The sequence below is a fragment of the Phodopus roborovskii genome, unplaced genomic scaffold (genome assembly GCF_943737965.1).
Source record: "Phodopus roborovskii unplaced genomic scaffold, PHOROB, whole genome shotgun sequence".
NCBI lineage: Eukaryota > Metazoa > Chordata > Mammalia > Rodentia > Cricetidae > Phodopus > Phodopus roborovskii.
This window is the reverse complement of record NW_026126409.1, coordinates 18,227,266-18,346,672: the sequence shown is the minus strand read 5'-3', so window position 1 is coordinate 18,346,672 and position 119,407 is coordinate 18,227,266. Positions and strand designations below refer to the sequence as shown.

General features: G+C 41.6%; 3 protein-coding genes and 1 pseudogene across 3 annotated transcripts; 2 read left to right on the top strand and 2 right to left on the bottom strand.

The window, feature by feature from the left end:
• The first annotated feature begins 21,477 nt into the window (after nt 1-21,477).
• Nucleotides 21,478-24,846, top strand: LOC127220250 (uncharacterized; annotated as a pseudogene).
• A 6,537-nt stretch (nt 24,847-31,383) lies between these two features.
• Mrps31 (mitochondrial ribosomal protein S31) lies at nt 31,384-48,743 on the bottom strand. Its single transcript, XM_051182099.1, has 7 exons — nt 48,436-48,743; nt 46,021-46,308; nt 41,886-42,044; nt 40,289-40,426; nt 36,771-36,844; nt 32,920-33,063; nt 31,384-31,651 (listed from the first exon to the last, which is right to left on the bottom strand). The coding sequence occupies exons 1-7, from the start codon at nt 48,558-48,560 to the stop codon at nt 31,422-31,424; spliced, it is 1,158 nt and encodes a 385-aa protein (XP_051038056.1). The 5' UTR covers nt 48,561-48,743; the 3' UTR covers nt 31,384-31,421.
• Nucleotides 48,744-62,363: 13,620 nt separating this feature from the next.
• Nucleotides 62,364-82,676, top strand: Slc25a15 (solute carrier family 25 member 15). Its single transcript, XM_051182103.1, has 7 exons — nt 62,364-62,444; nt 64,806-64,920; nt 68,899-69,157; nt 74,898-75,035; nt 77,321-77,490; nt 79,064-79,222; nt 80,405-82,676. The coding sequence occupies exons 2-7, from the start codon at nt 64,866-64,868 to the stop codon at nt 80,527-80,529; spliced, it is 906 nt and encodes a 301-aa protein (XP_051038060.1). The 5' UTR covers nt 62,364-62,444; nt 64,806-64,865; the 3' UTR covers nt 80,530-82,676.
• Nucleotides 82,677-84,761: 2,085 nt separating this feature from the next.
• LOC127220244 (phosphatidylinositol 3,4,5-trisphosphate 3-phosphatase TPTE2) lies at nt 84,762-119,207 on the bottom strand. Its single transcript, XM_051181973.1, has 20 exons — nt 119,176-119,207; nt 118,603-118,656; nt 116,378-116,431; nt 115,063-115,128; nt 113,473-113,523; nt 112,160-112,321; nt 110,629-110,748; nt 108,561-108,660; nt 108,391-108,454; nt 107,622-107,686; nt 105,641-105,701; nt 104,771-104,852; nt 104,567-104,655; nt 101,658-101,719; nt 99,664-99,744; nt 96,278-96,383; nt 92,680-92,771; nt 88,953-89,045; nt 86,303-86,373; nt 84,762-85,041 (listed from the first exon to the last, which is right to left on the bottom strand). Exons 1-20 carry the CDS (start codon nt 119,205-119,207, stop codon nt 84,921-84,923), a joined length of 1,626 nt encoding a protein of 541 aa, XP_051037930.1. The 3' UTR covers nt 84,762-84,920.
• Between the last annotated feature and the right edge of the window lie 200 nt (nt 119,208-119,407).

Below are 119,407 nucleotides of genomic sequence, written 5' to 3'. Positions count from 1 at the left end.
GCTCAGTCCCCAGGACCCCAGTGGCACTCCATTATCTATGACTCCAATTCCAGGGGATCCAACACTGTCTCTGGATTCCACAGGCACCAGGCACACATGTGGTGCACAGACATTCATGCAGGCAAAACACTCATGCATGTAATAAATAAAAAAAAATCTGAAAAAAAAAGAGAAAAGCCTGTTGGTCTAGACACTATTTTGGCTAAATGGGCCTTCTGTGGAAGGAGACCATGGTTCCGTAGGTGAAGATACAGAATGACAAGGGCAAAATTATGAATAACTTAAAATTTTCTTTTAACATATGCTTTTAAAATAAAAATTTAGGGGAATTTTTATCACAAACATGCACAATATTTTTCACAAGTATGCACACATATAATCAGAAAACAGACTTTAAACTCACAATACTATAAATTACATTCATACTCCCACATTCTGGAAAATAAAATTCTCAGAAATAATGCCTCGTACAATATGGTTAGTTATTACTAAAGATGATTTTTTTGAAATTTAAAGATTAGATTCAAGTAGTACATTTTAAATGGCAGAATTGTTTGATTAAAAATGTCAGTTGAGTCAACTGTAAATTCTGTTTAGCCTTGCCTATTGAATCAGTCCTGGAGTTTTATGTAAATGGCTTTCAAAATTGTTAATTTGAGAAGTGTCGAATGTTTTAAGATTAATAGCAGACAGCTTACTTCTAAAACTTGATTTATAGTGTTTTTAAATTTGAAGTGTGTAGTAAAGAGTGAACATTAGCAAAAGGGATCATAAAGACTCGTACATTTTCAGGACAAACTTCAACTGCTAAAAAGTTGTTTGTTGACTTGCTTAGTCATCTGCCCCCAAGGATTCATGAAACACCCTTAGTTGTAGAAGTTTGTGTTTAAGATGATAGATAGATAGATAGATAGATAGATAGATAGATAGATAGATAGATAAAATGGTTTAGGGTAAGCCAGTTAGGCTTCCCTTCCTTTGTTCTCTAAGGATGGAAACCAAGATTTAACATATTTTCCATGATTTTCTTCAACTCCAGTCCAAGTCATCCTAAGTACCTGAGATTATGTGACACAATTCCAGGAGAGACACAAACAAATGTCTACTCATCCTAGATAGGGAACCAATGACAGACCAAATTAAGGATACCAAAGTCCAACATGGTGGATCTATTAGTTTTAGTGGGGACACTAGAGGAATCTGGGTGAGGGGTTACATAAAGGAGCAAAAATGACCCCAAGACAGCTATATCACCAAATGCACCAGCATGGGTGACAGTCGGCAAGAGCTGGGGACATTGAGCACACTGCAGGCAGTTCTGCAGGTTCCGGGAAGCCCAGCAGTCTGAGCCTCTCCCAGACAGCTCATCTGGTCTCTGCTCCTTCAGGCCATCTCAGTTTCTCTCAGCATGTCCCCCAAAGCTCGTGCGTGCTTGGTGCTTACTTTTCTGGTGTTGTAAAGAGACACCATGTGATGTGAAAGAAGAGGGGAAAGGCTAGGCATGGAAAAGTTTAAATGTGGGTGGGGCAGAGGGACAGGTGTGACAGATAGCGTTACTGTTGCTGTGATGAAACACCATGATCAAAAGTAACTTGGAGAAGAAAGGGTTTATTTTGCTTATACTTCCTTTCATACCATAGATTATCATCAAAGGAAGTCAGGGCAGGAATTCAAGCAGGGCAGGGACCTGGAGGCAGGAGCTGATAGATACAGAGGCCATGGAGGGTGCTGCTTACTGGCTTGCTCCCCATGGCTTGCTCAGCCTGCTTTCTGATAAAACCCAGGACTACCAGCCCAAAGGTGACCTGGATCACAATGAACTGGGCCCTCTCCCATCAGTCACTAAAAAATGTCCTACAGCCCCACCTTATGGAGGCATTTCCTCAATGGAGGTTCCTTCCTCTCAGGTGACTCTAACTAGTGTCAATTCGACAATAAAAACTAGCTGACACAATGGGTGAAAGGTGGGGCCTGGGAAAAGGATTAAATGAACCTAAGGATGCGTGCAAACAAAATATTGAAATGTACTATTTTATACTATATAATATATAATAAACAGGGTTTGAACAGAATTATCCTGCATGGTTGGACAATGCTTCTCCTGGAAGCCAAAGAGTTCTAAGTAATCCCATATTCCCCTATGAATTGTTGACCAAGGAGAGCACAGAGGCTCCCAAATTCCAGCTGTTGTCATTGTACTTGGTTTCCCACTAGAACTGGATGATAAAACTCTACATTTTGGACCCTGACATAGAAAACAAGATGTAACTGTGCTGGCGGCTACCTTCTTGCTTGCTAATGATGCCAGACGTTGTGATCTATGTAGGAGCTGGAGGAGAAAAGCCGGGCACAGTGAAGCCACTGGTACAATGGTGGCACAAGAATTTGGGGGGATAATCATTGTTTTCCGATTACATTTGAGAACTGGCACACAGAAAAGAAAGCCTGCCTAGTCCTGTGAACTTGGTCAAAGGCCTACAGCAAAGGCTGTGAAGGGCCCTAGGCGGGAACCCTGCTGTTGATGTTTGTTTAAACAGACATGTAGTCCAGCCACCTTCTAAATATTTATGCTTTTACCATAGCCCGTGCTGCTCTTAGCTTTGGTTACGGAAGCCTCTTTTCATGTCGGGCAATAACTAGTACACAGATTCACACCTGGTCCACGTGTGGAGAACATGTGACTGCTGCCACCAAGGTCCAGGGAACATTTTGGAAGAGGCAGTGGAAAGATTATGTCAGAGGCTGTGGAGGGTGCTATGAAATGATGATTCCTGGATATGTCATTGCTGTTGCATCCCTGAACACACAGCGGCTATAGCTACTTACAAGAATAATGGGTGCACATGCATGCACACACACGCACACATGTGTACACACAGAAGACAAGAATGCAGGAGGGAGAGCAGCTGTGAAAAAGGAAGAGTTCAGCAGGAAACGGGAAGACAGAAGGCAATAAAGAGCAACTGTAAAATAAACAAATATGAAATTATGTTTAAAAGTTTTAGAAAAAGAAATTCTCAGAGAGCATTCATAGCTTCTGAGTCTATGTGTATACACCCACAATGAGAAATAAGAATTTGCTTTCATCTTTATTTTACAGATGAAAGAACAAAAATACAATATAGTTGTGGTGGTGAATCATGTTTGAAATTTCTGTGTTCTTGCCTAGACCTTTCTCCATACTTACTGTGGTGAACATACGGCTATGAATCGTGTAATTTCATGCCCTCAAACTTCTCACAGGATTTGACTTTGTTATTAGAAATTGTGGAGGGTTTTATGGTGGACTCATGTTTCCAGAGAACCGCAACCCTGACCTTTGAGATGATATTAGCTGACAGATCCAGACACAAGCAAGAGACACAATACAAATGTAGGACGTGAGGCCTCATTCTATTGCGAAGAATTTCCTTCATTCGCAGGAAAAAAAAAACAAAACCAAAGACCAGACAGACAACATATCTCCTTTGTTGTTATACTCTACCTCTCACCAGTCAGCAGTAGCCGAGCCTGAGGCTGTACCTTGCCTGACCCACATGAGGGCATTTTTCAGCTTCTGGTTCCACTCCAGCCATGTACTTTAATTTCTCATTGCTAAGAGTAGATTAACACAAAGCATGGGAGAGGTACAAAAATTATTATACATAAAAGATTTTAAGATGAGAGTATTCAAGAAAAGGTCTCAGGAAATGCTAATCATCCAAGCTATCATTTTTCCCCAGGGGACAAGGATTTGATTTCAGGGATAAACAACTCAGTAGCTGAAAGATGGGATTATAGTCAAAAGGTCAAAAATATTGGAAGATTTGAAAAGAATCCATAAGAGACGTGAGAGCATGCCATTGTCTCCGTCCAACTGAAAGGGCCAAGTTCATGGGAAAGCCAAGTGAAAAAGTCAAATCATGTTTTATGTGAAACATAGACGTAGTAGGTACTCATCAGAGGAAATTACACACCAAGAGGGTAAGTTCAAAGAAAACCTTGTTACTCCCACTACAAATGCACAGAACTGCAAATATATGCCAATGCTAACTGTCTTTTGGTTTTCAATAGGCAGTCAACAGCTTCTGCAAGCTATAATCTAGTTCTTAAGGGCCTACACTTACAATTACACTGTGGATGAGGCCATCTGACCACTAACTGTAGAAATTGTGTAATGTTTTCCACAAATGTTAGGTTCACAGTTCATTAAAAAGACCGTGAGTTCTGTGCCAGGCATCCCTTCCTGTGCTGCTGCCCCAGTGTTAGCTATCTGAACTCACCCCATGGCCTCCTGTGAACACCATCTGATTTTGCATCCCACTTATCTGCCACCTGTGCACTTTTCCTAGTTGGGTCACTATCCTGGATCTGTTCTCCCCACCTCACAAACATTTTGGGGAGCCCACTGGTATTCCTGGCAGCATCTTGGGTTCAACAGCCCTCAGTTCTGTTTGCTGTCTTACTCAAGGAGCATTGGCTACCTGCAGGTAGCTCTCCCCGGCGTTCTCATGAATATTTCTTGGCACATTCCTTTCTTCATCCTCCCTATGGACAGTTCTTTACACCCTCATGGTGCTCATTATCCCAGTTCTCTTTGCCCGGAGCTTGTTCAGTGCAAATCCATCCATCAGCAGTTCCTCTTTGCCCACAGGAATAAAGTCAAGCTCTTTGGGGCAGCAGTGAAGGTCTTTGAGTCATGATTCTCCATCTTCTTGACTTAACTCTTCTATTCTACCGTGGCAGGTGGGTTGTTAGGGTGGAACCTTGTCACATCGTCTGAACTCTTAGTTCCACATAACCAATATACCCTCCTGTGGGTGCCCATAAAGATGGCTGCACTCGATCTTGGCACAAGGACAGAGAGTCCAAAACTGTCCTCTTCAAGTCATAAGACCTAATGGTCAAAGGTGTGGCTGCAGTAGGATATTTGGCTGTCTTAGTCTAAATAACAACAGATCTGATTCTGAGGTGTGGCTACTCCTGACCTCAAGGCTAGGGAACAAGAAGTTGGAGCTAAGGCGTGGTTACTGAACCCTTAGATTAAGTCAGGAAGAAAATTCTGTTTGTTCCGTATACATGATACTGCATTCCCTCCTGACTTTTATTCTTTCTCTCTGTCTTTTATTTCTCATCTATAGCTAGCCTTTCCCTCATCCACACTCCCCACACAGGTATAGACCTGGGGCGGCTTGGCTGGTTCCTAGTGCAGCCCCACAAACACCGCTCCCAACACCCTGCTCCGGCCTCACTTCCTAACTTGTTTGACTAGCTGCTAAACTAACCCTCAGTGGCTCAGTGTAGGTAGGCATATTTTCTAGAAGGGTCTCTCACCTTCCCTTACTGGGTTAGGTGCATCCCCTCTCCACAGCCTTTGCATCGTAGTGTGCTCTATGGCTACATATTCATCCTTGTGTTGGTGAACAGAAGCTGCCAGAAGGAAGCCGCACCTTCTACTGAACATTCTGCAATGTTGACTGACAGATTAGAGTTCCATTGACATGTGGACTGTTGCAAATCCAGAGACAAAATTTCCTGGGGCAACATTATCCCTTTTAATGATTATGTATTGCCCTCATCTGTGCCTGCCTTAACATCTTTGTGACCATTAACTAAATCCTTTGGAATATTCAGAGAACAAGTTTCCAACTGGCCAAAGAGGTAAGGGTGTCGGCAGATCGCCTCTGAGGCCTAAAGCAGAGGTTTCCTGATTTTTCTTTAACCTGACTACATGTTTTCACCAGTGTAGTGGAAAAGTGTCTTGATTCATGACTTTCTTTGTTCAACTCCTATAAAAATGTGTCTCCTTTTTGAGACAGAGGACATGAGCAGCACTCCATGCCAAGTGGGACAGGAGGAACATCATCAAACAGGGCAGAACAGCCCCACATCCTGGAGTTTCCAATGACCAGCAGTTTCCACTCAATGCCTGCAGATCACAGCAAACTGAATCTGAGTTTCCCTTAACCCCTGCAGTACTGAGGATGGAACACAAGGTCTCCTGTGAATAGGGAAGGTCTCTGGTGCTGCACTACGCCCTCAGTCCCTTTTATTATTTTATATTACTTTTAAAATTTGAGACAGGTCTCACTAAATTGCTCAGGGTGGCTTTTCCGCTGCAAACAAAGCATACCTTAAACCTGTAATCCTCCTGCTGCCCAGCCTCTCAAGTAGCTGGGATTACAGGCCTGTGCTATGAGAGTCAACATGTTTCCTTGTTCAAATTTCCCTCTTATTGTTTGAGAATTCCATACATACATACATATAACAAAATATGGTCAGATGCATCTCTTTCTTCCTCTTGAACTCCCCTACCCCGTGTACCCCACAACACTTCTGCCTCCTACCTTCCCATCTTCTTTTTATTAACTCACTAAGTACAATTGGGCTGTCTCCAAGAGAAGACATGTAGAGCCATCCACTGGAGCATAGGAAATGGACCAGTGGCCACACCTTTAAAAAAAAAAGAACATTTCTCCAGAAGCTACCAATTGACAATAATGTCTCAATCAGTATCAAAGCCTGGAGATCATTTAACGTGTTTATGCAGGAATTTAGGCTGGCTTGATTTTGTGTAGGTCTTGTACAGATAACATAACTTCTGTGAATTCATGAGTACAATAACCATATCATATTCAGAAGAAAACATTTCACAATGCTCCTCCCCATCCTCCAACTGTTACTTTATTACTATTATTATTATTTATTATTATTATTATTATATGTGAGTGTTTGCCTACACACATGTATGTGTGTGGATGCATGGTGTATATGGGTCAGAAGAGAACGTTGGCTCCCCTGGAACTGCTGGAGTTACAGTTGCTAGTGAACCAAACCCAGACCCTCTGTAAGAACAGCAAGTGCTGTTAAGTACTGAGCTGTCTCTCCAGCCCCTTGCTCCTACAGGTTTTCAATTTCTTCTTCTAAAGTTTCCTGAGCTCTGTTATGGGTGGCGTGGGATAAACTGTGTGACTCTGTGCTGACTGCAGTCCCCTTAAAAAAGAACTGTCACTAACCCACATTGAGGGTAAGGCGATTTGAAATTATGACCATTCACCAGATTCTTAAATAGTGCTGGAAGGGGCTAAGAAGGCTGTTGGTGGGGAAAGACACCAGTAATTCTACCCAGCACTAGTCCCTGCACACTACAGTGCTGATCTCTCAGGCAAGATGTGGCCATGGGCACAATACTCGCAGAGCTGTTAAAGGTAGGTAACTAACTCCCTTCTAACCAGGTCTGAGGCCTACCCCACAGGAAGGAATTTCATTCCTGGCACTGTAACTCCCATTGAAAGCCAAGAATTTCTTTTTTAAAAGTTGCTTATAGAGAAGATTTTAGAGGTCACCCACACACTTAATCTACTTAGACAGTGTTCCCCTTAACTGTTCAAAATAATTTTGATACATCCTTAGGATTTCCCTGTAGGGGCTGGAGAGATGACTTAGCAGTTGAGAGCATTCCCAAAGGATATAAGTTCAGTTCTCAGCACCTACACTAGGCAGCTCATAACCATGTATCACTACAGCTCCAGGGGATCTAATGCCATGATCTAGCCTCTATACAACACACACACACACACACACACACACACACACACACACACACACACGTTAATACTTTTAAAAAACAAATAAGCACTTGAATGTTTATGTTATAATTGGTATTAAGATCAAGGATAAGAAAAGGAAAGAGAAAAATGAGACAAATTAATTTTACAATAAGATTTTATAAACAGAAATATAACCAAAGGTCTTGTCCAGAATTCATACAGAGAGACAAAGAGGTGCAAAATATGGAAAAGAAAACAGATGCAATAAAGGATAAAATAAAATACAAAGTACAGGGAATGAGAAGAAAAGATAATTATCAAATATTCAGTGGTGTGAATTTTTCAGGAGTTAATAAAAGATACAAATTACCAGACCTACAAATTACATGAACCCCAATCTAAGTAACCTGAAATGCAAAAATGAACTACACGTCATGTTGTTCTGATTTTTGTTGTTGTTGCTTAACATGAAAAGTAGAGGATTCTGTACAGCATTGTGTATTTAAGCATTTAAGCAAGCCTATCTGGATTTACTGATGTTTTTCTTTATGTAGAAATAAAGAATGGGTTCTCTGGAGGTTGGATGAGGACTGATAGAGGAAAACTGTTGAGGAGTTAATAGAAGGGAGAGAGGGATGACTCATGAGAATGTCTCTTGCATGGGATTCAAGCAAAATCCAAACAGAGAAAAAACAAAAAGGGTAATAGAATCAAAGATACCTACTCTTCGAGCTGACAGAATGAGGCAGGGAACAGGAGGGGGATTATTCCAGAACTATAATTTACTAAAGAAGTGTTCTGGGATTCCAGTGGTGTTGAAATCAGTTACAGCCTGGTAGCAAGTTCGTGGGAAAGAGACAGAGGGAAAATTAACTTACACTTGATATGAAGCACATACTCTGTGGTATTCATAAGACTAAATTATATGCAAGTGGGGACATTTCAAAGAACTTCCTTTTCTCCCCTAATGAATATGTACTGTTAGATAAATAACTGTTCTCTTTGTTTTTAGTAAATAATCAACAACTTCTGATACCTATAATCAAGTGTTTAGCTGTCTATACTTGTGATTTAAGTTGAGGGTAGATAAACATTACCACAATCCCTAGGAATTGCCTAATATTTTCCTTCAAAACTTAGTTTCTTGTTTTCAGTATAATACAGGTTCCAAGACATATCATGGGAGAGCCATGGGCCAGGAGAAAGCCTCAGTATTAGGGAGAGCCCTGCTCATGTGAACCAGTAAGAATGCCAGCTAAGGGCCAAAAGTCACAGCTGACTGGGAAGGCACATGGGTGGTGATGGGAATCAAGGTAGGTCTAGCGGTATGTCTTGGCTTTGCTGTCACCCCACCTGTTAGAACTCAGGATGCTGATGAACAGACATCAGCTGTGAAGTGCTACATCCCCAACCTCCCAAGGGTCACCTGGTGGAGTCCTAATGCAAACGCGAACCCTGCAGTTGGAAGAAGGAGCCATTCATCAGGGTGGGAAGTGTGCAGCCTCCTATGGATTTTCTTCCTTCCCTGTTTAGCCCATTTTGACACTTCTCAGGACATTCTCGTGAAAACAGTGAGAATACAGTGAGGTAAACACTCCAGTTACACAATGAGATGAGGACGGTGGTTGCAAGAGTCCTTTTAGAAAAGAAATGAAATACAACCATACACCCACTCTTCAAAGCATCCCAGAGGTCAGTGGGTCAAGTTCAGTTCTTCTCATTTAAACAAAAGGGGACTACAGAAATGAAGGCAGGGCCAGGGGTCAGAAGCAAAGCAAAGGTCAGCTTCTAAGAGTCACATATCTGCATCTTACGAAGGGACTTGAAGGCTTGTCTCCCCCTAAGCCTCGAAATTATAAGAATGTTAATGAACAGGCATGATTTAACAAAGATTTGAAGGTAAGAATCTATGAATTACTTCAGTCACACTTCGATTAGCTGGTATCCACAAGTGACTAGCCAATACAAGAAGCAATTAGGAATGGACATCCCATGCCCATGTCTCAACCAGTTTAATTAAAGTCTACCAGCTGGGAGTTTTTTAAAACCCAATTCCAATCCTTTTTTTTTCATATTTCTGGAAGTGCTAAGTAGTCCTGAAAATTTCATATGTTCTGATGAATCAAGAATGTTTGACATTTCAGTATTGTCAGTATCGTCCCAAACGGTTCTAATCATAAAAGTCCATACTTGCCACCCAAGGTCTTACCCCAAGGAGACTATGCAATGTCTTAACCATCAGCTTGAAAAGATAGAGTACAAAGATGAGATATGGGGAGAAAAGAGACCACAGAATTTTTCTCTAACAGTTGGCTCTGCCTACACACTTCTCTTTACCCACAGACACTTTTGGCCTTTGGCCCCATTGCTCTAGAGGTGGGGTATGCAGTGAAGATGTGCATGGTGAAATAAACCATTCACATCATGGCTGGGAAGCAAGAGACCATGGTCTCACCATCTGCTCTGAGGTTTACATTCCCATTGACCTAACAACACCTCCCTATAGCAGATTACAAGACTAGCTAAGAGCTAGCAAGTTCCTGAAGATCTATAGAAGAAGACTATGAAAATGCCAACTTTCCATTCATGCCTGATTTAAAAGGGGAAAGGAAGAGTCCAAATTTTGACAGCCTATGACATCTACTTACAATAATACATCTCTTCTAAGCCCATTTGAAATTCCCCCACCATCAGAGTTAGTTAATGAATACAAGAAGAGTCCAAGATAGTAGATATTTGGAGAAATCATTAAGGATAAACTTGAGACCTGGTAGGTAAACCATGTGTCACAATCCAGCCTAGTGAGTATACCCTCTCATCCATAAGCCTTCTACATTCACCCCGATTCTGCAATGAAGCTGAGTCACACACCTAGTAGTGATCAGGCCCTGTCTGAGAAGCCCAACCCATGATTAGCTAATTATTTCTTTAAAAGGGAGAAAAACATTAAAAATAAAACCCCAGCGAATTTTCTGTATAAATTAAGTTGTGTAATTGGCATTGGGAGCTACAGAAACTGTCAGGTAGGGATGGGTTGTACTCAGCTATATACCTATTAGTAGGTTGACAGCAAAAACCACACGGAATTAAGAGGAAGGTGTCAACAGGTCTTCCTAATACACTGGGAAATCTTCATGAAAACATTGCATCAGGAAAGGTATTTCTAAGAATGCATCTCTCTCTAAGCCAGTGGTTCTCAACCAATGGGTTGCAACCCCTCTGGGAGTAGAATGACCCTTTCACAGGGGTCCCCTAAGACCATCAGAAAACACAAATACTTACACTATGATTCATAATAGTAGCAAAATTACAGTTCTGAAGTAGCAACAAAGTAATTTCATGGTTGGGGTGCACCACAACATGAGGAACTAGATTAAAGGGTCAAAGCATTAGGGAGGTCGAGAACCACTGCTCTAAGCTAATTCCCATGGGTAGGAACCAATTTGATAAGTAAGACATCATATATTTGACTACAGCAAAATTCTATCCAGAAGTAACTTTGCTAACATCCATCTAATATATTAGGATCCTAGAATGTGAAACTATCCAAGTTTTCCAGGTGAATCCTGAGAAATTGATTACCCTGAACGTTCTGTTTCACACACACACACACACACCAAACACCAAACTCTTCAGTAATTGCATTAGTTGTGTTATCGAGGGGAAGAGAACAGACAGAATGAATATATATGAAAAGGAGGACTATTAGATTTGCTTACATAGTAGAGTCTGGGTAGTCCAACAGCAGATATCTTCACAGAGGCCAAAAGCTCAGGAGCTGTTCAATCCACAAGGCTGGGTCCAATCTAGCACTGAAGCTTTGGAGGATTCCCAGAAAACCACTGGCATTTAATCCATATTGTAACCTTGCTAAAGCTAAGTTCTGAACAGGGAATGACTGTAGCAGCATCAGTGGCAGCAACAGAATAGATGAACTTATCAGCAAAAATGAAAGCAAGTAGGAAAAAACAAACAACAGGAAGTTTTTTCTTTCTTCTTATAACTCCAGAAGGTACCACATGTTTATGGTATGCCTTTCTACTTCCAGTGACCTGATCAATTGTGTCCTGTAGTTTTCCTTTAGTGGATTCCTCATTCAGTCAAGCACACAACTAAGATTGTCGTCATAGGTCTACGCTGTGTCATTTTGACACCCACTCACATCTTCTTAACCCACATTCAATGCAAATGAGTTATATTCTTCCCAGAACAGTAGCAAAGTCTTTTGAGGCATGTCCCATAATTCAGCCTTTGAACTCACTTGTTGACTTTTAATTTCTATCATTATTTTTAGTAGTATCTTATTGTTGCTCCAGCTAATTCATTTAATGACCTTTATTTGTGGAATCTTGTTTAAATGTGTAACTCTCCCAAAAGATCACTCTAAGTTAGAAGTTCTCAACTCTGGGAATTATGGACAGCCTAGTAGTTTAACTTTAACCTTAAACCCACAAGGAACAGTCAACCATGATATTTTCATAACATTTCCCCCATTGCATCTAGAACCACAGCCAGTGTAAGTAAATTTTCTTTCTTTTTAAAGATTTATTTTTATGTGCATTGGTGTTTTGCCTGCATAAATGTCTGTGTGAAGGTGCCAGGTCTCCTGGAACTGGAGTTACAGATAATTGTGAGCTGCCATGTGGGTGTTGGGAATTGAACCCAGGTCTTCTGGAAGAACAGCCAGTGCTCTCAACTGCTGGAGAGCAGTGCTCTCCAGCCACAGCTAGCAAATTTTCTTGTTTTAGATATTCTGGTGTAAAGTCTTTCCTGTCCATATTTACAGAGGTCTCATTTCCAATTTTAAAACTGTTTGTACCCTAGGCCTTCTGTTCACCTCATGAGGCCTCCATGATAGAGTGTTCTGGGAAACTGATGAGCTAAACTCTACTATGGTTGTTGGAGCAGGCTGCCAGAGCCTGCATACTGCTACAATTGCATGGCTATTCTTATAGTTTTTACTCTTGAGAATTTTCCATTTCCCCAAAATATAATTCCATAGTCAGAAGAAAAGGCTTGAAGACCTATCATGTCCAGTGTTTCCATGCACTGTTGCACTGGGATGTCTACAGCAGTAGAAAAGTTACTGATACAAGCACTCACTAGGACGAGATGGCGCACTGAGCTCATTTCTTGGCACAGGGTAAGTATCCAAGGTAAGAGAAATGTCACAGGTTCTGGATCACTTGACCTAGCTCTCTCATTCCTCCCTTCTAATTAATTTGTTGCCAGAATCTCAGGAAGCAGAGCTCCTGTGGTCCTGTTTGAAGCTTTCTCTTGCCATCTACTAGTTAAGTGACCTCACAGTGGGTCAGAAAAAAACAACACATGGCTTGGCTTGACACATGTTGGTTTGTAGTTCACCCCTGCAAGTTGGCTGCCGGGCCAAAGAAGCCATCATCACCACAGTACCAAAACCACACTGGCTGTTCATGTTCCCTGATCCCACATGACATCTCCACAGACTCCCTACTGAACAAATCTAAGAAGCTGGGACAGATAGACAAGGGGAATTGTCTTGAAGAAAACCTTGGTTTGGCCATAGCAAATTTCTTAGTCTCCTCATGCCTCACTTTCTTTATCTACAAAATGTAAATAATGCCTTTGAAGGCTATTGTTAGGGTTAGCAACACAGAGGGTTAATAATGCATTTGTCAGGGTCCTGGTAGGAAACTGATGATACTCTGAGAATTTATGACCTTAGGAAAAAGTAATACATGCTTTCAATGTCCCCCAGCAGTTTAGTGTGTTGTCTTTTCATTTTCATTTAGTTTCAGGAAATTTTTTATATTTTCTTGATTTCTTCTTTGGCCCATTCATCATTCAGGAATGAGTTTTTGTATTTACTAGAGATTTTTCTGCCTTTTTTTAAGTTTTATTTCTCTGTGGTCAGATAGTATATACAGAATAATTTCAATCTTTTAGAATTTGAAAAATTCATTTTGTGTTTCAGGATGTGGTCTATTTGGAAGAGCACCCGCATGCTGCTGAGTAGGATGTGTGCTGCTTGGTGTTTGGATAAAATGTTCTGGAGATATCTGCTAAGTCCGTTTGATGTATAATGTCAATTAATTCTGATGTTTCTGTTTATTTTTTGTGCAGCTGACCTGTCTATTGGAGAAAGTGGGGTATTGAAATCACCTAGTATTTAACGGACTGATGTAATCTATGACTCTAAATCTATGCCTATCCAATAGTACAATTTCAAATGGAATTGGGTGCACCAGAGTGGGGTATATGCGTTTATGCTAGTAGTGTCTTCTTGGTTAACTGTTCCTTTGGTGAGATCAGAATGATCAGAATGATCATCAGTTTTAGTTTGAAGTCTATTTTTCCAGATATTAGGATGGCAAAGCCTGCTTCCTAATGGTCCTATTTAACTGCTCTTGCATTTGTCCATCATGTTACTCCCTTTAAAGCAGTGCCGAGGTATGGGCAGGACACTTCCGCCACCACCCAACTCCATATTCAGACTTCCCAGGTCCTCCCTCCTCCAGGTATAGCCCTTCACCACCCACACTTATTTTCTATAACCTACCACACCTAGCCTGGGTGACATAGCCAGTGCTCCAGCTCAGTGTGGTCACCTGTGATTTGCAGCATCTGACTTCTAGGCTTCCTTCCTCCTGAGCTCTGGCCTAGTCCCAGCTCCCCCTTTTGCTCAGGAGCCATCATCCATGCTTCTACCAGGACCTGCCCTAACTGTATCCACTCACAGGACCCTTCTCTCTGCCTCCATCACCCAGACTTCCCACATCTTCCTCCAGGTCTAGCCTCCTCATCCATAGCTTGTCTGAAACCTACCAGGTTTAGCTTGGGTCCCACAACCTGGTCTGGCCTCCTGTGCCTTCACTGTAGAGGAGATCTAGGCTTGAGAAAGTACCCCCACTCTTCCAAGCCATATCCAACATTTCCTCTCAGACCTATCTACCCCACACTCCCACTGTGGAGCAGGATGCACATCTTATATTATAGCTTAGTCCCCTCCGTCCACCTGACTTCATTCCACTCAGGCCTTTTCCAGCCTCTAGGTCCTACTCACGCCCACATCTGCCCTCCAAACTAACGCTACATCTATACCAAATCAGCCAACAAAGGAAGTTGACGTGCCCAGAATTCATTGACAGAACACCAACAATATGAAAGATCAAGCCAGTGTCTTTTCTCTAAAACCTACCAGTCCTGGAGTCATGCTTGCCTGTGAGAATTACCAGGATGAGCTCGGGGACACAGAGGCTAAAAGAAAAATAAAAAAACCTCCACAAAGACTTCTAAGAGCTTAAAGAAGACACAAACGGCTCAATGAAATCATGTATGTATGTGTGTATCCACTGTGAAGATACACAAGGGTCTCTTTTCCCACTTTCTATATGCCAGCACCCAAATTTTAACGATGCACTATCTATCTCATTTTGTACTCAACAAACTGCTAAGCTTGGTTTATTGTCACTTGTAATTATTTTCTGCAGCATTGTCAAGTGTCTGGCTTAATAAGAGTAGATGCTATTGATTCGGGAACTCCCTGTACCTCCTCTCCAGTACCAGTAATGATGCTCACTGGGTTACTTTCTCCTTCCTCCCTCCCTCCCGCCTTCCATTTTTCCTGCATTATTTTCTCTCCTTTCAATGATTTTTTTCAATCCTCATTTCTGCTGCTGAACAGCAGAAATTTGACCAGGTAGTCAAGTTTCCAACACCCAACATCCATGGATTAATTGCTATTACAAAATTATAGGATGTCAGAGCTGAAGCAACTGTGCTTAACCCCACTCATTAAGATAAAGAAACCAAGCCCAGAAAGGGATTTGTGCAGAAAGAGGCAATCCTAAGACTCTTGTCTTCTCGGTGCTTGGCTGAGACTTCCCTGTCCTCATTGGTCATGAGGTGACCTTTCCAAGCTCTGTTGTTTTCCCATGTGCTCTAGTTATCTGACAACGTATTCAAGTTGTGGCATGCTTCAGTATCTCTTTTCCTGGGACTCCCACAGAGGAATGATTGACAGGACTGGTCTTGAAGATGTGAAGCTCAGGGCTCACGCAAACTGCTGCCCTCCTAAAGCTGTCTATGGCATGAAAATCTCACAAACTAATCATCCAGCTTATGTAGAATCTTCCAGAAGTCAGCTGGTAGCAACTTTCCATTGTTAACCAGTCTTTAGGCTTGAAGTTCTTTTCCTACTACTTAATATCTCCATCAAAGATAAAGATGAACTAGAATATTTCAGGGCTTGGAAGGTCAATAATTCTTAAAGTGTTGTTTGGAGCATGATTAAACATGATCAGAATACTTGCAGAACATGGTTTGACGTAAATGATACGTGTTTGGACTGAATCATCCTTAGCTTGCACGCAGCCCTCAGTGACACTCATTGGAAATTACTCATAGAGCTGTGGTTTACAGAGTATCCTAGGTCTGAACACTCCTTTCAGGAGCCTCCTCTCTTCCCCAGGTGAGGAGACTGGAGTCACCACTTGTTAAGTGCTTGCTATGCTCCTTACATCGATGACGTCATAGAATTTAATCCTGTCAATTACCCCATGGTAGTACCCTAATTTTAAACAATGAAAAAGAGGGCAGGGGAGATGGCTCAGTGGTTAAGAACACTAGCTGGCCTTCCAGAGGTCCTGACTTCAATTCCCAGCAGCCACATAATGGCTCGCAACCATCTGTAATGAGATCTAGTGCCCTCTTGTGGCCTGCAGAGGTACATGCAAACAAAACACTGAGTGAAAAAAAACTTAAGCATAAAAAAAAACACACCCACTTATCCTGAATGGTGATACCTAGAAGGAAAGCCAGGCTTTGAACCCATCACTGTCTGGCTCCCAAAGCTGATCTTTTCTAATTTCGCTTCCCTCCCTCCTTCCTCTCTCTTCCCTTCCTTTCTCCCTCTTTCTCTTTGAGAAGCCAGATAACTTTTTCATCTAAAATGATTTGCAATGATACCCACACTGCAAGTCCGGAGTTGTTTTGTTTTATTCTTAATAACTAAAAACTGGAAATATTCCAAATGTCAATCAGCTAGTGAATAAATAATTGTAGTATATCCATACAATGGAATACAACACCACAATAGGAAGCAGTGAGAAAGGAAAGTACATGCAGATAATTGATGAATCTTAAAATAATTATGCTATTTAAATACTTGAGAGGCAATACAATATGAACTTCATAGATCCACTTACATGAAAATCAAGAAAAGAAAACACCAATTTTTGGTGACAAACAGCAGTTTGAGCAGTGTACACCTGAGCAAAAGTGTGCATTATAATATCCCTGAGAGAATGTTTTGCTGGCAATGAAAATATTCTGTGTGTGGACTGTGGTGGTGAAATGAGGCAATTCCAAATAAAAGAAAAGAGACTAATTCTTGATGTCATTTACTCAAGTGAGCCTGACTTATTCTGAAGAGTTCTGATCTAAACCTCTAATTCCAGTACTCAGGAGGCAGAGACAGGTGGATCTCTGTGAGTTTGAGGCCAGCCTGGTCTACGGAGCAAGTGCCAGAACAGGCTCCAAAGGTACACAGAGTTCTGATCTAATATTGCTGCCTTGAGGACCAGTATCTAGCAGCTCAAGGATTGAAGGAGATTCATGGAGTCAGTGGACTAATCAATAACTTTACTTTTCTATCTGAGGAAATAAAAATTCTCTGGGGCTGGCAAAAAAAAAAAAAAAAAACAGGCAACACACACACACACACACACACACACACACTTGGGCCTTTCTATCATTTTTTTCTCCGTCTTTTGTCTTTATTTTTCCTTTACATATCCCAACAAAATCTTTCGGGCAGTATAAAAATTACAACGTGGTTACATTCTATTTTTTAAGTGAATGATTATAATGAATCATTATATTAATATATATATTATATATAATATAAAAAGCATGTCTCCCATTTCCCTTACATAATTGAACATCCCATGTACTACAGATGAAAAACAAATTATTCCAAGAACCCACATACATTCATATCCATGCAACTTGTTACAGATTACCAGAGCATAAGCAAGCATTGTATTTTTCTCAGCTACTTCTTTGGCTGTTAGGCTGCCCTTTGTGGTTACAAAGAAAGGGTCAATCACTTTTTACTTATCTCAGAAGGTAACCTTATAAGGAATCTTAAAAGAATCACAAACCTAAACTTCTATATATGAAAACAGTCATCTCTACTTTAAATGCCCAATTGTCAACAGTTTTTTTTTTTTTTTTTTTAAATCAGGAAGCTGAGGGCAGAAATAGGTACAAGGAATACATCATCATGTTTGATTACCAGCCGCCCATCCTAACAAGAAAAGCACATCAACTAGTAAGAACCAGGCTGCCTTGTTCCTGTTCTTTGACCTTAGTGAGTCCTTCACTCAGATATGTGTCTTTCTAAACTTTAGTTTGTTTCCTTGGGTTTTTCACCTCGAGGCCATTAACAAAAACATCTTAATCTAACCTTAAGTCACATTTAAGCTTTGTTTTAGCTACAGTGCACATGGAAACCCATGGACACATCTCTCAGCATTAAAAGTAAGAACTTGAGTTAATTTAGCTTCTGGAACTCAATTGTTTTTCTTAATCATTAACCTCAAGAGAAACTAGCTGTGTGACATTGTCTTGTTCTTATTTTCTATCCTCTGCAGCCCCTGCTTTATCAGGGGTGGAGGCAACTCCATATCTTACTTTTGCCTATCATAATACTTTATTATGTTTATTAAAGATCCTCAATTATCAAAATCCTATTTAAATGAAAACTATTATTGTATAAAAATCATTACTTCAGTTAAACAGTGCAGCTAAGGAGGAGGAAATCCCCTTCATGTTAACCCACAGGTTAAAAATGCCTAGCAGAAGTAACTTTATAATTGGATAGATGATCATTTGTTTTATTATGTAATCGATGAAATAGTGATGTGTATTAATGTTAGTTCAACCATTATTTATACTGTCTGGGAATGTGTGGGAGAAATAGTTTGTCAGTGTTCACCAGCTTATAAAAATTTAGTGCAAGAGCTTCAACATCTAAATAAAGAATGAAATGTGTTTGTCACTAGAAAAAAAATGCCTAGCAGAACAGGATATTTCCATGAGATAATCACACTACATTAAAGGCAGCAGGAGTCTCCCCATGTCCATTCACAATGTGCCAGATAAGAGAGAAAAACAGCAGCAAACGCGTAAAGGCACAGCAGTAGCAAGAGACGCTCTGGGGCTGAAGCCCTCTGGGCCCTGCCTAGCAGAGATCCACCCATCAATGCCTTGATTCCTGGTGGGCTGATCTCCCAAAGTCAATTGCCACCTGCTGTTCCTCTGACCCTGGCACTGGCAACCTGTCTCTTTAAAAAGGCCACCATCTGTATTTGTTGAAGAACACAGCAAATATAGCACTGAAAAGGAATGAGGAACTTTTGTCTTAATCTTTTCCTGGCATCTCAGGAGGAAGGAAATAGTTTTTCTGGTCTTATGGGCTTGGAACAACACAGGAAGTCATAGTCAGACATTATTGATCCAGGCTCACGTGTTGCTTTCAACATTTGTGTGTGTGTCCACATCTTACACACACACACACATTCATTTTTCTGATTTAGGGGTTATGAAGGATAAATAAAGAACTTGGTAAAACCAGAAGATTTAGTCAGCTCAGCTTGTAGGAGTTAATTACATTGGGAGTCCAAAGTGTAGTAAGATTACATTGTTTTTCTTAAAGGTCAGTTAATTTTAAGTAGACTGTATGTATATATGAACAATGTCAAACCACATGTTAACTTGGTTCCAGACTGGATCAATGTTTAATTTGTGAAAGCAAGCTTCAAATAGCATTTCTCAGAAAATCATTTCCAAAGTGATGGATACATTTGTCACAACCCACTGAATTACAATTTTTCAATTTTTATTTTTAAAATTAAAATATAATCACATTGCCTTTTTCCTTTTCTCCTTCTGACCCTCTCCATGTTTCTCTCCAACTTACTCCCTCTCAAATTCATGACCTCCTTTTCTCTGTTACTGTTACTTATATAAATTTGCATGTTTGTGTGCACACACATATACACACATACATTCATACTCACAAACACACTCTCACCTTCATATACATACATACATACATACTTCATGGGGTCCATTTAGTGTTGCTTGTATGTATATGATTTCAGGGATGACCACTAGGTATTTGGATAGTCAATTAGGGGATCATCCACAGAGGATTACATGGAAACTTAATTCTCCTAATCTCCACCCTCCTCAGCTGCCGTAGTTCTTTGTGTAGAGCTGAGGCCACCTGAGAGCCACCCCTTCCACATAAGCATGTTTATTGGTGTTGTCCTTGTTCAGGTCTAACTAGGCAGCTATGCGGTTAGAGTATGGTGAGCATAGCTCCTCTGTTATTTCTAAGACACACAGTCTCACAGCATATTTCCTCATCCACTGGTTCTTACAATCTTCCCATAGTCTCCAGTGTTCATGAGCCTCAGGTGCAGGAGTTGTTTTAAATTTATCCATTGGGACCCAGTACCCCACAATCAGTTGTACTCTGCATTTTGGCCAGTTGTGGTTTTCTGTAATGGTCTCTGTTGCAAAGGAACAATTTTTGGTGGATGAGAACTACAGTTATCTGTAGGCCCAAGGATAAGTATTTAAAGTGGAGTTAGGAATTATGTGGCTTTAGTAAAGCAATAGTAGTAGTCTCTCTAAAACTCATGACCTCATGAGCCCTGGGTAGTTGACAAGTTTCCAGTACCAGGCATGATTTCTCGCCTGTTGATTGGGCCTTAAGTCCAATCAGAGAATAGATGGTTACCAAACAAGATGTGAGTGTCACTATTTGACCCTTAGGCATATCTTTTTGTCCTGGTCATTTCCTAGATCTATCAGAGTTTGGTGTATATATACAGGTTCAACATACATACCCTAGAAGTCTCATAGGTAGGTTCATGTGGGACAATCACATACATGTATTTCTGAGTTTTATAATGGATGTGTATGTGTAGATTCACACACATGTATTTCCTATCTCTGTCATAGATAGGTGTATATGAGCAGGCTCACACACTCTTCTATATCCTAACTCTGTAATAAGTAGGTGTTTAATTCTTAGCTCTGCCATAGGTAGATCTGTATGTGAATGTTCTCATGTGTATTTCCTGGCTTGTTAATAGGGAGGAGTTTTCTAAGAACTTTCCTCCAAGTTTGAGAGATTGAAACATTCCATCTTACAGGGGACACTTCAGATAGTAAATAAACAAGCTTCAGGAAGTTCCTGAAACTGACCAGGTTCACCAGGTCCCTCCCTCCCAAGAAGAAACAATAAAGTCTTCTGAGAATCACTTTCAGAATCGCCAGCTAGCAAACAAGAAGAAATGAGCCAAGTTGCCTGGAAGAGATGCAGACTCACTGAGCTGCCTGGAAGGACACTCTCCAACCTGTCTGCAGGCGGTACAGGGTGCTCCAGGTTCCCAGCTTTGGTAAGATGTCACCCATACTGGGCTGGGCTTTAGCAATGTACATGTCTCTGAGTCATTTATACTCCTGTAATTTCCCCTCACCCATATTCCTGTAAATAACCTCAATAAAACTCTTAAGTTCACCAAATTGGAATTTGATGCACTTTGGTCTATTGTAGGCTCCCAAACTTGGGTGAGCAGAGTTGGAGTTTGTTCGAGTAGCTTACAGGCTGTGAGCCACATAGTCCAACAATGCTACTCTAATAAGTTCCAACTCTGGGTGTGCTGGAACACTAAGAGTCATGCAAGGGTATGTGCTATGTAAATGTATGTACTGGTGCTGTATGTTGTCCTACTGGGGCACAGCAGAAGTGAGAACAGGCACGCCCACGCCATCACACGGCAGATGTGTGAACAGGCATACTGAAGCGGCTGAATGGCTGTGCTTGGTTCATGGCAGGTGTGCGCACAGGTATGTTCATGCTGCCTTGAGATAACCCTGGAATATGGTGAACATGAAAGCAGATGTACTAGACCACCAATTGGTGGCACTGGGACACAGCTGGAGTACAAACAGGTGAGGCCCATACTGTCACTCAGTGGCACTAGGTATGGGAGAGCTTGGGACACCACATGGTGGCTGTGGGACACAGCAGATTTGTGAACTGGTGTGGCCAGGCCACCATGTACATTGCTCAGACATAAAAAGCATGCAAACAGGCATGCTCCAGCTGCCATGTGGTGGTGCTGGGACTAGGCAAGTGTGCGAACAGGTGTGCCTAGGCCAGGAGGTGGTGGCACTGTAACATGGCAGGCATGCCAGCAACTGAGAACAGATGTTACCAGGCAAATAAAGCAAAAAGGCATGCCTAGGCTGATGTTGGTGTTGAGACAGGCTCGCAGCAAACAAGTAATACTGCGCCACCTTGTGGTAAATCTGGGAATGGCAGGCATGTAAAGGGGACAAAGCCTGCCCTGGGACATGATAGGTAAGCAAAAAGAAGTTTCTAGGCTGCCATTTTGGAGCCTAAAAAGGAGCGCGCACTAACAGGTATGTCCAGGCCTCCAGGTAGCAATGCTGTTATTTGCACATGTGCCATGCCCCAGCACTATTACCTCATAAGCCATGTGGCGGTGTAGAAATGGCTTGTTTTCCTGGTGGTCCAGGTTCACCTCTTCACACATGAGCCCTGGCCCAGTGTGCACTAGCCTATCCACATGTCAGCTGTGTCCCAGTGAAAGACCCCCACTATGCATATTACCTGCTTGAGCTGCTCTTGCCGGGGTCAAGTTATGGGAAAGTACAAGGAGGAACCAGATGTTCTCATCTGACGCAAACCATAGGAGATATGTGTGGTCTACAGCTTGAGCCAAAACAAGGTCAGCAGAATGATATCTGGGAACAGAAGGTCCTGGAAGCATTCTATCAAAACCACCAGAATGCTGAGATAGTCATAACTGAATTCCTTGTGCCCAACCCGAATAAACAACTCTGTCCTTGGTTGACCACAATCGCCTTATTTGAATGGACCAATGAAATCACTGTAACCATGCATCTGCTTCTGTAAGCCCGCTTTTTGCTGCCCAAACCCTATATAACCCCCTGAAATTCTAGCCTGCGAGCGCTCAGTGTCCCAAAACACTGAAGCGTCCACAGGTACCTGTGTGAGCAATAAATAGCCTCTTGTGCTTGCATGCAGTGGTGGTCTCTGTCTCGTCTCTCGGAGCAGGGGGTCCTCTAGGATGACCCAAGATCATCGGGGTCTTTCATTTGGAGGTTCCACCGAGATTTGAAGACCCCTCTCCAGAGACTGACAGTGCCCACCGGGAGGTAAGCTGGCCAGCACTTAATTTCTGTTCTTTGTTGTCCTGTACATCTTACTTGTTGCACGGCGATTGATAGTTGGCTATTTAGCCGTTCTGTGTCAGTAGGTGGCTTGAGAAGGAGCTGACAGGCTCGGACTCCTCCCCTGCCACCCTGGGAGATGTCCTGGGGATGTGGGGGGCCCGATTTTTCAGGGCCCACAATGAGTCTGGGGGATTCGTTGTTCTGTTGGAGGCCGGGGAAGCCGAAATATCCACGCCTCCTTCTGAGTATTTACTTTCGGTTTTACGCCAAAAGCGTGCTGCATGTCTGAGTGCCAGCTGTCTGTTTGTTCTGTCAGTCTTGTCTATCTGTTTGCTTCTTTCTTTTGAAAAAGACATGGGACAATCAGTAACTACCCCTTTGAGTCTGACCCTAGATCACTGGAACGAAGTCCAGGGCCGAGTGCACAACCAGTCAGTCGACATGAAGAAAAAGAGACGGCAAACCCTGTTGCTTCCGAATGGCCGACATTTAATGTTGGGTGGCCCTGGATGGGACCTTTGACCTTTGTATTATCTTGCAGGTGAAGGAACAAGTCTTCGACACCGGACCCCACGCAGACATCCTGACCAGGTGGCCTATATCATCATTTGGGAAGATTTGGCCTCTTACCCACCCCCTTGGGTGTCTCCCTTTGTTACCCCCAAGTCCCCTTCTAAATCTCTCCCCAAGACCCAGGCGGCCCCACCTTCACAGGGGCCCACTGCTCCCCCTTTGCCTTCTCCTGTACCACTCATTCCCCCCCAGGCACCTGCCAAATCTCAATTCTATCCTGTCCTCAAGAAAGAGGGAACCCTTCGCCCCAAACCTGTTCTTCCTTCTGATGATTCTGTTCTTATAAATTTGCTCTCAGAAGACCCCCCCCCCCACCATATCAGTCCCCTCCCCAGGGCGCTGAAGATGGCGGTGACGACCGGCCAAGGGGTCCGAACATACCAGATAGTACCACTCCTGCCCTGGACGACAGACAAGAAGAGACTGCCGCGGACTCCCTGGTAGCTGGCAGACTCCGTGGTTGAAGGGAACCAGCCACAGAAGGATCCTCCCGAGCCTTTCCCCTGCGCCAGGCTGCCGGACTAGGAGGCCAGTTTCAATACTGGCCTTTCTCCGTGTCCGACCTTTATAATTGGAAATCTAGCAACCCCTCCTTCTCCAAAGACCCTGTAGCTCTCTCTAACCTAATTGAATCCATCCTAATAACCCATCAACCCACTTGGGATGATTGCCAACAGCTTTTGCAGGTCCTCCTCACCTTGGAAGAAAAACAACACGTCTTCCTGGAAGCCCGGAAAAATGTCTTGAGGGATGATGGAAGGCCCACTCAGTTGCCTAATGAAATTGTGGAAGCTTTTCCCCTAAATCGTCCCAATTGGGACTTTAACACCGCCGCAGGTAGGGGACACCTACGTCTTTATTGCCTGTTACTCATAGCGGGCCTCCGTGGCGCAGGTCGCCGACCCACAAATTTGGCTCAGGTAAGACAGATAACCCAGGGACTAGAGGAAACTCCGACTACATTTTTGGAGAGGCTTAAAGGAAGCCTACCGTATGTATACACCCTTTGATCCTGATAGTAACAAACAAAGGGCAATTTTTCCATGGCCTTCATATGTCAGTCTGCTCCGGATATCAGGACCAAACTGCAGAGGCTAGATAATTTACAAGATTATAGCCTGCAGGATCTCTTAAAGGAGGCAAAAAAGATCTTTAATAAGAGAGAAACACCTAAAAAAAAGAAGAAAGACTTAAAAAGTTGCAGGAAAAAAGAGAGGATAAGCTTAAAAGAAAAGAGGAAAAAGAGAGAGAACGGGATCAAAGAAATCGAAGGGAATTAAGTAAATGTCTGGCCACTGTAGTACAGAATAGTTCTAGTGCAGGGAATAAAGAAAGAAAGGGAGACATTAGGAGACCCTGGGTAAATCGAGACCAATGCGCCTACTGTAAAGAAAAAGGGCATTGGGTCAAAGATTGCCCTAAGAGACCCAGGAATCAGAGGGACAGAGACAGCCCTCGGAAATCAGCCTAACTCCTTGCCCTAGAAGAGAACTCGGGCCATCAGGGCCAGGAGGCCCCCACCCCCCCCAGCCCAGGCTAATGTTAAGAGTTAGGGGTAACCAGTCACATTCTTGGTGAACACTGGAGCCCAACATTCAGTCCTTAAACATTCAGTTCTTACCAATACCAATGGACCACTAAGCACCAAGACCGCCTGGGTACAAGGGGCCACTGGAGGGAAGCAATACCGATGGACTACAGAAAGGAAAGTCCACCTTGCTTCATGTAAAGTCTCACATTCCTTTTTTACATGTACCAGACTGCCCATATCCATTACTGGGCCGTGACAAAATTAAAATTTGCTGACAAAATTAAAAGCTCAAATTCATGTTGAGGAAACAGGGGCTAAAGTTTCGGGCCCGCAAGGGGCACCGCTTCAAATATTGACTCTACAATTGGATGATGAATATAGGCTTTTTGAGCAATCCCCCCAGGCCACAAGAAGGGATGGACTGGTGGTTGACAGTTTCCCTTGGCCTGGGCCAAAATGGAAGGCATGGGTCTGGCTACCCAACAGCTGCCCCTAGTAATACCCTTAAAAGCCATGGTGGCCCCCGTCTCCATTAAACAATATCCTATGTCCAATGAAGCATACCAGGGGATAAGACCCCATATCAAGAGACTATTGGAGCAAGGGATCCTGATCCCTTGCCGCTTCCCATGGAATACTCCCCTCTTGCCTGTGAAGAAACCAGGAACAGGGGGATTACAGACCAGTCCAAGATCTCAAAGAGGTTAACAAACAAGTGGAAGATATCCACCCCATGGTGCCAAATCCCTATAATTTGCTAAGCACACTGCCGCCCACTCATCTATGGTATACTGTCTTGGACTTGAAAGATGCCTTTTTCTGTTTGAAACTGAGCCCTCAGAGTCAACCCCTGTTAGTCTTTGAATGGAAGGACCCTGATCTGGACATTTCGGGACAACTGACCTGGACGCGCCTACCCCAGGGATTCAAGAACAGCCCTACCCTTTTTGATGAGGCCCTTCACCAGGATTTGGCAGATTTTCGAACCCGGCACGGCATCCATCCCTGATAATGCTGCAATATGTGGATGACATCCTCCTTGCAGCCACCACCCAGCAGGACTGTAAAGCAGGTTACCGGGGCCCTATTGCAGAAACTAGGGGACCTAGGCTACAGGGCCTCTGCTAAGAAGGCCCAAATATGCAAGAAGGAAGTTACTTATCTAGGATACAAGTTAATGGATGGACAAAGGTGGTTAACCCCTGCCCGCAAAGAGACCATATCCCGCATCCCTGTTCCCAGAAACCAACGCCAGTTGAGGGAATTTTTGGGGACTGTGGGGTTTTGCAGGCTCTGGATTTGCAGAAATGGCGGCCCCTCTCTATCCATTAACCAAACAAGATATTCCCTTTGAATGGGCTGGGGAACAGCAGCAGGCCTTTGATGCTATCAAACGAGCCCTGCTGTCCTCACCAGCTCTAGGGATATCACCAAGCCATTTGAACTTTTTGTTGATGAAAAGCAGGGCTTCACCAAAGGAATCCTTACCCAAAAATTAGGGCCTTGGAGGCGGCCCATTGCATATTTATCCAAGAAACTAGATCCAGTAGCATCAGGATGGCCCCCTTGCCTACGGATGGTAGCGGCTATTGCGATCCTCATCAAGGATGCTACTAAATTAACTCTGGGACAGCCCTTGACCATATTGGCGCCACATGCCATTGAATCTCTCATCCGTCAGCCACCAGACCGATGGCTATCCAACGCCCGCCTAACCCATTACCAGTCCCTGCTCTTGGACGAGAACAGAATTCAGTTCGGGCCAACCATGGCCCTGATCCCAGCCACTCTGTTGCCGCTGCCAGAGGGACCCACATCCCATGACTGTCAGCAGATCCTTGCAGAAGTGAATGGAACCCAGCCTGATCTAACTATCAGCCCTTAAAAGATGCGGACTTCACCTGGTATATGGATGGTAGTAGCTACTTGCAGAATGGGGAAAGACGGGCAGGAGCAGCAGTGACGGATGCCACCCGAGTCATATGGGCTTCCGCGCTTCCTGGAGGTACCTTGCCCAGCGAGCTGAACTTATTGCTCTGACTCAAGCCCTGCAACTGGCAGCAGGTAAGAAGCTTAATGTTTATACCGATAGCCGACATGCATTTGCCACTGCCCACATTCATGGAGAAATCTATCGGAGGAGGGGCCTCCTGACATCGGAAGGAAAAGAAACTAAAAACAAAACTGAAATTCTGGCCCTATTAAAGGCATTATTTCTCCCCAAGAAACTAAGTATCATGTACTGCCCTGGGCACCAAAAAGGGGATAGCCCAGAGGCAAAAGGAAACTGCCTGGCCAATGAAACGGCCAGACACGCGGCCCTGGGCCCCCAGCTGTTAACTGTGTCATCTAAAAAGAAAATGACCCAGGCTCCCGATTGGGACTACGAAGAAGCAGATTTGAACATTGTTCAAAAATTGGGAGCAGACTATGATCCCAACCAACAGCGTTGGATATACCAGGGAAAAATTGTAATGCTTATAAGATTGGCCAAGCTTTTGATAGATCAGCTCCATAAGCTGACCCATTTGAGTGCTAAGAAAATGAAAACTTTGTTAAAAAAGACAAGAGACTGACACCTATCTGCCCAATTGTAATGCCCTCTTGGAACAGCTGCAAGGCCTGTGCCTAGGTCAATCCTGGAAAACCCAAACTGGACCCTGGAACCAGGCTCCGCAGTCATAGGCCCGGTATCCACTGGGAAATAGAGTTTACCGAAATAAAACCTGGAATGTATGGTTACAAATATCTATTAGTCTTTATAGATACCTTTTCAGGATGGGTGGAAGCTTTCCCCACCAAACACGAGACTGCAAAAATGGTCACCAAGAAACTCCTGGAAGAAATCTTCCCTAGACATGGGATGCCACAGGTATTGGGATCAGATAATGGAATTAATTGTGCTTACGACCCCAGAGTTCAGGACAGGTAGAAAGAATGAACAGAATGATTAAGGAGGCTTTATCCAAATTAACGCTTGAAACTGGCTCTAAAGACTGGGTACAACTCCTGCCTATGACTCTATATCGAGCCAGGAATACACCAGCCCCCATGGCCTAACACCTTTTGAAATTTTATATGGTAGCCCACCACCAGCTGTACCATTCTTTAATGCCGATATTTCTGATTTTGCAAATACTCCCTCCATGCAGGCACATCTCCGGGCCTTACAGATAGTTCAACAAGAGGTCTGGAAGCCTCTGGCAGCTGCCTACCGAGAGGAGAGAGAGGCACCCCCCCCAACCTCATTCCTTCCAGATTGGTGACTCTCATCTCCCCAGGAGGAGTGAAAACAACAGCCTGGTTCAGCTAATCCATCCTTCTGTTTTGCCATCTCTAGAATAAATCTCTAGTAGTTTGACAGAATAAAGGACTAGGAGCTTGACAGATCTGACTGGCAGGCAGACCAATAGAGAAGGAAGACGCCAAACTCCCAGCTTTTCCCTCTCCCTCCTGACCTGGGACTCCTCCATCAGCCCCCTCCCTTTCTGGATGGCCAGTCCAAACCGCTCAGACATGGTCAAGGCTGGTTCTGACATGTTTACCCAAGGCTATGGGTGTAGATTAAACTGATGGAGGAGCCATGGGAATGAAAGGGAGCAGAGGCCGGCCTCTCCAGAAGCAGAAGTGTTCCGGAAGTGCATCAGTGTCTCCAAAGAAGTGGAGACTGCACACATGTGGCACGGGGTGGGGGGTTGGGGTGCCATAGGGCAGGAAAGGTAACTTTAGAGTTGGAAGATGCCACCTTCAGGTCAGTCACCCTGCAGTCTTAAGGTGGTGGGTACACCAGCCCGTCGAGATGGCCATCACCTTATCAAAAAAGCTCCCGGCACCTTGGCAGCCCACAGGTGTTATCTATTGAGCCAATTTTCTTGACTAGAGTTTCTCAGCTCACCTGAGACTTAGAACACTAACCCTTTACTCCAAACCCTGAGGACAGATTAAAAAAAAAAAAAAAAAAAAGAAGGGGTGATGTATCCTCTCCTTGGTGAGGGACTATGGGGCTAGACTCTGTCACCAGGATCTAAGGGTTTACTTCATGGAGGAGAGTTTGAACTTGTCTGCACTGTGTTCTCCAGCATGAGCTCTTGGAGAAGCTTTGTGAGAGCAACTAATGAGGCAGGGGCTGAGAAAAATCTCAAACAGATGAGACCACAGATTGGGAACCCATCTGGGGACCTAGCTAGGACACTCATTGTCCTAATGTGAACCTACTGATGGCAATAATTCGATCCAGGAAGAACTTCTTGGTAAAACATTTAAAAGACAAAGTAAGTTGGGCTTGGTGGCACACACCTTTAATTCCAGCACTGCCCAGGGAGGCAGAGGCAGGCAGAACTCTGTGAGTTCAAGCCCAGGCTGATATACAAAGTGAGTTCCAGGACAGCCAAGGCTACACAGAGAAATTGTGTTTTGAAAACAAAACAAAACCGGGGCTGCAGAAATGGGTCAGTGGTTGGGAGTGCTGGCTGCTCTTCCAGAGTTGCTGTTCCTCCTGGTCCTGCAGCTGTTTAGTCCCAAATAAACACACAGATTATTAACTGTTTGGCTGATGGCTCAGGCTTCTTATTGGCTAGTTCTCTCTTAATTATCAATCCATTTCTATTAATCTATGTATTTCCACATGGTCTTGGCTTACCAGAGAATGCTCAGAGTCCTCTCTTCCTGGTAGCTAGCTACATGTGTCCCTGCAGCTCCTCTCTGTATTCCTCTTCCCAGCATTCTCCTAGTCTGGCAGCCCAGCCTGTACTGGCCAATCAGCATTCACTCACCAACCAATAAGAGAAACATGCATTCACACCATACAGAAGGCCCTCCCCCTATCACCAGAGGACCAGGGTTCAAGTCCCAGGCCCCACAAGGCAGTCAAAGCTGTCTATAACTCCTGTTCCAGGGGGTCTGACACCCTGTACCACACAGATACACATGCATGCAAAACACCAATATATATAGAATACAAATAAAAATTATTAAAAAAAGAAAAGTACTCCCTCCCCCCCAAAAAAACAGAAAACCTAAGGTAAAAAAATGAAGAAGGTAAGAAAGATCAGGGGGAGAAGCCAAAGAGGGTGGGAGCCAGAAGCCCACCAAAAGCAAAGCTTATCACTGAATTATTTGTCTTTGACCTGTATCTTGAGCCATATTGAATTTGCTAGTGCAGAAGCAGCATTGTTCCAGGAGGAGGACACAAATCCCATCTGTGGACAATAATTTTATGTCAACTTGACACAATCTACAGTCATCTGAGAGAAAGGAACCTCAATGAAGAAAATGCCTCAGTAAAACAGGGCTCTACACAAGCCTGCAGGATATTTCCTTAATCAGTGACTCATGAAGGAGGGCCCAGGCCATGGTGAGTGGTGCCACACCTGGACTTGTGGTCCTCGGTTCTATAACAGGCTGAGCAAGCCATGGAGAGCAAGCCACTTTCCACGACCTCTGGGGTCCTGCCCTGTTTGAGTTCCTGTCCCAACTTTCTTCAGTGATAAGCAGTGATGTGGAAGTATGAACCAAATAACCCTTTCCTGCCCTTGCTTTAGCCATGTTTCATCACAGCAGTAGAAACCCTAAGACATGTTGGTGTCAGGATAGTGGGGTATTGCTGTGACAGACCTGGCCATGTTGTTTTTTTTTTTTTTTTTTTTTTTTTTTGGGGGGGGGGAGGGAAGGAGAGGGAGGAGGTGGGGAGAGAGACCTGAAGGTGGGAAACATGTTGGGAGGGTCTAGAAGCACTGTGAGAAGGGGTAGATACGATCAAGACACATTGTATTTTTGTACAAAACTGTCAAATAATCAATTAAAAATCTCAGTTAAAAAGAAGAAGCAGGGCTTGGTTGGCGGGCCCTGGGCAGGGACTGTGCCCTCAGGAGGCACCATGGGGCTCCACTTACAGCCTGCTTTGCAGTGTGGCCCATCTTCCTGACAATGCACTTTTGCATTTGTAATGAAGCCTTCCCCAAGTCTGTACTGTGCTGTATTAAAAACTTTTTTCTTTGTAACATTAGCTCGAGTCGGATACTTTGTTATGGTAAAAGTGGACTAAGGACACAGGATTTTGATATCACGGCTAACAATCATAAATCTCAAAGAAGCAGAGTCATCTGATGGAAACCTATGGAGACTGTTAGTGATACATCACTAACGCTCAGCTCAGATATCCTTTTGTAACTCGAAGGTTCTTTCTACACAGACATATATTTCAGGTTAAAAGTAATTTCACAGCTGGGCGCTGGTATTAAACACCTTTAATCCCAGTGCTCAGGAGGCAGGGGCACGCAGATCTCTGTGAGTTCAAGGCTAGCCTGGTCTACAGAGTAGGTTTCAGGATAGCCAGGGCTGTTATGGAGAAACCCTGCCTCAAAAAACCAAAACAAACCAAAAAAGTAATTTCACATCTATATTAGTCAAATCGGATACAATAATAAACACAGGATTAATTTAATAAAATTTTTATTTAGCTATAATATACATCTTCAACAGCTTAAATGAAAATTTTTTTCATGATGTTAAGTGAACTCTACTTTATTTTCTTTGAGAATATCCCTTTTTTCATTAAAATAATTTCTAAACCACTCTATATGCTCGACTTTCTGCTTAACACTCAGATATGGGTTTTTTGAAAGGCCACTGGTCACCAGCTCCATGAAGAGGCGAATTGGTCCTTTCTTGGGGAAGCCCTCCAGGTACTTATCCAAAAATATATGGTCATGGAATTCTGAATCATCGTCATCAAAACCTGAGAAATAAAAAAGCAACATAACTGTGAATGTAAAGCCGAGCTCATAAAATTAACATTAGTGATGTATCAGCATAGTTAGAAGCATAAATTGTGAAGTTAGACCTAGTTTGACCACCAATTTAACAAATTGACTGTGAGCATCAGTTTCTCAAAACACAGAATGAGAAAAAGAAAGAACATCCTCCTAGGGTTGTTGTAGAGACTAAACAGAAGCAGTACCTGAGACACAGTGACTCTTCACCTAATGAAGAAGCAACTGTTACTCACAAATATTGTTAACATCTCACAAGCATGTTACATATATATAAAATGTTAATGTACATATTGTGTAAGTATTTAAAAGTAAAGTAAGATAGAATCATAAAAAAGATGTTCAAGTAGCCTAAAAGAAGAAAACACAAATGATAAATACAAAAACGAAAATATTCCAACAATTCAAAACTTTGTTTGGTCTTTCAGCTGGCTCTCACCTAACCCAGCCTGGTCTGGACACTCTGCTTCCATATCCCAAATGCCAGAGCACATCTGAGCATCCCCACACCTGGCTCCACAATTACTTTCAATGTAAATGACCCAAACACACCTCGACCATATGTTGGTATTGTGGACATAAAACTACCATCTGGGACTGGGGAGATGGCTTGCCGCCCAAGTCTCATGACTTGAGTTGATCCTCAGAACCCATGTAAGAAAGCCAGATGCAACAGGGCAAACCTCTGTGCTCCCAGTGTAGCCCCTACTGGAATGGGAGGCAAGACAGAATTGCTGGAATCCTCTGGGTCAGCTGGCAGGACACACAGCAGTAAGCAAGACAGAACCTGTCTCAAAACATGGTGAAAGGTGAAGACTGCCATCCAAATTGTCTTCAAACTTGTGTGACTCATACAGCCAAGGATAACCTTGAACTTCTGATCCACCTATCTCCACCTCCAAAATGAAAGGCTAAACCTGTGTGCTATGGAGTCCTGGGGATGTAACCCAGGATTTCATGTGAACTAGGCAAACGCTCCACTGACTGAACCACCTCCATGGTTCCCATGATATATTGATATATAATTTTACTCCTCTAGTTTTATTATCAAATATCTAGAATTGAATTAAATTCCAACCACCTTTAAAACAACAATTTAAAATAAGATGGACAGGTTTCTTCCCAGACACCAGTGTTCTGAGATCCACATACACACCTAACTACAAACTAAAATGGAACCCTGCAGAGCAACCCCTGGTTGATAATTGTCAGGAGATTCGGAAGTAACACCCACCTGCTTCGTTGTTAACTGGGAACTCCCATAGCTTCCCCTCTTTTGTCCACTGGATCATCTCCTCAAATCCATTCCCCAAAGGCTGTTCATTTACTGTGGCTAGCTGCTTAGCAAATTCTATCTCCCAGAGAGAAGGGGGTGCTTCTATGTGATAAAAAGAAAAAGTGTTTAAGTATATGAAAATATAAACACCGATTATTATTGTTGTATTTTTTTATTCTTCTCTTATATATTCCCTATCCCTCCTCTTCCCCGGTCTCTCCTCCCCCACATCCCCTCTCCCCCAGACCCAACCCCCATTCCATCTCCCCTCAGAAAAGGGCAGGCCTCCCAGGGATTTCAATCAAACCCTAAGAGTCCAGACAGCTTAGTGGATTAAGGCACTGGTCACCAAGCCTGCCTACCCTAGTGTGATTCCCACCCACCTACATGGCAAATAAACTCTTGAAAGCCGTCCCCTGCCTGACCTCCACACTCAAACCCATGTTCACACATACAAATACAAACACAAAATGAATAAAAATGCAATGAAAATTAATTAAGATGTTATTATCAATTCTATATTACACATATTTTCAGACCTTGGTATTCAGAATTAGTTTATAATAAAAGGCTACCAGGAGTTAATATTGTAATAAAAATGAAAAATACATGGTATAAGGATAAGAATGGCAGCTTTTACTCACACCATGCTAGGTTATTACTGCCACCTCTACTAGGAAAAAAGTTTACATTTTAAGAATGGTTTTGCGAATTTGATGTTTTGGCTTTGATTTGTTTAATTTTTTGAGCCGTCTCTCTGTGTAGAACTCAGGTCTTCCTGCCTTAGCCGCCTCCAAGAATTACTGGTATGCCAGGCTGAATGTACATAATACACATGATTTTCACTTTCAAAGTCCCAGTCTGTCAAAATTAGTCACTAGTGATGACAATGGTGGCATACAGCGTGACCCTAGCACTTCAGCGCCTGAGACAGGAGAGTCAGGAGTCTAAGATCATCCTCAGCTACAAAGACAGAGGTTCCCAGGTCTCTGCAAACACCAGGCCAGCAGTGTCATCAGAGAGAGGCACAGGAAGGTGCTTCACAACTCAGTAGCTGGTGTTGGTTCACAGAGTCTGACCTCAAGGAGTTTATTTCAGGCACAGCACTATTTGGGAGAAAAAGTTTCCAAATGATAATTAACTCAATCCTGTACTCACAATAAAGCGTAAGACATGATTACATTGAAATACTTTGTAAAGTTCATGTAAAGATAATTCTACAGATTGACTACATGTGACATCTTCCATAAAGACAGATTCTACAGACTGACAGAGAAAAACAAGCTCATGATAGGGTCTGGGGAAGGATCTGGTGTGTGCTCTCACCACGAAAGTGGGGGCTATAACCGCCTCTGCTCCCAGCCTTCTCTGCAGCAAAGAGGTTACACATCCTCTGTGAGCAGAAGGACCTGTGCCTCCTACAGAGTTCAAGGTCATTTTTGACTACCTAGAATCTGACCTACAGGACAGCCTGTCAAGAAAAAAAAAAAAAAAAAAAACCAAACTAATGAATGCTGAGCATTCAGCCTGTGAAAGATGTTTTAAAACACGTTTATTTAATCTCCACAATCAGCCATGAGTAAGGTAATACATGGCAGCTGTGTACCACCATCTTCCATGCTTTAACTCATTTACTTTTGAAAAATCATCTTTCAAGAATGAGTCACACTCTCACCAGCCATTGCCAATGGTAATATAAATGTTATAGGCACTTTGGCAAAGCAATTTGAGTAAATTAAAATTTTAAACCAAGACTATCCTCTACCAAGAACTCTCCAGCTACCTATCCCACATGGTGTGAAGACACAGGCAGGGTAACTGCCCAGTACCCCTTCACTGAATCACCCAAAGCCCCCTGGTTATGTGTTAGGAACTGCCACCACCTCCTGGCCTCTCCATCCTTTGGAACTGTGCTGTTTGCTGGAGACTACCACTTCTTCCTGCCTCACCAACCCTCTGGGTCCTACTACATCCCAGAATGGTTCCACCTCAGTCAAGGTTTCTGTTGCCACGATAAAACACCATGACCAAAGCAACTTGGGGAGAAAAGGATTTATCCCATTTTACAGATTATAATCTAACATGCAGGGAAGTCAGAGCAGGAACTCAGGCAGGGACTGATGGAAGAACACTGCCTACGGCTTGCTCCTGATGGCTTGCTCAGTTTACCTTGTTTCACATTCTAGGACCACCTGTCCAGGAGTGGCGCAGTGGGCTGGGCCCTCCCACATCAATCATTAAACAATAAGTCCCACAGCTTACTCAGGTCAACCTGGTAGGGACATTTTCTCAACTGACATCCCCTCTTTGCAAATTACTCTAGATTGTTGTCAAGCTGACAAAAACAACAGACAAACAAACAAAAACTAACCAGGATAGGTCCCCACAACAGGAACCCTCTAGAGACCAGGTAGGCTACCCATGTTCAGCTCCCCTACATTCTGATAGCCCTAAGTCAAGAAGCACACCTCACCATCACCAGTAGACAGCACCTGGGGTACAGGAGACAAAGAAGTACTCCAAGCAAATGAACTCAAAAAAAGCAGGCATTCTAATACTTGACAAGTAAGACTCAAAACCAAACTAGTCAGCACAGATAAAGAAAGACATATCATTCTTATCAAAGGAAAAAAATCTATCAGGAGATTAGTACAATCTCAAACATATGCAGGAGCACCCAATTTCAGAAGAGAAGCATTGTTAGTTAGATCTAAAACCACAGACTGATCCCAACACAGTGATAGTGTGTGAGTTCAATTCTCTTCTCTCACCAATAGACTGGCCATCCAGAAGAAAGCTAAGCAGAGAAACTCTGGATAGAGTTCAATAATATCATATCAACAGGCCAGCAAGAATCTACTGAACATTCCACTCAAACACTAAGGAACATATTCTTCTCATCTTCAAATTAGAGCATGTTTGTCCTAGTATGTATTAGGACAGAAATCTCAAAAGATACAGAAAACAGAAATCACATCCTATATTCTGTCTGACCGCAATGGGATAAAGCTGTGTAACCACAGAAATTACATAAACATATGGGAGTCTAAACAACATGCTACTGAATGATAATTGGGTCAAGGAAGGAATCAAAAAGGAAATTAAATAATTTCTAAAATTGAATGACAATGAAAACACACAAAAATGTGGGACATACTGAAGCCAGTCCTAAGAGAAATACAGAACTAAATACCTGCACAAGAATTTTTGAGGTCTCAAATTAATAACTTAATCACCTGAAGGCATTGGAAAAACAGTAACAATACCCCAAAAAAGTAGATGGGAAGAGATAATCAAAATCAGAGCTGATATTAATATTTCAGAAACAAAAAATACAAAAAAAATCAATGAAATGAAAAGTTAGTTTTTTAAAAAAAAAATTGTCAAGAAGCCAAATTAACCAAAATGAAAAGTATTCAATTTTACTCCCCCCCCCCATTCTTTCCCTCTCTCCCTCTCCTATTCTGGGTAGTAAGTTGCTCAAAAGCAGGAACCCCAGATTAGTTATCTTTATGTACCAGCAGAGAGTTATAATGCAAATAGTGGGGGAATAATACTTCTTAACCAAAAGTAGCAGCCAACTGAAGCTCTCGATTATTTATCTGGTGGTACTGATCTCTCCAGATCCCACAGGATGCAACGTTTTAAGGGGGAAGCAAGATCCAAATTAGCACTGTCAACTCTTTTATTCATAGGTCAATGACAGGAAGAAATGGAAATGCAAATACAACTGTTACAATCAGAACACCAAGGCCATCTTTGAAAGACATAATGCTTCTCCACCTTGAGAAGTCTTGTTCTTAACAAACCTGCTTCAGGTGCTTCATCAGCAAATGCCTTAACGTCAAAAATGCCAAGTCTTTTCCCCTTGAATAAACCTTTCCTAAGATAAAAACATTTAAAAAACACACCTTAGTAAGATACATTTATAAAATGTCAACAACAACCACCTAAGGAAAAAATGTACATGAAACAATTTATGTAGTAATTGACAACAATCACATTGACCCGCATAAGACATTTTAACTCAACTGCCATGATTTTTGGACTCCTAAGTAGAAAAAGAACATATGCCCTTATATTTTTGCTTTATAATACAACAAACCAGCTAAGTTTAATTTTCAAAATACTAAGCTGAAAGTTCTAGAAACCTTAGTGTTGTGGAAATCTATAAAAATCTGTAAAAATAAAAGTTGGTAAACTATACATTTGTTCTTGAGGACAGAAGACAATGCAAAGTTTAATTATAAATTATAGTGATAGAAGAAGGCATAGGTAAAACATGCCATTTTATTCCATTGATATCTCTTTAAAAAAAAGCATGCCATTTTATAAAAAAGCAATCAATCTGCAATTTAAAAGTAGCTCTTAACTTTCTTTACATAGCTATTTTTACAAACTGCTGAAATTAATGTCAGAGAGTTAATATGCAACTTCTCTAGGTATACTTTAATTAAATATGATGTTTGTCAACTTGGCACAACCTACAATGACCTGGAAGAAAGTCTCCATGAGGGATTGCCTACATCAAGCTGGGCTGAACCTGTCAATGGAGGGTTAGTTGATCCGGTGGCACCATGTCCTAGGTAGATCCTGGGCTTTGGGCTTTTTAAGTATAGAGAGGGTCTGAGCACAAGCAAACATGCACGTCTCCATGCTCTTCACTGTGGGTGTGACTTCCCTGCCACCAAGGGCTGTAAGCAAGACCCTTGGGCTAAAATAAACCCCTACTCTCCAAGCTGCTTTTTGTCAGGGTACTTTATCATAGCAACATAGATAGAACCAGGACAAACTGCTTTACTCATCAATTCACTTCTTTTTTCCATATAAAGGAAATCTTCCTTTTTAATTTACTTATTTACTTGAATAAAACTAGTAGCAGATTAAAAACCGTTCATAAACTATAGGAATAGTTTGAAAAATAACTCTGAAACTTCTTTTCTCCATCAAATTACTAAAGTAGAAAAATTGCAAATTAAAAGAAATAGGAGAGACTTCATTCATGTAAAGGTTTGCTCCATTAGGTGCCTGTGTGGCTGTAAACACTGGCCTTCCTAATCTGGAGTTCTACCTGCCAGGAATCCTAGCACTTGGGAGACAGAGGCAGAAGGAGCTGAGTTCCAAGCTCCTCTGGCCATCTGGTCTACACAGTAATACCATGACCCTACAAACAACAAGAAATAGGTCTTCTGTCCAGAAGTGTCCTCGGGGCCTCAGGTTCTTTTCCCTCCTAAACATTACTCATTACAGAGCAACAGAATAATAGACTAAAGCAACATCTTATAAAGGTAGATTATACTGTCCATGGACATTTAAGAACAAATGGCTGGAGGGGTGTGTTTGTGTGTGTGTACTTGCTGAGCAGCTACTACACTTACACAGCTGACTCCAGTTACCTCTGTAGGTTAGTGTACTGGTTAGACATACTGCTATCTTCATTGCCTTAGACTCATGTAGAAGGCACAACTATGGGCAGTTTGTGAAGGCAAGTTCAAGAGGGGTTTATATGAGGGAGGGTCATCACTTTTTTGGCTTTAAAGGGAAGAATGCAAGTTTTATGTAACTAAACAACTTCCAACTGCAAAAAAAACTATGTAAAGAATGGCTTAGTGTCTAACAGTTTCAAATTAGCAAGTTCAAACAACTACAAATAATTTACCACTTTAAGGTGATATTGGGACTTTAGTTATGATCTTTAAAATCTATATTTATGTATATGCATTTTCTTAGGGTCTCACTCTGTAGACCAGGCTAGTCTCAATCTTAAGAGCTTCTTGCTCCCCCTCCCAAGTGCTAGGATTACAGGTATGCACCACCGTGGTCTTATTATTTTTGGGACAGTCTCATTCTATCCCAGGCTGAACTGGAACTCACTGTGAAATCCAGAGTGGCCTGAAACTCACCATGCTCCTCCTGCCTCAGGCTCCCCTGTGTCGGATTACAGGTGTAAGCCACCAAGCCTGGCCTTTTTACTGATGAATTATTTCTCTAAGGTATGAAGAAAGGGAATCATAACTATATATATAAATGTTCAGTGTTAGAAACATTCAGCATGAAATCTTGTAAATTCATTTGTTCAGAATTTGGCCAGCACCACTTATTCTAAACACACTCTGATTCATGGTATAGGTAAATGTAGCACTGTTAAACTCAGGATATTCTTCTCCAGGAAAAGGCAGTGATTTCCAGTTCAGCCTGAGCATACCTTTATACCCAATACTGCAAGTTGCACTTGTTGGGCAAACAAGCACAGAGGTCCTTGTACTCATGCAGAAGCACTAAGAGAACCAGGAATGTTAGTCCCACAGGGGTGTCTCCTCCATGGAGGAGGATAAACTCAAACCCCTGCACTCCATCAGGGAGCTGAGAGTGGATTTTCATGACCTGGTGACCTTTCTGTTGTCTGTGGAGGCAGACCTCACCCAAATTCCCCAGAATGGTTATTCCAGACTCTTCTCTCCCTAGACCATTACCCATCCTTAGGGGAGATGTCTGTCACAAGTACTTTATGGCCTGCTAACCTCAATGTTATGGGCAGGGCCCACACTAGGTCTTTAGCCACAGAACACACCCTCAAGGTCACATGGACTTTGTAAAAGAGCCTCTATGTAGTCACACCTTAAGCTTTATTATGCACCTGGAACTGGACTGACTGGGCTGACTGCCGCCTGGAAACTTTTTCCCAAATTGTTGACAAGGAGCCACGTGGGATTAGACCCCTCGAAGTTGTCATCTCTCTGAAGATCACGGCCTGCAATGATACCAGTAGGGACCTCCCACATGAACCAATATGCACGAATATACGATAATTCTTTAGGTCATGAGTTTCAGTTGAGATTTCAGATGTGTTGGCTAGTTTCATGTCAATGACCCAAGCTAGAGCCATTTTGGAAGAAAAACCTCAATTGAGAAAATACCCTGACTAGCCCTGTGGGCAAACCTGAGGTACATTTTTTAAAATTGATGACTGATGTGGGAGGGCCCAGGTCACTGGGAAAGTGGTCCTGAGTTGTAAAAGCAAGGCAGGGTGACCAAGCCAGTAAGCATAGTTCCTCCACGGCCTCTGCTTCAGTCCTTGCTTCTAGGTGTCTGCCCTGAGTTCCTGCCCTGAGACTTCTGATTCTGTTTCCTGGAAGTGTGAGATGAAATAAACCCTTTCCTGCCCAAGTTGTTGTTGGTCATGGTTTTTTATCACAGCAGTATTAAACCCTAACTAGGTATCCACAATGATCACAGATCTATCAGTAATAATATGCGGAATCAATTAAGACTATAGTCGAGTAAAACACTACACAACAAAATCCAGTAGACTACAAAGCTTGAGTACCTTTGTTTAAAATCAGTTTGCTTCGCCAGGTTAAGAGAACTGTCCATTCCTTCATCAAACTGAATCTGGTGCTGTGGTCTTGTACTAACTCTAGAAGTGGATCTGGCAATTTTCATATCTGATATTATGTGATGGTAACTGAAATAAAAAGGTCAAGCGCATTAGGAATCTTAGTTGCACTAGAGTAGCAAACTTTTCTTAAGAGGAGATATACTATTTAATCATTATTCCACTTTTATGCCCCAATGAAAGCATAAAGATTTATGAGTAAATAAAGTTACATCTTATATGACAGACATTAAGATGCATGTCTCCAATTTTAAAATATACTCTTAAATTTTTATTTGGAAGATGACAATATCAGTTATAAAAATTAATATCCAGAGGAACAGATAGGAAAATACAAACAAGTATACTTGTACCTATCACCTACATTGACAATTACATTAAAATTGAAGACAAGATATATTTGCTGTCTTACATAAATAGGATTGCTGTGATAGTTAGGGATATTTACTCTTTGATCCTTTAGAGACAAATGCTCTCCATGTGCTCACTGAGAAAAGATTTATGTCATCCCCAAAGAAGAGCAGTGCCATATCTATGACTTTGGGCAGTCGGCAGTAAAACTCAGAATAAACTGAGAGACAAGAAGGACGCATTGACTAGACTGCAGAAGTGTTCGGCAGTTAAGAGCACTTGCTGCTCTTAAAAAAAAAAAAAACCAGGGATCTTTGGTTCCCAGCATGCACCCACATGGCAGCTCAAACTGCCTACAACTAATTCTAGGGTCCAAAACTCTCTTCTGACGCTGCAGGTTCCTGCACGCACACAGTACAGATACACACACTTAGATACACACACATAAATTTTTGTTTGTTTGTTTTTTTTTTCAAGACAGGATTTCTCTGTGTAGCTTTGGAGCCTGTCCTGGAACTCATAGAGATCCGCCTGCCTCTGCCTCCTGAGTGCTGGGATTGAAGGCTTGAGCCACCACCACCCAGCATAAAATAGTCTTTAAAAGGAAAAGGATATGCTGAAAAGCTCAGATCAAACATAAGGAAAAGGGAGGGAACGTGTCTGACATCACACCGTGAGCAAAACCAGTGGACTGTTTAACTGAGAAAAACTGACTTTCTCAGAGAATACTATCTTACTCAGTTACTTATTTTGCTTTTCTTTTTAAATATCACTACTGATTTTATCATTTCTATTTCAGGGGCAAAAAAAAAACAAAAACAAAAAAAAAAAAAACCTATTTGCTTAAAACAAAAGGAGCTGGAGAGAGGGCTCAGCAGTTAAAAGTACCACTCTTGTGAAGTGAATGTTTTAAGCTTGTTATGTGGGGTGGGAAAATGTGTAGGCATCACATGACGCAGAATGTATGCAGAGGTCAGCAGGCAGTTGTGGAGTGAGTTCACGCCTTCAAACACAAGGGCTTGCAGATACAAGGCCAAATGATGTGGCAGTAAGCTCCTTTCCCTGCTGAGTCACCCAGTTGGCTCACAAGGTGGGTTTTAGATGTAAGGTAGATGTGTGCCGCTCACCAGCCACTGTGGGAACTAGGCGTTAACTGACATGGCATCTGACCACTGACCTAACCCTGTGCTTCTCTCTGTCTTTCTGAGCCCTCATCTCTTCCTCGTGTTGCTGAAGCTGTCTGAGCAGCTCCGACTTGGTTGTCTGCTTCTCGGATGGTAGAGAATCTGCAACAGCAGAGGCGGCTGCTACCAACTCAGGACTCAGGAACTCATTTCTAAAAAGAAAATGAAACAAGGAAGGAAAACCAGAATTAGTACATCATTAGGCTTTTTGTTTTGTTTTTTTCCAGACAGGATTTCTCTGTGTAGCCTTGGCTGTCCTGGAACTCACTCTGTAGACCAGGCTTTGAACTCACCGCCCAGCTCAGGGTGTACTTTCAACAAACACAAGCCTTAGCTGTCAATTAAAAGCTCTGTGGCATTTCTTAGTTGAAAGATAATACTTTAAGAAAGTTAGGCTTTTTTTTTTTTTTAATCGTGTACAGTGATTCGTGTTTTAACATCTATCTAGCCTTTTTATTACATGTGTTGTAAAGAAATCAGTCCAAATCAAGAAAATGCTTTGAATGAAAGTTTCTTTTGTCATAAAAAAATGTTTATTTTATGAGAGTGTGTTTTAGGGTAATCCATAATGCAGCCATGGTAGCCATATTAGTGAGCTTTGATATATGACAAGAAAGGAGGGTTTATGTTTATGTATGGAATAATATTACAGTGCATCGTGAGGCAAATACTATGACTAACTCAAATCTGCAGACATTGAATTCTAAGAGAGAGATGGGAGAGAGGAGGGAGAGAGATCTGGTCAGGTGCAGGCCTGTAATCTCAGCTACTCAGGAGGCTGGGGCAGGAGGACCACAAGTACTTACTGCAAAGTGAGTTCAAGGCAAGCCTGGGTAACTTAGGGATACATTTTTTCAAAATAAAAACAAAGTGGGGGTTGGAGAGATGGCTCAGCAGTTAAGTACACTGGCTGCTCTTCCAGAGGATCCCCAGGTTCAATTCTCAGCACCCACATGGCAGCTCAAGACTATCTGTAACTCCAGTTCCAGGGGATAAATTTTTGGCTAGGCAGTGGTAGCACATGCCTTTAATCCCAGCATCTGAAGGCAGAGGCAGGTGAATCTCTGTAAGTTTGAGGCTAGCCTGGTCTACAGAGCTAATTCAGGACAGGTAGGGCTATTACACAGAGAAACCCTGTCTTGAGGGGAAAAAAAAAAAAAAAAAAAAGTAAGAGAGTGGTTGGGGATAAGCTGGTGCCTCAGTGGTAAATAAAATTATTACAAGAAACTTTTCTTCAAACTCAAAACAAATTCATCCCATTCACCAATCTTGCCCACAGCATCTTCCTGGACCAACATCAGAAGGTTATCTTTTATCTCATATATATTTATATATACCACATCACTGCTGCATAGTCCAGTATTTCTAGTTACAGTCCCTTTAGAATAGAACAGTGGTCATGTATGGTACGTACATATGCCTATCACTCAGAAGACCAACGTTACCTTTTGTTACAAAGTGAGTTTGAGGCTGGTATGAGCTACCTGAGACATTTTCTCAAAAACAAACAAACAAACATGATGGGAGATGTCATTCTGTAAATATGTTTCTCATACTGGTTAATGAATAAAGCACTGTTGGCCAATAGGAAAGCAAGATAGATGGGACTAGGAGACAAGGAGGAAAGAGGAGGTAGGAAGGAGGAGTCAAGATGGAGAGTCTGGAGAGAGCAGAACCGACAGCCGCCTCTCCCCAGTAAAATAAGACCATGTGGAAATCATAGAAATGGGTTAATAATTAAGACAGAGCTAGCCGATAAGAAACTAGTACCAACAGCATTATATCAAAAAAAACAGAGTCTCGGTGTGTTAATTGGGGCTGGTGTGGCGGCAGGGCAAGACTAGCGGCTGGCAGAAAAACCTTACTCCTTACACAAACAACAAAAAATAAAAACAAAACCCTCAAAAATTATTAAAATAAAAATAATTATAATTTATTATTTTTTAAATGTAGAAAGCAGAGGCCAGGGAGATGGTTTTATCAGGTAGCCTGATGACCTAAAGCCACCAAAAAATCTGGATGTGACTGCATACTTCTGCAACCCCAGTATTCCCAGGGCCAGAGAGATGGGACAGCAGAGTTGGCCAAAGTCTTTTATACATAGCACAGAGGCAGAAATAAGAAAGACCCCACCTCAGAAACATGGTGGAAGGAAAGAACCAGCTCCAAAACCAATTGTCCTCTGACCTCCACATTCTTGGGAAGGCCCAGCACACCTGCACTTTTACACATACACAATAAAATAAAATTTTGAATAAGTAGAAAAATAGAGTAAAACCTTTAAAAGATTTATTTGGCAATCTACATTTTCATGCTTGCCTTGTTTTTATTGTAGGAGTATCTCCAAAACAATATGCTATCGCCACTCTCTTGGCTGCCCACCAGAATGTGATGGTTAGGACTCTACTGCTACCCAACTGGGTCACAGGACATGGAGAAATCCAGTTGTACTGTCCAAGGGGCTTCGTCCCTGATGACTAGCATACACAGCACTGAGGGGAGATAATGAACTATCTTATCATCTGTGAACCTGTAGCTGCAATAACAACCAGTGTGGTCCAGCAGTGAAGTAACCAACTGCTTTCTGATTGGTTTAGGGCCTGATCCACTGGAAAAATTCATGCCTGGTGCTGTAAATCTGGCCAAGGACCCATGGTTGGGGATCTCACAGGCCCTAGGGATGAACTTAGTCCTAAAATTTTGCTAAATGGACACCCATCAAATTGCCCTCTAAATTTGTATCTTTATACTATAGATCAGTGCAGCTCTCAGACCTCACCAGAGACTTCTTTATGGAGTGGAAGGGGGTTAACAGAAACAATTGGTTGAAATGCAGAGAAAGAGCATGTAAGGACCAAGCAGCCACAACACTGGGCATCTCTGTCACCACCCTCCACTAATAAAGCTTGGGGACACTGAAGAGTGGGTGAAAAGACTGTGAAGATCAGAGCTTGGTAAGGACCAGAGTGACAACAGCATCTTCTGAGGAACACAGGGCGACTATACTCATCACCTCATGGCAGCTGCGGGTGCCTACATAAAATAAAGGTAGCCAACATTCTAGCAGGGAGAGAGAGGCTCTTGAGCCTTCACCCCTAAGTGAGAAGCTACTAACAGCTGACAGCTGCTGGAGGAGGCAACATCAGTTTTCTTAAGGGTGTCACCCTTGGTATGTTGACCAAATTCTGATGTGCTGCACTCAGTGGGATTTTTAAAAAAGAGAGAGAGGAGCCAGGCGGTGGTGGCGCATGCCTTTAATACCAGCATGCGGAAGGCAGAGACAGGAGGATCTCTCTGAGTTTGAGGCTAGTCTGATCTACAGAGAGTTCCAGGACAGGCTCCAAAGCTAGAGGAAACCTGTCTCAAAAATACCAAAAAAGAAGAGAGAGAGAGGACATGAAATTAGGAGGTGATAGGGAGATAAGGATGGACCTAGGAGGAGTCAGAGAAAGAACTGGCAGAGAAAGACATTGTATGCATATATAAAATTCTCAGACTCAATAAAAATACCACACTAAAAGTACCTTACTGAACCTTTTAAGGGATTTGTCTCATTTCAGTGATTTAAGTTATTTATATTGCACATTTATAATAACTTTAAACACATCTACTTTTTTTTTTAAGGCACTCTTACTTGTTGCTGTTTTTGAGACAATGTTTCCCTATGTAGCCCAAGTTGGTCTAACACAATACTGCAGTCTGCATGGTCTAACCTGAGTGCTGCGAATACAGATGTGTACCTTGCCAAAATGCAATCCATGATAAGTACTTGTAGATGTATGTGTATTTTTTTTTTTTATTGTTTTTCTGAGATAAAGTCTATGTAAACCAGGCTGGCCTCAAATTCACAATACTCTCTTTCTTGCTCCCAAATGCCGGAATTACAGCCATGTGCCACCATACCTAGCTACAAATATCTGCTTGTACCTTAAACACACACACACACACACACCCCTAAAGTAACTATTAGAGACCCTGTACTTCTGCAACTATTAGAGACCCTGTACTTCTACGGCTCCATTATTTCAATGCCTCAAGCACTATAATCTAATAGATTGTTTACTATAAGAAAAGGCTTATTGGAACACCAAGATTAGTCTCCAAGAACATCCAATTGGGATTACTCACCTCTTCTCTGGAGGGTCTTCTGGAGCTCTTCGATGCCTTCTTACTATACCCTGCAGATTGGCAGAAGGTCTTTTGCCACGAGGCTTTGTTGTTTGTACATTTACTGTGCTAAGTTCAACTTTCATGTTTTTAAGAATGTCTAGCAGGTTTTTTTTTGAAGTCTCCTCTCCTTTGCCTTGACTCTCTCCTGCCTTCTGGGAAATTTCATTGGCTGGAACAGACTGGCTGTCTTTCTTGCTATAGATCAAGTTACCAGTGCCAAAATGTCTTTGGATATTAATTTCTATCCTGGAATGACATATTAGAAAATAACAGAAAAGTATAATACAAAAATAATAACATAATAACTGAAAAAAAAAACCCACTTTTACATTGAAAAGAATTTCAATTTAAGCCCTTTCCATTTTCTTTGCTTTCTATTATTTATAACCAAAACAGAAGCAATTTAGTATATACCCTTGGCCTCACTTTTACAATAATGCTTGTGTACAATTTTCACACCACATCAATCCAAAGGTAAGCATTATCCCCATCTTACAGAGAAGGAAACTGAAAACACAGAAATAACTTGCCTGTGGCTAAGATAATACACCATTACTAAAAGCAATGAATGGGGAAAAAGATAATACACCATTACTAAAAGCAATGAATGGGGAAAACGAGCTTATTTGGCTTTATGATTCCAGAGAGAGAACAGGCCATCAGATGAAGATCAGATGAAGAAGAGTGGCAGAAAGGCAGGGCATGGCAGCAGGTGAATCCCCAACTGCAAAGCAGAGAGAGCAAACTAGAAGTGGCACAAGGCCTTTAATCTCTCAAAAGTGACCTAATACCTCCAGCAACACCACACCTCCTAAACCTCCCAAACAGTGCAGCCAACTGGGGACCGAGTCTTCACCTATCTGAGCCTGATGCCAAGCTAATATTCTACTCCCTGGCCCCTACTGGCTCCTGGCCACATCATAATGCAAAAATGTATTAATCTAATTGTAAAAGTACCTATAGTCTTTCACACTGTTTAAAAGTTCAAAGTCTCTTTTGAGAGTCAAGGTAATCTCTTAATTGTAACCTGTTAAAATCAAGAAGCAAATTACACACTTACTACATGCAATGGCACAGAAAGTATATTGTTATTCCAAAAGGGAAGAATGGGGCATAGTGAGGAAATGCCAGACCAAAGCAAGACAGGAACCCAGCAGGGTAAATACCAAATCCCATAGCTCCAAGTGTGATGTTAAAAGATGTGGATGGTTGCCAGGCGTTGGTGGGAAACACCTTGAATCCCAGCACTGGGGAGGTAGAGGCAGGTGGATCTCTGTGAGTTTGAGGCCAGCCTGATCTACAGAGCGAGTTCCGGGACAGCTAGGGCTGCTACACAGAGAAACCCTGTCTTGAAAAAGAAAACAAAAAATAAATGAATAAAACTATAGTCCTAATCTTTCATCTGAGTTTATTTTCTCTGAGAATATCTCTTGAGCTTCCCCAAATTTTGGGGGGATGTCAGTAGATCACTTGTCTAGCAAGCAAAATCCCTGAACTAAATCCCCAGCATCAAATCAAAGATCCAAGTCCTTCCCCTCAGACACTGATTTCACATTCATAATGTGGGTTCCTACAGCAAGTTAGCTCTGCATTTTAAAAATGATGACATATTGAAACATCTTCCTCAAACAACTTTCTCCTTCTGTCAATTCTCTGGGACAGTCAGCTGAAATAATTGGTCTATTACTTCATCACAAGTCACAATCCATTAACTCTATTCTGCGCAAGTCTCTCCCTCCAAGGAGTTGATCCTTTCCATATCGACTGTTCAGCTTGCTTCAGCGCTGTATTGAATCAAACAGGGGTGCCCAGAAAGGATACCATGAACCTCTTACAATTTCCAGGCGTCCCTATTTGGTCTGCTACAGTTACGTGTGGAGAAAATGAAGTACTCTGTGCTTACCTATGCCTTCGTCACTACACTTGAATTGCCTCCTTGGTGGGACTATTGTCCAGAATGGCAGGACTGTCTTAATCAGAGCCCATCAGCAGTACCTGACACATTGCGGGCACTTAAATACTGCAGTCGGGAATAAAGGAAGGAGGCGTTGATGAGGCGACAAAAAAGTCTTAGGAAGCATAGAATGAAAGAAAAAGACCTCTCTTTTGGAGCATGAACAAAGATCAGTAGCGGCAAGCCGGTGGGGCAGGCGTGCAGCACAAAGTCCCGGGGACGGAGACGAGGCAGGTCGTCACCGGCCAACACTGGGCAAGCTGCCATCTCTTTCTACGATTTCTCTTTGCCCACATGTAAAACAACCGCTCCTAAGAGCCTATGGTTTCCGTATCGACCCTAGGCGGCTGGAGAAGCTGGGACTGCGAGTACGGGCGTGAGGAGCCCTGGAAGACCCGGAAGGCGCCTGGAACGCTTACCTGCCAGTTCCGGACCGAGCCGCGGGTAGCGCGCACACAGCCACCGAGACATCCCAGTTTCCAGGGGACAAAGGAAGGCCGGAGAAGGGGCGAGGACGTACAAACGCCGGTATTCTGTGGAGCATCGCGTAAAAATAAACTCAAGCAAAAGCACAACCGGAAACACAAACTCAAGCAACAGAACGAACGAACTAGTGCATCCCTCCGCCAAAAATGTCCCCCGAGATGGTTTCCGCCCGCTCGCTTCCTTGCATTTAGGATTCCGGCAGGCAACAGAGGCCTGTAATTGTGTTCCGGCGTCTTTGGCTACCTAGATCCAGCTGTTTCTATGCTCTCGGATTCTGGTGTCTGAGTGGAATCCACATCTAGGATCTGTAAGGGTACAGGACGGAGGGAGAGAATGGGATCATCAACCAAACAAGTGATTGGGGCAATAGAGAACTGGCCGTACTGCCTGTCCCGCCCTCCCATGAGTGACAGGGTCCATCTGCCGCCGCTTGGTTTAGAAAGAAATTACTGGTCAAGTTCTGGGCTAGGTGTTTCCAAGGTTCTTTCGTCTCTTTTCCAATGAATTGAAAATAAGGGATCACACAGGATTTGAGAAATAAGCAAGTTGATTTTATTTAGAGTCAAGTGGTAGCGAAAATTAAAGAGAAATGTACTGTCAAGATTGACAGGTCACCACATGAGTGAAGATACTAAGGGGTGAGGCGGGTTGCTGGAGCCTTTTATAGGGACTGGATGAGAACTGGAAAGAAGCTTCGTCTGCAGAGACTGACGGGCTGATTAGAACTGGGGTACTCTGGAGAGACAGGAATGTTGCAGTCCAGAAACTAATTCAATTACTTTATTTTAGGCTAGTTCTACACCCACTTCCTCCATGTAGTCATTCCTTGCCACCTCTGTGTTGATACTAACTTTTTAGAATATATTCACTTAGCTTCCACCAACCCAAAATCTCAGATAGCATCTGAGCCTGGGCCTGTGGAAATACTTCTCCCACCGGGTGGTGGTCCAGCACACCTTTAATCCCAGCACTCCGGAGGCAGAGGCCAGGGGGATCTCTGTGAGTTCGAGGCCTTCCTGGTGTAGAGTGATTCCCAGGATAGGCTCCAAAGCTACAGACACAAAGCCTGTCCAGAAAAAAAGAAAAAGAAAGAAAAGAAAAAGAAGCGCTTCTCCCAATTTGTTGTACCTGCGTCTTTGATATTCTTGCCAAGGTATTTTAATCTTGTCCTGATAGTACTTTCTTTGTTCTGTTAAACTATAAAAACATAACAAAACTGCTTCCATGCTGAAATATGGAATTTGGATTAACCAAGATATGTGTTCCTGAGCCATGGTCACTCAAGATGGCTCCAGAATAAATCATATCTTATTCCATTTAAGATGAGAGCTATGGGTTTGTTTGTTTGTTTTTAACATGGACAGTTATGACACCACAACGTGGGGATCTGAGACAGATCCACTTTTCACTGGAGGACTCCCTGAATGGAAGCCCAGTACCTGCATGGACCCATTGAGTCCAGACCACCTGGTATTATTTTCTCATGGATTTTCTGAGGAATATCTTCATAGAACCCAATCCTGCCATGTAACAAGGCTGGCAAATATAGAGATATTCTAAAGAGACATTTGTGTCTCTCTACCAGAGTACCAGATTGTTGAATGAGTGGACCCTAAGGGCCATCTTATAGGATAAAACTAAAACTCAGACAATGTTGAACCAATGGTGGGTGTGATTGTGTCTGGATATTCTGTGTAGAGCTGGGTGGTTGAGGGAAAGACACCCCAAGATGAAAATTTAAGGCCTGTGTGGCAGCAGAAAGGTCGAGCCTCTCTGATGGGCTAAACCCTGAACAGCCATACAAAGGCATATTTGTTGATTGTTACACAAGTATTTCCTCATACCAAGGTTCCTAATCTAATTTACATGTCTCATTAAAAGAAAGCATCACATGTCCTCATGACTTTAGTCCTTTATTATGTATCATTTGCAATACACAATAATAAAAGTGACTCAGGTGTGCCTGAGGTGTCTTGTGACCAAAGTCACAGGATGGTTGCAATGCCCCTTTCAGTAAAATAATTCTACAAATAACAGAACACAATCACTGTTTTCCACAAGGATTCTTCAGGGTCAAAGCTATTCATTTTAATGTCAACCCTGGACACAGTGACTCTGCTAAACTCCTACAACATGACTGTACCTTGGGAAAGACTGGTTGGATGTGCTCATCCTTGGCGCTCTTTTTAAGCGTTGTTACTTCAGGACCCTAAAGGTGGATTTGGACTTGAGGGTTTGCTGGATCTCTGTCAATCTCTGTCCTCGTTTTCCATTGTGAGCACATTAAATTATCATTTATTTTTTTCTGCTTTCCACTTTTTGTTTTGTTTTGGTTTGGTTTGGTTTCGTTTTTTCGAAATAGGGTTTCTCTGTGTAGCTTTGGAGGTTGTCCTGGAACTCACTCTGTAGACCAGGCTGGCCTCAAAGTCACAGAGATCTGCCTTCCTCTGCCTCCTGAGTGCTGGGATTAAATGCCTGAAGCACTGACTCCCGGCTCTGCTTTGCACTTCTAATTTGGTTCTTTTAATAGGCTTGTTGGGGAAGGGTGGCCAGACACCCAAGTTACCTGTTAGAAAACAGTCTGGGATGACAGAGAGAGAAGAAGAGAGAGAGAAAGAGAGAGAGAGAGAGGCCCTTGGCCATTTAGAGAGAAAGGGGCATACAGACAGAATATTACCAGCTTAAATGTATATGGCAGATGTCATATTTTGTTTAAAACCTTTTGTGTTACATACTAAGTATTCCTCACAGTCTAAAGAATAAACTTTCTACTTTAATTTCCTTTAATTGTGTCATGTGTCTATGATAATTGTTTCCAATATTTTTGTTTTTTTCATATATTTTTGTGCCAATTTTTTAAACAAACTGTGGCCATTTCAGTTCCATTTTCAAATTCATTTTTATGTGCAAAACTGATTTTTTTGGCATGCCCAATTTAAATGCACATGTAGATTCAAATTTAAATATATATTAATATATAATAATCATATGTTAAGACTAGATAAGTACATTCTACTTATGAATTTGAATACTCTAAACATCTTAAAATCTATTAAAAATGACATCTTCCGGAATATTAATGCTTCAATAAATATCCCATTGAACTGGGAGCTCAGACTTCCCCCTTGCCACTTACGGTTTCTGACCCCTTGACCAGTGGTTCTCAACTTTCCTAAAACTGGGACCCTTTAATACAGTGCCTTGTGTTGTGGTGACCCCAACCATAAAATTATTTCATTGCCGTTTTCTATAATTTTGCTTGTGAGGAGCCTGCCTGACTCTGTTGTAAAGGTAGGAGCCATTATGCTGTATTTTTAAAAACAAGTTTCTATTTAGTGTGAGTTGAGTAGCTCTGTTTCCTGGAACCTGACCTTCTCCAACCATGAACTTGATTTGGTTTAAGAGTACCCTGACTCTGGCCCTCCCTGACTCTCCCTGACCTCTCCTAATCACATGGTGGGTGATCACATGATTTTTTAAAGACTTTTTAAAAAGTTTTATTATTGCCCCATTGTCTCCCTTATGTAAAACTACTGTGATTTTACTCCTTAAAGGGATCCAAGAGATGGATTCTGGGCTGCTCTTTTTAACATGATTTAGGAGGCAGTCGCTAGGCAGCACCCCAATAAAAATCAAACTTGCTTTAAATTCGGCTCAAATTGTGGTAGTGGTCTTATTCTCCTCATTGGGATTAACACTAGTTATGAATCATAGTGTAAATATCTGATATGCAACCCCAAAGGGGTCAAGACCCATAGCTTGAGAAACCACTGCCTTTAGCCAACAGGCCAAGGAAAAGTAGTGTTAGCAGGGGTAATTGGTGCAGATTACCAAAGGGAAACTGGGTTGCTTCTCAACAATGGAAGTAAGAAAGACTATGTATGTGTACCATGTCCTGTGATTAAAGTCAGTGATGCTTAATAGAATTTATGGAGGTGATGAAACGGTCCTGTGTGTGTCCTACCCACAAGCCACAAACCACAAGCTGCTACTAAACTCTTGAAATGTGACTAGTGCAAGAAAATCTGAACTTTAAAATTAATTTCATTATGTGGAAATTAGGTAGTTACACATAGTTAAGAGCTACCCAAAAATAGAGAAACATCTATTTAAAAGCATTAAGTCCTTGCTTTTGTTGGTTTCCAACTGCAGATGAGCTGGCAGTGGACAACAGGACCAATTCTAAGTATTTTTTTTTCATTTTCAAATTTTGCCTTATAGATAGTCCCCCCCCCCTTTTTTTTAATTTTTCAAGACAGGGTTTCTCTGCATAGCTCTGGCTGTCCTGGAATTCACTCAACAAATCAGGCTGGCCTCAAACTCACAGAGATCTGCCTGCCACTGCCTCCTTGAGTGCTAGGATTAAAGGCATATGCCACTATCACCTGGCTGATATTCCTGTTTTTGAGAATTTATTAATTTGCTTCTAATATTTATTATGAATGATTTAATTGGCTTCATCATCTCCTGAACTCTGATGATGGATGTGTGCCCTCACACCAGGCCAGTTTGGTTTACTCTACTTCTTAAACAGCACTTACTAATATATTCAAAATAGTCTTGATGTTAAATTGAAGTAAAAACATCATCATAAGCTGCTCAATGAATCATAATTGAATGGTTTTTCGTTTTTAAAGCAAGGAGACTTGAAGGGTCATCTAGCATTTTGTCACTGTGACATGATTTTGTCATTACAAATTTGGGGTTACATGCATAGCTATCCTGAGATGAATGTAGCCTATGGGTTTCAGATTGGATACAGCTGCTAAAGAGTAATCCAATGATATCTCCAGCTATAAATCAAGATGAGAGATCATGGAGGGGAAGGGGGACTCAGATGGAGATGGAGAGAGTTCTGTAAATCTTGGTAGCCTACAATGATGTAATCTGTCAAATTGATTGCCATGATTCATTTTGGCAGGAAGTGACCAAGGTGCACCAAGGCTAGAGGTCTGGTTCTGGCAATGGACACATCACAGCTACTTAGTCTCAGCAAGGACATGGAGTATGTACAGGAAGAACTAGTTGAAGTCACAAGGGCATGAGAGTTTCACAGGTGGCTCCTGCTCAGTGATCTAGTCCAGGCTCCTGTGCTCCCTGCCGTGGAGACATCTGCTCAAGCCAAGCTACAGGGAATCTATATAGGTACCTTGATACTTCATAGATCCCAGCCTTTTACTGTGTCCATTTCCCTTATCAGTCTAGGACTTGCCTATAACTTAGCATGGTTTAGCCATGCAGGGTTAGCATGATTTAGTTACACAGGATTAGCATGGTTTAAACTCCTTGTCTATTTTGGGGAACCATCTTAACACTGAGGTGAGTCCTGCCTTTCAGGCAGAAAGCAGAATTCTACATTTCCTGCTCCTGTGTAGAGATGGCGAAGGCTAGACACCAGGGCTGTGGCATCCATTAGCTGTCACTCAAGACCTGTCATTTGGAAATGAGCAATACCAGGCAATGACGGCATAGGATGATTTAGCAAGCAAACATAGTGAGGATCATGTCCAGCTTTGGAAGAACAGAAACACAAAAGGGACAGTGGCACAGACTAAAATAGAGCTCTTGAGAACTTTTGCAGGGGCTTACAGGGGCAACCAGCTCTAAGGTGGTCTAAGGGAGAGAGGGGTCTTATGTAAGGAAGGTGTCCATGGAGCCCTGATTCTCCATCTAACCATAAAAATGTCAAAATACCTCTTTCATCAATTGCCTATTGTGCCTTAGCAAATATAGTTAACTTCTGTTGAGTTTAGTAGAGCCCCAAGGACTACACCAATTGAGGACCACTCTCCTGAAAAAGGACCATATTTCTTGCAAAACACACCCGGCTGTAGGGGTCTCCTGACATTAGCTTTTACTTCCTCAATTCACACCCTCCTGGGATACTACATGCAATCGGATTTTTTTTTGTTTGTTTGTTTGCTTCTTTCTTTTTTTGGCATAATGTCTCACTTTGTAGTTTAAGCTAGTCTCGAAGATAAGTTTTTTCCTGAGATTACAAGTATGTGCTACCATTACCATATTGGCTATGATCCCATATGTCTTCTAAAGACATATGATCCCAAATGTCTTCTAAAGGATTATGTGTTGAAGGTTTTTTTCCAAGATGATTACATGTTGGGACATGGTGGGCCTTTTGGGAGATAGGGCTAAGGAGGAGAAAGTTAGGTCATTAAGATATTCCTTTGTGGGGGTAGGAGGATGTGTTTCTAGACAGGGTTTCTCTGTAGCTTTGCCTGTTCTGGAACTTGCTCTGTAGACTAGGCTGACCTTGAACTCACAGAAATCTGCCTGCCTCTGCCTCCTGAATGCTGTGATTAAAGGTGTATACCACCACTGCTTGACAAGATGTGTTCTTTTTAAAGATATAAACATAATTTGAGTTTTTATGTATATGAGTATTTCCCTTGCAATGTCTGTTCATAAACCATGCATTCCTGGGGCTCACAGATGCCAGAAGAGGGCACTGGGTCCTCTGGAACTAGAGTTATGAATTATGAGCCACCATGTGCATTCTGGGAATTAAACTCAAGTCCTCTGCAGGAACAATAAAAGTTCTTAATTGCTGAGAAATCTTTCCAGTCTCCTGGGATATGATCTTGAAGGGAATGCTTACTCTCTTGATTTCTGGCCACCATTAGGTGAGATGCTTTATTTTACTCTGTTATGATGCCTGTCACACCACACACTCCTAAGAGGACAAAGCCAAAGGACCATGAGCTGATGCCTCTGAAATAATGAGCCCTTTGACACAGTATTTTATCACAATAACAGAGGAACTAATGCAAATACCATGGCTAAAAGCAACATAGGGGAGAAAGGGGTTTATCAGGCTTTAAATCACAGGTCATAGCCCATCCTGTGGGGAGGTCACAGAGGCAGGAGCTTTGGGACAGCTGGTCACACTACATCTGTGCTCAACAGATTAGAAAAACTAATGGACTCATGCCACCTGCTTGCTTCTTGTTGTCCAGCTAGCTTTTCTCTTCTTGCTCTTACACAGTTCAGAACCTTGTCTGTGAAATAGTTCTGTGATTCAAGCAGGAATCAGGACCACACTGCTGTCACATTCAAGAAGTGTCCACAAGACACATCAGGAAGCAGTTCAACCCCAGCCTCTGCCACTTCATACCCATGTGGAATTGCCATGAGAAAGCCCCAGGGGTGTGACTTGCTGCCAAAGGCTATTTCAATAAATTGGTAAAGCTGTGGGAACTTGATGGGCAGTGGTAGCCCACGTCTTTAATCCCAGCACTTGGGAGGCAGAGGCAGACAGATCTCTGTGATTTCGAGGCCAGCCTGCTCTACAGAGCTACTTCCAGGACAGCTAGGGCTGTTGCACAGAGGAACCCTGTCTCAAAAAGCAAGCAAGCAAGCAAGCAAGCAAGCAAGCAAGCAAGCAAGCAAGCAATCAATCAATCAATCAATCAATCAATCAAGCAAGCAAACAAACAAACAAAAAACAACCAAAAGATGTGGGAACTGGCCATCTAGAGTCAGATCTCCTTGGAACTCAGAGACATCCTTTTCCAGGATGACCGAAATCTAGAACCAGCTAGAGGAGCTGTTGTAGTCTTTTTACAGTGAGCTGCTTGAGCTGCTGGAGCAGAAGGCAGAGAGTTCCACACTGGGTGTCTGAGAGCTGCACTGAAGCAATACCAGACAGATCTGAAGAGCAGAGGAAATACCTGCAAGAGCAGGAGCAGCTGGAGAAGCTCCCCAAGAAGAGCCAAGTACACTGATGATGCTCCCCATTCTTCAGTATCAAATATTTAACTAAGGACCAATTCCTTAGTAAAAATAGGCACATGTATACCATTAGTATGTTAACACACACTCATCTTTTATATATGCTAAAATAACATGCACACTAAAGAATTGTTTTCAAACTAACTTATGGTTTATTATATGTGAATGTTTGATTTGCATATCTGTTTTTTTTTTATCTCCCTAAATACCTGATGTCACATAAAAATTTCTGAGTGAAGACTATTGCTGCTAGAAAATTTTGGGAGCTCCTGCTTTCTCCTTTCTTTTCAAGAAGGGGATGCTTTTAATTTCAGAGAATGTGGGCCCCTCCTACAGTCCTAAGGGAACAAAGCACTCACAGAAAGCTAGGCTGACAAGTGAGCATGTTAGCCAAGTCTATTCCTTCTGCTGTTCTAAACACTTTAAAAAAAAAAAACCCTAGCTTCAAACAGGAAAAAACAAACCCAAAATAAAACAATATAGTATAAGAAGTAAAAATTATATGCTGTCATAGTTTTGTCAACTTGATAAAAATGTAGACATGGACCTGTAAAAGCAACCAAATTGATTTTGGTCATGTTTTTTTTTTTAATCACAGTAAAATAAAGAAGTGATCTAACACATGAGAGATGAAATTTCCACATGCAAAGGTTGTCTTTTTTGTTTGTTTGTTTGTTTTTTGAGACTGGGTTTCTCTGTGTAGTAGTTTTTGTAGCCTGACCCAGGACTCACTCTGTAGAGCAGGCTGGTCTCAAACCCACAGAGATCCTCCTGCTTCTGCCTCCTGAGTGCTGGGGTTAAAGTTGTGTGCCACCACTCCTGGCCTTCCTTCATTTTTGCAACACCCAAAAATACAAGAAAGAAATTGCCTCCTTTCAAACACTGTTCTAACAACTATTTCACTGATGCAAATTTCCCCCTTCATTTCACACAGTTTCACAGAAATTCAAATCTATGTTTGGTTTTTCAATTGCAAATACAGGTTGTACTGATCCAAAAGGAGACTTGAGGGAGCTTCTAGCAAAAGTTCCATGTAGTGGGTATTGAAACTGTAATTAAAGCATTATTTTTTTCCCTTACCAAATGTACATTTGAATCCGTGATGCTTTGTGCTTGTGATTTGTTTGCTACTCCAGTCACCACACTTTGTTATTTTTTCCCCCTGTGACGTTATTAACCTGCACATTGTGAAACTCTGGTGCGCTGACAAGGGCCTGATTCCTTTGGTCAATCTGTCTGTCCTCTCACTTGCGTCAAACCTGCTTCCATTACAGGTCAGCCATCGTGACATCTTGCACAATCTCCAGGGTAGCCAGCCACTACCTTGAGCAGAGAGGCCCGTCTGCAGCAGTGTCAGCTCTGAAATACATTCTATTGTTCAGTGAGAGCAGTGTTCCATGCCTATGGCATGATGTCTTCACAAGGTGGGGAGACGGTTTGGCAGTTAAGAGCACCTGGTACTCTTAGAGAGGCCCAGCACAGAAGTAAGGCAGCCCATAACCACCTGGAACTCTAGGTAGGGACTACAACTTTCCCTTCCAGCCTCCACAGGCACCAGCATTCATGTGTTCACACACACACACACACACACACACACACACACACACACACACGAGTTTAAAAAGTAAAAAAAAAAAAAAAAAAAAAAAAAAAAAAAAAAAACAACTTAAAGAAAGAGGCCCCGATATTCCTGGGGACTTGCTGAACAGAAGTACCTTATTTAGTGGCTACCCAGAGCTTTCCATTCAGTCCTTTCTTAAGTATCAGCATATTGTTCCTCATTTCCTAGAACAAAGACACTAGGGAAGAATGGAAGAAAATAGGGATTTGAAGGGATTCCATGAACTGGTTCCTACAGCCCCCTTACTTTGGAAAGGAAGCCTTTCTGGTGTGGTGGTGGGACCAGGCGGGCCGGCAGGAAAAAACATACTTGTAACATAATGGTACCCCACCCTGCAACGTGGCTAATAAGAATGTCCACTTAAAACTTAAGAAAAACTTTAAGAACAGAGAAAAGCAAGGCTTCTTGGTAGCAACATTTTCCTCAGTTGGACTCAGTTTTGCGCTAGAGACAAGCAGAGACTTGCGAGGCTCCTTTAAGGGAGGTTTTCTGACTCAGCATAAGCAGCAAAATATAAAACACCACACAGCTTTTAAAGAGCTCTGCTAACAACTGAATGATGTGTATGACAGCTGGCAGTGGAGATGACCACATCTCCAAGCTGGCAACATGCTGCTGGATGGCAGCACAGACCAAGGCAGTGAGCACAGCTCTCAGTTCTGGTGGTAAAAGTACCCACCACCATCTTGGATAGACCACAGCTAATACAGCTATGGCTTTCATTTGACCAGTGTTTACCAGATAAAAGACTCGTGGCCAGAAAAAGATAAAGATTTACAGTAAAGACAGATTCAGATTAAGAAAAACCTCTAAAGGTTTACAGTATGTTTTAAAATATACGTAGGCTTGGGAGAGAAAAAGAAACAGGATAAAATGGTTTAAAAAAAGAATAATAAAAAGAGAGTAGCTGGGTATGGTGGCACACACCTTTAGTCCCAGCACTTGGGAGACAGAGGCAAGCAGATCTCTGATTTCAAAATAAACCCAGTATACAGAGTTAATTCCAGGACAGATAAAAGTTACACAGGTAAACACTGTCTCAAAAAATGAAAAAATAGAAGTAAAAGAAATCGAGTATTAAAAAAGCTACAAAAAAAGATGGAAAGCACAGAGAAACTTTGGATACTATATGCTGTTCTGTTATCTTTACATTGTTTGACTGCTGAGGAAATAACAACTGTTAAAACAAATGCTGCTAGATTAATTCAATTTATATATTTTAAAAATGCTTTGACTCCAAAATTTAAGTCTAAGGACAGGTTACTGGGGGAAAGGATTTCTATTTTTGTTTTCACAGAAAATGAAAAGCTGTGGATTCCCTCCAGACTAACACGGTTTGATCAAGCAAGACCCCCAAAGCAATGTCCCAGGTCATCCACCATTCAAAATAGTTTGGACAAGGTAGCCTTGCAGACTACAGCAAGTATTTCTGTGTCTTCTTAGGATCCCCATGACAGCGCCCCCTACTAACAGGAAGTAGTTTGGAAAGAACAACGCCCAAATTCCCAAATATTGTCTATAAATGTTTGTTTCAGTTATATGGGATTGGTTATAAATGGTTAATGACCACAACCAATCTTTTTTAAGGTAAAAAGGGGATTATGGTATAGGTATGAATACTTTGTTTTAATGTGGATTTTCATTTATTGATACAAATTTAAGGTCAATTTTGTGATAAGTATATTTCTCCTCTTGTTTAGGTATTGTGTTTATATAGCTCATTTAGAAATGTAATGTATAATGTAGTACAGATTATAGGTAATTACCTATAATAGTCAAAACTTAGAGTTAAGTTAGTTAAGTTTTCAAGATGTATTTGAGATGCATAGGCATTCTTCAAACCTTTCAAAGACCTACAGAATATGGCATTTAAAATGGTTTAGGGTTTTTCTTAACATGAGACATAACTGCTCCAGGCAACACCACCTGGGTCAGAAAGGAAGACAGATATTGAAGAAATGTGTTATGAAGTTTGCTTTCAATATGGCAAGACTAGCCATTTGGGCAAGAAACTATTCTTGCCCGGACTGTTTGACTTTATGCTATATAAACTGGACATGCAGGACCCACAGAAAAGTAACTGCTGAAACAAGATGGACATTGCTACAGAGTTCCTGCTTCATGAAAGAGTCTGCCAGACATTCTGCAGGACACAGAGAAAAGTGACTGACAAACTGCCAATACAGGTGGACAGTTTAAAGTTCCCTGCTTTGCTGAGTAGTCTGCCAGACACACTATGGTCTAAAGGCTGAAGATGGAACATTACAGAACTTTGAGTGACTGAGCAGGCGAATTGTCTCTGTCATTTCTAGAGTTTATATATTATCCTTCTGTGGTCTTTGATGGAGTTGAAAACAGATAGCTATGTTTATAGTTTTCCTTAGTTAGGATTAAAGATAAATTACATGTAATATTTTAGACTCACAAAGATAGGATAGATGATGGAATGTTTTCTTTAAATCTTGCTAAATGTTAATGGACTAAATATTTTTAACTGTGACTCTTATTTGATAACTGTTGTGTGATATATTTTGCCATGCTAAGGTTAAAACCCTTCTTTTTATTTTATACAGAAATGAGGAGATGATGGGAGATGTCATTCTGTAAATATGTTTCTCGGATTGGTTAGTGAATAAAGCACTGTTGGTCAATAGGAAAGCAAGATAGGCAGGACTAGGAAACAAGGAGGATTCTGGAAGGAGTAGGGAGGAGTCAAGATGGAGGATGGAAAGAAGAACTCCAGCCCCTCTCTCTGGTAAGATGAGACCACATGGAAATACTTAGATTAATAAAAATGGGTTAATCATTAAGACAGAGCCAGCAGATAAGAAACATTAGAAACAGGCCAACAGAATTATATCTAATACAACATCTCTGTGTGTTATTGGGGGCTGGTGCAGCGGTGGGACCAGGTGGGCCGGCAGGAAAAACTACTAACACCTTCCTGTGTGTGTGTGGGGGGGGGGATAGGGTGCACCGTGTGTAGTGTAGGTCAGCTGAAGAAAGAAGGCACCCCAAGATGAAATTTTAAGGCCTGTGTGGCAGCAGGAAGGTCCCCCCTCTCTGGACTGAACCTAGAACAGCTGATTGTTACACAAGTATTTCCTCATCCAGGTCCCTAATCTAATTTACATGTCTTACTAAAGTAGAACAACACATGCCCCCACGACTCCACTCCTTTATTTTATTTATTTAGTTAGTTATTTTCGTTTTTATTTAGTTATTTATTTTCTCTGTGTAGCCCCGGTTGTCCTGGAACTCACTCTGCAGACCAGACTGGCCTTGAACTCAGCGATTTACCTGCCTCTGCCTCCCAAGTGCTGGGATTAAAGGCATGCACCACCATCACTTGGCGTGCTGATGAATTTTAAAGAATAAGAAAGGTCACATGAGGATTTTCACACCACTGGGCCAGGAGACACTGCAAAGAAATAAAGAGAAAATGAAGAAACTACAATATAGAAAATGGAAATAGTTATGGGGGCTGAAGCCGAATGCGAAGGTGGTGACTAAGTGTCACATGAAGCCCAAGAATCTTTGATTTAGGACTAGAGCTAATCTTATCACAGAAGCCACACCTTCTGTAAGCATTTTCAGCTCTTGATTTTATTATATTTTAAAGCATTTATTACTTTCATTTGTAAACGTGTTTGTGTGTGTGTGTGTGTACCCCCAGGTACATGCAGATGACTGTAGAAACCAGAAGAGGGAAAGAGGGAGTTGGAGCCATCAGAGCTGAACTTGTGAGCCAGTTGACTGAACTCTAGTCCTTTGTAGGAGCAGTCAGTATTCTAGTTTCATTCTGATAAATAGAAATACTGATAAATAGAAACTTGGGGGAGGGAAAGGGTTTATTTGACATACACTTTCAGGTTGAAGGAAGTCAAGGCAGGAGCCATGAAGGAATACAGACCACTTGCTCACTCTTTAGGTGGACCCCTGGCTTGACGTTTAGCTAGCTTTCTGATCCCAAACACCTCATAAAATCAAGCCCCCCCCCCCCCCCCCCCGCACTTGGAAGGAAGATCAGGAAGTTCATGGCCATCCTTAGCCACACAGTAAGTTAAGCCTGGGCTACGTGAGTCCCTGTCTCTAAACAAATAAATACATAGTTCTAAAAGATGGACATAAATGAATTTATATTTCATCACTACCATTCCAGTACTTTTTATTTACCGTTGAAACCGCAGCCTCCCGGGCTGGATAACGACGCCTGGAGACCTCAAGGTGAGTCCTTCTCCTAGAATCTGCCACTAGCCCCAGGGCCACCAGCCAGCCTACCAGCGTGGAGAGCAGACTTCCGGCCTCGGGTGGGGAGGGCCATCGGGGAGGGGCTTCTGGAGGGCGGGGCCTCTGGAGGGAGGGGCCTCGTGGACTTGGGGGGCAGTGGAGGGGTTTCGAGAGGGAGGGGCGGAGGGGAGGAGGGGCCTCGGGGCGCGGAGGAGGGCCTGTGGAGGGGTCTCGGGAGGCGGGACCCACACTGCGACCTTAAAGAGTGTCCCGGGGACGCGGCCGCCAGCGGAGCGCGGAGCGCGGACGGCGGACTGCGAGGCGGTGCAGCCAGGCGCGGCGGTGAGGTGGCCTACGTAGGAGGGAGCTTGCGGGCGGCCGGGCTAGGGAACGCGACCTGACAGTCCCCGCCCTGCTGCCCACGTGCTGCGGCACCGGCGCGGACCCGGCTAGCGGCCGCGTCCCGGGAGGCGCAGGGGTTCTGGTGGGCTCTGCCTCCAGCGCTGCCTCGCGGGGTGCGAGCGCTACGCGGGGGTGGGGGGTTGGGGTGAGGGATCCGGTGCAGGCCGGGTGGTGACACGCTCCGCAGCTACAGCAGTAGATGACACCCGGGTGCCCGGTGCCCTGCGCTCGGCCCAAGGGTTTCGACGCTGGTGGCCCGAGGCCTCCGTTTCCAGCTGCGGCCCCGTTGCAAGTCTTCCCTAGTGAAATGCAGCCTCACCCGGTTCGACCGCCGAAGAAATTATTTTCGTCTAGCGACCACTCTACTGCTAGAGTTGTTTCTGTGACTACTGGGTAGATAGTTTGAAGGAAGAGAGTGGGACGGGAAAGGAGTCGGGTTTTTACTCCAAATGGTACAGCAAGCTCCCAAGTCAGTTTAAATCCGTGTGGACCAGTCTAGTTTGTGCAAATCCTGCAGTCTCTCCAAGCCACAGTTCATACTCAGTTCATTCTGCATACTTTCTGGGTTCATCTGTTAGTACCACTTCTGTCTTCTATAATTTGATAGGTATCCCTGAGAAGGAGAGACTAAGTGGTAGGTAGAATGTAGGCAGGAAGTCAGGCTTAGTCTCCAGCACAGGAAAAACATTTTTATATATAATAATGTTTTTGAAATTATAATTATCATTATTTCCTCTATTCCCTTTTCGACTTTTAAACCAGTCTATGTAACTCTTCCTCAAACTCATGGCCTCTTTTTCTTTGTTATCTTACACACACACACACACACACACACACACACACACACACACACACACACACACAGAGAGAGAGAGAGAGAGACTTAAATACATAAATACAACCTTCTCAGTCCATATAATGCTACTTGTATGGATGTGGTGGATAACCAACTGGGGGACTCTTCCCTTGGGAATACTATTCTGCCGGAATCATTTCTTAGTTGCCTGTAGTTCTTTGTCCAGGTTTGAGACACCCCTGAGATTTCTTCCACCCATGTCTATTGGTATCCTTCTGTAGGTTTGCTTAGGCGTCCGAGGTGATGAGACTTCATGGATATAGCCTTTCTGACATTTCTAAGAGACACTCACAGAAAACTTCCTGTCTCTTTGGCCCTCCAGGCATATTATCTCTAGGATTTGAAGTGTGTGCATTTGGCTGCTGTAAGGGAGTTGGATTCTCAGTGACTGCATTCTTAGATACACTTTTCTATGCCTTCCCAGTTAGTAAAGAGTCCACATGGAAAAATGGAAGCACTGATGTTTATCTGTGGCCACTTTGAATGTTACCCCCTGCAGCTAGTCTTTTACTTTTCCTGCAAAAATATAGGCCTGGGTGTTTTTGTAACTACCATGTTGCTAATTTAAAAAGATGTTTTTCTTTTTTAAGAAAAGATTCTTGGAATGTGGTCATTGACAAAGTGTTTTGTTTGTTTGTTTTTTATTTTTACAAATTCTTGGTTGCCCACTGCCATTATTTTCTCGGCTTTGAGAATGGCTTTGACATTTGAAAGAACCTTGACCTAGCGCACCAGCCTTCTCTGTGTGAAACTGCTTTCTGTTTTATGTAGATCAATTCTGTATTTTGAGAACATACAGAATAGTTTGAGTGATGGGTAACTTGATCTTGTATATTAAGAAATCCTCCATTTTTTTTCTAGTTAATAGTGAGTCCACATCTCAGCAAGTTGGTTTTTTTTTTTTGTTTTTGTTTTTTGTTTTTCTCTAAAGGTAGAGGAAGAAGCCTGGCTTTGGTGGTGCATGCCTTTAATCCCAGTATTCGGGAGGCAGAGGCAGGCGGATCTCTATGAGTTTGAGTCCAGTCTGGCTTACAGACCTAGTTCCAGGACAGGCTCCAAAGCAATACAAAGAAACCCTGTCTTGAAAAACAAAACAAAACGGTCAAGGAAGATTCTCTTTCCCTAAACTCCAGCCTTTGATGCAAACATTTCCAGTATCACTGTATTGAACAATGGCGACTTGATTTTCGGAAACTTACCCCTGGGGTTCCGATTAAGTAAAACGGAACCCAGTAGTCCAGATGTGGCACAGTGTGACTGGCCCACATTCATTATTGGCCTGGGCCTGGGAGCTTGGCCTGCTCAATCAGAATCCGAATTGTAGCAAGGCCTTAGGGAAATCTACACAATTACTGTTGAAACATGCTGGAGTAGTGATGAGAACAGGGCCAGTGCTTAGAGAATGGAGGACTGCAGAGGCTGATGGAACCTTCCCTTCTTCCCAGGGGTATGTGGCACACACCCTACACTCTAGAGAGCTGCCTTCCACAGAACCCAGAGGCACCATGAAGTCCAATCCTGCCATCCAAGCTGCCATTGACCTCACGGCAGGGGCTGCAGGTAATCATCAAAATAAATAAATAAATAAATAAAAATCGTACGCCTGTGTTCCTAAGTCCTTCCCCCTGTGTTCCTAAGTCCTTCCCCCGTGTTCCTAAGTCCTGGAAATTGTTGCCCCATAGATAATATATTCTACCCTCAGAATGAATCAATTTAATGGAAATTTGATATTGTTCAGAGCATGACAGCAAGAACCATAGGGTAGCGTTTAATTATATTAAAGCTTTAGCAGTCAGTGAAGGGTGACAGTGTCCCTGGTATTGCTAGAAAGCCTCCATTGGCTACTGTCACATGCTAGGATAGGCATGTGCCAGTGGTTCACCCCACGTTGGGCACTCTTCAGATCTTTTGTTATACAAAATGCCACTTACTGTTCTGTTTTGTGTTTATCTGCCACATGTGAGCAGGTGCCAGAGGTGACTGGAAGAGCAGATTGGATCCCATCCCGTGGAGCAGGAGTCAGGCAGTTGTGGGCCACCCATGTGGGTGCTGAGAAACAAGGAAGGTCCCTCAGGAAGTGTAGTAAGCACTGTTACCCAGTGAGCCAGCTCTCTGCTCCATTCCTGTTCGTATTGGTGATGGGAAAGAAAGGAAGGCTCCCTTTAGCAATGAGGCTGGTGTTCCTTGGTGTCCCCTGGTGTGGAAAGGAAGAGGATACGGCCAGAATCTTTTGAGAATGGGCAGTTGAGGCTGACCCTCAGACAGACTGGAACCAGGGCAGGTGACCTGAGGCCACAGTAAAAAAAGACCACCTTTAACATGGAGGCGCTGGAGCAGCTCAGCCTGGGGCCCAAAGAGCTAGGTGCCCATGTCATCTTAGGGGCAAAGGCCCACTGGAAGGGGAACCTTTGATCTACCCTTAGCCAGGGAGGCCAGAGCACCATGCTGCTCGATGTTCTTGTACACAGTGTGACCTCTTGGGTCAACAGATCAAGGGTGGTCAGGGGACTACCACCTCTCATTCTGTCCTTTGTTCTGCCAGAGGAAAAATAATCCTTGTACAGAGAACAACTCCATCTCTCACCCCTCTCCCAGCTCTTCTACCCTCTCCATGAACCGAAGGTCAAAGTTGGTTCAGAAAGCTGATAAGGATCCCCTGGGCAAGGACACCTCTCCAGGCTAGAGACAAGGAGTGTTCCAGTCTGGTGAGCAGGTCCAACAGCTAGCAAGGTTGTACCCAATGTGTTATTAACCACAATGGGTCTTCAGGTCACTGGCCCCTACTCTGTGGAAGAAAGGATGGACCAATTCCTTGGGCCCCATTCCTTCCTCTTAGACATAAATCATAGGATTAAGTCAGTTTCCTCCTTAGTCTTCATGCCATGCTGTGGAGATGCTGACTGTAGGTGACAAAAACACCCACCGGTTCTGGCTAGTGGAGAGCGTTGCACGTCCAGCCCTTGTCTCTTCTGTGAGTGTGTACAGTCTCTTGAGAGAGTCACAACTGCAGGTATTCTACACTCTTCTGTCAGTCTAAGAGCAAACAAGGCTTTATTGCAATAATTTTTAAAGTTTCCCTCTTCCCTGGCTATGTACATTCAGATACTTGAAGTAGCACTTAACAGGTTATAGGTTTTTTGTTTGTTTTTGTCCCAAGACAGGGTAGGCCTCTGGCTGTCCTGTAACTCACTCTGTAGACCAGGATGACCTCAACTCAGAGATCTGATTGCCTGCCTCTGCCTCCTGAGTGCTGGATCAGAGGTGTGTGCCACCACCACCCGGCTGCCTGGCTTCTTGTTTTGTTGATAACTTTGTTTTAGGTTGGCTAGTAGAACAGCAGCCTTCTCTAAGGGCAGATGTGGTTTGGACTCTTTGCTACCCTGTCTGGACTGGCAAATTCCCATGTTTTGAGATTTTTCCACTTGTGCAGAGAACCCCCAGTGTTCCATGACCACCCCTCATTGTGATCTTTCTGGAAGTAGAGAGTCAGCTGTGGTCAAGGGTCATGATGGGATGAAAATGTAAATATGTTCTTTGTCTCCTTTTGGTTTTAATCAAAGCTGCCCCCACAAGACTCCCAGCTAGCTCATTTCTACCAAAGAACAGAGAACTTGTCTCTGGCCTGACCTGCACTTGCTGTAGCAGAGGTCCCAGGAGAGGCTCTCTGGGCAGCTAGGATGAGAGCTAAAGCAGAGTTAGAGCATTGCCTGGCTAGCAAAGCAATGTATATCACAAAATTTGAGTCTATGGAGTGCTTTGAGTTAGTTTAATATCTCTCTTACATCAGGAAAAGCAGCCCCTGGAAGTTCATGCAGGGTACCTCATTAACTGGCACACTGGCTGGGAAGGAGGAATTCTACAGCCTTGAAGTTCATCTTCTCAGCCAAAATAACAAGCACCCCCAAAACCATTTTGAAGGGATATCTTCAGATGTCCTGCTCCCCAGTCCTGTGCAATGACAATGATGCCACCTGGGGGGTGTTGGGGGTACCCATATGTCCTGCTGTAAGTTGTCCCTTCCCTGATAAGTGGCCTTAGTGACTTGTGAGTCTGCGACTCTGTTGGACAGACTGTGTTGCTAGGATAAAATATCTTAGAAAGTCAATCTAAGGGAAGGAAGGAGTACTGTGATTACAGGCACGTGCCACCCACTCTCAGGAACATCTTGGTAAATGGTATTCCAGTGATTCAGAGTTGTGGATAACCAGGTGAAACTTTATTGTTAACTCTCCTGGAAGAAGCAAACAATAGCAAGAAAATCACAGAAATCATTTTGATTGTTTAATAGGCCAAGCCATTCTCAGGTTCCTTGGAAGTAACACCTTACCTTGTCTATCAGTAAGTAAATGACTCCCTCACTGCCCTCCGTCTCTACTTCCCACAGCACAGGTGGGATAACAATGCATAGTATCTGAGTTGTGAAATAAAATTGCTTTTTTTTTTTTTTTTTAAGAGGGTTTCTCTGTAGCTTTGGAGGCTGCCCTGCCCTGGAACTCACTCAGTAGCCTGGAGTGCTGGAATTAAAGTCATGAGCCAGCACCACCTGGCAAAATTGCATTTCTTAAATATTTTGTGTAAGCCTTCCATTTTGGTGATGTTTTTTTGGCAGCGTCATCACATAGTTGCTATGTTTCCTGACCTAAGCAGGGGTGCCTGAAATGTGGGGCCTTGTAGGCCTCATGAGAGAGGTAAATATTAACCAGCGGCATGTCCTAAAACTTTGGTCCTAGTCCAGGGTCTACAGATACTATGGGGCAATCACAGTGTGTTCTTATCCCTAAGTTCATAATTATTACTGAAGTAATCTAATGCAATTTAGAGTTAGTACATTTGATATTCTCATATGAAAGCAAATGCAAGGCAGACTCCAGTCCATTCATACTAAGCAAGGGCAAGTGTAGTCGACTCCCTAACTAGGTACAAATCATTAATTGAGTAAAATTCAAGTGCTTTTCCCGGGGTCAAATGCTTTACTCTCAAGAGATTAATTAGCAGGCTTCTTGTTTTCTTTATCTGGCACTTGGCTCTTGTGTTTTTCTAAGAGTCACCATACAGTTGGGCCTTAGGAAGAAATGCTGTCTCTACCACCAAACCCTCTGTTCCTTCTGCTTGGCTTCTGTCAATGTCTGTGGTGGTCTTGTGTGCCGGGTTTGTGCCAAGTTAACACTATGCGTTGGTGTAGATAAAGAACAGATTCAGGTGTATCCACTGTCTGGGATAGCACAGTAAGACGGGTTCCAGCCCATCTCTACCCATTAATTACATGGCCAAACCCATCAAACATAGGCCATATCTTGTACTCAAGGCTTGGAATATAGAAACCAAACATCTCCCTTATAAGCATGAATCCCTTTAGCATGGACCTCTGGTGCTGGCCAACATAGGTACCTGCCAGAAGCTGTACTGAACTTGGCTAGATGGTTTGGGGGGAAAGGCAGTCCGTCATTAGGAACTAAAATACTGGTAAACCATGGACTGAAGCTACCATCCTTGTCCAAGGCTGTAGACCCATTCTAAAACCTCATGTCCTACCTCTAGGGGGCACAGCATGTGTACTGACTGGGCAGCCCTTCGACACAATGAAGGTGAAGATGCAGACATTCCCAGACCTCTATCGGGGCCTCACTGACTGCTGCCTGAAGACCTACTCCCAGGTGGGCTTCCGCGGCTTCTACAAGGGCACCAGCCCTGCACTGATTGCCAATATTGCAGAGAACTCAGTGCTCTTCATGTGTTACGGCTTCTGCCAGCAGGTGGTCCGCAAAATGGTTGGCTTGGACAGGCAGGCAAAACTGAGGTGAGTCAGGACACTGACAGACACTGTTTTTTGTTTTGTTTTTTTTTTTTTTTTTTTGTTTTTTTTAAATAAGTGAACACTTGATTTTAATGACATTGGTAGAAAACTTGATCCTGAATGTTTTACATTGTCATGGTGTGAACCAGAGAAGGTTGAACGCATCATGCTAAGAGTCTACTGTGTGCTTTGGCCCCTATGGAAAAATGTTTCTGCATGAACAGAAGTGCTGGGCTAACTATAGAGCATGGATTTAAGCTTTAGGTTCCCTTTCATCAGTGGAGAGTGTTGAACGGTTACCTGAGCAATGCCAGACAAGAAATGTGGAATTAGGAAGCTACAGACAGACCTGAGCTTTCTTTGGCTGAACCCTCCCTATACATCAGCCATATATTTGTACTTGATCTTCCCTAGGTACCTATCATTCAGAGACTGGACAGAATTCATAAGCCACTGGGAAGCTTAGTTACCCTTCAAGTGTTAGTTTATTTGAAATGATTTGAAATTGTACAGGGGGAGGGGCTGGGGAAAAGCTTAATTACTAAAGTGCTTGCCAGGCTTTGAGTTAGATCCTTACTGCACACATAAAAAGCTGGACATGATGTGTGCTTATAATCCCAGTACTGGAAAGACAGAGGTAGGAGATCTAGGGCCCCAGGTCCCAGCGAGATCCTTTTTCAAAATACAGATGTATAGCTTCTAAGAAACCTATACATACATATACACCTACACACACACACACACACACACACACACACACACAAACATACAATAAAATCATATTTATACTTGCAAAGGGCAGGCTTGTTGGCCATGACAATAGAAATTGGAACCTCTATTGTAGTCATAGGTTGAACACAACTAAAGTAGATTCCCTGTACATGGAAGTGTGTTCTGGAGATATCTACAAGATTCAGATGTGCTGTTTTATAGGCAAGACTTTGATCATGGTGGTAGAGCCTGTGTTTAAAATCAGGATAAGTAAAATAAGATAGCCCATGGAGATAGTGTAGGACAGAGGAGGGCTGAACTTGATCCTCCAGCTCTCTGGCTAAGAGAGAGCAGGAAGCAGAGCTCAACGAGACAGAGATAGAGGGCCAAGAGAACAGCATCCCGTAGGGAGACCAGACAGAAGCTCTCTCTAGCTGAAGGAGAGGCATGCTACTTCAGGACATTGGGGTTTATCTCCCTCAGCTCCATTAGTGAAGGACAACATGGGAGAAAGCCCAGGTGACAGTGGGTACCCAGGGAAGGTTCTAGTAGAAGACTCTTTGCTCCCTCTGGGCCTAGTAACATTCTTTGGCTGTAGGACAGAGGTGGTGATGGGAGCAAACTATTGGAGGTGGTTCTGGCCTCACTTCCCCAGCTTTGCCTATGAACAGAGACTGGTTTGAGCACATTGCCTGTAAAAGGAGTTCTTAATTGGTCTTGATAATAAAAAGCTTGAGTCGGAAATATAGGGAATGCTGAGAGATCAGAGGAAAAGAGCAAGCCACGGCACACCTTACTGCCTAAGCGTCTCAGCAGAGAAGAGAGTGATTTCCTGCTTGTCCCTGCTTATATCCTGTTTCACCCTGCTTATATCCTGTTTCTGCCCAGCTACATCTCTTTCTGTCTGTACAGACCCAGACCTCTATGGTTAGCTAGTGGCAAACTCCATTCTCTGACCCCCAGTCAGGCTTTATTTGTGCAAGAATGGTATCACCACAATTGCCTCTTCTTCTTTGTGTGCAGCCTAGACTGGCCTGAAGTACCATTCCTGCCTCAGCCTCCCACACAGGGATGACAGGTGTACATTACTACTTCACTTGGTCTTTTCTGATAGTAGGATGCTTACAGGAGTGTTTCTCCACACCCTCTCCAGAAGCAAGAACTGGTGTCACCGAGAAAAGGTTGGAAAAGGCCTCACTCTATTTCTTGTGTGGTACTTTGAGTTCATTTATTTACTTCATGTGGTACCCATAGTGTGTAGCTTCTTAGGACACAGTTCTTCAGTATGGAAACACACCTGGTAAACTTGCTCTAATACAGAGCTAGAATTTTTCCTGAGCTTAGAGTCTCTCCCTTTCATTCCTTGGAGAGTTTTGCTCCTTACCTGTTGGGAGAACTCTGCCTACAGTCTGCTGTACTCTGACATGTTCAGATGGAGAAATAGTCATAGTTGCTGGACCAAGGACATGTGTCATCTGAGCCCACTGTCCCCTTCCACTCAGATCTCTTTCTGAGAGACCAACAAGGATACCACTGGTCAGAAACAGTTAAAGCAAGCATTCGCTGTGGATTTCTGCAGCCACATCACAAATATTTGTGTGTCCTGGTTTGAACCTGATGTGGTGTTCTACTTTGACCTTTGGCTGAATGAGATCTTACACAGCAGCTTTAGGTCAAATAGTAGATACTTTTTTTTTTTCTTAAAAAAATTTCACACAATATATTTTTATATTTTCCCCTCCCCCATCCTCCCAGATCCCCCTGCACCACTCTACCAACTTTATGTTTTTAAAAATCTCTTTAAAACAAGAAGTACAAATATCATACAAAACATAATATGAACAGCAGACAAGTAAAGCAGAAATACCTTAACAGGACCAAATGAGACAAAGAGTCTACAGTGGATTCTTACAAAGCCCCATCCTACACTTTCTGCACTTTCAAATCCAGCTGTATATATTTATCCCACGTGTAGAGATAAAGGTCCATGTGCCTTATTTTGTTCACTGGAAAGTGCTTATGAGGAAGCCAAAGTCCATGGACATGCTGACTTGGCCTCTCCCTTGTACTCTCAGGTGTTTTGTGTTCATTTAGATTCTGGAACCATCCCAACACCTGAGGTTGAATTGACTTCCACGTTCATTAACATCTGATACATTTGTTCTAGGAAACGTTAGCACATTCTAGGCAGTCACCCTCATTACCTGTCAGCAGGTTGATTGTGTGTCCCTGAGGAAGGCCACCCATGGTTTATAGGCTTGCCAAAAAACCATTTCAAGCTTTGGCTTTTAACAAATGAGCTAAGGAATGATGTGAAGGAGTGAACTAAACACAAGGATGTCAGTACACCTGAGTGGCTCGTCTTAGTTCACGGTGGTACGCTTAATTCTCTAAGGTCGAAAGGGTCTACACAGCAAACAGTCCTGCATCAGATAGCCCCATGGTAAGCAAGCCGGCTTTCCTGAGTCCTGGATGTTTGAGGGGCAGCTCAGCCTGTGGACTGCAACTGCCATCTGATGCACAGAGGCAAGGTCAAAGCTGGAAACAATAAAGAAACTTATTTAGTTTATGTAGTCTGGAATACAAGATTTTGCGGCTGGCATCTGCTTGGTTCTTCTAGGGTGACTTCTGGTTCTCTGACAGCATTGCAGATGGAATCAATGAGGAGAGGTCACCAGATAGTAGAGGAAGCTCTGCTCTTGTGGGAGTTAACTGTTAACTGCAGTGCTATGACAACTGCATTTCTGCATTTGTCCCCTCTGAGGGTGGCAACACCTTACTACCCACCTTTTTTTTTTTTTATAATTGATTTTTTTTTTTGTTTTTTTGTTTTTTGAGACAGTGTTTCTCTGTATTGTTTTGGAACCTGTCCTGGAACTAGCTCTGTAGACTAGGCTGGCTACCCATGGTCTGTAGGCTCAGAGATCTGCCTGCCTCTGCCTCCTGAGTGCTGGGACTAAAGGAGTGGGCCACCAATGCAGGGCTAATTGAAACATTTTTTTATACAATGTATTTTGATCATGTTTTTCCCTTCCAGTTCTCCCCAGGTCTTCCCTACCTCTTTACCCACCAGACTTTATATTCATTTTCTCTTCCTCTCCCAAAACAACAATAAAACAAGAAACACATACAACACCCCCCCCAAATGGAGGTCAAAATAAAAAAGGAAAAGGCCAATGAGGCAAAAAATAAAAATAAAATAAAAAAAAAAGCATAAAGCAAGCTAAAACAAAAAGTCTACAACAATGCCACTGAGTTCACTTTGTGTTGCTCAACTGATTCAGGGAAGTGTGGTGAATGTGCCCAGTGAGACTCCTGGGTCAAACCAATTTTCCCTTTGCTGCCAGGTACCAGTTTTAGGTAGCTGGTTAGGAGTGGGAGCCTGTGTCCACTTCTCCTTTCTTAGTGCCCGGACCCCATCTAGCTTGAACCTATGCAAGTCTTAGGCATACTGCCCTAGTCTCTGAGTTTATTCATATGTGCATTAGTCCTGTTGTGTCTGGAAGACACTCTTTCCTTGGAATCATCCATATCTCTGGCTCATGGTCTTTCCACATAGATCCTGAGCGCAGAGGGGAGGAGTTTGATGAAGATCTCCCATTTCAGACCGAGTGCTCCAAAGTCTCTCCCTCTCTGCACATTGTCCATTTCTGAACATGAAGCTTCTCTGATGAGGGCTGAGTGAGGTGCTGATCAGTGACTATTCCTAATGAATCTGCCATTGGGAATTGTTTTTATTACTAGTTCCTTTAATAGAATTTTAGGTTTTCCCCTAAGCCAGTGACCTATCTCGTGTCAGGTGTTGGCCACATTAATTGTCACGTATGGGTTCCAACTCATGGAGTAAGTCCAGTCAGAAAGAAAGTGGTTGGTTATTTCCATAGCATTTTTATTGCTAATGCATTAGGGCATCTTGCAGGCAAGTCACTGTTGTAGGTCTCAGGGTTTGTAGCTGGGAGATGTTGATGACTATGAGTTTCTCCGAGTAGCATGCAGAATTCTTTCCAGTACCATGAATGCCAGTCAGTAGAGCCAAAGCCTCAGGTTAGGCACTATCTTGACTTCTCTGAGTTTGCCATATGTACATGTTGTCTTCAATATTGGGGCTTTACATCAGGTTGTGGAGAGCAACCAGTAACATTGGCAATGACCTGTGATGTTTGGGGGTTTCCATGGACAGGCCCACACCTCTTAGATGTCCCATCACCTCAGCAAGACACAAGGGACCAAGCTTCCACCACACAAACTGTTGGGTAACATATCAAATCTTATTAGATGTCATAGCTGAATTGGGAAGCCTTTTTGTGATCACAAAAATCTAAATTGGTTTATATCTGTAGTCGTTACATGTCTTGTTATTCCAGGTTAGATTCAGGGCCAGAAGCAATATTGTCACAATATACTAAGGTATTAATAGACTATATTTGGGGAAGTATGACAGTAGGTGATTTCCCCCTTTCTCCTATGGTCCCTCCTTTTTTCTTTTCATTTTTTCTTTATGTGCTTAGCTTGGGCTACCAATAATACCATTTATTAGGAAACTTAAACAAACCTCCCTTCTGGAGGCTCTAAAGCAAAAAATGAAGATGCCCAGACTCATGCCCTGGTTCAGACAGGGTTTGTCACTGTATTCTCCTGATAGAAGGAGCAAAGTTACTGGTCACAGATGGCATGATGAAGGACTAACCCTCAGGAGTTAGTATTCCTGATTGCCTCTTAAGTGCTTTAAACACTGTAATACATTGGTAGTTAGATTCTCAACACATGAATTGAGGGGATGGGGACATACACATGGATGTAGCAACCAGGCAGACTTGGACTGGAGTCCTAGCATGCCACGTTATGGATGTGTGGCTTTGGGGACATGTATTTCCTCTAAGTGCCATTCCTCGTGGAACTGGAGTACTGCTGTCTACTATAGGATTCTTAGATGGGACAGTACATGTAGATTTCCTTCTCATCCTGTGCTCTCTCTGGTGTGGTGCATGCAAAAGGGATCAATGAGCTGATGGTAAATCTTCTGTCCTTTCAGTGACCTCCAGAATGCAGCTGCTGGTTCCTTTGCCTCAGCCTTTGCTGCACTGGTCCTCTGTCCCACAGAGCTCGTGAAGTGCCGGCTCCAGACCATGTATGAAATGGAATCCTCAGGAAAGATACCGGCGAGCCAAAAGTAAGCGCTGCTCATTCACAGGTGTTAGCTATTTCCTCTTGGTATACTGCTTTTGACTTATATTGTTATAATTAAGTGCCAAGTGTAGAAACTATTTTCCCTATTTTTAAAATACTGTATCAGGGGGTAATTTCCTGAAGACTAGTTTATTATGTTTGGACTCACTACCTATCTTAGAGGGTGTCTTAGGCAGTTATTTTATTGTGCAGAAATGGAGACATCAAGGAGCCAAATGTCCCCTTTATCTCCCTGGGAGCTTAAGGCATGATCCTCAGTCATATTTGGGAGACAGCTTTGAATTGGGTCTGGGAGCTGTGCTAAGTGTAGATTTAGAGTCTGAGGTGAGTGTTTCATGCCCTTTCTGGAATTTCACGTGGGTGTTCAGGTGTATCGCCACAATTTAGTGGCAACTCCCACCATTCCCAAACCTTCACATGTCCTTGGTAAGGGTCTAAGTTCTGAAAACATTCATCAAGGCTCTCTATAGTCCAATCACTGATCAGCTTAGGCATGAAAGTGGTTGTCCACTGCCATGAGGTATGTATGTCATGCACGTGCCCACTGCACTGAGGATATATATGCCATGCATGTGTCTAGAATTGAAGAACTGTCTATCATCCTTATTAATCACAAAATGTGTCTATCTCTATTATAATCGCAAAATGTGTCTATTCTCTCTACATGTGCCTGGTTGACGATCTGGTCAAGGGTACTACCATCACCCAAGGTCTGTAAATCTTCTGGTGAACCAGTTAACAAATTGACCAGTCCTCAATTTCCTCTCTGCTATTCATGGCCTTGGAGTCAACCAGTATAATGCTTTAAAGCAGTGGTTCTCGGTCTCAGGTTGAATGACCTTTTCACAAGGGTCGCATATCAGATATTCTGCATATCAGGTATTTACATTATGATTCATAACTAACAAAATTAGAATTATGAGGTAGCAATGAGATAATTTTATGGTTTATTAAAGGGTGGCAGCATTAGGAAGGTTGAGAACCACTGCTTGAAAGGGTTATTTCTCAGCTGGAACCTACCTCCAGTACAGTGAATACATACAGAACCTAAGTGGGCTGTTCTATAAACAGTCACTAAATGAATGGGCCTTTCTAGAACATTACCACCACCACACAAGCTTGGATGCAGGCTTACCGCAGCTTACCACAGCTCAGTATGGAGTCATTTATTATATTCACCTGTGCAGTGGGACAGTGTTGCAGGGTCAAAACTCTGAAAAGGAAGATGGTTGCTTATGGCCTTTGTCACTCCAGGAGTTGATGTGTCGTTTATTCCCTGAGAATAAAGTGAACAATTCAGTAGTTAGACTGAGCATGTGGCATTCTGCTTGTTCTCGGTGTATAAACCAACCACAGGGCACAGAATGGTGGAGACCACTCCCAGGGTGTCTGGCCCTGAAGCTGCTCCAGGAGCAGGACTCATCTGCAAAATGGAGTCCTGCACCCCTTCTTGAGAGGCTCCGTTTGGGGTGTTCTTTGAATCTCAAGAGCTATAAGCCCTACCCTCAGAGTGGCACTCATTTGTCTGTATCACTGGAACAAATTGTTCTAAACACACAGTGGTGGCCACTGTTTACTGTCAGTGTGACAGAACCTGGGATCAACTAGAAGGCAAGTATCTGGGCACAGCTGTGAGGGACTGTCTGAGCCTGGGTCCTAGACTGCATAACAGGACAGTCACCTGAGCAGCAGTCCTTGTCCCCGCCCCCTGGTGGCAGATGCAGTCTGATCAGTTGCCCTGGCTCCTGCTGTACTACTTTGTCCCACCATGGACTGTACCCCTGAACTGTGAGCCAAAAACAAGCCCTTTCTCCCTTCAGTTTGCACCTTGCCAGGTTATTTTATTACAGCCGGTAACAAATACACCAACAAGTTTGAGGAGCTGGGGCTCCAGGGAACAAGGCCCTGAGCAAGTATAGTATTTTATCGGCTTTTTATTGGCTCCTTATTGTAATTCATTTTTACATATTCACGGTTGAAAAAAAAACAGGAACCAAGCCTTTTACATCTCAGACAATGTAACTTACAGAAATATACACCCAGGAGTTTGCAGGCCTGATTAGGCACAAGTAAGGAAGCAGTTGTTTTGTCGAACAGTTATCAGGAAATCTAAGAATAACAGGTGTGCTTTGAAGGGAAGGGCATGTCACAGGGAAACATACAGTTATAGCAAAGCTGCTCTTGGAGGTCATCCTTGGGACCAACATGGTTGCATGCACACATCCTCCCTATCTGCACTGACTCTGCCTCCTACTTTGTGTCCCCCAGTACAGTTTGGTCAGTTGTGAAAGAAATCTTCAGGAAGGATGGCCCCTTGGGCTTCTACCATGGACTCTCAAGCACTTTACTCCGAGAAGTCCCAGGCTACTTCTTCTTCTTTGGTGGCTATGAACTGAGCAGATCATTTTTCGCATCAGGGAAATCGAAAGATGAACTAGGTAAATATATTCGCATTGACACCATTTAGGTTTAGTAGGATCCGCTTCATGGGTTTCCCGGTCCTCTCAGGTTATATGTTGAGTGTTCACCTGATGGTCTACCCAGCACTGGGGAGTTTCTGGATGCCAGAAAGTCAAATGGCAGCAGGCATTGTCCAGCATCCTCTCCCGAGGGAAATTTCCTAAAGTCAAGGTCTAAAGCGAAAGCATTAGCATTGATTGATAGAGCCATCCCTTCCCTTCTGGGTGGTACTAACTGTTCTGGGCCCATTAGAGGAAGGAATAGAGACACTATTTTACTGGTGGAGAAATCAACTATCAGTAATCTCACAGTAAGCTTTAAAACCTTTTTTCTTTTAAAATTGGTTAATTGCCTGTCATCATTGCAATTACAAAATAAGTCCTGCCAAGTCCTGTCTCTGACATCAAATCACAAATAAGTTTGTTCCTGTAAGGTGTACTGTTCCCAAACATTTTTTTATTCATTACCCATGAAATAAGTACTTACTGATAGATCTCATATTTAGGGGTTTAATTAACAGGACTTTTCAAGCTGTTGTGGTGGGGTGCCCTGTGCATGCACGATGTTCAGTGGCACCCCTGGCCATTTCCCCACTACTTCCAAGGAGAAACAAAAACAAAATAACAAAGCTTCAGAACTTGTCTGTATTCCCTGGGGAGACAAAGTCAGCCTCGCTTGAGAACCACTATATTAGATGTTAAGAACTTTTCAAGACAAAACAAAGCAAACAACAACTATGTGGCATGTGCCATTGCCAGGACCAGTCTCATTTAGTGTTGTGTTTAATGTACTGGTTGGGCAGCCTAAAATACATTTGTGTTGTTAAGTTGTACACCTAAATATCAAATCTCCACCCAGAGTTATATGTCTACCTTGAAAATACTCTCTCTAAGCCGTGCATCGGTGGTGCACACCTTTAATCCCAACACTCCGGAGGCAGAGGCGGGCTGATCTCTGTGAGTTCAAGGCCAGCCTGGTCTACATGGTGAGTTCCAGGACAGGCTCCAGGCTCCAAAGCTACACAGGGAAATCCTGTCTTGGAAAAACCAAAAAAAAAAAAAAAAAAAAAAAAAACCAACCCTGGCTCTAAGGATAAGGTGGGCAGGGAATGAGGCAACTGGCCACTGCTTATCAGTCATAAATGTAAACAATCCCAGGTTGTACCTGTTAAGTGCACACATTTTTACATTTTTAAAAATGTGGTAGCAAATCATGGTGTTTTGGGAGTAGTACAAAGATTTTTGTTTTTTCCTTTTTGGTCACAGTAGAGGAAGATTTGGGCTGCTGAGGGGTTAAAGTTGAGAAAGACATAGCCTATATTTCAGTGTGTGTTTTCTCATTCCCTATGATGAAGACTGTGGGAGGGCCAACCCCAACTGGAGGATGAGGTTGGGGTGGGAACTCTACCTGAGTGACCAGCTGGTATTGATGAGGCCCCGAGATATTCCAACTCCTTAGCCAGAGCCTTGGCCGTTTTTCAAGGAGTTAACTGTTCTATGTGCTTCTGGAAATGCTGCCTGAAACAAAGTACCGTGCTGCCTCCCTCCCTAGGTCCCATCCCATTGATGTTAAGCGGTGGATTTGGTGGAATTTGCCTGTGGCTTGCTGTCTATCCGGTGGATTGTATCAAATCTAGAATTCAAGTTCTTTCTATGACTGGAAAGCAGACAGGGCTGGTCAGAACCTTCCTGAGTATTGTGAAGAACGAAGGTGAGTGCTGGGTTGACCTTTCAGATGCGGCCATCCAAGGTTAATTAGACCTGTCACTGCTCTTACTGTCCCCACCTTGTGTCCTTTTCCTGCCACCGGCTTTCTATTTCCAAACATTTTGCTTTAGCTTATTTTCAATGTTCTCAAAAATGTTTCAAGTTCTTTTTTTTTCTAACTTATGGACCAGGCATCTGGCAGGATCCTTTTTATCCTAAATACCTTGGGGGGGATTTTTTAAGATACAAACTTTGTCTAGAGGGAAAAATGCTCTGAAGTGAGTGACATCACCTCATTTACATAATCCAAATGTGAAAACACTCCTAACAGGACCACTGGGGCTTTAAAAGAATATATTGGATATATTACATTCTTACCATATGTTTAAAAGAATGTAATACAGCATCTGTAGCAATAAGACTTCTGGAATGAGAAATGACCTGAGCAGTATCTATAGATGCCTGGCAATCGGGTTTATGCAGGGTACAGACTTAAGTCATGTTCAGATGACATCAATGTCACGCAACCCAAAGACCTGTCTTTCTGGCATCTTAAAACTAGGGTTATTTGAAGGTTTGAACAGAAGAAAGGGAAGAGGTAAATGATTTATAAATATATTGAAATCTAAAAAGGATAAAATAATTTAAAAAGCAAAATAGATGAGGCCAAATAATGTCATTATCTGCAATGCAAAACAGTGACTGTGAACTTGTGCTTGAGGTTTAAAGAGAGCACAAAGACACAGACATGTTTAACTCAAGCCCACACAGCGTGCCGGTATCTTGTGTGTCACCACTCATGCATGCCTTCTCCAGTTTGGCCTGGCACACCCTAGTTAAGTCCCTCATTAGGTCTCCCCCATGCTGAGTGGGGTGAATACATCTCTTGCTGGCTCCTGGGACTTTTCCATTGCCTCCACCTGGCCATGTTAGGCCTTAGCTCTGCCCTGTTCATACTGCAGGAGTCCTCCAGGCATGGCAGTTACTTTCGTATTTGAGCATCAGTCAGCTTTGCTAGCGGGCTTGCTGACTGAAGTCTGTTGAGGTGGACCTGAGAGCAAGTCCCTTCATCACAAGGGCTTTAGTACTGTGAGTTTGAGGGCCCAGATAATGTCTTCTGTGCAGTTGGCATGTCTGTCCTCAAGTAACTGCTGCCACAATCTTTGATTTCCCCTTTGTCTTGCAGGAATAACATCTTTGTATTCTGGACTGAAACCTACCATGATTCGAGCTTTCCCAGCCAATGGAGCGCTGTTTTTGGCCTATGAATATAGCAGGAAGTTGATGATGAACCAATTGGAAGCATACTGAAGTGTCCTGGTGGGCCTGGATGCAAGACAGGCGTTTGGTGATTATTATTAACTCAGGGTTTCACAGATTACAAGAACAATGTGGAATTATTTCATTAATTGGGATTTTTGTCCTTGTCTTCCCTTCTATTCAAAGTCTTAAATCTTTGTGGAAGGCCCTCTGTTCTCCACAGTATAATTTCTACCCATTAATGTACCAAAAGAAAAAAGTCGCTGCTCTTGCCCTTGGTGGAATGTACAGGGTAGCTAGCTGGTGGCCTTATGCACTGGCCTTAAGCAGATTCTGTTCCTCTCAGGACTTCTGCAGAAGTCAGAGGTACACATGCAATTTTGGATGGTTTTAGGTTGAGGAATACACAATTTTGTTCCGTGTCTAGTTGTAAGTGGTGACCAATTTTAACACAGATGGTTGTAAATGATTGCTTAACCCATCCTAGATGTAGGGCCAAAGCTGCTGAGGTTAAAACTAAGAGGTTAAAATTTTAACTTTCTGTGGTATATTAATGCTAAAACATCCCTCTATATTTTTAGATAAACTTGTATGCAAACTTGTGTGGCTTCAATTTCAGGGTGGATATCCTGGATTTTTTTCCTTTTCTTCATGATGCCCAACTCCTGAGAATGCCATTCATTTCCTAGGTGGGTTTATTATTTTGCACTCTGGCATTGGTAGGAGTGGCCTGGAGCGTTAGTCCTGGAGGGCGGCAGAGTACTCGCCAGCTTCCCTTTTCAATGAGCTTCCTGCCCTGTGCTAGATTCATGATGGACAAGGGACTGCCCTGCCAAGCTCTCAGGAAAACTGACAGGGGCTCTTACCTGGTCTCAGCGGGAATCCAGGGTGCTCTTTTGGTCCTGGATATGAAGCCACCATGCCTCTCTCTCTCTGTCTCTCTCTCTCTGTCTCTCTCTTTCTCTCTCTCTCTCTCTCTCTCTCTCTCTCTCTCTCTCTCTCTCTTAGCCTCTACCTACCATAGGCCCTTTCAGGAAGCAGAGAAGTCCGGGCTCCCTGCTTTCATCATGGTTTCCTTCTCATGAGGAAGTCCAGAGGAGCCCGTGAGGCATCATAGCATAATCACATCAGGACTCACCCTCCTGAAGTCCACTTGTGGTCCGTAACGCCTTGATTTGTTTCTCCATTTGGAGCTGGCAGTCTGAATTTTAACGACTATAGATGATGTGTAAATTTGGAAGGCATTGTGACATAATAAAAACATGTTTATTAAACTAGGTAATATGTATGTAGCAACCAAAATCTCATTGTCTGCAGTACTTCCAAGGCCAGGGGTGCTGACAGTAGCATTTGTTCTTACCCTGCCTATAAAGCTGAAGAAGTAGGCTGACCTTATTAATGGCCCCTTGCTTTAGTGCCAGAAGCACAAGGTTGAGGAAGCAAAGTTTCCCCCAAAAGGACTGACTTTTTTATGAGAAAGCCATGTTTCTACTTTCGTCCCCTCTGTTCTTATATGTCCAGTGGCTACTGAGTATTGCTTCATCTGAACAGGCCTAGATTGTACCAAAGCAGGATTAAGTTTCCTGCAGGAGAGAGAACTGACCAAAGCATGGTCTCCCTTTTTGGTGCCTGGGATCTATTATCTCACAGTGACTGTGAACTTGTGCTTGAGGTTTAAAGAGAGCACAAAGACACAGACATGTTTAACTCAAGCCCACACAGCGTGCCGGTATCTTGTGTGTCACCACTCATGCATGCCTTCTCCAGTTTGGCCTGGCACACCCTAGTTAAGTCCCTCATTAGGTCTCCCCCATGCTGAGTGGGGTGAATACATCTCTTGCTGGCTCCTGGGACTTTTCCATTGCCTCCACCTGGCCATGTTAGGCCTTAGCTCTGCCCTGTTCATACTGCAGGAGTCCTCCAGGCATGGCAGTTGCTTTCGTATTTGAGCATCAGTCAGCTTTGCTAGCTGATGGTAGTGTGTCTTCTCCAGGTCTGTCCATTGTGGCCTCTGCTATAGGAACAGAAACAAGGAGGAGTGAAAAACAGAGGCCTCAGGAGAATTATTATTATTATTATTACTGTTATTCTGTTGGTTTAATTTGTGGTTTAATGTTTGGGACAAAACCAGAACTTGAGATAGTTTGTTTAAAGAAATGAGTACTTTATCATTATTAAATAAAACTAATGTAAGTCTATGATGGAGTTTCACTTAAATACATTATATTTATATTAAGGACCAATAGGAATATTGGAGAGTTATGGATAATAAATTTCAAGGTGCTGGTTGCATTGGAACAAGTATTTTTGTCAGCAAGGTTTCCTGATGTAAAATAATTTTACTGTAGGGAAGTTGACAAAAACGTTGCTCTCTCCCTATACATGTGTAGGTTGAATGAGAGTGGCCTCAATGGGGCTCATACATTTGAACGCTTAGTCACCAAGGCGTGACTTGGTGTTTATAGGATTAGGAGGAGGTGTGGCCTTTTTGGAGGAAGTGTGTCACTGAGGTGGTCTTCCAGGTTTCAAAAGCCCATTCCAGGCCCAGTATCTGTCCCTGTTGCCTGTGGGTCAGGTTGTGAAGCTCTCAGCTTCAGGGCTGTGTCTGCCTGCATGCTACCACGCTCCCTGCTATCGTGATAATGGACTGACCCTCTGAAACTGTAAGTGAGCCTTCAATTGAATGTTTAAGAGTTGCCATGGTTGTGGTGCCTTATCACAGCAAAAGACAGCATCTATCCATCCATTTATTTACTGTATGTGTATGGTATATGTGTATGCACTCACCCACACATGGGTGTGTGGCAGCCAGAGGCTGATGGTGACTATTTTCCTCTACTCGCTGTCCCTTCAGACATTCATTTCCTAGGTGGGTTTATTTTGCAGTCTGACATTGGTAGGAGTGGCCTGGAGGGTTAGCAACAGAATACTCACCAGCTTCCATTCCCAAAGACCTTCCTGCCCTGTGCTAGACTCACGATGGACAAGGGACTGCCCTTGCCAAGCTCTCAGGAAAACTGACAGGGGCTCTTACCTGGTCTCAGCATGAGTCCAGGGTGCTCTTTGGGTCCTGGGGCTATTTAAGTCTGCCTCAGGGTTTTTTGAGTTGGGGGGGGGGGTCTCTGGACCTGGAGTTCACTTCCTGAGTAGATCAGCAACCCCTTGAGATTTGCCTGTCTTTGGTCCCAGAGTGTTGGGATTACAGATGTGTGCTGCACCTTACACAGGTACTAAGATCAGAACTCAAGTCCTCATGCTTGTAGTGGGCACTTTACTGAATGAGCCCTCCCTATTCAGCTCCTCAGTGTTTCTACTTTTTAAAAATACTTAAAGTATTTGCTATTAAATTTAGGATAATTGTTTTTTCTTGATGGGGTTTTGAGGACAGGGACCATGAACTTTTACATACCTAGATTACTTAGTTTCCTTCAGCTTCACTTAATGTTACATAGAAGCAGCAGTCACTAAAGTCTTGGCTTTTCGTGTTAATCAGCATCTTTTTCTCCTTCCTATGTGTGTAATTAAAGAGAGTTTGTCATTTATCTACCTGTGCATTGCCTAGAGAAAGGGGAATGTATGTGCTATCAGTGAGGGGATAGGTTTTTTCCTCTGGATTTAAAACTTTGGTTTTGCTGGGCTGGGGAGATGGCTCAGTCAGTGGGTAAAGGTGCTTGCTGTCAAGCCTGAAGACCTGAGTTCGATTCCCAGAGCCCATATAATGGAAGTAGAAAACAGTCCCACACAAGTTGCCCTCTGATGGCTACATGTGCACGATAGCATAAGCACACCCATGCACATACACATATAGATACAAGCATGCAGGTAAAATAAATACCAAAACAATGAACAAACCTTGGCATTGCTGCCAATCCAATATATTTTAATCTGTGAACCAAATAAAGGCAAATTACAAACATAAAACACGGAATAAGTACTTATTCAGAAAACAGGTAAGCACTTGTGTGTTATAGGAACACAAAATCTCTATATAGCTCAATTTTTTGACAGGAAAGATTTATTATTTCAAAGTTCTTTAAAATCATACCTAATACACCTACATACAGTATGTTCCAAAAAGTAGAGAACCAGGCATGGTGATACACACCTTTAATCTCAGCTCATGAGGCAGAGGCAGGTGGATTTCTTGAATTCACATCTAGCCTACATAGGGAATTACAGGCCAGCAAGGACTATATAGTGAGACCTTCTATCAAAAAGAGAAAGGCCGTGTTTATTGTATATGCCTTCAAAAGAAAAAGACAATTGGCATCATTTTTCCTGTATACGTTTAATATATTTCCCAGAAACATATGTACATACACATACATATATGTATATAATACAGACATACAATCAACGGCATAGGTTAGAAGACATAAATATGTAGCATGGATCAGGAAGAACATGATTCTATCAAGAAGGGGACTGGAACTTCTCAACAGCTACTGCAAAACCGCGGGCTTTGTCTCACCAAAATATACCTCTACTGCAAACTTTGGGCCATAAATTTTCCATGTCTTTGATTTATGGGTATTATCCAATTCATGTCTTGGCAGGTAAAGCCTAAGAATAGGAGAAAAATCATTACATTTTTTATTAGGGCTAATAGAAAGCCAGGCAATAAATTACTTTGTTGGTGCTTCAGGGGAAAGACCTCACTAACGATCAGAGCCTCTGACCCCCTCTGTGTGTTGGCTTAGTCCTTCCAACTCTATCTTAATAAGGACATATTGCTGATTCTTCCAACAGTGGTTCTTATGATCTTATTAGTGATATTTCTATAAGTGAGGAATATACACTCCAGAGTAATAAAACATCACTTCTTCTTTAAGTGAAAAACTTTGTGTTTTGACCTAACAGCTGACTCCTGACTATATAAACAGTTTGTCTTATATGCAAATTAAATGTTACAAACATCTTTAACATCTTATATAGAAGCAAGCATCAAAATGATCCAACTTTGCTTTTCCTGTATCAACATGGACTAATAGCCCGTTTAATGACAGCCACTTCAACACCATCTACCAACTGATGGAGTTAAAAAATTATTTTCCTTCTGTAATGGATTCTCTGCCTATCTGCCTGTCTGTCTTTGTTGCCTCTTTGTTTTCATAACCACAAGAAGATTCTTTGGAATAATCAAATCCAATTAAATTTTCAAATAAAGATTTCCAATTCAATTTCTAATAAATTATTTTCTAATAAATCATGTTTAAGTGGGAAGTTATCACATGATTGATTTTAGGTGATTTCACTAATACTTCTGTCCTAGATGTTAGGTGTGCCAATCAGCTTCTGAGCTGTGGACACCTGGAATTTAGTGGCTGGGTGCCAGTTTGCCAACACTCTTTGAGGCCTTAACAAACTCAAGACACTAAATAAATATATTAAAGTTCATGGAAGGAATTTATTGACACACTCAAAATCTGAATAAATACATTTTAACTTATAGTTCAAGGGCACAGTGCTTGTAATTAATGCAACACTGAGGTTTGAGAAGCAGCTATATTTTGAAAATAACCTTTACCAAGTCACATGATGTCTCAAGTGAGGGGGCAGAGTGGAGGTGGGAGGAGCTAATGGACAGAGTTCCATGAAAAATTAAGACAAAGGAGACACAGACTGTAAATGTATATTGTGCGATGTATATTTCATATTAATAAATACAGACACTAAAAAGATTTTAAAACCACATTATGATGACTAATGTGGAAAGATGACTCAAGGATTTTGTTAAGTTGAATTTAGGAGAGCCAGTGTAAACCTTGACATAATACATACATGGGACATTAAGTTGCTCTGTTGTATTACAATGTATCCCTACCTGTTCTTTCGTATAAAAGCTGTATGAAACCAAAAGAAAAAAGGGCAGTCATCATAGTAGTTAGGAAGATTCTAAAAAAGACATGGTTAAAGAAAAGGTTAATTTCATAATAAAACTGATACAAAGAACTAATGATTCCAATGAGTTTAAAATTTCTTCCCTTATTCCTGTAAAAACATATTAAACAATCACATCCATTAAATAGGCAGCACTTTACAGGTTATAATGATACACTCAAGTCACAAAGAAGGCTTCAAGAGAAGATTGCTTTCAGTGTTAAAAATTTTAAGGAAAGGTTTTTATTGTTACAAGAGTGTTAATTTGCTGGTAATTTTCATTTACACTATAAATCTCAAATTAATGCTGTGAAGTAAAAAGAAACAAATTGAACTCAATTAAAATGTAACTTTTATGCATTAAAATGGCAGTGTTTGAAAGTGCCATAAGGAATCATTTTTATTAGCCTAAATTTATATATAGTACACACACACACACACACACACACACGATGAGGTTATGCTATTTGAGCTGACAGCATCATTCCCACCAAGAGCAATAGACTAACAAAACCCCCAGTACCAAGTATGAGAAATTATTGGCCAGGGAAGACCCAGAGATTCCCCAAACAATATAGGTTATTGCTGTTGCTATTGGTTGCCTCCCAGAGGTTGACAGTAAGTCCCTGTTGCTGAAGACACCATGAACTTTGGACACAGGACTCAGAAGATCCAAGGTGAACTTGACAAAGCCTCTGTATATCTGTGAGGGGAGGGAAGCAACTAATAGTCCTACCCAGCCATGAACATTATGGCAAGATATCCCTAGGGTGCAGTAGTGGCACTCTATCTTGGCAGCAACCAACAAAAACTGTCTAATTAGACTCAAGGCCTGCTCATCAGGAGGGAAATCATGGCTGGTACTGGAAACCTAGCCAACTACCTGGAGCTAGTGGTCACGGATCTCAGAGGATAACATTAAGTGTGACTCTCAGAGAAGCCCTCACCCAACCTTTGCTTCTGGATGCTTTTCTTTCTCCTTATCCTTGTTTTTAAAATATTTATTACAATATCTTTATTAACATTAATTCTAATTCATACTTGCCGGTCCTGAAATGCATTCCTGCCTCAAAGCCATGGATCCTGGTTAGGCTTGGGTTAAAGTCTCTAAAAGTCAAGGCCCAGAGGAATCTTTTAAGGGTCACTAGGCTGCCTTTAGCATCCCCACAAATAGCACTTGGTTATGATCTTTGGTTAGAGATTGCTGTTTCAATGAGAATTCAGAGTGGCTCCATTATTCAAGGGCAGCCAGCCTCTATGGGACTACTTAAGTCACCTGCTTCAGCATATTTATGATTTAAGTTGCTACTAAAGAGTAGGCAGAGCATGAAAAAGAAAGAGGGTTTTTGTTGTTGTTGTTGTTGTTTGAGACAGGGTTTCTCTGTATTGTTTTGGAGCCTGTCCTGGAACTAGCTCTATAAACCTGGCTGGCCTCGAACTCACAGAGATCTGCCTGCCTCTGCCTCCCTAGTGTTGGGAATGAAGGCCACCAATACCCAACTTAGGAAGAGAAATTTTAAATTGACTAACATAGTTATTTGTAGTTCAGATGAATGATTTTTATAGAAAAATGAAAGAAATTATTGAGGTTTGAAGTTTGCTACATGCAGTAAATATCTAGATATAGCATTTATAACTGATAATATGAATTATATACTTAAGATATTCTGAGTAACAATAATGGAAGACATTCCCATTTTTCATAAGGCAAGACTAGAATAATAATTTTTTTGTTTTGTTTTGTTTTTTGGGATAGGGTTTCTCTGTGTAACAGTCCTGGCTGGCCTTGGACTCACTTGGCCTCTGCCTCCTAAGTGCTGGGATTAAAGGCATGCACCACCACTGCCTGGCTTAATGAAACTATTATTTATCAATTTAAAGGTAAGCTAAAACCTTTCTTTTGAAGTATGTTATAAATTATTGGCAACAACATGGTGTTTTGTTTAATTTGTTATCTTGGGTTTTGGGGAGATAAAATCTCACTATGTAGCCCAGTTGGTCTGGAACTCACAACATATATCAGGCTATCCTCAAATTCATAGAGATTCACTTGCCTCTGTCTCCTGAGTGCTGGGATTAAAAAACATACCCCCGAATCACAGTGGCTCCAACATATTTTAAAGATACAAAAAAAAAAAAAAAAGACATAATCACTGTTGTGTAGTACTTTTGTTTTTTTAAAGTCAAGATCTCTCCATTTTTATTTGAAAATTAATGTCTATTATATGGAATTCATAAAACAAACTAAAATAATACATATGTTCTTTAGGGGGAAAATGTTTCATTTTGATTTGTTGCTTTCTTCCCATTTCCTGGCCAGGGGCTGATGTCTGTCATTTCCTTATTGGGGAATTATAGCAAAGGAAATTCCAAACCAAAATCATTGGAAAGACTAGGTAAGAAAGAGCCATGCTTGGTGACACAAACCTGTAACCCCAGCACTTGGAAGGCAGAGGCAGGAAGATCACATGTTCAAGACCAGGCAGGGTTGCATGGTAAGCTTCCGGCCAAACTGGACTGTGCAACTCTGTCTCAAATAAATAAAACACAAGAAAAAGACTAAGCAAGAACAAGGTGTTATCTTAATTACTCACCGGAGAGAGAAATTTTACTTTCACATCATCATATAGAGCTGGACAGTTGAATACATGAATTATTACTCTGTCTGTTTCAACATCATGAAATATCTGTGGATAAACATATGAGATTCAGAACTGTATGCCTGGTTAAGAAATGTAAGAGTGAAGTCCACTTTTATGCTGTCAAACACCCTAAATTTATCAAGAATTCTTGGTGGCATAGCCCAGTCATATATATATGTATGTATGTATGTATGTATGTATGTATGTATGTATATATATATGTATATACATATATATGAATGTGTATATGTAGATATTAATATCTCTATAAAATTATAATTCAGTTATTTAAATCAATCTTACATCTGTTGAGCGCTATGACAGGACAGTGTTGAAAAATACAGTATTAAATAGGCCTCAAGCAAGAAAGAATTACTGTTGGAAATACACCACCTGATTTTCCTATGTTGAAGCCTTGTTAAAAAATGCCCTATGCGCTCTTTCTCTTCCGGGCCCAGGCGCTTTGGGTGCCACCGGATACTGTTCAGACATGGCCAAGTCCAAGAACCACACCACACACAACCAGTGCCGGAAATGGCACAGAAATGGCATCAAGAAACCCGATCGCAAAGATACGAATCTCTTAAGGGGGTTGACCCCAAGTTCCTGAGGAACATGTGCTTTGCCAAGAAACACAACAAGAAAGGCCTGAAGAAGATGCAGGCAAACAACGCCAAGGCAGTGAGTGCACGCGCAGAGGCCATCAAGGTTCTTGTGAAGCCCAAGGTGGTAAAACCCAAGATGCCAAAGGGTCCCGGCTGCAAACTCAGCCGTCTGGCTTTCATCGCTCACTCCAACCTTGGAAAGAAGATTAGAAACTACATGGCCAAGGGTCATAGGCTCTGCCAACCAAAGCCCAAGGTTCAAACCAAGGCAGAGGCCTCGGCTCCATCTAAGGCCCAGGCTGCAGCTCCAGCTCAGGCTCCCAAAGGTGCCAAGGCCCCATATAAATAGTTTCTGCCACTATGAAGACAGATGGACTAGTGTGACACATCTACACACTATCTGCAGATGACCTGTGCCCTATGCTGTTTTTACAAATAAACTTGAGGCAAGATCTGTTAAAAAAAAAATGCACTATGCATGCCATCCCCAAACCCCATGTCTAGTGCTGGTTGTGCAGTTTTTTGCACCCATCCATCCTGGTGAGTTTCTTGTAATCTGAACCACCTGTGACATCCCCATCACTCTGGCCTAGCTCATTAGCAGCTTCTGTGCTGATCTAGCCTGGTAATTCTCATGGAGGATCACCTGGCTATGCCAAACCCAAGGCTTAGCCTTGCTAGCACAGCCTAGCTTGATGAATACTCCAGTTTACATCTCATCTGCAGGTACTCCTATGCATTGCTTGACTAGTGAAGCTTGCACACCATTCCAGGCAGACCCAGCCATAGATCCCATTCATACATTTCCTTGGTTACCACTGAATTGGAATCAACCACAACCATCTAGTCATAAATCAACACAGAGGGACTTGAGGAATGGCTCAGTAGTTACAAGCACTGGCTATTCTTCCAGAGAACTTGGATTTGGTTCCCATCACCCACATAGTGACTGAAACCATTTGTAAATCCAGTGGGAATCTGGTGCTTTATTCTGGTTTCTCTGGGCACTGCATGTACATGATGTAAACACATAGGCATGCAAAAACAACTGTACACATAAAATAAAAATCAACATGGAGAACCAGAGAACTGATCTACCAACTCTTCATAGCTGATGTCAAATCAACCAAGCTTGGGCGGCAACAACAAAGCCAAGCTTCCACTAAACAGAGCAGACTAGAACTCCCACATGATATACATCCAAAGAAAGAACTCCACACGCCCAGGTCAGTTTGAAAAGAAAAAAAGAACAAATGTGAAAGACATGTTCTCCATTGAGAATTACTTAGATGAACCCAGGACACAGAATTTATAATAACAATGATGATAAGCAAATAATTATGGAGTTTAAAGAGGTCACAAACAGCAGAGCAGTGTAGGTATAAGCCTTTAATCCCAGCACAAAGGAGGCAGAGGCAGGTGGATCTCTGTGAGTTCAAGGCCAGCCTGGTCTACAGAGTGAGTTTCAGGACAGCCAGGGCTTCACAGAGAAACCCTGTCTTGAGAAACAAAACAAAACAAAAAAATTAAAACGTGCAAAATAAAAAGAACACAGCTGTTAACCAAGATTACTATACCCAGCAAAATTATCAGCCATAATTGGAGAAAAAAACTTTCCATGCAGTAAGCAGGCTAAAACAATTCATGTCCAACCAACTATCCCCAGAGAGAATACTGGAAGCAATACTTCAAATGGAAGAAAAGAATAAGCATTTAAGAGAGTAAAGAAATCAGGGAATCAGGTCAGTGCCTTGCTCAGCCAGCACCAGAGACACTTCTTCCTGCAATGAATGGAAACAAACAGAGATCCACAGCTGGACAATGTGCATAGAGCGAGAGATCTCACAACACACAATTCTAAATGGGACATCTCCATCAAGTCCCTCTTGTCAGGGCTCAGCAAACCATAGAGGAGGCAGAAAGTCTTTAAGAGCCAGAAGGCAAGGAAGGCACAAAGGAAACAAGGCCATCTAAACACAGCAGTTCTGACACACACATGAACTCACAGACTGTGCTAGCATGCACAGGGCCTGCATGGTTCTGCACCAGATGAGGTTGCAGCTGCAGGAAAAATGAACACAAGCCCACATCCCTAACCAAGAAGCTATCGCCAGCTGATAATCACTCATAAATGAAACATTAGTTTTCTCCAATAGAGTCTCAATGGGGATACAAACCATTCTTAAGGCTGGGCCCATGCCCAGCTGTAGATTGCCACCACGAAATGAACTGGATGGATTCTTTGGAGGCTCTTTGTCTCATTATGCTGTGTCAGGGCATTTATTTATTTATTTATTTATTTATTTATTTATTTATTTATTATTTAACCTTACAGATCCTTCACCTATGTATTTTGGTTTCTAGTTTTGTGTTTTTAGGAGATTCGTGTGTGTGTGTGTGTGTCTGTGTGTGTGTGTGTGTGTGTGTGTGTGTGTGTGTGTGTGTCTATACATGTTTCTCATGCTTTTTCTTTGGCTCCTTTTCTTCTGTTTGTTTTGTTCTATTCTAGTCTGTTTTGTCTTCTTTTATTAATTGTTCTTTGGATCCCTTTAGATTCTTTTTTGGGTTTTTCAGAGCAGGGTTTCTCTGTGTAACTGCCCTGGCTGTCCTGGAACTCACTCTATAGACCAGGCTGGTCTTGAACTCACAGAGATCCTCCTGCCTCTGCCTCCCCAGTGCTGGGTCTAAAGGTGTGGGCTGCCACCATCCTGCTTGATGTTGAGTTTTCAATAAGACACCAGGGATAGGGAAACTGCTGGACTGGTAATGTGCCTGCTGTGCAATGAGGATCAGAGTTTGGATCATCAGCATCTACATAGGAAGCTGGGTGTGGAAGATCATTGCTGTAATCCCAGCACAGGGGATGTGGAGACAGAGGATCCTTGGTCTTGCTGAATTAGCAAGCATCAGAATCAGTGTGGTACTTAAAAACTGAGGTGGGTATCCTAAAGCACGAACTCAGCCTTGACTTCTGGATTCCGCCTGCATGCACATACACCCACCCATGCCCCTCCCCACGTACACACCAACAAAGCAAAAGTAAAACCAGGAATTTCAGTTCGGTATTCTCTTACCATACAATTTTTGGAAGAAAAACAGGAAAATACAGTCTCCTGCCACATTACTACTTGTATTTCCAGATCACTCCCATCACCTTTTCCAACACCTGAGTAAAAGTGAAAAATACAGAGTTAACAGTCAAAACAGCTCTCCTACTGACACTATAGCTTGAGAAGAGAATAGTGGTCTCATTGAACAATGTGGTCATATTTAGTCATTTGACCTTGTATAGATTTTGTCTTTGAAAAACAAAGACTTCAAAAACCCAACCTTGTCTCCTAAAGCAGACTTTATGAGGCTAGAGAGGGAGGAAAAAAACATGTGATTTAGTTTCTAAGCATTAAAATTCCATTGTTCCATTTTTCATTTTTCTTTTTGTTTGTTCGTTTGTTTTTTGAGACAGAGTTTCTTTATTGCTTTGGAACCTGTCCTGGAACTCACTCAGTAGACCAGGCTGGCCTTCAAACTCAGAGATCTGTCTGTCTTTGTTTCTCAAGTGCTGGGATTAAAAGCATGCACCACCACCACCTGGCTCATCTTTCTTGGGTGGTAGGGGGGGCAGGAGAGGTGGCTTGCTAACTTTCCTGGACTTTCAATCATGACATTTAAAAATAATTATCTAAATTCCTCTTGTTCTACCCCGAGTCCAGTTTGTGAAGCCATCTCCATGAAGATACAGTGTGGCCACATTAGACTTCCTTTAGCACTCAGTATAAACTTTACTTAAATGGTCCTATGCTCCTCTTTCTAGTTGTAAGGATTCCCACTTCTTTTTTTGTTTCTCAAACATCTGGTTTTGGAAGCCTCCACTTAACTTTCCCCATATTTTACCTTAACAGATTAATAAAGTCATGGTCATTTTTGATGGTCCATCTAATAGTGTTTTCTTTATATTTAAGGTTTCATTAACACCATTTTACTACATTATCATTATGAATTGTAGTTTCTTGCCTCAGTTTCCTCTGCTCCATTCCAGTTACTAAACTTCTAGTGATGTCTATCAGAAATCAATAAAATGTAAAACTGTTAGGTATTTGTATGAAAATGTTTTATGTAACATAGTTTCATGTACAACAATATAGATGATAAAAATTTAAAAATATAGAACTTTATGAAGTCTAATACTTTTCACATGACAAGAAAAATGGATTTATCTAAGCCATTAAGTTCTCACATACTTAAAAATTTTAAACTGTGTAAATGGATCTTAATGATTTAAAAACACAAAAGTAAAACAAATGAACAAAAATCCTATGAAGTGAAAAATCTGTCTTACCCATCCTTCATCTGTAAATATTATTTATTCATATGTTTTGTATTTATTTACATGTTTACATATTTGTTTGTATGTTTTGTTGATGAAAATTTTTGTTTATATATACATATATGTGTATGTATATATATAAACAAAGTATATACTTGTGTATATATATATATATATGCAATCCCGATCACAGTTTCCCATCCCTTCTCCTTCCCAGTCTCTCACTCCCACCTCCCCTCTGCTCCTGCCATCTACTCCTTTGTTTCTATTCAGAAAAGGGCAGGGCTTCCAAGGATATCAACAAAACATGACATATCAAGTTGTGGTAAGACTAAGCACCTCGCCTCTTGTATTAACACTGGGCAAGGCAACTTGATTTTCTTTTAACAATCAATTGTGAATATTTGTTTCCCATATAAATGTGAACACATATACCCTTTCTGTTTTACAAAAATAGTTTCATATTATATCACTGCCTTGAACTTTTCCAAAATTTGTGTTTAACTAATTGATAAGAGGAGAAGTACAATGTTATAGGTTTATTAAAGTGCCACATATGAACAGGCAGGTAGCATATGACTGAACTTATAATTAAGTGCAAGCTACTGGACACAACTAACTAATATTTCTACGGACAGATTATTTGTAATTATCAATTTTATTGTAAAAAAATTACAAAATCGCTCAAAGGCAATGGAAGGTGCCAAGAATCCTGAACAACAGCATAGATGGATGTTGTCTATTTTCAAGTCTACATCTTTCCTTCCATTCCCTTTCTATTCTGACCGGATTCTTTAAGGGAATATTGATGGGAGATGTCACTCTGTAAATATGTTTCCCTTATTGGTTAATGAATAAAGCCCAATGTTGGCCAATAGGAAAGCAAGATAGGCAGGACTAGGAGACAAGGAGGATTCTGGGAGATGTAGTAGAAAGAGGTCAAGATGTAGGCTATGAGAGGATAAGAGGTCCAGACTATTTCTTTGGTAAGACCATGTAGAAATACTTAGAGTCATAGAAATGGGTTAAAATTTAAGACAGAGCTAGCCAATAAGAAACACTAGTAACAGGCCAACAGATTTATATCTAATATATCATCTATGTGTGTTATTTGGGGCTGATGTGCAATGGACCAGGCTGGCAGGAAACTGTTTGTAACGGAATGCTATTCTTATTCAAAAACAAGACTGGTTGTTGCCATGGGTGCTATAATAATGTTACCCTGACATGTAGGCCTCCTGAAGTCTATTCTGTAAATCTGGAGCAGTCTTTTAAGACTGGGGTCAGAAGCTCATGTTTCTGTCCACAGGTTTTCTTAAAGAATCTTCCTTAGAGGGTGCTTAAAGGCCTCTGCCTTAAGTTGAAATTTCAAATCAAGCCCATGAAATGCCCTACTAGACTTCCATGGACTTGTTTGTGTGTGTTAGCTCCTCTGGTCTTTGAATAAATCTATAAAACTTTATGGTTTTAAATAAACAATGTCTCCGTAGGGTTTAAATAAATGTGAAACTATTGAGGAAAATTGGAGTCATGATCAGGTATCAGGTCAAGGCAATGGAAGAAATATGAATTTATTATAACATTTGTATTCTTTAAATTTTTAATAAACAATTTTTACTCTTGTTTTTTGTGAGACAAGATTTCTCTACTTAACAGCCCAACCTGTCCTGGAACTCACTCTGTAGACCAGGCTGGCCTCAAAATCACAGAGATCTTCTTGCCTCTACCTCCCAAGTGCTGTTATTAAAGTCATGTGCCCCCACTGCCCAGCCTTAATTTGTATCTTAAAGGTTTCTTTCTGAATAACTGAGCAAGTGTCAAAGACTACACATGTCAGTATTATTTGGTGTGTTACTCAGAATATCTCTATGAGTACTGACTTATGAGCTATTTTTTCCTTTGCCAACAACACAGGAGCTTCTTTAAAAACATTTGTTTTCATTCCTTGAGAATTCCATATAACCTGCTGTGATCATATTCACCTTCTGCTGCCAACTCCCCCAGATTCTCTCCTTCCATGCCCCCTTACTTTGTATCTATTTGTTCTTTAATTGAAACCCATCAAGACTACTTTGTAGTTCCCAAATATTCTTGGATGTGTGGTCTTCCACTGGAATGTGGTTGACTTACTAGAGGCTAAACTCTCAGAGAAAACTGACTCATCTTCTCCCAGAAGCTATCAACTGCCAAAGGCTCCTCAGCTGGACATAGGATTTCATGCCCAACCTTCCTCTTCACGCTGGGATTTGGTCTGGTTTGGGCTTGCATTAATCTTGTGCACGCTGCCACAACTACTGTGAGTTTGAGGCCCTTCTGCCCAGGCCTTTAGTTCCAAATAAAGCACTTACCATGAATAGAATAAACAATGAATCTTTTTATCATGAGTATTTTTCTTGCAGGGAGAGTCCATTGGTAGCTAATTTTCAGTTTTTCAAAATATTTAACATATCTATTCTGCAAAGCAACAGAAACCTCAATTAAAGTGAGAATGAAAAGTCTAAAGTCAGCATGACTAATCCTGTCCCCCTTTGTTCTCCCTCCCCACCTTCCCCTTTTACAAACAATTTGTCAGATACAGTTATGGTGAGGAAACAATTTCAGGATACTTTAACATAGTTGGGCATATTTCATATATGTTGTCTAATGACTCAATATCTAATGAGAAAAAATACTGAGTTGGGTGCTGTGGTGAATGAACTAATATGAAAGGAGCCAATCCTTGCGTATGGGCTGCCCATGCTGGAGGCTATGTATATATATATATATATATATATATATATATATATATATATTTGTATGTGTGCATTTGGGTATGTGGTGCTCATATGAAGGCTAGAGATTGGTGCTGGTTATCTTCTTGGATCATCATATCATCACCATCATCACATCATCATATCATCATCATCACATCATCATCATCACATATCACCACAATCATATCATCATCACCATCATCATAATATCATCATCACATCATCATCATAATATCATCATCATTGTCATCATTGACACTCATCATCATTGAGATAAAATATCAGCATGTAGACCTGGCTGATCTTGAATTGTCTATGTAGACCAAGCTGGCTTAGAATTCCCATAGATTTATCTTATTATTCTGACACAAGGTCTCTCAGTAAACTTGGAGTTTATCCATTAGCTAGACAGCTAGACAGCCTTGCCCAAATAGCAAACTTCTGGTTCAATGAGAGGCCTATCTCAAGACACTAAGGTAAAGAGCAATGGAGGAAGATGCTCAATGCCTTCTTCTGGCCTTACATGAATGCACACAACACAGGTACCTGCACATTCACATGTATGCATTAGACAAACACATATGCACACACACAGACAAACACACACATACATACAAGGAAGGAAATGGAAGTCGTGTCTTTCTGAGTCTGTCATGTTTTTATAAAGAATCTAATTCAAAATTATATATAATGTGTATGTACATGTTTGTATTTATACGTTTGTGTGTGTACATATAATTCATGAAACTAGAAAGGGCATCATGGGAGGACAGAGATCTTAAAGGAATGGGGACTCAGAGAGAATAATGGAATACTGAGGGAGTGAAGGAAATGAGCCAGAGAGTGGCAGATCATGGATGAGGACAATAGGCAAAGGGGCAGGGGTGAATGGGAACAAAATATGACACATGCATAAAGACATCATGATGAAATCAATTGCTTTGTGTGCTAACCTAAAATATTAATTTTTAAAAAAGAAATGACAATTATAAGAAAGGGTCTGTAAGTACTTAACTCTGAAGTGGATGTGATATGGCCAGTAGAGTAGTCCAAAAGTCATAGAATGTGATGGTGTGTAAGTACCACTACCCAACTGCTAAGGCCATTAGTACCCAGCAAAGGGTACTCTAACCATGACTTTGCCAAACCCATAGTTGAGTCCTTGCACTGACAGCCTTGGTAAATGGTATTAAGAAGGTTTTTGGCTTGCTTTGAGGGTTTCTCTGTATAGCCCTAGCTATCCTGGAATTCTTTAAGTCTGGTATGGGCTTGTCTCCTTGAACTCAAAGAGATCCACCCATCTCTGCCTTTGAGCACTGGGATTATAGGTATATACCAACCACCATATCTTGTAGATATTAAGAATATATGTATTGGGTTGCGAGCCTAGCTTTTAATGGCTGAGTTGTCTCTCCAGCCCATATTAAGGTATTATGTCAGACGTTATACTGAAATATTTGCTGGTTAAAATGATCTGTTGGCTGGAATTTTGTCAAAATAATTCAGGTTTAGGGAAAGAAAGAATGGACATTTGTGTTTATTGTCTCTACACAGGAGACTGGGTAGAGAATGAACGATGGCCAGGTGGTGGTGGTGAACACCTTTAATCTCAGCATTCAGGAGCCAGAGGCAGGTGGATCCCCGTGAGTTTAAGGCAAGCCTGGTCTACAGAGTGAGTTCCAGGACATCCATGGCAGTTACACAGAGAAACCCTGTCTGGCAAAACTAAAAAAGGAATGAAAGAGAGAAAAAGAATGAATGACGGTGGGCTGAAATGATGGCTAAAGTGGTGTGCGACTATAAAGTGGTCTACTCCATTTGTGTGTGTGTGTGTTATGGTTTGAGGTTTAAGGCCTTTGGTCTGGCTCCCTCACCTACTGCCTCCCTCAGGACAAAGGAAAGGGAGCGATTGACCATGAGCCCGAACCTCCCACCTTTAAACCACGGCATCACATGTTTCACATAGCACCAACAATTATCCCTAGTACACTATGTTTAGGAAATTCCATAATAAACTGTTTTCAAAAGAAAAAAGGCAATAGCATATATTACACAATAGTTAATATATAGAATTAAATGTGATACATAAATACACACATATGAGATACAATCTTTTCTAATATGTAATAAATATTTTTTGAGACTAGATTTTATTTAGGCAACCTTCAAAACTGAGATCCCCTTGCCTCACTCTGGGATTATAGGCATGAGCCACCATGGCTGACTTGTAATAGTGTTTTCCAAAGTACTTAGTTTTCCTTTTCATTCTGGTTGTCTATTGTTTTGTGTTTTGAGACAGGGTTCTCTTTGTAGTCCTGGCTGTCCGGGAACTCACTCTGTAGACCAGGCTGGCCTCAAACTCAGAGATACACCTGCCTCTGCCTCCCAAGCGTTGGAATTAAAGACATATACCACCACTGCCTAGCTTATTATTCTTTAAAATACAATTTCTCTTCCTCTCTCTGTCCCTATCCCCTTACTACTGTCATGTTTTTCTCTTTATGCAGAACAACACACACACACACACACACAGAGTGAGAGACATATACACAGACATTTACACACACATAGCCAGACACACAGAGACATACATAGAGACATATAGACACACACACACACACACACACACACACACACACACACACACTCTCACGTGAATCATCCAGAAACACTTCCTGTGATGTTCTTCAGGGATTGATTTGTCATGTGTGTGAATAGGTGTCAGGGATTTGAAGTAGACTTTATATGATGGTTACAGGTCAGGACCCGCATACTTTGGGAGTGCAAACCAGTTCCTGAACTCTAGAAACAATAGCAAATATAAAGTGTAAGGCAGAATGTTCTGGGAAGATCACAAGGCTTGGCATCTGGCTCTCAGCTTCAAGGAGGAACAAAGCCTGGCCTAGGACATCTGAGCACTGTTAACTGGCTACAACAAGTGTCTCTCCCTTCTCGCAGAGCCCTCAAAACAGAGTCCTTACCTGAGAAGGGGTCTCTATTCCTTGAAACTTAGAGCTGCTGGCTTTATCTGTTCGCCGCTCCCCAAAAAAGTAAAGGCTTTCCTACAGGAAAGGGGACAACACAGCATGGTTTAGATGTGCTGTTGCTTTTCCTGCTCCAGGCAGTCTCTGGGTAGAGGCTACCCCAAACAGCCCAGTTAGAAAGCTACCAGGGACTTCTCTACACTCATAAACACACCAAAAGGCTACCAAAGCATCTGTTCCAACCCTTCTATCTTCAGTTTTACAGACAAGAAATGGGCCAGACTCCAGTCAGGGAGCCAGGTGGGTTAACTCAAGGTACCACTGAACCTGGAGCTCACTCATTCAGCTAGATTGGCTGGCCAGCAAACCCTTTGAACTGGCCTGACCTGCTGCCACAGACCCTCCTGTGCTGGGGTAACCAGAGCATGGGAACACACACAGTGTGGGCATGGCTTTTACATAGGTGCTGGGAATCAGTCCTCAGGTCCTCATGCTCCAGCAACTAGCTCTCTACCCACAGAATCCATTTCCCCATCTCTCCAATGGAAATCACTGACTTGATTAGGCAGGATGGCCAGCAAGCTCCAGTGAAGCACCTGTCCCAGTGCCCTACCCACTCATCCTGGAGATATGGACAGACACATGATTCCATGTTTTTATGTGGGTGCTAGGGTTCTGAACTCAGTTTCTTATGCTTATACAACAAGCCCTTTACCAACTGAACCATCTCTCTAGCCCCCCCCATTAAGTTGATTTTAGTGCTCATTAATTATTGATTTGTAATTTAAAAATCACTGTCCCCCTTTTTTCTTTCACTTGTGTTCTTGGCCCCCAGGCACTAGACCAACTGGCTCAGCCCTAGGGCAAGCATTGCATCACCCACAGCCCTGGGACTACACGCAAATTTTCAAAACCTATGTGTCCAGCTATAAAAATAGAGAGGGTAGTGGGATTCTGGAAGTGCATATGTTGGGAAGCCAAAGCTTTTCTTCTACAGACTGTAGAGGAGATAAAGAGAGCTTTTGTAAGTAGTAAGTATGTCCTGTAAATGCTAAACTACCAGCAAGCTTCTGGAGGCAAATGAGAGAATTCGATTTCAAAATGTGTAAACAGGACAAACAAGATGATTCAGTGGGTAAAGGAGCTTGCTGCCAAACCTGATGACTTAAGTTTGACACCCAGAACCCACACGGTGGAGAAAGAAAGAAAGAGAAAGAAAGAAAGGAAGGGAGGGAGGGAGGAATAATACTTTTAAGGCTCTGGAAAGAGCCCAGGTTGTCTCCTCAGACATTTCTATCAAGGTCAGACATCTCCCACACACTGACTTTGACTAAGCATGGACAATACTATGCTGTTGTGAGTTGGAAAATAATATTTCTAATGACTTACCAACTGTAAAGATGCTTAAGTCCTATGGAGGAACTTATTTAATTAATCTTGACATTACTCTTGGGAAGAAGTCATGTCACTGGTAGTGAGGGTAGGGCGAACATTTTGACATTTTCCTCCTATAGCCCAGGCTAACCTTGAATTTGAGATCTTCCTGATCCAGTATGGCATGCTGGGTCAGGGGCAGCACAGGAAACCCACTGAGCCTTTTTACATTTGCATAGTGTGCCTTAACTTACCTTAACCCTGCAGTTACTACGTCCTACCTATATTAAAATTTTGGTATTTCACATATCATGACCTTTGTACTACTTTTTGTTTTTAAAATATTGCACTAAAATGTAACAAGTCTTAATTACTGAAGTGTTTTACCTTCTGTTAGATTTTGTGTCTCTTTGACCTCAGTCTAGTCCTGGCCCAGGGCAAGAGATAAGTCAGTTTCCAATTGCACATTAGACAAGGGAGTACAGACCCAGGTGGATCTGAAAACCACCTTTCCAGTTTAACTCCCATGAGTCATGGCTCAGAGTCATCACAGCATAGTGCTGCTCCAGAATAAACAGATGCAGTCCACAAGAGAAGCACAGTGATGCTTTTCATACCTTTGCATTTAAAACTACTTCACTGGCAATGAGGCAGGCACAAACCATGGTTCCTGTTCTTCCTAGAAAGAAAAGAAGGCTGTTTAAAGAATCATTGTTCATCACAGAGCTTGCTTTAAGAATTCCCTCCGAGGACCTGGGAAGATGACGTAGTTCTTGATGGACATGAAGCATCAGGACTTGAATTCAGATCCTAGAAGCCACATAAAAAGCTGCTGTGACAGTTATCAACCTTGACCCTAGCACTGGGGAGTAGAGTCGGGATCCAGAGATTTGCTGGCCAGCCAACCGGCTCAGTGGATAAAGGTGACTTGTTGCATGAGCTAAGTTTAATTCCTAGAACTCAAAGGGGAAAACCAACTCCCTAAAATCATCTTCTGACTTCCACACATGCTCCATGGCATGTGTACACAAGCACACACACACACACACACACACACACCACATACATTAACACGCAATACATTTTAAGGTGAGAAGCAACTGAGGAAGAAATCCCAAGGTCAATTTCTGACACCATGCACAGAAATACCTAAAATGCATTTTATATAAATAAATGTGCTTGTCCCAAGTATTTAAGTTCAGAAGTAGGCAAGATCACTGCTCTGTGGCTATACCTGGAACTCATGGACTCTTCTTTAGTCTAATGCTGACATTGCAGTGAAGCAAAGACAATCAGGACCTCAACCCTGAAGCACCTACTTACAGACCTGACTTTTGTAACTGATATAAACAAAACACCCACAATCCCATCTAGCATCTGGGATGTCTATTATTCCTTCCATTTAAGGGTTCTCAATTATTTTAGAAAATTTTACCCTTAGTTTCATGTAGTCCGGACTGTCCCCAAAGTCACTACAGCTCTGATGCTGGAGGCCCAGGGCATGGATTTTCCCTTCACACCATCCATCCACACCCCCCCCTACACACACACTATTTTCTCCCATGAACATCTCTTCTTGTGAAAGACGAGATAAAGATTTGAGGTCGATATTCAAATCTGTCTTCTTCAAAGGCTTTGCACAGACCTGGGTCGTCAGCAGGATCCTCAAATCCCAGTGACAGTGTGGCAAAGCCAGCAAAGAGAAAGAACCTGACCCAAGAGTCACAACCCTCTATTTCCAGGGGTGGGGAATAGCTCATTAAATATACCAATAAAAGGGGTCTCAGCTCAACTGCTAGTGGCTTGCTGAGTTTATGGTTGGAACTCAAGGGATGTCCAAGCAGAGACTAGGAATGCTTTATTATAAAGCAATGGTGGCATTGATTCAATGCTTTATTGGTTGAATAAAAAGGAGTTTGGGTTTGGGAGAAGCTGAATTGGCTCCATCCTGGGCCTAGTTGTCTGGAAAAGTACTTTGGTTGGAGGTTATTCATTTGCTAAATGTTTTAGTTTTGGACAGCTTAGGTGTATCTACCAGTATGCACTGTCGCCACTGTTTCTGGTTAAGTTGTCTCCACCTCACTGGGAACATTTTTTTCAGTATTGAATTGTGTGTCATTTCCACCAGCTGGGCACTTGAGATGGGCTTAGAGTCCTAGGAAATTTGTTTGGGCAGCACTTGGTTGGTTTGGCTTCCTTTTGTAACAGCTGTGTGGGTGGTGTGGTATAGAGTGTGAATGTGTGTTTGTGGTGTATGAGTGTATGGTGTGTGTATATGTTGTGTGTGTGTGTGTGTATTCTGTATGTGTGTATGAGAGTGTATATGTGGTATGTAAGTGTATATGTGTTTGTGGTGTGTGGTGTGCGAGTGTGTGTATGTACATGGTGTGTGTGTGTGTGTGTGTGTGTGTGTGTGTGTGTGTGTGTGTGTGATATGATGTATTCCTGGTGCACGAAAAGACGTTGGGAGCACATTCCCCATGGAGGGATAGTCCCTCCACCACCCAACTCGTGCATGGGCATTTTTATCTTACTTTATTTGTGTATTACAGTTTCCAGTTTTGTGCAGGCATTGTTTGTGAGTGTGTTTCTTGTTCTTTTTTATTTTTTCTTTTATTCTGACTTTCAAAAACTGGCCTGTTTGCTTTTTAAAGATGGAGAGAAAGAAGGCACAGAGTTGGATGGGTAGAGAGGTGGGGAGGGTCTGGGAGGAGATGGGGGGACCACTATCAGAATACAGTGTATACATTTAAAATAAGAAGAGTACTTCTTTTCTAAAACAAACCAGTGACAAGTTTAGTAGTTATGCTTGGGATCTCAGTATTTGGAAGGAGACTTCCTAGAATACATAGGTAGTTCCAGGACCAGCTGGGCTAATATCCAAACTCTACCTCAAGGAAAAACAAACAAACAAACAAACAAACCGAAACAGAACAAAAAAAATCTCTCTATAAACAAATAACAGCAAAACAATAAAACCAACAGGCAAAGAAGAGTCCAAAGGTATTCCCAAAAGGAAATAGGTATATAAAAACGTTCAACATCACCGGTCATCAGGGAAAAGTGACAACCACAATAAGAAAAGTATGACAAAGTGATGCATATGTTGATTAATTACATTCGCTGCTTCACAATAGATACAACTACAAAATATAATGCATATCGTAAATATATATATAATCACTGTCAACTAAAAGAAAAAATAGTCTTAAAATAAAAAGTGTCATTCTATACTAAAGATAAAATACCATTGGTATTTTAACAGACTTACATTGTCAAATCAAGAGTAAAATAATCCAAATGTTTCGTAAGCAAGGGAAAACATTCCCAACCTTCCAACTTTTTTCTCCCCTTTCCTTCACCCTCGTTATTTCTTCATTCCTGCTATAACCTTTCCTTTCCTCTTACATTTCCTTCTGTCTTGAAGCCAATTATTTTAAGGTGTCAGTGATTAATATGGCTAATAGCATTAGTTCCCATGCATGTTTCTTTTCAGAGAGGGAAATTAAAAGGAAGGCAGTGTTACCTTTTCCTCCCTTACAGTGAATCACCACCACGTTTTCAGGGTGTTGAGCCATCCAGTCGTTTACTTCCTTGGAGAACAACAACATTTCCCTGATTTCGAAAAGAAGAGTTTTCATTCAATTAAAATTTTTTTTTTCCAAAGTAATAATTCTCTTGAACACTGCATTTAGCCCTTTATGGACTGTCAATGTGGAGTAAGACTTACTCGAGGGTGGGGACATTATGGTCATCAATCATGACCCTGCGGACCCTGTAGTGAAAGTACTTTGGGTCATAAGAATTCTCACCTAAAATAAATAATAAAATGTTATATATCTGAAAATAAATAATAATATGTCATATGTCTGTGCCTAGCAACATAGCCAATGATAGTTATGGACAGATTTAAAGTTTCAATTAGAAAATCTGTCTTCAAAAGTAGTTTTCTGTTTTCTCTAAAACCTGTCTTTTAGCATTACAAAAAAAAAGTATGGCTTTTCACCTCAGGCAAACTAAATTCATTTTAAAAGGAAGCTTCACCTTTAGCTTTCTAGTAATGTCTTGGTGCATCGTCATCAGTGTTAGGAAGCACAGAGCAGAGACAAATGTATCTGACAGAGACGCCAGCTCCTAAGAATGGCCAACTGATAAGAAGCACTGAACAAATCACTAGATACAGGGTGGTAAAGTGAGGTATAATATTATCAAAAGGTTGCATTTTTATTTTAATTCAGTGCTCTCTCCTCATCACAACCTACTCTAGGTGGGTTAGAGAACAGATTTGCTAATGTTTACACCATCAATGTAACTTAGAAGGAAATAAAGATTTCCTGACCCTGGAACAGACATTTCCTAACACGGTTCACCTCTGCTCTGCCTGTTCCTTCCTTCCAGGACCATCATCTATGCATCCCTCCCAGTGTACTTTGTGCTGGGTGAGCTAACTTTCCTACCACATGAGGCAAATACGTAATGGGAAGCTTTACTCTAACTCTCCACCACTAAATACTTATGAGTAAATGAAATGTAAGAGAGGAGTCAGCAAAACCAATCTGTTCTCTACCTACAGTAACACAAAAGTAAGTTGTATACATACTGCATAGATTGTAGACTTGATAGTGGTTTGGATGCTTGGTATCAAGGAACCGCACAACCTCCTAGAGAAAGACAGACACAAATGTTACATTTCCAGTGTCATCCAGAAGAGTGGAGAGACCAGGAGTAACCAAAAATGGTTACTATGGCTTCACCTGGTTCTCATTGGCATCTTCTAGTGAAAATTCCTTGAATGTGAAGATATGTAGATATTACATCATATGTGACCTGCTAATAAAGAAGGTCATATTAGCCTTTGCCATAATTTGAATTGAATGCCCCTATATAAGCTCACATGTTTAAACACTTGGTCCCCAGCGGTGGTGTGGTCTGGAAAAGTTACAGAGCCTTTTGGAGGTTGAGATAGTCTGGAGGAAGTAGGCTACTGGGAGAAAGTATTGCGGTTGTATATCCTAGTGTCACTTTCACTGTCTCTTTCCTGAGAGTGGATACAATGTGACCAGGAAAGAAATTCTCCATGATTATAATTGTGGTGCGATCTTATTTATACTCTGACAAATAAAGCTCGCTTGAAGATTAGGACAGAGCTGGCAAATAGCTAACCATAGGTCTGTACAGAGAGACAAGGAGTGATATGGCTGGGTGGAGAGAGGAAGTGATAAGGCGGGAGGAGACAGGAACTCAGTCTCTTTTTGGCTGGGAAGTTGAGTAGGTAAGGTGTCTATGATTTTGCTCTTTCATATCTCTGATTTCTCAGTACTTTCCCCTTTATCTGACTCCAGGCTTTTATTATTAAGACCTTTAAGGATTTCTGTTACACATAATAATCAAAACACAAAATGTTCAGAACAATGAAAAATATTAAAAGCTGCAAGGGAAAGAGACCAAGTAAAATATAAAGGCAGACCCATTAGAACAACACCTGACTTTTCAATGAAAACTCAAAAATTGACAGAAGGGCCTGGATGGATGTTCTACAAACTCTAAGAGTTTGTATAGACTACTATACCCAGCAAAAGTATCAAAAGGTAGAGTGGCCAGTGGGTGGTGGTACATACCTTTAACCCCAGTACTCAGGAGGCAGAGGCAAACAGTTCTCTGTGAGTTGGAGGCCACCCTAGTCTATAGAGTGAGTTCAAGGACAGGCTCCAAAAGCTATAGAGAAACCTTGCCTCTAAAAACCAAATCAAACAAAACAAACAAACAAAAAAAAAGTACTTGTTGGGGGCTGGAGAGATGGCTCAAAGATTAGGAACACAGGCTGGTCTTCCAGAAGTTCTGAGTTCAATTCCCAGTAACTACATGGTGACGGTGACTCACAACTATCTATAATGGGATCTGGTGCCCTCTTCTGATGTGCCAGTATACATACAGGCAATTTTTTAAAAATCTTTTTTATTTTTAAAACAATAGAACGTATTTTCCCTTTCTTTCATCAAGCCTGGCTTTGTAATTTATTTGTTTCACTAGGAATGGCAGAGACAACCACATCACACTAGTCTTAGGCATGTGTACTAAGGGGCTTGGCAGCCTCACTTGACTGCTAGTTTTGTAATTTTTGTCATTGCCATATGAGAAAAAGGCTGAACGTTGGCCTGCTTGGGCTGAACAGAAGTCTTATTTTAAAAACAGATATCATATAGAGCCACCAAGCCAGATATTGAGGACTGGAAAATCCTCAGATGACTTGGTAGCTCACAGGTTCTTGAATTTCCAGCTGAGACAGCCAGTCCTGGCTTTATTCACTACAATCACCAAGCTCCGCACAATACAAGCAGATAAGCCATGGTATCATGAGTTTATAGTGGTTAGGGCTAGAGAGATGGCTCGGCTGTTAAAGGCTGGGCTCACAACTAAAAATAGAAAAAACAGTGCTTATAAGCCAGGAAAATTTTAGAGTAGCTTATAAATAGCAAATTGATGACCATCAAACATGAGTTTTTGTGAAAAGAATAGCATTTAGAAGTATATTGACATTGTTAGTATTGAGCACTGAGCACTTGCTATGGAAACAGCCTTACCTTAATTGGATTTCTATAGAAAGACTGCCCTCCAGACGATGGAAATGACATGGCAATAATACGCTCTGGAAGTCAAAGTCATGGCTATAATGAATATCATAATAGAGATGACACAACATACAAATTTCATTTCTATATAACAAAACTCCTTTTTCAATAAAAATAACATTCAGGATAGGAAAAATAACACATTCTAAGAATAATCAAAATGATATGATACACTAAATTATCCAATATAATAATAACCATGAAACTGGCACAGTGAATCTAAGACTCAATTGGTTCATCAATGGGCCACAGATTTTTGTCGGCCTAAACCTGCAGCTCATGAGTAAAAATTCTTTTAACAAATCAAAGGAAACAGCCTGCACCCCAGTAAAAACAGGAACTGTCAGAGTGCTGTCCAGCACACTTGACTTAGGAAATCTGAGACCAACAGAGTAGAAGCCTCAATTTCTAGAGCTGTAAGATGACTGAAAAGTCTCCTGGGATCCTTGAGACCAAGGGTAACCACCAGAGCTGAATAAATGAAACCCCAGCTGAAAATAACCCACCCCACCTCCTGTACCACAACCAAGCAGTTCTGGTCTGAAGGGACATAAGTAGACACTTCCATTGCAAAGGTCCACACTACCACAATGACATGTGTACTCCTATATAAAGAATGCTTTGAAATAACACGGCAGAAATAAAAGAGTGTGGAGCATCTACCACTCACATACAAAATGCAAACTTTTTATAAACAATATCGAAGGCACGTTTCACGAACCAGTGACGTAAGTGAGGTCCAGGTCAAACCCATCTTTCTTGTATCGTCTCTTGTTCCCTGAAACCTGCATTGGAAAGTCATAAAGTTGGGAAACATGAATCAACAGGAGAAAGAACATAATATACAGATCTACAACCTGAAACACGAAACAGACATATGCTGCCACTCACCAGCCGCCTAGTCAGCTTTTCAAGGTGTCTTTTTTGATGAGCCAGTTGCAAAATTCTTACCAGAATAAGAAGCCACAGAGGTCGGAATAAAACTGCCAATCTAAGCAAATTTGTAGATAAAAATTTAAATAACCATTTTTTTTGCTAGAAAAAAACACTTTTATACTTATACTTATACCAAGTCCAAGGCCCTGAGCATGACTGAAAATTGCTTTAATTGAGCCATTCTTGTGGCTCTGTACTCAGCTTGGAACAGTGCTTCTTGACCAGGACAATGTTGTTTTACCCCTATGTTGAAGAGAACTGTCTAGAGAACTGTCTAGAGAACTGTCATACTGTTCTGTGGGTGTTGATACTATATTGAGTGGATACAGGCTAGGAGTACTGGTAAACACTTCACCATGAATGGCATCCTTTTCTAGAATTATCAAAAATGTCAATAATGCTTGGGAGATAAGTTTGGGAAAGACAGACTCAGACTTTGTGGTTTAATACCAAGAGTTTTTCTTTTCTTCCCGTGTGTGTGTGTGTGTGTGTGTGTGTGTGTGTGTGTGTGTATTTTACATTGCTGGTGCTACTTATATTGTAAACAGAGGATCACTACTGATGATGACACATCAGAAAACAGACGGAGATACTAGCCAAGTGTGCTAGCCAGCGCTTCTCTTACCATCAAAAACACCACGGTAGAGAACTACTGTTCTGAAACCCTGGTCTTTAATCTGAAGCCATATGAACCAGACACCTGGAAGAGGTCTGTAAAGTTCTTTAAAGCATGGGGTAGGGAGGGAAGGGGTAGCTCCACAGTTAAGAGCACTTGTTGCTTTTGCAGAGGACATGGGTCTGGTTCCCAGCACCCACATGACAGCTCATAACCATCTGCAGTTCCAGTTTCAGGGGATCCAATGCCCTTCTCTGGTTTCGCAGGCCCTGCCCACATCCAGTGAATATACATAGATGCAAGCAAAACATCCATACCCATACACATAAGATAAAAACAAATAAGTCTTTTTTAAAAAGAAAAAAAATCAGTGGGGTAACACACTCCAGAGCCACTAATTCAGTGCCTCTTAGGTAACAACTGAAGGTTGCTCAGGTTGTTTCCAACACACAACAAAATTAGTTGAACCCTAGATTGAAGTCCTAGGGAGTTTGGGTACAGAAAGAAACCAGTTATTTGACAAATGAGTAAAACTGCCCCCCAATCTTTAGACACATATCTTTCTTTTCTACATTGCCACAGTAAAGATGAGGCAGAAGTGGTGGAGAAAGGAAAAAAAGGAGAGGAGAAGTCAGGAAGAAAGAAGTAAGGGCTAAGGGCAAACTCTCCTAATAGACCCTCACAGTTCAGACTTTACCAGCATTCTCATTCCTACTATAACTATACTGCAAAACTTCCTCTCCGTGGATGCCCACATTGTCTCTTGCTATATTTACTACTCTTTAGAGATTTTAATTGGAGTCACTCAAATTACATACGTGCTTAATACTCTCTTGGTTATAGGGAAATGCCAGAACTGCAGAACTTCATATCATTTGGGATTGAAGCACAGATGGGAATTTATGGATAATTTCATAACATTCCGAAGTTAAAGTTGATATAAGAGGAGTTAAGTCTAGTTTTTCCCCTTTGTTTGTTCTCTCTTATTTAGCTAAAGATTCTTAGTATGTATATTCTCAATGTACCCCTCAGTGCCAACATGTTTTAGTTTCAAAGTCCATGGAAATTTATATAAACATTTCACTGGCACAATCAAGAGAGTTGAGTTAAAATATTACATAAAATCAGGGGAAATGCAACAAAACAAAGGAAACAACCCAAAAGAACAAAAGAAACAAGAGAGGGGGACTGGAGAGGTGGCTCAGTGGTTAAGAGCACTGGCTGCTCTTCCAGAGGGCCTGGGTTCAATTCCCAGCACCTATATGGCAGCTCACAACTGTCTGTAACTACAAGTCTGACACCCTCATACAGGCATACATGCCTGAAAAACACCACTGCAAATAAAAATAAATAAATTTATAAAGAAACAAAATAGGAGTTTTGAGAGGTAAGCCATATGTTTCATACCTTGGACTGTCTCTAAGAAACTTCTTGTCATAAAATATGTAAGTGAAGGCAATGAGCAGAGTCACACCAATAACAACGGCATCTAGGGTGTTCAGTAAATCAGAAAAATACTGTTGTCTCCTGGAGCAGGGAGATGGGAGAGTTTCAGAGCACATGTTATTCATCTCATCTTCATGAAAAGTTCTATCTTCAGCCCTATCGGTACTCTCAGGAAGAAGTTGGTGGGTTGTCTTGACCTCACCTGACATCCTAACCACTTACTGGCTTACTGGGTCCACCCTGCCACCTGCATATAAATTTGTCCCAAGCTTATGTGTTTTGTGGGGTGTGGAGGTCGGCTGGAGTTGAGACCTGGCCAAGATGCTTCTGAGAGTTATCACCTGTGATGGGGTAGAGGTGCCCAAGCTGGTCACACTCCTGTAATTTACCTCAATATACTCACTAGTTCACCAAAAATAAAAAAAAGAGTCCTGTCTTATCAATGGCTACACCACTGAGGAAAATGGTAAGAGAGTCCTTTTTAGACTCTGAGAAACCGGGCAGTGGATGACTATCCTTAGATTAAAAAAAAAGGGGGGCACAAGGATAAAAACCTCTTAGGAAAGGAGAGAAATTGCACTCTGAGATGCTCTGAGAATAAAATGAAGCTGGAGAACTTAGGCTCTGACCTCCAGAGCAATCTAACATCAAGGCATGGCTCACCCACCCACCTGCTTAGAAAACCAGAAAGCAAAGGTCAAGGTATGTTTTACTGTTGTGATGTTTATGGAAAGAAGGTGCCTCTGAACACTTCTGTACTGCACTATAATTAACATTTTAAAATTTACATTGAAATAGAAACTATTTGTGAAGTGTTCTTTAGTGTGTCATCAAGTCCATTTTGGAATTCAAGCTAATCACTATTAATATTTGTACATCACTATGGAGGTGTGGCTTTGTTGGAGTGGGTTTGGCCATGTGTCACTGTGGGGGTGGACTTTGAGAATTTCTATGTACAAAATACTGCCCAGTTTCTCAGTTAACTTCCTGTTGCCTGCAAGATGGAGGACTCTTAGCTACTCCTCCAGCACCACATCTGTCTACATGCTGCCATGATCCACACCATGATAATAATGCACTAATCCTCTGAAACTGTGAGTGAGCCATGCAATTAAATGTTTCTTTATCTATAGTCATGTGAGTCTTCACAGCAATAAAAACCCTAACTAAGACATGTTCCTTTTCATCATGCACATATAGACACAATGGTTGCCTGGCTCATCCTTGAAGCCCTTTTAAGCTTTAGCAATTGAGGAAATCATCTACAATACCTTGTTGTAGAATAGAGGTACAACGACAGCCCTGATAAAGCTGTTCTACATAAACTGATTTTAGATTATTTCTTTTCCTGTGGAACAGACCTACAGGGAGAATCATTTTGATGAAGGAGGAAACATTCGGTTGAGCGGATCTGACAATTCTTATAGAAAACTTCTTATATCACTGCAAAAATGGCTTTATACTTTAAAAAAATAAGCAGAATCACACTTACCCTTCTACATACACTCGAAGAAGAACATCCACAAGGAAAAACAAAGCAATAGTAAAAGAAACCAAACGATATTCCAGAGGAATATAAAGTTTGCTTTCAACGAGATGTAGATCGATAGCCACAAAAACTATGTCCAGAAAGATCAGCATAATCCCAAATATTCTAAAATGAATAAATGAAGAGAGTGGAAGTGTTGCCTTCATAGTGACACAATATTAAAGTTAATGCTCAGATGCCTCCCCTCCAAAGTCCTCATTTAGCGCTAAATTGTCCTGTGCCAGAAAGAACAAGGCTGCTTTAGCATCATAAGAAAATATTCCATTTTCACCCAATAAAACTGTGGTTAAAATCTGTACCAAGCCCCTCCACGATTTCTACATAGAGCAGGGATGTCACTTTAGCATTCCAAGCTAGAACAACAAATCTAAATTAAAGTCACAAGCTTCTTGGTGTAAACCCTTTAAATGCCTAGAATTCATAAGAAGCTTTTACAAGTATATCATAATAAATAAAATCACATTAATCCAAATAAGTTTAGTACTTTAGCAACAAAAAAGAATATGAATAATATATTCCCTTTAAAAATCACTTTAACCAGTAAACATATGATTACATATTCATAGGTTCCCACATAGATTCTGCACACATGACAGATACATGAGAAAGAAAGAATTCAATTCCATAAATATCACATGGTTAATTGAACTCTTAACTGTCCCTAAATCTCTTCTTGCATTGTCTCAAAAAACTCCTCATAAATTATTTCACTAAACTACAGAGATGAATCAACTCAACTTTAAAGTGTGTTTTTAAACAACTACCAATCCAATTAAAATATTAACTTGGGAGTCAGCAAATATATGCTTTCTTATTTTTACATTTATAGTAGAAAAACACTAATATGCCACTATTTTAGATTTGAGCAAAGGTTGTTTCTTTGTACATCTTAACGTTCAGCCTTTTCTTTTCTTTTCTTTTTTTTTTTTTTTTTTTTTTTTTTTGTTTATTTGAGACAGGGTTTCTCTGTGTAGACCAATCTGGTCTCGAACTCACAGAGATCCACCTGTCTCTGTCTCCCAAGTGCTGGGATTAAAGGTGTGTGCCACTTCCACCTGGCCTATTCAGTCTTAATTAAACTTCCAAGATATATTAGATCACATTAAATATGGATACATGAGCTTATTAGCAACACATTGACAATGGATGTTCTTTTCTTTTGTTCTCTCTTGCTTTTTGTAGGTAATTTCTCATTAAACTTTAAAAATTAAATGTAATATATATTTAATTACTTACATTTCAAGACCCTCACATACCTGAAGGCAACTGATGATACAAGGAAAAGCACTACTTCCTTAATCGTGTTGCTGTAAAAGTCAGTAAAATTAAATCAATCACATATTCTTATTAACATGTATTATGAATCTAGCAAAACAAAATCTCTTCATAAATATAAATTTTAAGTAAAAGTCCTCAAAAGATGTATACTGAAATGTTCTGCTAGTAATTAAAATATTTATATTTTTGCTTTTTTTGTGTTCCTATCTAAGATATGTTGAATAAAACACCACGCTGTGGCTATTTAGTAACATATCTTTGCATGTAAAGTTCCAAATCCAACTTTAAGGGAACATTAAGTTTGGGACCAACCAAATAAAGCATCATGGCACGGAGATGGAAAAGGGTGGTTTTTAAAAAGTGTTCTGATATCAATTCTTCTATTAGCAAATTAGGATCTTGGGCAAGTCATAAAACTTGGAGATACTTTGTGTCCTTGCAACAAAATAATGGGCTTCTTTTTTAAAATACAAGCTAAAGGAGCACTTCCAAGCTTTTTCTGTACAGCCAGTATTTTTCTAATACCCAAGTCAGACAAAGATAGAACAGACACAAAATCCTCAGTGAAGTACTAGCACACTGAATAAAAACACATGTTTAGAAAATCATCTTTCCATGACAAAGTTGGCTTACTCCTGGAAATACAGGGTTGGTTCAACATACATGTTAGTCAATGTAGTAGGTCATACAAACTACTTGAGAAAACTAATATGGTTATTTCAAGAGATGTAAAAACAGCCTTTGGAAAAATCCAGCATGCTTTATGATAAAATCCCCAGAGAAGTAGAACTCTCAACATAATAAAGGCTACAAACCCACAGCCACACTGTCCTAAATGGAGAAAAACTCAAAGCAATTTCATTAAAATTAGGATAGCACAGGCTGCTAGTTATCCCCACAATACAGTGCTGGAGGCAGTACTAGCCACAACAATGAGTTAGGAGAAGGGAATTACAGGTCTACGAACAAGAAGAAGAAGTCAACTTATCTTTATTTGCCAATGAGTGACTACCCAATAGAGTGAGAATTCTCAATATATCTATAATTTGGACACAAGTGATTTTTAAGAACATATTGTTTTGTTTATAAAGAACACATATAAATGTTATTAGACTTGTGCAATAGGAAGTATCCCAGTTAATATTATTCAGAAATAAATAAAAAAGTAATAAAATCTCAGTGAGTGTAAAGACAGCTTTTATGAACAAAATGTGCTCCTTTTCATTACCATTTCTCATAGACAGAAAGCTATAAACTGGGGATCAGAAGATATGCAGGAAAAATTAGAAAAGACCAATGTTAAAGAATAAATAGAATTCTACAATTCTCTTTAAATAAATGCTGCAACAAAATCACTACCAAGGAATAACATTATCAATTTTTAAACTAGGAAAACAGGGAGTAGACAAAAATGTCTGCCCAAGCATGGTACTTGTCTTATAAATTCAACTGGTTATTATTGAGTTATTTTTCCGATTTCTCTTTTGTTATTTTTCCACAGTACATGCTCTGTTTCCCCAAAGACAAGAGATCCATCAATGGTTCTTTCAAATATCAAACTCACTTACCAATATGACTTGCGAATATCAACACATTCATCACCATCATAGAACTTGGAGATCTGTTTTAACTTGCTTTAGCACCAACAAATACAAAGATATGTCATTAGAGATTGCTATGTTTAACAGAAATATGAAAACTTTATTTGAATTAGAACCCCTTGAATCTAAGAGATACAACTTTTTCAAAAATTTTTTTAGAATCATTGTTCAGATAACTGTTTGTTGATGGATAATTCCAAGACATAATTCTACAAATGTCTCTCTGCCTCTCTGCTTTCTTGGCTCCCCCCCCTCTATATATGTATGTATGTATGTATGTATGTATGTATGTATGTTTGTATGTATATATATATGTGTGTGTGTGTGTGTGTGTGTGTGTGTGTCAGTCTTTGATGGTACCATAATTGCAACATGGAATATATCAATCTTTTAACAAAGCAGTCAAAGACTACTGATGTCATTGTATTCAAATCAGTACTATAGGTTTAAAATACTCACCTAAGGGCTGAGTGAATTCAAAGACCTATTTTGTACTGAAATATACACAGTTGTCCTACAGTTTATAAAGTTCTTAAACACTTAAAATTTATATGCCTATTGGTTGTCTGGAAGCTGGTATATACTTTTACCTAAACTAACCCTTGTACACTAAAAAGATGATTTGCAGCCTTGTAAAACAACCCAATGAATCAGGATTAAAGTGCATTTTTTATTACTACATCTAAAACTATCTGTATTGTCATTTTGGAGGCTACATTATTTCAAAATTCATCTTGGAAGTGTAGGTAGTGAAAAGTGTTGCCCTCTCTAATTTCATGATTTGCAAGTCCTTCCAACACTCTTACCTTTCGTCCACTGTGGGCACTTTTTTGCCCTTGGATAGTATTAAAATAGCTAAGGTCTGAGAGAAGGACTATTCTGTGATAATGGCTATGGGTTTGAGACACAAGCACCACACAGAGACAGAACTCTAGAACGTGAAGAACAGGGTTAAGGTCTATTAATTTGATTCTTTTCTGCTTAGGGTTCCACTTTCTTCCTCCTTACCTGTCACCTCCCTTCTTGCTCCAAATAGGACTGCTCTCTCTGTCTCTGTCTCTGTCTCTTTTAGTTTAGTGGTATCACACAGGTAGTCACCACATAAGGAGTTCAAAGCAATTCTCCTTACATTTAACTAACACAGAAAGGTACCTACAGATACTATAGCAAGAGAACTTTCAAAAGTTACATCATAATCTCTATTGTCATTGAATTTCACAAATCTCAGTATCTTTCTTTTCTGGTGCATCCCAATACATTGAATATATATATAATATCTTACCATTTGTTGATGTTTTCTTCCTGGATGTCTGATGTTAAATCGGATGAGGCAATGCTAAAACAGTTTTTTAAAAAATACAGTCAGATAGCACATGATTTTCTAAAAACAGATTTTTTTGGTTCAAACTAGCTATAATTACCGTTTGACATTCATGAACTTGTTAACTTTTAATAATTTAATAATTTTAAAATTTAGTATACCAAAATGATAAAGGTTTACGCACTGTTCTTTCAAACTGAAACTAACCCCAATGTAAAATAGTATTTCATAGCTGAATATACAATAGGGTTCAATTTTTAGGTTCATTTTTCACTAACATGCATTATTGACATTCCCACATGGAGTTACAGAATGCATTCAGCATGTCCATCCAACCTCCATTCACCCGTTGCCCAGTAACCTTGTCAGTCTCTTGTAACCACCATATTCTGCTTGCAAATCAACTCTTGCTTTTCCTCATATAGAAGAGAAATCATGTGACCCCTGTCTTTCAGTACCTACTCCACTTTACTCAACACAATATAATCCAGTTCTGTTCATTTTACTGGGAATGCAAGAATTTTATTCTTTTGGGTTTAAAAACATTTCACTCTATCCATATATCAAGTTTTCTTTATCCACTCATCTCTTGGTAGACACCGAGACTCAATGTATATCTTGGCTATTGAGAATAGAGCAGTCATCCACATGAATATGTGAATATTTTCATTATATGTTGATTTTGTTTCCTGAGTGTAGACTAAGAGATCTCTTCAGATTGTTTGCCATTTTAAAACTGATGTTACTGGTGTTATTTCTTGGATCTTTTATATATTCTCAGTATTGATTCCTGTCAGATGAATGGTTGAGAAACATTTCCTACCATCTATACACTGTCTTCACTCTATAATTTCATTATTTGGAAGGAGCTTTAAGACTGTTTAAAATTGTGTGTGTGTGTGTGTGTGTGTGTGTGTGTGTGTGTGTGTGTGTGTGTATAATACAGCATGAGTGGAGATCAGACCACAACTTGCATAAATGAATTCTCTTCTTTAACTGTTCAGGGCTCATGTTTGGTGACTGCACCTTTACCAGCTGGTAATCTTGCCCATTCCAGCAGCTTTTCATCTTTACATAATTTTTGTAGAATTTCAAGCTTGTTTTCTGTGCCTCTGGGGTCTTCTACAGATAATCATCACCTGTACTAATATCTTGACGTGTTTGCCCTGGAAATTTCTGGCCTTGCTACAGTTTGAGTTGATTTTTGTGCAGGTTGAGAGAGGGATCTAGTCTTATTCTTCTGCATGGGGATGTTCAGTTTCCATAGCATAATTTGTTGGAGAGGCAGTCATTCCAAAGTTGTGTTTCTAGCACCTTTGTTGCGAATCAGCTAGATATAGCATGCGGATTGTTACTGGGTTTTACTCTGCTCCACTGGTCTATGTGCTATTTTATGGCAATACTCTGGCCAAGCGCTTGGAACCAGGTATTACAGAATGTCTCTAGCTTTGCTCTTTGTCCTTAGGCTAGCTTTAGCTCTTTAGAATCCTTTGTGCTTCCATACTTATTTCAGGCTTACCTCTTTAATTTTGCAAAGAACTCATTGGCATTTTATAAAGGTTGTACTGATCAAAAATCTACTTTAGTCCTTAGGTACCCATCTGTCTTTGGATACCTTCTTTTATGAACCTCAAGTGCACTCACCATTGTATTTTTCACAAGTTGTAGTTGTTTCTGTTCCTCAGATATGGCAGTAATTGCAAACCTGAGGCAGAAGATCCTTTCAAAATGATGGTAGCTGAGGACTGTGGCATGGCCTCGTGTGGGCAAAGCTCAGAAAACTGAAGGATATGGCTGTGTTTTACTAGCTTTTTTTATATTGTTTGAGAGTGCCTGCTGTGACCTCCTTTTTACTTCTAAATGGGCATTTCTCTACTCTTGGCCTACTCCACTATTTTGTTACACACAGGCATTCCAATATTTTTCTCTGGATTTTGGCTGCTAGTTACTAAGAGGGAAGACTATGAATAATATTGAGGGGTCCCCCTTTTGGTACAGTCCTCTTCTTTGTGCCACGATTTAAGGCACAAAGAATCCTACATACAAAAGCTCACTATGATAGAACATGAGAGTACTAAAGAGTTGTGTTCTCTTGCATGGTCCTGACAGTACACGCCACAGTCTCGGATTGCTATACACAGAGAGGAAAAGGCACAGAAAGAGATATTAATTTATTTATATCTTACAGTATACTGGTGGACACAGTTGAGCATACTGTTTTCAATCCGCTTGAGGTTGTGCTAAAGATTTAAAAAAAAAAAACTCAAATGAATTCAAGTTAATTACAATTTAATGATTATAATTATCTTCCCATCTATAAAATTTTTGAACCTTAAGATTTTTCACATGTAGGGCAGGTGCTGTAGTTCCACAGGAAATGCACCTGCCTAATGTGTGTAACTGCCCTAGCAATGTAACAAAACAAAACAAAATTTGCCATGTAAATCAACTGTTTACAACCTAATACATCATATTCCCTTAAACGATGTTTCATGTTTTAATAAATACTTTAGTCTTGTTTAAAGAGAGAAATAGCTGGATGTTGTGGCATACTGCTACAATTCCAGCTTTTGAGAACCTAAGACAAGAGGATCACAAGTTCAAAGTCAGCCTGGGCTACATCTCAAAAAACAATAATAAACAGTAAAGAAAACAAACAAGAGAAAAGTAAGTAACATTCTTACTACTGAACCTGAACCAATGTGGTAGAACTTACTTCAAATCCTATTCAGTGCAGAGTCTGATCTGGCTTATCATACCTGATGTCTTGTTTCCCAGGTGTCCCCTTCATTCTTTATCTGGATTATCAGACCTGACATCTTGTTTCCCAGATGTCCCCTTCATCCTCTTACTCCTGTTACTTCACCCAGAAAGCATGTCACAGGTGTGAGTCAAAGCTCTTCAGTATATGACGTTTTTGGTTTGGGAATACCTGCTTCATCAGGTAGTTGAGCTCCAGAGACGGACAAGGGCATCAAGAGTTTATTGCTT

What these genes read in the sequence shown, in the direction of transcription:
- LOC127220244 (XM_051181973.1), bottom strand. Translation starts at nt 119,207, where the DNA reads ATGAAGGGGACACCTGGGAAACAAGACATCAG. An exon ending in GGACCTCACTTACGTCACTG is followed by an intron (nt 107,687 to 108,390) that starts GTTCGTGAAACG and finishes TTTGACTTCCAG; the next exon opens with AGCGTATTATTGCCATGTCA. An exon ending in CATAATGTCCCCACCCTCGA is followed by an intron (nt 104,656 to 104,770) that starts GTAAGTCTTACT and finishes TTTCGAAATCAG; the next exon opens with GGAAATGTTGTTGTTCTCCA.
- Slc25a15 (XM_051182103.1), top strand. Translation starts at nt 64,866, where the DNA reads ATGAAGTCCAATCCTGCCATCCAAGCTGCCATTGACCTCACGGCAGGG. An exon ending in CCTCACGGCAGGGGCTGCAG is followed by an intron (nt 64,921 to 68,898) that starts GTAATCATCAAA and finishes TCCTACCTCTAG; the next exon opens with GGGGCACAGCATGTGTACTG. An exon ending in GAAATCGAAAGATGAACTAG is followed by an intron (nt 77,491 to 79,063) that starts GTAAATATATTC and finishes CTCCCTCCCTAG; the next exon opens with GTCCCATCCCATTGATGTTA.
- Mrps31 (XM_051182099.1), bottom strand. Translation starts at nt 48,560, where the DNA reads ATGCTCCACAGAATACCGGCGTTTGTACGTCCTCGCCCCTTCTCCGGC. An exon ending in GCTCGGTCCGGAACTGGCAG is followed by an intron (nt 46,309 to 48,435) that starts GTAAGCGTTCCA and finishes ATGTCATTCCAG; the next exon opens with GATAGAAATTAATATCCAAA. An exon ending in CAAACTGATTTTAAACAAAG is followed by an intron (nt 36,845 to 40,288) that starts GTACTCAAGCTT and finishes TTTTTATCTTAG; the next exon opens with GAAAGGTTTATTCAAGGGGA.